The sequence below is a fragment of the Aphidius gifuensis genome, linkage group LG5 (assembly GCF_014905175.1).
Source record: "Aphidius gifuensis isolate YNYX2018 linkage group LG5, ASM1490517v1, whole genome shotgun sequence".
Lineage (NCBI taxonomy): Eukaryota > Metazoa > Arthropoda > Insecta > Hymenoptera > Braconidae > Aphidius > Aphidius gifuensis.
In genome coordinates this window covers 897,666-1,009,094 of record NC_057792.1, presented here as the reverse complement: position 1 = coordinate 1,009,094, position 111,429 = coordinate 897,666, and the positions used below count along the sequence as shown (strand labels likewise).

The window sequence follows — 111,429 nt, the reverse complement described above, 5'->3', positions numbered from 1 at the left end:
TGGTCATTAATGTCTCATGGCATTATAAATATGTAACAATTAAAATTAAAAATTTATATTATCAATTTTTATAAATTAAATAAAGAAAATAAATTTAATAAATTTAATTAATTAATTAGTAATAAATTACTAGCTTATTCTATTATTTAAAATTTCGAAATACTATTTTCTAAATTTTTTTTTCGAATTATTAATCAATAAAATATTTCGATATTTCGATTTTCAATTGAACCATTTTTTTATTTATAAATCAAACACATATTACAAGATGTTGACTGAAAAAAAATACCTAAAAATAATCTTGATACCTGTGTATCTAAATATGCAAACACAAAGAAATCTTAAGATAAAAATAAAAATAAAAAATATATACCCACAAGATAAAATAAAAAAAAACCATCAAACTATTATCAAGAAATGCATCAAGATTATTCTTATTATTTTTTTTTTTATATCAATTTATACATTCTTAATAATTATTAAATATTTTTTTTAAAATTAACAAACAGGTAATAACAATAAACAGACAAACAACCCAGATAACGAAATACTGGTATATAACAGTAATTTACAATGTGGTTATTGGTACTGTACTATAACCAATGTGTTATCTGGTTTTTTTTTTACTCGAAATTTTGAGGCTTCTTTATCTGGGTGGGCTAATTTCATAAAATATCAAGTTGTTAATGAAACGTGATGATGACTCAAACTTTGCGGCAGTGTTTGTTGTTAAAAAAATTTTATTACAACATAAACTTAAAAAAAAAAAATCATACACTTGAATGAATATTAAAATTAAAAAATAATTTTATATAAATATGTAAAAAAATTAATAAATATTTAAAATTATCTCATTGAAGTTTTTTTTATATTTTACGTCCGTGGGTATCAATTGAAACAATTAAACAAGTCCCTGTATATTTAAGTTAAAAGTGGGGTGATAAATTAAAGTCAAACGGGGCTTAAATACTATTGTAATCGTCATCGTCATTCAGTCTGCACTATGAAACTGACCAAGTACATTACGAATTTATTTATAAGAATATATAATAATAATACAATGTTATTATTTTTATTAATAATATTGTCTTGTTTTAAAATTACAATGTGTAAAAAATTACCACATATTATATTTATACTTGCTGATGATTTGGTTTGTTTATTTATTTTTTATAATCATTTAAAATGAACATGTTACATCAAACAAGTGTTGATGATATTTTTATTTTATATTTATTTTCTTTGTTTGTATTTCTATATTTAGAATTATTGTTAAATTGTTTTTTTTTATTTTTATCAGGGCTGGTATGATGTGGGTTATCATGGCTCGGGTGATATCAAAACGCATAATATTGATGCACTTGCTTATACAGGTGTTATACTGGATAGAAATTATGTTACTCCACTTTGTACACCTTCAAGAAGTGCATTGATGACTGGAAAATTTCCAATTCATACTGGAATGCAACACAAGGTATTAAGAAGTAAAAATAATCTTCAAAATTTTCATAATAAATTTGTTAATAATTTATATATTTTTATTAATTAATTTTTATCATAAAGGGAAAATTAATTGTAGTATATCAATTTGGAATAAAAAATTTATCTTGAAGCTCAAAAAAAAATTATTGTAATTGATAAAATGAAAAGAAAAATAATTAAAAATTAAAGACAAAATTGATTGGCTTTTATTTTTGATTAAATAAATTATTTTTACGCGAGTTATTTAATTTTAATTAATTAAAGCAAAAATAATGTTACTTTTGTCATTTAATTATTTTAAAAAATCATAAAATTTTTACATTATTTTTTTATGTAAATGTTATTAATCAAAAAAAAAAAATTAAAGCTCTTGAAATTAAATTAAAAAAAAAAAATTTAATTAATGTTCTATTCCAATTCTTAAAAAAAATAATATAATGAATTTTATTTTTTAGGTTTTAATGGCAGCTGAACCTTGGGGTTTATCATTATCTGAAAAATTATTACCCGAATATTTACGTGATTTTGGTTATCGTAATCACATCGTTGGTAAATGGCACCTGGGACATTATAAAATTAAATACACACCATTATTTCGTGGCTTTGAATCACATCTTGGATTTTGGACTGGGCATCAAGATTACTACGATCACGTTGCTGTGGAAAAAAGTTTTTCAGTGAGTCAATTTATGCAATAAATATATTTTTCTTTTCACCAACAAATTATTTTTTCACCAACAAAGAAACAGCTATGGGGCCATGATATGAGAAGAAATCTTGAACCAGCATGGGATTTATATGGAAAATATTCAACAGATGTATTTACTGATGAAAGTGTTAAAATAATAAACAACCATAATAAAAGTGAGCCATTATTTTTGTATCTCGCACATACTGCTGTTCATTCTGGCAATCCATTTAAGCCATTAAATGCTCCAGATGATTCAATCATTAAATTCAACAACATAACAAATTACCAACGTCAAAAATTTGCTGGAATGTTGAGTAAACTTGATGATTCAGTTGGTAAAATAATTGATACATTAAAGAAAAATTCAATGTTAAATAATAGCATTATTGTATTTACAACTGACAACGGTGGTGCTGCTAGTGGTTTCGATTCAAATGCAGCATCGAATTTTCCATTACGTGGTACAAAAGGAAATGTTTGGGAAGGTTAATAACAAATTTTCCACATAATAAATTTATTAGCGGACAATTTTAAATAGTATAAATAATTTTAGGTAGTGTCAGAGGTGCTGGTTTAATTTGGTCACCATTATTAAAACGTCCTGGACGAACATATCGTGGAAAAATTCATATTACTGATTGGCTACCAACATTTGTTGGTCTTGCTGGTGGTGATAAGACAAAGCTACCAAAAAATATTGATGGTCTTGATGTTTGGGATTCATTGAATAATGATAAACCACCAGCACGTCGTACAATTGTTCATACAATTGATGGAAATCCTCAATATTTTGCATCTGTAACACGTGACAACATGAAAATAATTAAAGGTGACATTTAAAAAATTAATTTTAGCCTTTTTTTAATTGTGTTTTTTTTTATTTATGTAGGATCAAATTATCAGGGTAAATGGGATGGGTGGTATGAGTCGTCAACTTGGAACTGGCCTTACAATGTTGATGCTGTCGTACAGAGTCAAGCTGGACGTGCTGTTGCATCACTTGGTTTTTCAATAACACCACAAGCTGTATTTAAATTACGTAAAGAATCACAAATTAATTGTGGAAAAAAAGATTCAACATTGAGAGAATGTTATCCTCAAAGATCACCTTGTCTTTTTGATATTGATTTGGATCCTTGTGAATTAAATAATTTAGCTGTTAAGTAAGTTTATCAAATTTAATAATTATGTTTATGAATTTTTAAATTTTTTAATTGTTTTTTTAGACGACCAGATTTATTGGAGAGTATGTTGCGTGAATTACATCGTTGGAATTCAACAGTTGTTCCACCTAGAAATGTCAAGCCAAATCCAAATGCAAATCCATCATTTTGGAATCATCTTTGGACTAATTTTGGTGATTATCCTTCGCCAGTTACAGCATCATCATGACGATTTTTTTATAATTTTTTTTTACCAAATGATAATCGAAATATTTCGAAATGAATTTTTTTTTTCTTCACAATATATTTTTAATTTTATTATTTTTTAATAATTTTTATATCTAGCAATATATTGTCATCAAAAAATAGTACACAAATAAATTTTTTCACAGTCGAAAAACTGCATTTAAATTAAATTTTTCAAGTACTTGTTTAAATTTATAAATCCAGTTTAAATAAATATACATTTCCTCGAAAAAAAAAAGTAAATTAATTTCGAAATTTTAAAACCATATCCTTGAAAAATCCTTGAGACATAAAAATAATATTTTTTTTCATCCCTATTGTAAAAATTTCTTTCTTTTTTTTTTTTAAATTTTCTTGTTGACATTGTTGGTTGATCAACCACAAGTAACTCATGATCAAAATGTATTAAGTAATTTTAATTCTGTTCATGTAAATATTTCCTTGTAAATTGACTCCTGTTGTATTCATGAAATTCACTCAAGTGTCAAATCATCTCTTACATTGTTGCAACGTAATCTCACATGGAATTTCAATGAGATAATATCTACCTTGAATCACTAAAAAAAAAACACCACTCTTCCTCATTCATCTACCTATCTTTATCATCTAATAATAGCTTTATTTTTTTTTTAAATTTATTCAAAAATAACTCTACAATAAAAAACTATAAACACAAATTTATATATTTATTTTTTTTTCATTTATTTAAATCACATTTAATCAGTATCATTAATTTTCACATAAAAATTCCATTTCTTTTTTTTGTCTTTAATTTATTTAGTCTTGTAAAAAAAATTTTAAAACAATTCCTTTACATTTAGAATGTCAATATGGGGTCTTCTCGATGATCTAGAATATCTGTAAATAAAAAATAAAATGTCCACATGTACCACCATAAATTACAATAAATTAAAAATGAAATTTTATAATTAAAAAATTACCTTTAGCTATGCTCCACCATGGCAGAGTAATATAAGTTAAAAATGCATTTAATGGAACTGATTGTGCTCTCCTTGTTTCTTTCCAAAAATGAAATGTCTGTGTAAAACCTCGCATGGTCCACAATGGATTATACGCACCATCATCTAGCTCTAAATCAATAATAAAAAACAAAAACTAAATTATACTCTTTATTTCGAAATTAATAATTAATCATCAAATTTAACCCAGGCAAATACATTTGTAATCCCCCGCGCAAAAGTTCGTACAACTATATTAACCATTCATTCATGAAATAAAAAAATTATAATAATTATTATTTTATATATTTTATAATGATTATATGCTGTGTAATGCCAATGAATTGGTGCTTAATTAAACGAGCAAGTTATATGAATGAGCAGAAAGATTATAGATTAAAAGCTGAAGAAATTTTACTATCGTTGTGAAAAATAATTAAATGATAACAGCCAACAAATGATCGCTAATTAAACATTATTAATCTTCATCATCATTTGATTTAAAAGTTGAATAAAATAGCCAAGATTTCAATTGACAATAATCAATTATTCTCGTGATAAAATAAATTTTTAAAATAAATTTTTCTTTGTGAGATAATATAATTTTTTTAAAATGATTAAAGCAAGAAATTTGACGAGTGACGATACTTGAACGTGGGGGACAACAAAAATAATAATATCGCCTATTAGTTAAATAAATTATTGAATTTATTTATTGGTTTTTTTTTATTGTTTTTTTTTTTTGTTAAATAAAAGTTACCCTGTGAGCCGGGGCGGCGGGGAACATCACACCAATAGTAGATTGCAGTACCATCTGGAGTGACTCTGTGTGGTGGAAGTGGATGATTACCAATGACACTACCAGACAATGCCCTTCTTCTTCTTCTTCGTCTTCTTGGTAATGTTGCACTTTTTTTATTATCATTGTTATCATGTATCTTTGATGTTTTAATATTTGTATTTTTATCTTTTTTATTATCATCACCATCATCATCTTCATCATCGTCTTCGTCATTTAGTAATCTTTTATTTTTTCTTCCAACTTCATCATCACTAAAATAACGCCTTGCACGATAACAACGTGAATCATCATGTTTATTTGATAAATTAAATTTATAATGATGTTTTTTATTTTTTAATTTTGATGATGATATATTATTTTGATGATTTTTATGTTCAATGTCATCATCAAGACCAAGTGGAAGTTCTTCTTTTCCATTAACAAGTATTGCACCAGTGTCAAGTTTCTGCATAACATTGTCATCAGTTAAATCAGTTGATTCATCAGCTTTAATTGATTCACTTCCAACTTCAATATGATTATTCTGTTGTTGATGACGACGATTACGACGTTTTGGTGTTCCTAAATCCCGTATTTATTTATTTTTTCTATTGTTTTTATTTTTTTATTTTTTATACTCTGAATTATTTACTTATTCTAAAATTTATTCAACGAGTAAAAAATTATAAATAAACAAAAATAATAATAGTAATACCTAATGTTGTTTGTGTTTTTTATTTATCTATTTTTTTTTTTTTAAATATCCCTGACTCACCAGCGCGTCTTGGTGATTTTTTTTCATCATCAGGATTATTAGGACGACTCCTTTGTTCATGATATGTCTCACGTCGTCGCATCCTTGCACTTCTTCGATTATCATTACGTTCAGTTTGAACTGGCGACGCGACCCGGCCACCCCAACTGGATTCCTCATTTTTCACTACAAACCAAACGTCGAAATACTCTTTTTTTTTTTTTTTCTTTTCTTTTCTTTGTCTTTCGTTGACTACTGGATGCTCAAATGTATGTAAGGAATTTCAAAGGATTCACGCATTTTTTTAATTATTAATTTTTGCTATCAAACGAGAGTGAAGAAGAAAGAATAAATTTTTTTTTTTTTTTCTATTGATCATTTTATATAGAAATTAAATAAGAATAATTTTTTTGATAAATTTCCGTCACTCGTGCGCATTTCTGCCTTCTCCCCTCTGACTTGAATTCATGCAGCACATTATTATTTTTTTTTTTTTGTTATTAATTGACGTGCATACAAGCAGAGTTAAATTATAATTTGGATAAATTATGTAGCTCAGTCAGTCTTTTCTTCATGCAAATGAAATGATAATATTATAAAAAAAATATATAAAATTTAAGTATATTACCGTCTTTGACATCACCAGCTTCAATTTCATTGTATCCATTAGCTATTGAATCAAGTCCCTCATTTTCAGAACGTGCTTTTGTACCAACATTATCAGGTTTTGTACGCCAACCACCACGTACAAAATTATTAATATTTGCACTTGGATCAGATAATCTTCTTTGATTTCTATACATAAATAATTCTTCAGCATCGTCCCAATCAGCATCCCACAATGCATCTGTTACTGAATAACCAGGTTCTGATGTTGGTGTCTCAGCACCAGAACCTTTTGGTTTTGTCACAGCCATTTCAGCATGTCCCTTGCCTATTTATCAAATCACCAATTAATTACAAACATGGAAAGAATTAAAATTTCATTTAATCATTACCTTGTGGTCCTTTCATTCTAACAAATTCAACTCTTTGTGATGAAGCTCCTGAGAATAGTCCAAATGTCATTTTTTGTGCCATTTTTGTACTTAAACTCGACTAAATAAAAAGAGATTTAAATAATTATTATTTTATTAATTACAATAATGTTGTTATTTTTAAATTGAAAATTTAAATTACCCTTGCATCGTAGACTTTTTTTAATGCATCATATCTAATTGAACCAAGAAATATAACACCCTGTACAGCACCTTCACGATCAGATGCAACAAGTTCAACACAAACCATTTCTCCATCTCTAACTAATATATCACAAAATACTTCATCAAAATTATCAACCATAAAACATATATGTGGATATGTCATCTCTTCAAGATCACCTTTGGCATCCATTCTACGACGACTTGGACTTGCATATACTTTTTGTGAGTGTCTTCTTAATACCTAATATAAGAAGTGCATATTTAATAATTAATATATTTATATGTTTGATTATTTTAATTACCTGTAATTCTTTTGGACTTGTTCTTGTACAAATAGCAAGTGTAAGTGTATAATTAAATTGATGAACAACAAGATTTAAATAGACAGTCTCTTCCCAGTCAATATCAGGATCACCAATTGGTAATTTTTTACTATCTTTACGAAATACATCAACTTCAGTTTCGAATTTTGGCAGATATCTTGATGATGTTTTAATGTGTTTTTTACGAACGAAAAATAATAAATCATCACCGTCAATTGTGTGATCAGCTTGGAATAAAAAATGACGTACAAATAAATCTGTCCAGTATGTTGTTCCTTGTAACATCACAAAACCTGAATCTAATAAATAAATAATATTAATCTCAATTAATTTATAAACAAAAAAATATATATCTATAAGTATTATTTTCTTTTTGTTTTTTAAATAGTAAACAAGTTTTTTATTTCGAAATTTTACTGCGTCGACGCAAATTTCACAAAGACAATTGAATAATCGATACGTAATAAAACAACAAAACTTGGATTATTAAATTTTTCTTAATTAATAATTATTTAAAATTAATTAATTAAAATTGAATTTATAAATTATTATATCGTTAATTAACAATTTAATTAAATCGAAATTATACAAATAGATCTATTTCGAAAAATTGATTTTGCTAATTTTTCATTTGCTTTTTTTGTTAAACAATTGTTTATTTAAATTATAAAAATATAAAATTAATAATATTAATACCATCTTTGAGCAATTGACGCATTTCTTTGGTTCTTTGAAAATTTATTTCTTCTAACAGCTGCTCAAGCATTGTTGGTGCTCGTGGAAGACCCACAGTGCTTCCAGCCAAACTTGCCATTGTTATTGTATCAAATATTTATTATTAAATGTTATAAACAATATTGTCATTTGACAGTTAATTTTATAATACACTATGACATTGTTATTAAATAAATAAATTGATATTTGTTTATTGCTTGATGTTAACAGCTTGGCATGATGACTTTATATCAACATTTCTATCAAAATATTACGTAAAAATTAGTAAAAAAACAAGTACAAATTTGATTTTGACGTTTCTTTTGTTATTGTTTATTTTAGATGAAGGTGGTAATGATTACACAAGGCCTTTAATGACTCAGACTGACTAAAATAAACTTGACTACTGGTACATGAATATTCCGTTGTTGTCATGTTATGAATAGTCGATAAAATGACGCAAGCGCGACATCATAAATGTAGGTAGCAGCACGTCTCGGTCATCAAGCCGCGTAATATAACTGTAAAAAAAAAATATATCATAGTACTTGCCGAGAATTGTCAGCTCTTCAGGGTGAACAGTAATGTGAAATACAAAAATAAATCGTTATTTATATCCTGTAAATTTTGGTAACAATCTTGTTTTACCTTTGGAAAAAAAATAATATCGAAATTTCGAAATTTCGAAATCGAAATAAAGCATTTATAGTATGATTTGAGTTCTTGAATTTATATATTTAGAAAAAAATATATCCTCCGGGATTTTTTATGCTCAAATCATTATGAAACCTTTCCTCAACCCTCCTGTGAATTTTCAAAACAATCCTTCCGTCCGTTTAATAATTGTAAACAAAAAACCAACATCGAAATTTTAAAAATAAGTAGTGCATTTAGTCCGACCTCTATTACAAATCACAATCTTCAACTGCCTTTTTCTCTTATTATGTTTTTATTCATTCATAACAATTTTTTTATATTATAACCCGCCTACTTACATCCGTTTTATTTATCACTCTAAAAAGAGTCATGTGGTTTTATAATGATAACTCCAATGATAACAAGTATCATCATGTGGTTGCTTCAAGTTACTCAGTTTTCAGTCTTCAGTGTTAATTTCACATTCACAGACTGATGAACATTTAGAAAAATGTTGTGGCTTAAATATACATTTTCATTGATTTGTATAATTATTTTTGTCTCTTGTGGTGATGCTGGTTGTCCTTTGCAACCAAGTCAAACCCTCAGCAATGCACCGAGGACACCTGGTGATGGTGGTTATCAAATTTTAACAAGTGGAACAAATCTAAAATACAAACCAAATACAATTTATACAATTAGTATTCGTAGTAAGTTTTATTTCAATAAAAAAATATTTATAAATAAATTTATTTAAACATTTTTCTTTTACAGATAATGATAGAAATAAAAAATTTACAAGATTTACATTATCTGTTGATTCCCAACATACACCAAATGCTCCAGTTTCAAAAGTTGGCTCATTGCAACTTTATCTTGATGGTTTGGCAACATTTAATGAGGACTGTGTTAATACTGTTTCTGAATCAAGTGATTATCCAAAATCTGATATTGAAATGATGTGGAAATCACCAGATTCAGGTTCTGGTTGTGTTATTTTTACTGCAATGATTATGGAATCACCATTTACATGGTACGCTGAAGATTCTGGTTTATTTAAAATTTTTTGTGAAGCAACAAGTGATGATTTAACAAATGAAAATGATGGTACTGATTGTTGTTCATGTGACGAAGCTAAATATTCTGTGAGTTTAAGCTTAACTTTGTATATATTTATGTGTGTTAATATTTTATCTGGCAGATTAAAAGTTCAAGAGTCAAATGATTGAGTTCAATTGTGATAAAAAAATTTATGTATATCTTTATAAATAGTTGAGAATAATTTATCTTGAAATTAATTTATTACAGCTGATAATGGAGGGTATTTGGTCAAATGTAACACATCCAAGAGATTTTCCATTCTCAGCATGGTTAACACATTTTAGTGATTTAATTGGAGCATCACATGAAGCTGACTTTTCATTTTGGGGAGATGATCATATATCAACTGATGGATTTCGTCAATTAGCTGAGTGGGGATCAGCATCTGGTGTTGAAGCTGAACTTCGAGCAAATTCAAAACACTTGAGAACACTTGTTAAAGCTGCTGGTTTATGGTATCCAAATGTAAATACAAATACAACAACAAGTTTTAGGTAAATATAAATTTAAATAATTAATAATTATTATTTAATATTTGTTTAATTTTAATTTTTACCTTTAGAGTTGATAAAAAACATCCATTATTATCAGTTGCATCAATGCTTGGACCATCACCAGATTGGGTTATTGGTGTTAGTAAATTAAATTTATGTCAACGTGATTGTAGCTGGAAAAAAAGTGAAATTATTGATTTATATCCTTGGGATGCTGGTACTGATAATGGAATAAGTTATATGTCACCAAATTCTGAAACAAAACCACGTGAAAAAATGAAAAAAATAACAACATTTTATCCAGAAGATCCAAGATCACCATTTTATGATCCAAGTGGTAAACCAATGTTACCACTTGCTAGATTATATTTAAAACGTGAAAAAGTTATTCAACGTAGTTGTGATGAATCATCATTACAACAACAGCTAACTGAATTTGAAGTTGCGGAGAATACTGAAGATACAATTAGACGTAAGAAATAATAAATTGTTTAATTATAAAATTATTATAAATTTATATTTCATGTATTTGTATGATAAATAAAATAATATTAATTATATCAATTTTATTTTTGTCAATTAATTAAGCGGAATGTGCAACAACGGATTACACAGAATTCTCAGGTTGTTCAGTGACATGTGGTAAAGGTTTAAGAATGCGAACAAGATCATACAGAATGCCAGATAAAGCTAAAATGTTTCAGTGTAATAGACAACTTGTATCAAAAGAAATGTGTGTTGCTGATATTCCAGAATGTCCGTAAGTAATTGTAAACAATAAATTAAATATTTAAAAAATTTTTAATACAATGCTATTTATATTTTCAAGTGATCAAACAAGTGTTGATGACATTGAGGATAATTTAACACTTGGTAATGTGCCTGATCCAGTTATTTGTCAAACCACAAATTGGTCTGAATGGTCAGAATGTTCAGAGACTTGTGGTATTGGTTTTAAAATGAGAACACGTAAATTTAATGATAAAATGGGAAGAAAAAAATGTCCACTTGTTGAATTAGTTGACAAGGATAAATGTATGGGTCCACCTTGTTCAGAAAATAATCAAGAAATTATTGATCCATCATGCAAGGTATCACCATGGTCAAATTGGACACCTTGTAGTGCATCATGTGGTAAAGGTATTAAAATAAGATCAAGATTATTAATGGTAGAACCATCAAGACAAGAAGAATGTTCATCAAAAGTTGAACTGATACAACAACGTACATGTCATGATCAAGCTGATTGTACATTTGACATGGCAACAGCTAAAATTGTTTGTATGGAAGATGCTGATGTTGGTCCATGCAGAGGCTATTTTCAACGTTGGGCATTTGATTCAAAACGTTTAACATGTACATCATTTATTTATGGTGGTTGTCGTGGAAATAAAAATAATTTTTTGACAAATGAAGAGTGTAGTAATACTTGTGGTATTGTTAAAGCTGCCTTAACTGGACAACAGCCTGGTGAGACAGTTACTCAGCCAGCTCCAGTACCAATTGACTGTGTTTTATCTGAGTGGTCACCATGGACACCGTGCAGTGTTACTTGTGGCACTGGACGTGTTACAAGTTTTCGTATGATTAAGGTAACATCTACTAATTTTATTTTATTTGTTACAATTAATTTTTTTTAATTTTTTGTTTTGTTTCTTTGACACAGAGAGAAGCAGAGAATGGAGGAAAAGCTTGTCCGAAAAAATTAACTAGACAATCACGTTGTCAATTGGCTCCTTGTGATTAATTCAAAATATAATTTAATACCAAAAAAAAAATATATAATAATATTCATTGGGATTGCTGATGATACTTAAGGCATTATACTTTAATTTTGTAATTTTTTATTTTACTTATTTAATTTGAGTATACAATAAAAAGGCCGATTTAAATATTAATGATTTATTGATATTTTTAAATCATAATTTTCGGATGGTTAAATTGATAAAATATCTTTTCGGCATCAAACATTATATTGAATTTGTGCGTGCACGTTGTTCGTTTTGTTTATTTCATTATTAATATAATTATTTTTTTTTGTTAATAACTACTTTATTAAAACTCTATTTTGTTTTTTTGATACGATAATTAGTTAGTAGATAATTAATTTTTATTATTGCTGGTAGTTTTGGTCATGACGACAAAAAATTGAGTCATCTACCAGCTTTGATAATTGATCAACACTTGTTAAACTTATTTTTTAATTTAATAGATTTTTTTTTTTTTTTTAGTTTATCTTGTCTATTTTATTTGCTAAATAAATTTTTGTTTTAATTTTTGCTTAAGATATTTGATATTTGTTATTTTGATAAATTAAAATTTCCAGCATTTTTCATTTTTTAAAATAATTACTGCATCAAAATTAATTATGGCAGTTTAAAATTATTTCGATTATTATTTTTTTCTACATCATTGCACATCGTTTATAAAATGAGGTGCTTTTAAATGCACGTGAAAAAATACTAACTGTCGCCAAAGGACGATACAACAATATTTTAAATATTATTTTTAAAAATTAATTATATATTCAATTAAAATACAACGTACAATATTTTTATATTAATTTATTTAGCATTAATAAAGATGAATAATTTTTGTAAATGAAATTTTGATTATTTATTTTTCAAAATATCATAAATATTAATTTTGGTTCTTTAAAATTTAATCAAAGAATAATAATTGGAATGCAGTTTAAAATTTCGTTTATTTTTTCAATATATTTTATAAGCTCAGAGCCAGCCAGTGTTGACATCACGAGGTGTTTCATTTGCAGCAAGACGTTGAAGTTGTGTTGCTGATCCATTTATTTTGACACTCATTGTGATACTTGTTTGTGTTTGTAATGTATCAGATGTCGTTGTTGACTGACTCTGTGATGTTTCTCCATCATCACCCTCTTTTAACAATAATTATTATTTAAAAATATATATTATATAATAAATTATTTAACAATTATTCAATTAATCAATTGGACTTGTTTTTTTTTTAAATATTATTTTTAATAATTAATTAATTAATTCATCATCATCTGAGTTTATCTGATGACTCACCAATATGTTCACTGACACTTGTCATTTCCCCTGTGTCCAAACTTGGCTGTTGACTCTGTGTTGTATCGTGACGTCTTCCCAGTATCAATGGATTTATCATATCTTGATTTCTCGTTGGTACACTGCTTGCTCGATGCAATTGATTTTTCATCATTGTAACAGCTGCAACATTTGTATTTCCGATTGGAATGGCTGATACACTCTCTGTTGTCGTTGTATTTACGCTTGTCATTCCTGGTGTTGATGCCCTGGAGCTTGAAAATTTTTTTCTTTTTATTTTCAATGCTGCCAGGGCTGTAGAAAAATCCAGTCCATGAATTAATGGATTTAATTGTCTTTGATTTTCTTGTATTGTTGGATTATCCTGACTACCACCTGGTACATCAATTGATGATTTTGAATCACTTGAACCCTCTGAACGAAAACCACCGTCTTCAGATGCTGGTGGATACATTGAATCTTCAGAACGTGATCTACCTGTTATTATTTATAATTTATTATTTACATTAATATCTAAAGTGCAATAATTTTATTTTATTAATTAGCTATCATTTTAATTATACCAATGAGTTTTGAACGAACTTTAGCAGCTTCAATTAATGCACCCCATTTTTTTTTTCTTGAACAAATTCTATTTGTATTATTAATTCTTGTACAACTTGATGGTACACTATTTGTACTAATATGATGTGGATTTTTTTTTAATGTAACTGGTGCAAATATACCACTTAATGTACTACGTGATAATTCATGACTTGTTCTGTTGTCATTATATTCAGCAACTGGTGGTAAACTTCCACTTCCACCTGGCTGGGGAACAATATTGAAGCCCTTCATCAATCGTCGTTCTTTTTGACGATTTTTCTTTCGACCTGCGCCTAAAATTTTTCCAAAAAATATCTATCATTAATAATAGTATACTTTGTAACACAAATTTATTAATTTTTTTAAATATTAATGTATATTTTTTTGTTAGTTTGGAATTTTACTAGAGGTTAATTATCTTTTTTTTTTTGTTGGTTTTTATCTAGACTAGATGAGGATACTAACGACTTGAGGAAACAATGCAGGAAGGACCAGAGAGCTCACCGGAACCAGTTGATGTACTTGTTGTTGTTTTCATTCCAGATGCTGTTAATATTTCAATCAGCTCACATCTAAATGCACTTATATCTTGTTTTATTTCATTAACATCATCCTCAGTTACACCTTCACCCTCTGTTTTTCGTTGCTCAACAGTCACATATCTTCTAACTAAATTTCTCATTATACTTTGATAACGAAAATCACGTTCCCAACATGCTTTTCTCTTATTTAAAAAAATTAAAGTATTATTAAATATTGTAAATTCATTTGAAAGATTATTTTATTTATTATTTTATTTATTTAAACTCACTCTAATTGTTCTCATGTGTTCTTTTTTAGCAGCTCTACGTTGTGAAAAAAATTTTCTATGTACCCATTGAAATATATACCAGAGACTTTTTGGTGTTGGAATAATATTAAATGGTGGTGGTACAGTTCCACCCTCTTCAAAATAACTAATCCACAATTTACTTCTAGCAAATTTCCATTCAACATCAGCACGTTCCTATATATTTAATTTATAATCGAAAAATTTATAAATAATATATAGATTTAAATGTTTGTTTAATTTTATTATTCATGGAATTTTTATTTTTAGTTTATAAAAAATAATACTCACGGATATTAACTGGTAAGAATGATTCATCATTGCAATTAATAGATTAAGTAGAACAACAATATTGATAACTGAATACGTGCCAAACATTAACATTCCCCAAAAACGTGTAAATACTTTGATTCCATCTAATTCAAAACTTTCAAGATCAACAAGACCAAACACTGCCCAAAATAATGTTTGTATTGTTTCAAATAAACTGGAAGAAAATAAATTTATTTTAATTTTTACAAATACTTTTACCTGGAATCGAAATAAACTTGTAAATTTCGAAATTTAAAAAAATCGAAAAAAAAAATATTTTACATTTTAATTATTGATATTATTAATTATTAATACTATGAATAATTTATTTTATATTATTTTTTATTCTATATTTTTTTATAGAAAAATAAAAGTCTTAAAAAATTATTAAATAATTTTCGTTGTAATTTTTATATTTGTTTTTGACTGTTTTCGATTTTTTTTAAAGGTAAATTTTTCTCTCAATTTGTTAATTAATTAATTATAAATTTACTTTGCAAATCTTCGCCAAACAATACAAGCATTTGAATCCATTGTTGCACTATTATTTCCCGAGCTTGGATTATTTGCTGATGGACATCTTTTCTTTTCCATATCAGCGTAATACCACAACAGCTGATTTAATCCTAATTTGAAAAAAAAAAAGCCAAACGACTCAATAAATAATGTTAAATAAAAAATATAAATTTTATTAAATAACGTACCACTCACCACAGGAGAATGCAAAAAGTACAAGTACAAATAGAAAAAAAAATTTCATAATATCCATAACCATTCTTGATAGTGATACTTGAAGAGGACCCAAGTGCGGATTAACGGAAAATATATAAACAAGTTTGAGGGAGCTATTTAAAATAAAATAAAAAAATGTATTATTATATTTGATAATAAAAATAATATTTAAAAGCTATACCTAAATATATTTGCAGCTGAAAAAAGACCCTCAGATATTAACATTGGATCCCAAGTATCCCATTGTTCTCTTTGTAATTCAATTATTGTACCAGGTGCTTGTCCTTCATTTTCTTTGAGTACACGAAAATAAGCAACAATACGTAATGCAAATGTTGCAACGTAAAGTGACATTGTCACAAAATCAATAACATTCCACATATCATTTATATATTCCTCAAGTCCAACGTCCCATAATTGTTTAACTTCTGACCATATTAAACCTGATACCCAAGCAAGAATTAGCCTGTAATATTTTTCATAATTAATTATTAAGTTTAAAAATAAAAAAACCACATTTAAAACTTGATGAATAAATAAATAAATAAACAAATGAATAAATAATTATTATATTTTATCAATAAACTAATAATAATAATTTAAAAATGAAATTAATTAATTACCATTCAACAAGAGTTGGTGCTGCACCTCTTTTACTTGGTGGATCATGACTATCAATATCTTGACCGGTCCATAAACCAATGACACTTTCAATTCTTTGACTTGCCAAAATTAACATGACTAAAACAAATAAATTATAATTGAATATTCAAATATTGTAAATTAATTTATATACTATTAATTGTTACTTACATAAAAATGTAAAATACGAAGCTGAATGACAAATAAATTTAATAAATGGTTTTCTCATTATCTGACCAAATCTACTATGTGGAGCAATAATATATGCAAATGATAACAATGGAAATGATATACCAATTTTAACAATTTCCATTGCTTGGAGGACCATATTTCTACGACGAAAACCAGGAAGACCTTCGTACCATATTGATGCTAATAATTGTTGTACATTTGGATGTGCAACAAACTAAATAATTAAATATTAAAAAATTAATAATAAATAGATTTATTTATATTTATATTTATTAACCTTTTTTTGACGTAATTTAACAGCTAATTTAAGACGATTGAGATGCATTCTATCACCATGCTCAAATGCAGGACCAGTAGGATCATGATTAAGCAATACTTCAAGTTCATAAGAACTTCTTGTATGATCCAATAATGCTGTTGCAAAATCTTGACATTTACGTCTTAATTCCTTTATTAAAATTACAATTTATATTAAATTTATTTTAAATGAATTTATAATTTTTTTTGGTTGTTTATTTAATTGTCGGTTTAGAAAAAATATTATTACCTGATATTCACATTTAAATTCATGCTCGAGAAATGATAGTCTACGTAGTTCCCATGATAATTCAAATGCTGTTAATATTGGATCTTTGGAAGACAGTGCTATTAATGATGGTGAGGCAAGTGCACGATATGCATTGATACGACTACGTGAATGCCTCAAGGAATCTTCAAGTCTTGAAGTTACACACTCGTCACAGCTAATAACCAAAATAATAAATAAAATTAATCATTAGGTCCATAAAAAGTTTTAATACAATTTCCTTTCAACTATTTTTTTAATTATTTAACTTTTAGCTTTTAATTGTTTTATCAAGTTGAACATTGTTTTTTTGTTTGTTGAACTTACCCACATCTTACATCATGTGGCATTGGCAATACAGAACCACGATCTAATAAAATTTTTATTATTTCATAATTATCACGATGTGCTGATAATATTAATGGTGTTATATCTGGTGTAAATGTTGCTGTATCAGGATGCAATGCTTCCCAACTCTGAAATTAAATTAAACATTAAATAATTCAATATTAATTCTTGATTTTTTACATAAATCAAACATTTATTTTTGTGTTATTTACAACTAATAAGCAGCGTGCAAATGTTTATAACGTAAATATGATTCTTTTGTTTTATTATAAATTTTTAATTGATAAAAATATCCTGATGATCTTGATAATATAATTTGACTGGAAATTTTGTTATTGAGGATATTTTTTAGCATGATGCTATTATCTATTAATTATTTTTGGTAAATATTAATTTTTCAAAATTAAGAAGTTGAAATTGTTTGTTTTTTATTAAATTTAATTTTTTTTTTCGGGGGGTTAGTAAGTGCTACGAACGGTATGACAAGCGGACGATGACACAGCCGAGCTGCTTACGTGTGGCTCGCCATGACGATGTAAAGTTTCTTCATGTTCAAGTAATAATTCAACAGCTTCAACAAATTCCTCAGATATTGCATGTAATAATGCATCTTTTGTATCAACTTTATATTGAATTAATAAATCAACCATTTCAAGATTTTCATTGTCAATTGCCATTAACAATGCTGATCTACCAAGTGGATCAACGCAATTCATATTTATCGATTTTTCGGTTTCTGCTAGCATTCTGTACATAATTATTATTATTTATAATTTTTTTTTTCATATTATTTGGTATTTATTTATATGTAAAAATTAATTTATTAACAAGGATTAATAGTACCTTCTTACTGAGGCAACATCACCTCTTTCAACAGCAAGTAAATAACGTTTTTCAGACAAAGAAAGACTTGCTATTTCTTGATGTGGTCGTACAACATTTGCTTCTTCCATCATACCATGAATACTTTGCCTCTGAAATATAAAAATATTTAAATTTTCATATTGCATTTTATTTTTTATATTTTCTAGCTATTTTTATAGCTCAGTTATTGATATTTCATATCAAATAAAATCAAATTTATACATGAAAGAATTTTCAATGAATTTTTGTAGGAAAATATTATTGACATCTTGATATTTGTTGTTTATAAGTTGGCAAATATTAGATGAAGATAAAATACAAATTATCGTATAAATAATATAAAAATTTTGCTTGATATTCACATGTTAAAATTAATAACGGTATTTTTTATTTTTTCTTATTATTTATTCATAAATCAGCAACAGAAATCATCACTTGGATCATTCAAAATTTTATATATTATTTATTTAAAATATTCAAATAAATATATTGATATTTTATTGACAATATTTGCATCTTGAAATTGTGGGAAATATTTTTTAACGACTCGTTAAATAAAATGTTATTTAAATGACGAAAAAAGTTTATGACTATAAATAGTTTACCTAAACGAATAGTGAATACTCATTTAAAAATTGATTAAAAAAAATTAAATAGTCTCATCGTAGTGTAATTATTGTATTTAAATAATTGAGTTGAATATACAAGTTGGTTTTAAAAAAAAAAAAAAGTTATAAAGTTTCTGTTTAAAAATTTACACTGATGTTTATTTATATTTTATATTTTTTAATTTTAGTATCATACTTTTTCACTAAAATATTAAAAATATAAACTCACATTTAATTTTCTTTTTTTTCTTTACAATTTATTCAAAATTTCATACATAATAAAGTCAAATAAAACGAGAAATTTTAAATATACCAATTTGCATATTTTTAGTTTTTAAAACGAACATAAGAAAAAATTTATTATCAATTGATTGACAATGAAAATCACAATGAAATAACAAAATATATTGTCATCAATTGAACCTTTAAATAAAACAAATAAATAAATATTAATTAGTATAAAAAATAATAACTAAATAAAGCTATTTCAATTTGAAAAATTTTCTCTTTAAAATATTCTTAAAGAAACAATAATAAAATAATAATAATTAATTGATCAATTAGTAAATTAATTATGATAATATCCTGAATATAATTCAAGCATAATAATCAATAAAATTATCTCAATATATAATAAGACATATTTAGTCTATTTACTCAACCTAATACGAATAATAAATTGATACTTATAACAAAAGCATTAAACCATAATTTGATACTTTTCATATGTGTATAAAAATAATATTTTCTATGTGTACAATAATAAGGGAAAATTTTGATAAAAGTGGGTTGAAGAGGGATTACACACGGGAGGTGGTAGTGGGTGGTATATAATTTGGTAAAATAAGTATTGGAAAGAACAGCGAGTAAGAAAAAAAAAAAAAAGAGTTCTTTGAAAAAATAAGGATAAAAGAGGGTGAAAATAGGGTTGATATGAAGAAGATGAAAGACTAGCATAGAAAAATAAGAGAATGATGATAAAGTACAAGATCATGGGGGGAAAATTTGAGGGTGTGGTCGTTGCCAACAATTGTCGGGGTGCGCCAAAATAAACACTCGTGGCCTCGTTGGATGTCACGATGGAATATCACCTTATCAACATCCCCCCTAAACCCCCCCTTCCCCCCTCTATCATTATTCCCTTACTTTATCATTGTTCTCATTTTGTTTTTATTTGTCTCGGACAAGTTATATGTATTTTATTTTATTTTTGCTTGCTTGTCTTTTAGCCCTCTTCATTTTTGTTTATTGTTCTCTTTTGCCACACGTGAAACATTGAAAAAGTCTCAAGGGTTTTAATCGTGCCACGCCTCGTGTTTTCATTAAAATTAAATATTATTATTGTTTAAATGATATTTATTTAAATATAATTATTAAATTAAATAAAATTAATTTTATTACCTTGACTTTTTTATCAACATCTGGTTTATCTAATAAATTTGTTGTTGGCGTATGTAATGCTGTTTCAGGATCAAAACTAACATGTTGATTATGATGATGACCCATGTTACCACGATGATAACCACCACCAGGTGTTGGACTACCACCAGCATGTAGACCAAGCATTTTTGTTGTCATAGCAATTCTTGTGGCAAAATCATCACCCCCAATACTTTCCTCATCTTCACCCGCACTTTCTATAATCAAAAAAAAATAAATAAATAAATAAATTACTTTTAATTTATAAATTAAACAATTTAAATAAAATAAAAACAATAAATTTATAATTTAAATATTGAATTTTTAAAATAAAAATTACAGAGAAAAAAATGATGTAAAACGTTAGAAATCAAATCAAAATAATAATTAAAAAAAAGAAATAAATTTTTAATTAGAAAAATAAAACTAATCATGCAATAAAAATGTTGATAACAATGTCATGCTCGTGATGTAAATCATTCTTATCCCAGAAATGTCAAATAAAGTCTTTTCATCCGTTTTTTTTTTATTATTTTTATATATACTCTTGTGATGGATAGTGAATGAAAATATACTATCTCATCGATTTGGTGTCATCCAGCAAGCACGCTAAACACGCGATCATTTATATTACTTTTTTAGTTTTAATTTTATTTTTATATTCTTCTTTATATTTTTCTTATCTTGAAATATCTTGTTTCTTCTTGTAACTCTCTTTATTTTCCATAGAAAAAAAAAACAAAATAATAATACTTGCTTTTGAACTAAATACTTGATATATTTATTTTTAAAAAAAGAAAAATTGCACATGCGCTAGATGATGGATCGACAATCGATTTTTATAAATGTAAAATAGTTACGACCTCATCTCAGGGGTCATTGTGCCAAAGTCGCGTTGCATGTCTGTGACCTGAACCAGTGAAAATGACCGTTCAATCCCTTCATCAAGAGGTGCTTTTAAAACAATCAATAAACACAAGGAAGATGGTGTCACTTGACGACACCTTACACCATGTCATCAAGACCTCAAAAAAATACTTTGTCTATTTTTTAATTTTATCGTTTGTTTTAATTTTAATTTACATTATCTCGGTCATCGATCAAGATTTCTTGGGATTTATAAAATTTATTGTGACATGGCATTGTAGTTATTGAAGGCACAATTTTTTTATTTTTTTTTTATCGATGTATAAGACTTGAAAGAGAATAAAAATAAAAAAAAAATAGACAAAGTTTATTTAAAAATATAAAAATATATTTTCTGGTATTTATTTATTTATTTGTTTGAATATTTATTTTTTTATTATCTAAAAAATATGATAAAGAAAAAAAAAAAAAACTGTCGAGAAAATTTAGTCGTGTTGACACACACGAATGAAGCAAACAGAAAATTTAATTTAATTTAAAAAAAAAATGGGTGTTAAAATTTTAATCATTGTATTGAATTTGACTGCAATCGTATTTGCTGATGGATTTTTTGAAAGATGCCTACCATTTATTGCCGTTGAAGATACTTATAAAGTTGAAGATTTAAATTTCAATAAAAATTATTGTGATGATAAGTATTGTTACTATCGAACTTGTGGTCAGTCTGGACATATTAAAGGATATTATTTTAATAAAAGTATACCATTGACATGGAGTTTTAGTGAAGGAAAATTTATTACTGGAAATTCATATTGTGGTAATGGTAAATGCTGGTTTGGAGGATATTTATGCCGTCATGGTTGCAAGACACCCTTCAAGCAGGACAAACGTATTAAATGTTGGGAAAGTTCAAAAAATTTTCGATATCAGTATGAATGTAAATTTGATAAATAATAATTTTCAAATAATATAACAATAAATTTAATATATTTAAAATAGTTTCAAAAAAAAAACAAAAGGAATTATAAAAAAAATTGTTATTCAAATTGATTATCGAAATTTCCATGTTTATAAATATTTTTGATTTATAATAATTGTTAAAAAAAATAAAACACACTGAAATTATTAAAAAAAAATTTATCCATTTAAAAATAACTATTAATAAACATATTTTTATTAAAAAAAAAAAATAATAATATTATTTTATTGTTGTTTTTAAATTTAAAAAGTCAATAAAATAAATAAACTAAATAATTAAATTTTTTTTTCATCAAATTTCTACAAATAAATAAAAAATAAAAAAATAAATTAATAATATTTAACATTATAAATTATTAAAAATTATTATTTTTATTATTATTATTTTATTTAAATATAAATTTTATGATTTTTGTGTATTTTTCATGTTTATTCTTTCGTGAATAATAATCAAAATAAATTGATCCAAATAAAAAAGTTTGATGCACCAAGTTTTTGCCCGAATAGCCTAGTGCTCTATTTTCTTGTACATATATATACAACAATGCAAAATTTTATTGACGATTTTAAGGGTGTAAAACACGCAAAGCACTGCTCTGTTATATTCGCGCGCGCCTACGGAACCGATTACTCTCGCGTGTGTTTATTAATGTTAACAAAGGGGCAAGAAGAGCGAGGGTTAAAATAAAAAAAATAAAAAAAAATAAAACAACAACATAAGGGGTGTTATGCAATCGATATTACTGCAGGTCAGTAATCGCTGATAAAAAGTCTTTAACCTCTTTTACATTTTTTTATATAAATAAACATCAACAATATATATTTTTTTTTTTTTTATAAATAAATTTTCTTCATCAGTGTTTTATATATAAAAAAAAAATTATTTTAATTTATTTATTTTTTTGCTAACATGAAAATTAAATTACTTGTGAATTTGTAATAATTTTAAATTCAATATTATACAGTTATTCTTTTGTGAAGGTTAAAAAAAAAATTTATTAAAATGCGGATGAAAGAGATGAAAAAATAAAAAAAAAGAGTTGTAGTGTTTGATGATTCAACATAATAAATCTAGGGCATCCGGCAGTTTTTTCTCACCTCGTTTGAATGAAATTTTAAACAGGAATAAAAATATATAAAGAGAAAAAATGTATGAGATTTTTTTTCTTTTGAACTTAACGAGATTTACTTTTGTGTATCTTATGAATTTTTTTTTTTTTTTCGAGTTAAAACACATTGATATATATCTAAATTTTTTAAATCGTATTTGACTGTGCTTTATCTTGTTGCAATTTTAAAATTATATTTATTCTGCGTACTGTTATTTATATATATTTTTTTTAGCGGTAAAATTTAGAGACGTAAATCAACAGCATCTGCTCAGGATCCAAACAACCTGTGACTTAAATTTCGACTCGAGGTCACATGGAAAAGCTCATGCTGAAAATTTCGAAATTTTTTTTTATCACGTTAGAAATAAAATATAGATCCTAGACAATGTTTGTTTGAAGAAAAAATAGATAATTAAATTGTTCTTTTTATAGATTTTATGAATTATTTATTTTGATAGTTTTTTTTTTTTTTTTTTTCAGCTATAAGTTGTGGTTTATAGATATTACGTCTATAGATATTCAAGAACAACAACAAGAAAAGATTTTTAATTTTAAATTAAGCTATTATCTTACAGACACTTGATAATTTATTTTTACATTTACCATTAAATTTAATCTAAGCCTCAACTGATAACTTGATAAGAATTTATTTTATTTATAATTTTTATTCATTAAAATAATCATGCTTAGAAATAGATTTTTAATGTTGATGAATACAGGTTATCAAATTATTTTAAAACACAATGAAAATATTTTTTTTATGTTTGTTAAACATACGTTAAAAAATTTTGAACATTGACTAATGATATCTTTTTTTTAACGCATTAAAAAAAAAATATTTCAATTTTATTTGACTATACGGAAAAAAAAAATAAAATACAAAGTTGTTTATGATTTTTTTTATCAGTCTAAAAAATTTAACGATTGTCGTCGGACGTTCAAGTAAAGTGACACGAAACAGACAGTTTTTAATTGTGAAAAAAAAAATGTATTACAATATTAAATATATTTTTTGCGTAATTTTTATATCAGTGATAATATTGATAAATAATTCTGAGGGTTATTCATTGTCCCAATTTTCAAATTACAATTTGGATTATCCACCAGTGGCTCAATATTATCTCAGTGTTTTAAAGTATTTTTTAAAAAACGAAACAAATAAAACAGAGGATAGTAATAATATTAAAATAAAAATAAATGATATTGTTGAGCATACCAATGTTTGTGACAAATATTTAACAACTGAACTACAATATGGCATTGCCAGTAAAATTTTTAATATTAACAATAACGATTCTGAATTTTTATCATTTGAAAATGCAATAAATTTAACAAATATTTGTTATAGAAATTTATTTGCTAGAAAAATGAATAATAATGAGATATTTAAAAATTTAAAAATTGATGATTACAAAGAACTTGATCCATTGTCTATGATTTTTTTAATGAGAGATATTAAAACATTTTTATCAAGAAATTTTACAAATGAACTGAAAAATATTTTTCATGTTTATGATAAAAATATTGTGAGTAATTTAAAATAATATTAAATATTAATAATAATAGTAAATAAAAAAAAATTAATTAAAAATAAAAAGAAATTTCAAAGAATTTTTTAAAGGGATTTTTTATATTTTTTTATTTGACTAAATTTAGTTCATTCAAAATAAATTCTTCAGTGTAATAAATTGCATAATTTTTTTATTCGTTTTCCTTTACAATTTTCCCCATGTTAAAGTCGATTAACCTGATCATTCGAACGGAAAATATATTGCGGTTATACGCTATAATAACATCAACATTTACTCGCCACTTGTTTCGTTACATACGCTCCAGAATTTTTATATAATATCACTAGAAAAAAAATTAAATAAAGTCATTATATATTTAATTAAAAATTACTATCTTCCTTGATAAATAATCATGATAAAAAGTTTTACAAAAAAAATTTCTTTCACTTTTCTTTTGTCTATTTATCTTGTTAATAACAAAAAAAAAATACTTCGTTATCGCTAGTGTAAAATAATCAAAAAAAAAAAAAAAAAATAAGAATAGTAATAATAGTTAAAAATGTTGATAAATAGATTTTTATTTTTAAAAAATTTTTTATCAGTTAAAAAATTGGGGAAACACATTTTATAATGCCTTCAATTTCGTGAAGAAAAAATTTCTAAGAAACTTCGAAAGTAATTTTTTCTATGAACTAATGTTTATTAAAATTAAAATAAAATGAATAATAAATAATTTTTAAATAAATTTATCTAATGATTTAGAGCTTTATGTAATTATTAAATTTCTTTACACTAATTTCATTTTGTTTTTATTTTTTCAGAATAAATATTATGATAATTGTGATAATAAAATATCAGTGCATCAACATATTTACAATTTGCACAATTGTTTATCATTGACTGTTTTAAATGGATTTACACAAGTCATTGATACATACGTAATTCGTGAAAATTCTGAATCATGTAAATAAAAATAAAGAGCATATTTAAATTAAATATTTATTAATAAAAACAAATTTTCTTTTTTAGATATAATGAAACCAGCAATTATCGAAACAATCCAAAAATTAAAACGCAGTTTATTATTGATTCAACAAAAATCGAGTATTGCAATGGGTTATGCATCAAAGATTATAAAAAGATGTGATCCATTAAATTACACTGAAGGTAAACAACAACTAACTGTTTAAATTTTTTTATTAAAAATGATTTCTAATATTATTTGCAATTTGCAGGAGTTGATTATATTCAGCTTAAATTTTTTATTCACTCATATGTTATGGGTAAAAATTATTTAACAAAAGACAAGACATGTCCAGATGATTCTTGCAATAAATTTTTATTTGTTGAATCACCAATTGAATTTAAAAACACAAATCATCAATGCCATGGAAATTTATTTGGATGTTCGGACAGTGCAGTTGAAATGATCTGCTTTCCAGTAAAAATTTATTGATAAATATATTTCGATTTGTTTTTTATTTGATTAATAATTAAATTAATTTTTCAGGATGATTATAATTCTTCTCGACGATATCAAGCTTTTAAAATGGGATCAGGTGAAACAATAGGTCCATGGACTGATGATTGCGTCGGAAAAAATACTGTTCATTATGAAAAAATCACAAGTCGTTATATGAAAATAGTAAAAACTTTGAAAAACATTTATGGAGTTTATTTAGGATCTATAAAGCGTGAAGAAAATTGTAATATTTGTGCTTGTTATTGTGACGATATTTATAATCCAAAAACAATTAGAAAATTTAGTTTGCAGGAAGTTTTAGCGAAGCATGATCAAGGGTATGTCAAAAAATTTGTAATAGAAATTACTGGTAATTTGAAATAGTTCGAATTAAATTTTCAAAACTCATTTTTTATTAACAGTGTTATAACTGGAATTAAATTTGACCTTGAACAAGATGCAATTGTTCTTAAAATTCGTGTTGGAATACTTGACAACTGGGTAATAAATAAAAATAATCAAAGTTGGAATTCTGATTACGTTGTGACAGTGAATCCTGGTAATGTTCCACATGGATTTATCAACGAAAATAGTAGTAATCCAGAGCATCCCTATGAAACATCTAAATTACAATTTTATTGGCGAAATATTAATCTTGATAATTTAGTAGCACCTCCCGGAAAAGTAATTCAGGGTAAATTAAAAATAAATCATTAATGTTATTTAAAAATAAAAAATTACATGAAATTTGTTGTGATTTTTAAGGAGTAAAATTTGTTACTTGTACTGATGGAATATCAATAAGCATACTTGCAACAAATATCAGTGAAGATGGATTTATATTGAGAGAAACTTCAGAGTGGTATTCAGGACAATATACAAATTACATATGATAAAGCATAATTTATTATTATTATTTCAGATTGGAATTAAAAATTCCAGATAATCCTGACATTCCGACAAATGGAAAATCTGTCAATAGGGTGGATTATATGGCAAACTCATATATTAAATTCCAAGTTAGTGATTGGATTGCTGATGGTAGTCAAACAACTGTACCATTTATTGACACGAGAGAAGTCATTACTGATCCTCCAGTGCCACTATCTGGTATTGGTTTTTATTATAAAACACAGGAAAAATCAGGAGGTTTTGTGGCACTTCAAATACAAACTTTTGATTATTCAGATATTATTAATTATCATTTTATCAATAAAAGTATTGACAAACTTATTGATGAAATAAATACATAATAAAAAATAAATTTCCAATGTTTAATATGAAATAAAAAAAGAAAACTTTTTAATTCTTTTATTGTACCTAGGTGGTTTATAAATTGTTAATTTAATTTTTTTTTTTCGAAAAGAAAAGATTAAAAATGTTAACATGGATTTAACGCCAACAGCACAATTTTTTTTTTTTTATAAATTTAAAATTATTAAGTACATAATTAAAAAGAAAAATGTATTTTTTGTTTGAATAATTAAATTGATTAATTTAAAAAAAAAAAAAAACAAAAATTATTTTAGTATTTAAATATAAATTTTATTATGCTTAAGGGAATGGAACAATCATTTTTTGATCAAACTCCAAGAGAAAATAATTTACGAGCAAAATGTCCAGGGGCAATTTGAAATTTTTTTCTTCCTTTGGGATTATTATTTGAGTAGAAAAAAAATTTATTGTGTATGTTCAGTAGAAAGGAAAATTTTTTATTCATATATACCTTTGATCTTGATGCTTTAAAAGTGTAATATATATGAATGATAAAAGAAATGACAATTTTCATGTCAAATAAAAAAAATTAAAAATCGATTTATTCTGGTTATAACTGCATATAAAATTTATAATTTCAAACACGTACAAAGATTCCGCAATGTTCTAGCTATTATCTAACACATAACCAGGTATTTAATGAAATTTTATTGACATTTAAAAATGCATTACTATTGCCAAGAAAATAAACTACAAACTTGAGATAAAAAAAATTAAATTAAAACGAAATAATACTTAAAGAATACAATCATTTGAAAAATAAATTAAATTCAGAACGGTAAAATGAGATAAAAGTAAGCAAATGGTTTTATTTTTTTTTTAAACAATAAAGTTTTAATGACTACTTCACTCAATTATTTTTACACTGAAAAAGTTTGAGTATTTTTTTTCAGCTTGTTTTTTCTATTATTTATTTTGCAACAAAAAAAATAAATCAAAAACAATGAAAATAAGATGAAGAATTTTGAAAATTTTATTTCAAAAATATTTATAATATTTATTATTGAACTTTGGGGAAACTTTTTTAATTTTTATTTTAAATATAGAGCATAAAGTCAGCATATAAAAACAATAGATCTGCACTTAACGTACCGACACAAAAGTCAACGAACTGTTATACGTTAAAAAATAAAAAGAGAGAAAAATCTACCCCATTTTTAAAAGAAAGAAAAAAAAAGCTATAAAAAATGCTGGATTGCAAATTTGTAGATAAAAAAAAGGGTCATGAAAGTAGATCATTTAATTTAAAAATCATTGAGACAGAAATGTCAATTTGTCGAAATCACAAAATCGAAATTGATGAAAATTTAATGTAAATTATAAACTAAATAAATATTTAATAAATTAAATTAAAAAACAAATATAAAAACAAATTAATTATCAATATTATCAAAAATTTCGAAATCGAAATATTTCGAAACAGAAATAACAGCAAATTTTTCGAATAATTATTTATCGAAATGTAAATTTCGAAATAAAAAAAATATTTAGAAAAAGTTTTAAGGTACTAATTTTGTACAGTAATAAATTAATTTTTTTATCATAATTATTTTGATAAAACAATTAATTTAAATTAACAAAAAAAATCTCATTTTTCTTTATAATAAGACACTCTACAAATTGGTTCTTTTTTTTCAATCCTTTATCAGGATATTGCGACCATAAAATTCAGTCAACGATTAAAAAAATTTTATATTCTTTTACTCAAAGATATTTATCAAAAGATCAAAAACAAAAAAATACACAAAATTAAATAACAATGTGTGTGTGTAATTGATTCAGCACGAAATTGAATAAAATATATATCCTCTAGTGATCAAGATAACAGAAGAATCATTTTAATCTTGAATTTCTTATCTAAATATTTTTTTTTCTCATCCTTTTGTTAGCCAATAGTAAAAAGGATCCATTAATAAAACGATTTACTTGATCAGAGAATGGCGCCTAAACGATTGGCAAGGAAAAAAGTTTTTTAAATTTCACCGAAAGCAAAAAAAAGAAGAATTATTTTCGTTCATTTGACCACTCACTTTCATGATGAATAAAAAAAGAAAAAATAATTCATTGACAGGTTGAAGATGAAATTTTATATATATTTTCTTTTCATTTCGAATATTTTATTTTTTCGGGGTTGATTGGAGCTTTATCCAAGGATGAGTGGGGCTTTAAAAGATGCAGTAATACTCAGATATCCTTTCAAGAATAAAGATAGAAATTGAAAATAGATATTTGCCACATTTACTATCACCAACGACCAATACAATTTCCTTTGAATTTCCTGAAGCATAGTTTTCTCTCTACGTTAAAGTCGATTAACCTGATCATTCGAACGGAAAATGTATTGCGGTTATACGATATATAATATCATCAATATTTATTCGCCACTTGTCTCGTTACATCTCGACATATATTTTTTTTTTCACAATATTATTATTATTATACTTGATAAAAAATAATTATGAAAATTGAATGACTCTTTTTTTAATTAAAAATTTCATAAATAAACAAGTAAATTTTTATTTTTTCAAGTTAATGTTATATTTTTTACGGAGATTATTTTTTTATCGATGATGTAAAATAATAATCAGTATGTTTGAAAATTTTGATATAATAGTTTTTTTTTTTTTTACTTTATTATTGGTTGAAAAATTGAGAAATCACTTCAACTTTTATATCATGCAGATAAAAAAATACTATCGTATATACTTGGAGAAAAAAAAATATTTATAGGAAAAATTCTATCAAGTAAAATAACCAATTTTTTTCATGATTCAATGTGTGATATTTTGTAGAAAATAAATATTTATTGATACTTTCTTTATTAAAAAAAAAAATGAACATAAAGATTGAAGCCTTGGGTTTAAATCGTTACAAAACTACTAAAAAAAAAAAAAACAAGAATCATACACTGACAAATATTTTTATTATAAAAAATTGATTATAATTTTTTAATAATTTTATTGCTAATACTTGTAAAAACAACTTGTAAAAACAACTTGTAAAAAATAAAAATAAATAAAAATGTATTTCTCAAATTAATCAGCATGAAAGTGAGTGAATTGTGAATATTTTGTAACTTAAATAAATTGGACTTTCGCTTGAGTAAATGTATATTTATATAAAATATAAAAAAAAAATTGAAAAAGGATATTTAGAGTTGACAGAAGAGACAACAAAAATAATAATAAAATAAAGTAAAGATAAATAAAAGTAGAAAAACATAGCTAAAAAAATATCAAGATCATTGACTCGATAATTTTATATTTCTCTTTCTCTTTTTGTCTCTCTGTTACTTGATATATATATTTTTTTTTTGCAATGTACCTAAGTCAAGACTTTCCTAATGACACTTGGAAGGATCTTTGCTTTCTATGAAATATCCGGTTTCTCAAGATAAAGCTTGGAAAAAGCTTCCGCTCAAATGTTGAGCTTTTACATGATACGTACTTTTAAATGTGTCTATATATATAAAAAAAATATGAGATACTAATATAGCAGCCAAAAGCCCAGATGTTACAAAATTTCATAAAAAATAAACGTAAATTTTTCGGTGTAAAACGAACCTATGATTTGTAAAAAAAATATATATTTATATGAAAAAAATATATATGATTTATCACAAGATTTAAAATAGTAAATAAAAAAATTTCACGACTATGTTAATAATAATATATATTTTAAGGAATGTCCAGTGGCTTCACACAAATAAAAATATAAAATATTACCATCATCATGAAAATGAAATTGAATAAATTTATTTTTCCCTTTCATATATACTGAGAATCTAAATCTCTACTTGAATTTACTGGGTCAGCAGGAAAACATCAAACACACCCTCTCTCATGCAAAATAGAAAAAAATAAATGAAAAAAAAACTAAATTATAGCAAAGAAAATAATCAAGAAAAATTTTAAAATTCAATTTTAAATATGATTTTTCGATTGCAGTACCTGTACTCACCGATATCCTATGATTTTCTTTCATCGATCCATATTATTTCAAAAAAAAAAAAATATTTGTCAGTTCAGACAGTTATTATTGAAAAAAAATATTTTAGAGTTTTAATAAAATTATTGTAATATTTATTTTTCAATAAAGAAAAATTATTAATTGTCATATTTTGATATCTGTCAAATGCAAGAATATATTTCAAAGAATTTATTTACAATGAAATAAACAATGGACAAAATAATTATTATAAATATTATAATTATTGTGGCAATAACAATAGTTATTGTCATAATAATGACATAACTATTATTCAAAGTAATAAACAGCCAAGAACAACAATATAACTTTATCTCTCTGTTGTGCGTTTAATTGTGTCCTAATTATAACACCAGTTTTCTCTTATGTCTCTCCCTCTCTTATATTCACAAATTATATATTTTTTAATTTTTTTTTTTATTTCTACAAGAGTACTTAGGACGTACTTTAACTTAGATTTAATAGCAAGGTCATAGTTTTTTATTTTTCTCTTTTTTCTTCATCTATTTTTTGAATTTTTTTTTTTTTTCGTTTTAGTGAAATATAAGTATGTGGATTATAATAGAGTTACTTGAAGTGCATACACACGAATATAAGAATTTTTTTTTTTTTCAAGTAGATCAAAGAATAACTCTTCAAATTAATTGGTTATTAATAAAAAATTAAATTTTTAAAATTTATTTTTCATCTTAAATTTTTTTTTGTTTATTTATCAATTTAAAAAATTAATTATTTATTTACATAAATAATTATAATTTAAAGAGTATGAGCTTTTTAAATCACTTGTTTATTTTTTTTTTAATTACTTTTGTAATTTATTATCGATAAAATATGAAAATATTTTAATTAAATTTTTTTTTTAAATACGAAAATATTTTTTATAAACTATTAATGACACTTGTTTATAATTTTAATGATTTTAATATTTCGATAAACCTTTAAAACTATAAAACTCGATGAGTTTTAAAAGTTTTTTTAAAAAAGGTAAACTTATTTCGTCTGCAAGCTTAATAGAAAAAAAAAAAAAAGCTTACGAAAAAAAAAAAGGAGACTAATGACATAAAAAATTGAAAGCCTTTAATCCGTAAATTAATGAATGTTAAGATTGATCGAATAATAAAATTCACTTGATAAACAAACAAAATGTTGAATAAAAAAAAAAATAAAAATACTTATGTTTAATAATAATAAATAAAATAATATATGTCTAAATGACTGAGCATCAATTCTCGCTTGTTTGTCGAGCAAATTAAATGGGATATTTACAAGGCTTGAGTATAATATTTCAAATTGTCCCTTGTGTGTCTAGTGTTGCATGAAAAAAAATAAAAAAATTTAATTAAATTAATAAATAGACTTAGAATTATATGTATGATTAAATTGTATTAAAAAAAAAAAAAAATTGTACATTTGTTAAATTGTTTATTAGCAAGAAAAAAAAAATATAAATTGAATAATAAAAACTTGAGAAAATAGAAAATCCACTCATTGATTCGCAGACAATTATTATTATTACTTCAGAAATTTTTTTTTCTATTATTTTCATCTCAAAACTCAATATTGTTTTCAAATAACAAAAAAAAAAATTCTCGAGATTTTAATTATTTTAAAAATATATTTTTAATCAACTGTTAATTTCCCAAGTGTAATTTTCATTTTTTTTTTTAATAAATTAAATTAAAAACTACTCGAAACTAATAGCATTTTTTTTCTCAAAAATTTATTTAACAATAGAACCACAATTTTGCAATCAAACGTGTTCGAATTTTCATTTATTTTTTCTACGAATTATAATATATATTCAACGAAACGAATGTTGAATAAAATTTCCACAATTTTCTGCAATTGAAATTACACGTATTTACGAGTTACAAAGCCGATCAATTTAATCCAGAGTAAAAAAGATTTCAGTATCTATTATCACCCATAAATGAAAAGCAATTCAATCTCCTTAAAAATTTATTTTTCATTTAACTGTATCGTAAATAATTTATATTTTAAATTCAATTTAATTTGACGATATTGTAGAATAGTTTAAATGACACTGTAACATTGAAAAATATATTTTTACTTATGATAAATAATAAAAAAAAAAGCTTCATAAGAGTGGTAAAATATTATCGTGTCAGGAACACAAACCGAGTGTTCTCCAGTGGGAATCAATGGGAATAGCAACGCTGAAGGGCGTTTATATATCCATATTTATATCTATATATTATTACTATTTTCTTTTTCTATTTTATTACTATATACACTGCCATTTGTAATAGACAAATCCACATATGTGATCAACATTTATAAGCACTGTTGGCTTGAGGGAAAAAAATATAAAAAAAATTCTAAATCGTCTGTGCAATTTAGTCTTTAGATGAAATATAATGATCCGATAAAAATAAATTGATTCTGACTAAACGCAATTTTCGCTGACAATATAATCAACAAAAATTTTTCAAATATAAAATTATATCTCAAAAACAAACCTCGGAAATTTATAATAACATTTATTTACTAATTTACTTGTTGAAATATAAAATTTAGTAAATCATTTTTTAAATTTATTATATCTAAATTTAGTTTACAACAATAATGATTTTTTTTTTTTAAATATTATTTACCAGGATAAAATGATTTGACAAGAAAACTTTTCATAAAAATATTTAAACCATGAAATTTTATTATGATACTAATAAATTATATAAGAACAATAAACCAAGTCTAAAAAAAAAAAAAGTTTAAAAAACAGCTTTACGAAATTACGTAAGAAAAAATATAAAAAGTTTTTTTTTTTTTTAAATGATTGATGTGTCTCGAAGAGATTTAAGAAAATTGATGTAGGCAGTCGAGCTATTCCAGGGGATAATTCAATAAATTTTCGCAAGGGATTTAAACATATCAAGAATCAAAGTAAAGATCTTGACATTGTTGACATTTCTGAATGAAAATATAAAATAAAAACGAAATTGTTGACGTTAAAAATAATAATAACGAGGAAAATTTATTTTTTAAAAATCAATGTTTGACATTTAATCGAATGGTGGTTTATTACAACTTGAATATTTATGTCCATTTAAATTTTATGGTGATACGTGATGTACCCAACACACACACTGACAAACAGATCAATAAAAAATAAAAAAAATACATATCAAATCAAGTGACCTAGTATTTTAATTTTAATTGAAAAGTGGTTTTGTCTATTCGTTGTATAGTACCACTAAAAATTTGAGTAATATTAAATTTATCCAACAAGCATTAAACTGAAAAGTGTCATCATCAGCAGAGATCAAATGTACAACCACCAATAATTCATGACAAAACTTTAAATGATATATTACTGTTAAATATATTCATCAAATTCAAGGACAAAAATATTTGATGTTTATTAAATTTTCAATTGACATTTTTATTAGTCAAATTATTTTCTATAATTTATCGATATTATAATCCAATAAATACGCGAAATTTTTTATTATTTTTCAATTTTATAACAATAAAATAACAATAACAGAATCAATTAATTTTTTAATTATAAAATTTACTTGGAAAATGGGAAAAAAAAATTAAATCAAAATTTTAATGTATTTAGTAAATTAAACAACAAATTAAATGTTTAAATTAATTTTTTTAGATTTTTTTTAAAATATTATTTATAAAATAATTAATAATCGTTTAATTAATTTATTATTTTTAGAAAATATTAATAAAAAAGCTCAAAATAATACCAAAATTATAAGAAAAAAAAATCAACAATTCACAATAAAAAACAAATTAAATTATTTCAAAATTTTAATTCATTTGTAAAAAAAAAATAACAATAATTAAATATTTTAATTGAATTATAAATATCCAAATAATTTAATTTATAAATATTGATAAAAAAGAAAAAGAAAAATTTAAAAAACACAAAAGAGAGTGCCGACCTGGCTAGACAAGATTAATTAAAAAATTTTTAAATATTTTTTTTTTTAAATCACACGACAATAGCTCAACAATAAAGTCGATAGGTCGAGTTTCAACGAGCTGTGATGTTTGTTCTAGTGGCCTATACTTGATACAACGTATAACTCAATCGAGTCCAAACTGGGGTTGCATTAATTTTTGACCTCAATTTATTCTCAACCACAAGTACAAATTTACCGATATGAAAATCCATATATACTACATCATCAATGAACCATCTATTTTAAGTTATTTTTATTTATTCATTTTTTTTTTCTTTTTATAATTTATAACAGTGTTAGTTACCTCATCACTAAATACCAACCACCAATGAATTTATTTTTTTTTTTGCTTTACACACTGTCATTGTACTTGGTACTTTGAAAATCAATTCAAGATTGTGGTTGTGTACTAATAGACCAAGCTAGCAAAAAATAATTTCAAAAAAAAAGGAGAATGATATCATCAGTCTATTGAAAACATCAAAAACATCAAAGACAAGTTTGGGGCCAATTTGACTGATGATGATAGATAGATATCATTGCATCAGTAATGCTGATCAACATCATTCAACACATCATTCATCATTGGCCTTTGATTACATTCCAGCATCAAAAAAATATAAATTAAATAAACAGATAGACAGGATATGATCTATCATTAAACATGTATTTTAAAAATCATTATAATGCAAAAATTTCTGATATGCTGCAAATAATTATGGCTATTTTCAGATATATCTTTGATGATTTTTTACTTTTTTTTTTAGGTCAATATGAGTGTTGATACAACGACAATTGCTTTGGGATAAATTTATATTTATCTAATTCATTTTTTTTTTTTTTATTTTCCATTTAATGGCTTTTATTTTTCAAAGCAATAGACTTTTTTTTTTTTAGCACGTTTTTATTTAGGTCAATAAATAAAAGAATGTTTAGATTTACTGGAAATTTAAAAAAAAAAAAAAATTTAGTAGATAGTAATTTTATAATTTTTATTTCGATTACAAATTGGGCAATTAATTTTCTATAAAAGTTGGTAAATAAATACCGAAACTTTTTGTATAATAAAGCGGTTTTATTTATTTTTTTTCTTTTAGTCTTTTAGGCTATTTATAAGAGGAGAAAATTTTTCGATAACTTCATTGCGACTTTTATTTTTGAGCTTGTGGAAGTATGTCGGTCAAGTGAACTTTGAAATATACTAAATAGTCACATCAAGTTTTTTTTAATTTCTTTTAACTTCAGGTAGAGTTGAAAAATAAATAAAATTAATTGTAATTATAGTAGATTGGTTCAAGTAATTTTTAGCCGCAACATTATTTAATTAAAAAAAAATTAATAATAAATTAAATTAAAAAAAAATAATGATTATTCAATTTTCCTGTAAATTTTTGTGGTTTTGAATAAATTTTTTAATTGTTTCTTTTCTTGAGTTAAAATCCACAAATTAATTTAGGAATAGTGAATGTAGTACAACGTGTGCAGTGTAAATTCAAAACTTGATTTATGCAAATTTTAAAATTACTGGTAGATGAATTGAGTGACAGAAAATTTATATAAAGGACAATATTCATCTTCAATTTATGCACATCTATGATAAACTTTATTTGCGTTTTAGTAAACTTTGATTATTAAATTTGTGCTAATAACAATTAAATTATTATCAAAAGTTTTACATTATTTCGATTAATTATTATCGAAAAAAAATAATGAATAAACGTAAAAAAATAATTAAAATATTTTCTAATAATAAAACTATTTTTAAAAATATCATCACCAAATAAAATGAGCAATTAATTTTATGATTTAATGACTGTGTATCTATATATATTATTAAAAACAAATAATAATTATTAAAAAAAAAAAAAAAAACCCAGATAAAGAAATTAACATTTTTTTAATGATTTAAAAATTATTATTTCAAGTTTTATCTCATTCATAAAATAATAACAATTTAAATATAAAAAAATTCTTGAATAATTAATATGTAAATTAAAAAAATAATAATTCTTTTTTTTTATTATTTAAATTAATTATTTAAAAATAATAATTTTATGAATATTTAAATTAAAATGAAATTAGATTTTTTAATAATAAATGATTAAATAAATACGAGGACATTGTTATCATAAAAAAAATTAGAAAAAAAAATTTTCATATGAAAAGAGAAATTAATAGGTTGCTCATGAGAATAATAGTGTGTATCTCAATGCTGATTGCACTTTGGAAATTAGTGAAACATATATATCCTCGTTGCTATGATACCATTGGATAAATTTTGTCAAGTGTATCTAATTGCAAGAACACTTATGTCTCTACTTTCAAAATGATTATTGTTTAAGAAATAAAATTTTTATATATAATTAAAAATAAAATCAATAGTTAAAATTGAAAGTACTTGTTATAAAAATAAATAATAAATTTGATAAAAAGTTTATTGAACTTTGTTCATATATAAAGTTTGAAAAAATAAAATTCAAGTAATATTGCGAGGATCGACCTTAATACATTTGATGAAAATAATCCCGCGAAAATTGGAGCTATAAAAAAACTTTTTGATACTATTTTTAATAAAAATATATATATTTAATTAAATATATTTTAAATTTATAAAAAACTTTAATTTTCTATTTAAAAGTAATTTCATTTTTTTAATTATATTTACTTGAATAAATGACATGAAAAAATAAAAATAATGAAATTTGTTTTGCTACTGACAGACAGGGTAAGAATAAAAATAATGTAAATTTTTTTTTATTTAAAAATTAGCCCTTGGCAATGTCAGTTATCCTTAAACATGGGGGATGATAAAAAAAACATGTTTTTTTTTTTCTAAAAAATACCCTTGTTATTTTTTATTTATTTTTTGTTTGTATTTTATCAACCGAGATAAATATTTTTATGTTTTGAAAGATAAATATTATATTTTAAAATAGTTTATATATATTTTTTGTAATAATTTAACAATTTGTAGAAATAAATTTACAATGAGAAAAAAAAAATACTTACATTTACTTGGTGACATTTCTCGTTTACAATCGTTCTTCAATATCTCTTTAAATTCTCCAGATAAATTTTGATATTTTTCCAGTCTTTAACCAGCCACTGAACAGAAAAAAAAATTAAAATTAAATAAACAATAATTATCCGTATAAAAAAAATCACAAACCACGATATAAAAATTGAAAAAAAAATATTCTAAATAATTTTTAAACTACGAAATACAAGTAAAATGTAAATTAAATTTTAGAAAAAAAAGAGAGAAAAAAAAATTATCATCACATGGAAATGATGATAAAAAATTGTGAAATTTTTTAAAATTATTATTTTTTAATATTTACTTAATCGTTTTACAGGAAAATATTTTTTATTATATTTTTTTTTTACGTGGTTTTATAGAAAGTTTGATTCAAAGTGTACGCGATGCCGGCTGGGCGGAGACTGAGGCATCGCGACGCTCATCGTCTCTCCTACCCTTGCTAAGCTATTTTCTTTTTTATTTTCTTTTGGATATTTTTATTTTGTACTTTATATGTACATGTACCTGCACGCGCTTAAACCAACCCCCTGACGAATTTTTATCATTTTATTTTCAACCCACATGACCCATCTATTTTATTCTCTCCACTTTTATTCTTCATTTGATTTATTTTTTTGAGTCTTCTAGCTAAATTGGCGTAATTTTCTCTAGTGTAGGGTTAAACACGTCAATTCTTTCTGATACAAAAAAAATATCTTCTCTTTTCCCTTTTTTTTTTTAATTAATAATTATGAATTTTTAAGTTGAAATTTACTTGGTGAAATTTTCTTTTTTCTTTTTTTATTTGTCAATCTTAATTAATTAATTAATAATAAATAAATAAATTATTTTTATCATTAATATTTATTTATAATTATTAATAATTATATTTATCATGTTGTTGTAATAACTATATAACATTTCAAATAATTTTTAATTATCTAAAAATAAAAAGAAAAAAGAAATGAAAATTCAATTAAATTTCACGACACAGTAAATTATAAATATACAAAAAAAATTGTTCATAAATGTTTATTAATAATTAATAAATAGTAAAAATTAACTATAATTTAATTATAATTTTTCTTTTTGTTTTTTTAAATTTGAATCTTTTTTTATGTCGATAAAAAAGGAGATTACTTTTTCACATTAATACACGTGGTTGTCGCTAGGTTTTGTTTTTTTTTCCCTCTTTTTTATCATTTTTTATTAATTGTTTATTGTTTGTTTTTTTTTTTTTTCATGGGATGTTTGATGTATCAAAGAAAAAAAATAAAATAAAAGACAAATGAAAAATTGTTGTTGCAAAGGATGAACGCAGTTACATTGTAACATATAGCTTCTAAAAATTTTATATGCTTTTGGCTTTACCCAGTGCAAAATTAACTAAACATGGATTCATTAAATCAAGGTATGTTAAAAAATAAAATGTTAACCCTGTTGTTGTTATTCATTTATTAATTAATTGAAGAATGTGATATAAAAAACGACCAACAAAAAATAAAATACTATACTGAACCAGTGGCCTAATGACACAATGACATTGTGCTGCTTTTTTTTTCTCTTTTGTTGACAAATTAAATTGTTTGTTAATATTTAAATAATTATCAACAATAATGTATGTTGTTATTGTTGCAGATAAAGGTAGAATAATTAGACACAAAACTCTTTGTCGACACAAGGAAAAATGTTACAGAAAAAATCCAGATCATCTGGCTGAATTTTCACATCCTCATTGTGAGTATAAAAATATGTTGTTAAATAAATAACATGTCAATTAATTAACAAACAGATTAATAATGAATTAATGTTTGTTTTTTTTAGTGGAGGATATACTAGAAGGACAGTTGGATGTTGAAAATCCAGTTTTACCTCGATATCTTTCATTTCAATGTGACAGATCACTTGTTGAAATCCAAATAAAAATACTTCAGAAAGTATTAAAAAGAGAACGAGATTCTTCATCATCATCATCATCATCTCAACCAGTTCAACAAGTGACATCTCCAGTACAACGTCATGTTCCATTGTCTCTGCCATTGGCACCACCATCATCACCAGCTTTAGCAAGCATTGACTTGACTCTGGATGATTCAGACAAGGAGGAAGAAATTGGAATATCAAAAAAACGTTTACCAAGTCCAACAAGTGTTCAAGAATCAAAAAGTAAATTTGAATCAAGTCCTAAAAGATCAAGACAAGATATACTATCTCCAAATTATTCAGTCAGGCAACAACTTCAACAAGATAAATATCAACAACCATCAACAAGTTATAATAATGTTCAAAAATCACCAATCATACCTGAGCCACCTAAAATAGAACCGAGACAAAATGATTATTCACAACCATCAACATCTGGTAGATCAAATTATCAATTATCACCAAGTCCTCGAGTACAAAATTATAATACTCAAAAATCACCATCAGTTAGAGCACTACTTCAAATGGAAGCTGAACAACATGACGATTTACAATCAACAAAATTAAATAATTATCAAGCAAATAGTCCACGTACACATCAAAAAACATCATCAACTCATCAACCGAATAATTTACACAAACAAAATAATTATGATGAACAAAAAAAGACTTCTAGTTCACAAAATTCTTGTGGTAATAATTTACCAGTTTCTCAATCACCTAAACCATCTGGATCTAATCAAAATAATTTACAACCATCACCATTAACAGCCAGATCACGTCAAAATAATACAGATCAACAATTGTATAAAAGAAAATTAAATTATCAACAAGATTCTAATGCAAATAAATCATCTCAACAATCAACATCTTCTCATGATAATTCACAAGCATTTGCATCATCAACACCAATAAAAAAACCATCTCAGGATAATTCACAAGCATCAACATCATCATCAATATTTCTCCACTAAAAATGATGATTCATCAGATGTACCAGCATTTCCAATACCATATGATGTACCACTTACACAACATGAATTTGACGATGAAGTATTTGTTAATGATATTTTTAATAAGTAAAAAAAAAAATATTTAATTGTTAAAATGATTATTTTTTGACTGATTAGTTTATTTTTTTTGTCTTGACTTTTTTATACGTGGATTCATCATTTTGATAATGGTTTGAAAATAATCCAGTTTATTAGTAAATTGCTTACTTTTTTTCAGTTACCAATGATATTTTATAAATTTATTTTAATGTATTTTTAATATGAAAATGCACGAAAAATATTTATATTTTGATAACAAATAATAAAATAATTGAAAAAAAAAAAAAAAAAGAGTTGTGTTTTTTATTATTTGTAAAAATTCAAATTGTTTTTGTTGTTTTTTGGTGTTTATTTCAGGACCAAGTAGTTTTGTATATTAAAATAATATTCGAAATGCTTTTGATTAATTTTATATGAATAAAAAAAAAATAGAATCAATGATGAATTAATTTATAAAAAATAAAAAAATGGACGTAACATGTTGGAAAATAAAATAGCAAGATGAATATAATTTTACCTTTTGATAGTCCAGCATTTTCAGGAAAATTTTATCCATCAGGTAGAGAGTTTTCATGGCAAATTTCACTTGAAAAACTTTGGAGCACTTTGGAGCTTGTCATCTCCAACAAAAGGCACACACAATTTAGCTCACAACCACTCACAACAACCGTTAGACACCGAAGGTCAACAACACTCGTTTACCGCCAAAAAATAAAACACATGCACAAACACAAATAAATCTGCGCAAGCGTACACAAAAAAAAAGAAAAATAATAACCTCAAAAAATAATAATAATATTATCAAAAATAATTTGTTTATCTCTTGTTTAGCTGTGTTGCTGATTTAATTAAATGTTAATTATTGATAAAAAAAAATAGAATGAATGATAAACCAATCTGTCCTGACAGTGTTGACTGTGAGGTCATAGAAGAAAATCATTTTAAACAATTGTCTCATCCACATTGTAAGTGAAAAAAAAAATATACTTAATTTTTTTTTTGGCAACTAATTTTAATTCAAGATTGTTGATTATTTATTTATAATTTTAAATTTTTACAGTGGACGAGGTGTTGAAAGGACGACTAGAAGAAGACGTAACTTTCCATTATGTTTTGCAATTTAAACCAAAAGTTAGATTTTTGAGATATGATCAATTGGTTGTTCTTCAAAAAGTACTTCTTGAAGAGAAAGCAGCTTCTGAGCGTAAACAATTGACAATAACAACACAACATTTAAATACTGAAAATAAAATTAATAATCAAGTAAAACCAACAAGTTCACAAAATGTTGGTACATTGCCAAAGGTACTTTATAGAGATATTAGAACTCTAAATGTCAATAAAACAATTGTAGAAAAAAATTTAGCTGCAAGTTCAAATAAATCTTCAATGCAACAAAATTCATTTATCAATAATAATTCAGTGTCAAAGTTGAATTTTAAAAATTTAGTGGTCAATCCAACTACATCTTCAGTGCAACAAAATTCAACTGTCAATAATAATTTAGTGACAAAGCAACATGTTAAAACTCCAGTTGTAAATAATAATGCAACCACAATGCAACAAATTTCAACTGTCAATAACAATTTAGGGTCAAAGTTAAATTTTAAAACTTTAGTTGCAAATACAACTGCATCATCAATGCCACAACATGTAACTTACACAAAATATTTAGTTACAATGCCACCTGCTAAAACTCCAGTTACAAGTACAATTACATCTCAAATGCAACAAAATTCAACTTTAAATAATAATTTAGTGACAAATCAACATGTTAAAAGACCAGTTGCAAATAATAATACATCTCCAATGCAACAAAATTCAACTATCAATAAAACTTTAGTTACAAAGCCACATGGTAATACTTTAGTTGTAATTACAACTGCATCTCCAATGCCACAACCACAACATGCAACTTACGTAACAAATTCAGTTACAAAGCCACATGTTAATACTCAAGTTGTAAGTACAGCTCCATCTTCAATGCCACAACATGTAACTTATATAAAAACTTTAGTTACAAAGCCACATGGTAATACTCTAGTTGTAATTACAACTGCATCTCCAATGCCACAACCACAACATGTAACTTACGTAACAAATTCAATTACAAAGCCACATATTAATACTCAAGTTGTAAGTACACCTTCATCTCCAATGACACAACGTGTAACTTACGTAACAAATCCAGTTACAAAGCCACATGTTAATACTCAAGTTGTAAGTACAACTCCATCTTCAATGCCACAACATGTAACTTATACAAAAACTTTAGTTACAAAGCCACATGTTAATACGCCAGCTGGAATGAGAACAATTAAATTGAACAATCAAAATTTCATTACAAATAATTCAACAAATTCAACTGGAAATATAAAACCAATTGTTTTTACTACAGGTGTAAATAATAATTTGACAAAAGTTTCAAGCTACAAAGTGACACAAAATAATACTCCAACTCCAAGTGTTTCAGAATTATCAAAACATTCAAATGCTATTGTTTTAAAAAATAATACACCTGTTACGATGAATCAATGTGTCCCAAAATTAAATATTTCATCTGCAGGTGATTATTATAAAAAGAAAAAAAATCAATCAACAATTTTAACAGCTAAAATTAACAATAAACCAACGTTACAAGGAAATAAAATTCAAACCAAACCATCAAATACTCAAGTATCCAAATTTGTCAATAATACTGCTACTTTACCAATTAAACAATTGATTGTTCATCAGCCAACAAATAAAAATAATCAAAAACTTACAGTTCTATCCTCAAAATCAAGAATAAGCAATGATTCAACATCGTACAAGACTCCAGTTAATTCATCAGCTCAACAAATTTATATTTCTAATCAAAACACGATGTACAAACTAACACCACAAATGTCGACAAGTAAAGTTAACAAAAAATCACTTGGTTCTCCAATAACAACAACAATTAATTCAACATCTTACAATACTCCAGTTAATTCATCAATTAAACGAGCAAGACCAACAACTTCCACAACAACAACAAGTAAAGTTGTTAAGAAACCACTTAATTCTCCAATAACAACAACAACTGATTCAACATCTTACAACACTCCAGTTAATTCATTAAACAATCAACCAATACCATCAACTTCATCCTTGACTTATGAAGTTAATAAAAAACCACTTGATCTTCCAATATTAACAACAATTGATGACGAAATTCCAAAAAAATCATTCAACAATTATTCAATAGGAAAATCAAACAATTCAATTAAAAATAGCTCAACAATATCACCAACTTCAAACAAACGTCCATCAGATTCTTCAACAAATTTTGAATCAAAAAAACTCAAACAAAATACTGATAATAATTCAATAACTGAAGATAATTATCTTGATTGTTTATTACGTAAATTTGATGATTGTTCAACTCAAAATGATCGTGAAAATATTCGCCTAGAGGCAATAAATCAAATGTCCAATTTTGGATCTTCAATATTAAATTTACAACCACATGGAAAATTTATTGATAAATACAATAATTCATCACCATATTATTTTTTTTATTCATCAATTTATAATAATAAAAATACTTGGAATAAAAAAAACACAATAACATTTCCAGAAATACTTGATTCAAGTCTTGGACAAATACAATCAAGTTTTCATATAACATCATTGTTAAATACAAAATGGTTAAGACAACAGTATCTTTTAGCTGCTCAAAAAAATGATTGTTTTATTATTTACGATGAAATTGATAATTACGATGAAATACCAAATAATATAAAGACTCTAAAAATTAAATTACCAATTGGTAAACATAATTCAAAAATATCTATATTAAATTATGATAATGGAGCAAGAATTGTCATGCTGACTGGTAGTCTTAATCCACATGATTGGTTGAATAATTCACAGGGTGTTTGGATATCACCAAACTTGCCATATTTACCAGCAGGAACAAATCCATCAATTGGTGAATCAAAGACTGGCTTTAAAGCTGATTTCATGAATTATTTACGAGCATATAAAAATAAAAAAATTGAAAGTTTATTAAAATTAATAGTTAGACTTGATTTTTCATGTATTGATGTTTTTTTTATATCATCTGTACCTGGTACCCATAGTTCAAGTGTTAATAATCAATGGGGTATCAATAAAGTATCAGAATTATTAAAAAAACATTCAGCTAAAATTGAAAATGAATATACAATTTGTCCAGTTATTGCTCAAACATCTGTTGCTAATAATTTAAAGTCAATTGAAAGTGACTGGTTTCATCAAGAAATCATTCCAAAATTAACAAATGATAAAATAATGACAGAGATAATAACACCAACACCATTATTTAAATTTATTTATCCAACAATAAATAATTATAAAAGTTCATTTGATGCTAAAGATGATATTAATAATTGTAGTTTTGATAATTTAAATTTTGATGATAAACAAGAATGGCTAAAGGCTTATATGTATCAGTGGATATCAATTGATAAACAAGCAAATGATGCTATGCCAAGTATTAATTCTTACACAAAATTATTATCAGGATTTAAAGAAATTCCATGGTTCATTTTAACAAGTCATAATTTGAGCAAAGGTGCCTGGGGTTATTGTAAAAATCCTAATGATAGTACAACGACAATTTTAAATTACGAAGCTGGTATTATTTTCTTTCCAAAATTTTTGGTAATTTACATTTTTATTTATTTATTTATTAACTTGCCATTTTTATTATTTTGTTTATTTATTTTTTGAGTAATTTATTATTTCATTTTTTAATTAATTGATTAACTTGTTTATTAATTTTCACTGTTAATATATTTTTTTTTAATTTTATTGTTGTTATATTGTTTATATTTTTTATATTGTTTTTGTTTTGTTTTAGATTTCAAAAGACACATTCCCACTTGTTGAACCAAATGAATATGGAACACCAGCATTTACATTGCCATATGAACTTCCTCTTACACCATATGGGCCTGATGATAAGCCATATGTCACTGATTACATTAGTACTATTGGAAAGTAAATACTTGGGTATTTAATTATTATAAAAAGATAGTGTAATTATTGACAAATGTATTATTTATGTAACAAGGCTTTTTTTATTTTATAAAATGGTCTCATGATTATGTCGATCATAATCAACATCTTTACATTTATTAATCAAATTATTATAATACATTCTTTTGTAAGCTTAAAAAATTATTATGTTTAATATTTTTACAATGAAGCATTAATAAATTTTTTATCATTATTATCCTGCGTTTTTTAGCTTAATTAAACTAAAAATTAAAATTTTTTTTTTAACTGATTAAATGTATTGATAAAATTTGAATAATTAAAATAACTTTTTTAATAAATAAAATTTTGAAAAAAAAAATGTTAAAGTTTAACAATTAAATTTTTTTATTATAATAAAATTATTAACAATAATAAAAAATACGTACAAATAAACGCGCCTTTTTTTTTATCAAGAGAAGGAGGAGAAATTATCTGCGATTTGATTGGTACTTGAAGCTCCTTTGTGTTTATTGAGGGGAACAGAGGGGAAATTTTTTTTTTTTTTATCAATAATAATAATAACTGCAACTAGACAATGGAAACCGTTGCAAAATCGTGAATAAAATTATTTTAATCTAGCAAATAATAACTATCTATTGTGTATATAATTAAAATAGCTGATAAATTGTGAAAAAAATAAAAGCAAAAGTAATTAAAAAAAACAAGATGGATAATCCATCAACAGATTCACCCCCAGGTTTGTTGTGCAATATGCAAATTTAACCTCTATTAATTTAGTGTGGTTATAATTATTTGTTAATTATTAATTATTTTTTAAAATATTTAAATAGAAATCAAAGAGGAAGAACCAAAAGTTCAAGAAAAAACCAATAATTGTCGTTATAATCGTCGATGTCGTAATTCACATCCAATTCATTTGAAGGAATTGTCTCATCCTCATTGTAAGTACAATTAATTTATTATTAAATAAAAACCTTATCAAGTCGTTGTAATTAATTATTTTTTTTTTATATAATTTCAAGTGGAAGAATTATTAAAAGATAAAATCCATAAAGATGTAGACTTCAATGAATTGTTACCAGAAAATTGTAAAGACAAAGGATTAATGATCAAACAACTACAACAATTACAAGTAATTCTTCGTGAAAAATATGCTGCTCCACCAACTCCACCAGAATCAGAAGCCACAAGTCCAGTTGATTCAATTGTTGACTCAACAAAATCATTATCCATCAAAGATTCTGATGATGCATCAACTATAACCAAGCTCATATCAACACTACCAACATTGGAAAATCCAAGTTTCAAATTATCATCATTTAAACGTTTGATAAAATTAAATTCAGAAGTAACACTAGAAGCTGAATGGAAAAAAACTTTAATAAATAGCTATGAAAATTGTGAAAGCCAAGAAGAACGAGATAAAATTCGTATTGTTGCTATTGATAAAATGAAAGCAGCTGGTACAGAAACAGGTCATTTAAAAATACCAGGTGAATTTAAAATTAAGTATGACATTGCAAAGCCATACTTTATGTTCTTTTCAACAATTGAAGAATCATCAGCAACATGGGAACAACTAAACTCAATAACATTTCCAGAAATACTAGATAAAAGTTTTGGAGTTATTTTAAAAAGTTTACATATTAATTATAAAGTTGATACAGCTTGGTTAAAATGGCAGTATGTTCTTGCTGGACAAAAATTTAATAGTCTAGTATTTTACAGTGAATTATTTGACGTTGAAAATATATCAAAATCAATTGATATCGAGTACATACAACCATCAACAAAAAGTGGTCTTCATCATTCAAAAATAAGTGTATTACTTTATGATGATGGTGCAAGAATAATCATGCCAAGTTGTAATCTTTATGAGTTTGATTGGAAAAATCGTACTCAATTAATTTGGATATCACCACATTTGTATTATTTATCTGACAATAAAAAATCAACAGATGGTGATTCAAAAACTGGATTTAAAAAAGACTTTATAAATTACATGAAAGAATATAAAAATCATAAATTGCATGATTGGATTGATGTATTGTCAAAGCTTGATTATTCATCGATAAATGTTTTTTTTGTTGCTTCAGTACCTGGTCATTATAAAGATCAAAAATATAATAATAGCATTGAACGTTGGGGATTATTAAAATTATCAAAGCTATTAAAAAATCACGTTAAATTAACAGATGATTCAGAAAAATGGCCAATTGTTGTACAGACATCTAGCATTGGCTCATTTGGTAAAAGTTTTGATGAGTATCTTGGACTTGAAGTGTTACCATGTTTATCAAGTTGTGATAAAAATGATAAAAGTAAAAGACCAGATTTAAAATACATATATCCAACTAAAAAAAATTATGATGATAGCTATGAACGTAAAACATTGACAAGTCCAAATCCATATTGTAGTGATGTACATGAAAAACAAAAAGATTGGCTTAATGGTCATTTGTACGAGTGGAAATCTGATGGAATTGAAAGAAATAAAACAATGCCACATGGTAAATGCTACACAAGATTATCACCAGATTGTAAAAATATATCTTGGTTTTTTTTTACAAGTGCTAATCTTAGCAAATCAGCATGGGGACAATATTGGTATGGTTATGATGCAAAAATTAGAACCATTAATAATTATGAAGCTGGAATATTATTTATACCAAAATTTTTGGTAAGTTTAAATTGATTTAAAATTGTAATTTATTAAATTATTTATTTTGTTATTTTATTTTTATTTAGACTGAAGAAAATACTTTTCCAATTGGTGATAAAAATGAAAATGGTACACCACCATTTCCACTTCCATATGATGTACCACTTACACCATATGAAACTGATGATGAGCCATTTGTCAGAGAGTATCTTGACGTTATTGCATCACAAGAAAAACCAGCTGAATAATCTGGAATTATCATGAGTACTTTTTTCGTTATCATTTTATTCAAGACATTTTTTTTCTTCATTCATAATCTATATTATTTGCTACTTTTTGTTTATACAATTATTAAAATATTAGTCGTATATATGCGTACTTGTGAGTTGAATATATATCAGCTTAAAATTTCTGAATAATTTTTTTTCTTATTGCTCAAGTTATTCAATTGGCAGGATTTAAATTACACGGTAATTTTATATTGTTGACTTGATAATATCTGCTGTTTATTTCAAGTTGTAATTTGTATTTTTATTATTATTTTACAAGCTCAATTCACAAGTTGACTCTTTTATTTCTTCGTGTTAAAAAAAAACGTGAGTTTAATAATTCATTTGTCTCTTGAAAGTAACACTACTTTGTTAAAAAATAAAAAAATAAAAAGCATCACACTGGTTTGTGTATACATATGTAAAATAAAAATTACTAATGAATCATTTGTTAGATCATTAAACAACAATGAAAAGTTTCACAATAATGATACAAAAAAAAAACAATATGATTATAATTAAAAATCAATATTCAAACGTTAATTTAATTTTGATTTGTCTCGTTGATGATCAATAGACTTGTATGACACAGCTGATCATTAATCAGTTAATTAAAAATAAAAATAAAAATATGATTAGTCAATAATTAAGAATAGTAAATAGAAATTTTTTTAAATGACGTCAATTTTATGTTGGAAAAACTAATTCTCCCACTATTTATTTTATTATTTATCTATTTTTTCTTCAACAAGAATATCAGTGTTGATATTGAGCCAACAACGTTCGCGCAGGTCCGTAATTTTATCTCCGTCGCGACGCCCAACGTCACTAGCCTCTCTAACAATTTCAGTCTGTTAAAAATTCTCAAACCGACTGTATCAAATTCTTCTTCCATCAAAATTCTTCAAATAAAAAAAAAACATTTCTCCATATCGATCGTTCTCCCACTTAAAATTACTTCCATCTACATAAAAAAAAATAATAATAATTTGTTTTAAATATTGTGATTTACTAGTGTATTAATTTTTTGTTAAATAATTTTTTTTTTTTATTATAAATTAAGTATTGATATTGTTGATAAAAAATACTAACTTGTTATTCAAATGAGACCCTGGGAATTTACGTTGAAGTCATTGACAACTTCCCCATGTAATTTAAATTTATTCAAATCAGTACGTCATTAGGATTAGAAGGTTTTTTTTTTATTCAAATTTTTTCCAAGTGTATTTTTTTTTTTTTACTTAAAATCATGGTGAGGGAATTTTATATTTGAATTGATGTATGAAGACACTTGGGAAGAGAAGACTGGACCAGGTCAAATGTATTTTTTCGACGGAATGTGATGGTAGGTACCCTCGAAATTTGTGTTGCTCGGTCACTTTCACCTTCATACAAGGAATCAACAAATACAGCTGAATTTTATTTAAAAAAAAATATCTAATACGACATAATACTTGTGTAATTCAAAGTGGTAACAAGTTAACTGTGTCAAATAAAATTCAGGTGTATAAAATATTTATTTTAAAATAAATTCTCAATTACTATCAGTGCGTTGATTCGATCATTAAAATTGACCTATATATTTTTTTAAATTTAACTAATTAATTTTGTTTATTTATTCAGGTTAATAATATATTAATAAAATTGAAGAAATATTTTATTTAATTGTTAATGGTGATAATGCCGGCATCACCTGGTGGTAATACAAATGGAAAATACATCAAGTCAACTGGAAAGAAAATCAATAACTTCCTCGTGTATTTTTTTTAGCTGAACAAAAAAAATAATAATAATTTGAATATTATTTTTTAAAAATTATAATATTAAATTTAACAATGTTTACATGTTGGGTACTTGCTGGTGCACTTGGTGCTGTATTATTTTTATATTCACTAATTGATGTGCATTATTTTCTTCGTATGTTTTTTACTGTTATATTTGCAAAATTTTGTAAAAAACCAGCACATATTTTGGATGAAACAACAATTTATGGTGAGTGTATTTTTTTTGTTGAAATATTGATTTATTTACTTGGCAATTATTATTTGAAGCCTTATTTATTTTTCTGTATGTCAAGACCTTGACACATGTATTTCGGAAGTAGTGGACTCTCACACTTTATTATACTCGTAAAATCAATGCCCTAAATTTGCTTTTATGTGTATTTAAAATGAAAAAATTCTAATCTCGCTAAGTCAATGTACCAGTATGTTATTTATTCATGATTCATCATCGTTTTTTTTTTTCTTTTTTAGGACTTTGTACGTTGAATGATATTGACACACTTTTGTATCACATGAACAATGCGAGATATCTTCGGGAACTTGACTTTGCACGTGCTGATTTTTATGAAAGAACTAGTCTTTATCGGGAAATTTGTTCCCAGGGTAATGGAGTTGTTCAGGGTGCTGCAACAATAAGATACAGAAGATTTTTAAAACCATTTACAATGTACAAAGTAACATCAAAGGTAATAAAAATTTTTAAACTATTTTTTAAAAAAATATAGAAATTTGCTTTCTTATCAAAGATAAGAAACAAGTTTTACAGGAAATTTTATGTCACTAGATATTTCGAAAAATAAAAAAATAGTATTTTATATTGCTTTGTTGAAACAATATACAAAGAAAAAAAAAATAATAGTGACAATAAAATTACGATATTTTCTGATGAGCAGAATAAATTTATTATTTTTTTTTTTTTGCATATTTATGGTGCTCTCAATGACCATTGCATTGTTGATTAAAAATTCAAACATAAAATAAATATTAAATATACATTTTGTTGTTATTTATATTTTTGCAAAATTAATTTTAACCTTGCATTAAATAAATGATTTTTTCTTGATTTGAGTCCTTGATAGCATTTTGATTATTACTTGGTTTTTCTTGATCTTTGAACCATGTTAATCAAATGATTTTCTTACGTAACAAAGTATTAATTTAAAAAAATTATAAAATAAATTTTACAATTTAAAATTGGCGAATTTAATTGAGGTGTTTAATTTTTTATTTACAGATTATTTGTTGGGACAGTGAATCAATATTTATGGAGCACAAATTAATAACACCATATGATAATTTTGTAAGAGCCATTGCAATATGTCGTCAACGAGTATTAAATTGCAATGCTGAGGCAGTAATGGCTGCATTACTTGAACGTGGAGTTAAACAGAATGGAACTGTTGATGGAATAACACAGGTAATATCATAAATAACAACACTAAATAAAATAAAAAAATAATCAATATACATTTGACCTAGTTTAACAATTGCTAATGTCAAATTAATTTAATAAATAATTTATTTCTTAGTAAAATTGTATTTAAATACACTTTTTTATATTTGTTTTTCTATTTTTTTTAATTCAAGGTGACACACGTAAGACCTCAGATGACAGAGGAAGTTGCTAAATGGCTTGAAAGCAATGACATATCTTCTGCAAATCTTCGAGGTCCTCAAAACGTACAAGTCATCACGACAAATTAATTATCAAATAATTAATTGTGGTTTGAAAAAATAATAAATATATCTAATAAAATATAGGAAAAAGTAAATAAAAAAATTAAAAATATTATAATCAAATTTATAAATATTATTACAAGTGGAAAATGATAAAACAAAAACTCAGGATTTCCTGTTATAAAGTATTATTTTTATGTATTAAAAAAAAAATTAAATTTATTGCACGTTGAGTATTTTTAATTTAAACAAAAAAAAGTAAACTATTGTTATGATAATTTTTTAATTTATATCATTTTTTATTTTTTGCTTTCAAAGAATTTTCATTAAATGAAAAATTTACCAGTAAGCATTTAAAATTCATTGTCAATTTTTTATGAACAATTTAGACAATTTTTTATGATTTTTTTTTAATTGTTAAGTTAATTGTTGTGTATATACGTCCATGTTAATTATAAGTACAGATAAATGTATCTAAAATTATAATAATTAATTGAAGCTTCTAAAGCAGACACATTTTTAAAAAACTAGAATTTTTTAAATCTCTTTTATCTAAATAATCATGACTTTTAAAAATTTATTTTCATCAAGTTTTATAACGTATGACATTGATTAAATAATTAAATAATTATACAAAAAATTTATAAAGCCATCTGATTATAAAATCAACAAAAGCCATTTATTGTTTTTATGCTAAATAGAGTTCATAAATATTCCATCAAAGTTCATGATCTTTTTCAAATACACACTCTTCAAAAAAAAAAAAAACAGCAACTTTTTTTGTAAACTAATTTAATAAAATATTAAAATACTAAACAACAAATAAATATTTATTATAATTTATAACTATATTTCAATTTAAATAATAATATTATTGATTCGAAATTTTAGTGTATTATATTTTTTTTATGATATTTTTCGATTGTAGAAAACCAGTTTAATATTCCCCCGGGCGAATGTATTACTGTGGTGGGGATTATAAAAATAATCATATTGAAACGGTGAATAAACTCTCCATAACAGTGTTTCTTCAATCCAAGTTGTATCAACCTCGTGTCTAACAAAAAAAAACAATTAAAAAAATTAACTAAAATTATTCAACAATGGTTTGTGCTTGTACTGCAGTGATTGTTGCAATTCTTTATGTATTATTCGACGTTAATTATTTTCTAAGAATTGCATTTACAATTTTATGGGGTCGTTTATTCCAAAAGAAGATAAAAATTTTTGATAAAACAACAATTTACGGTATTTAAATATAAATTAAATTATTATTTGTAAATTTTTAAATAGCTTTTATCATTGTTTAAACAATGCTGCATTATTTAGCATAATAATAATTTATTAATATTAAAAATTTACAGGTTTTTGTACAACTCAAGATGTTGATATATTTTTGAAACACATGAATAATGCAAGATACCTGAGAGAGCTTGATTTTGCAAGATTTCATTACTATGACAGAAGTGGAATTTACGATGAAATAAGTAAATTAGGTGGTGGTGCTGTTCAAGGTGCATCATCAACAAGATATCGTCGTGCATTGGGAATATTAAATCCTTACAAAGTAACAACTCAGGTAAATTAAAAAAAATAAATTAACTAATTATCTAATAGTAATAATAGTAATAATAAAAATAATAAAAATAATAAATATTTCAGTTAATTTACTGGGATGATAAAAATTTTTATCTTGAGCATGAATTTATAACTTTAAGTGATAATTTCATTCGTGCTGTTGTGTTGAGTAAACAAAGTGTAACTGGTCTCAAAGTACCGGTATCTGATATCATTGCCAAGGTTGAACCCGGTGCAAAACGACCAGAACTCACCAAGGAACTTAGCCTTTGGCTGGACTCAATGGAAGAATCATCGAAAAAATTAAAAAAACAAAAATAATATACATGTCTACTTAAAAAATAACAAAAAAATAATGTTAATATTATTTAAATTTTATACAAAATGTATTTATTTTATTGTTAATATTTATCATTAAATATTTAAATGATATTTTTTCTGTAAATTTATACATAATGACTCGTGAAATTTACTGTTAAATTTTAATTCATTTTTTATTTCTTCTTTCTGATTAAAATGATAATTATAATCAATGTTTTTTTAATTAAAAAAAAATTTCTATTATTATTATTTAAAAGTTGTTTATAATTTTTTGGAGATGGCGCTACAATGCTGGATGATGATGAGGCTGCTTGATCAACCGGTTGATGATGAATCCGAAGGCGCGCGCCAGTGTCGTCTTTCATTTGAACATGATGATAAAAAAAAATAAATAAAATAAATACACACTCAACAAGTTGTTGTACACTGTACTACTTTATTGGATTTATTGTTATTCAACCCGCGGGTCTTTCAGTCAGTCCTCCGGGTCTCACTGATGCGCTTCAACACCTCGTATTATCACATCATCAATCATCATTAAGCAACAATATTTAATTATTATTTAGCTTTTTTTTAAACATCAAAATATCATCAATAATCATCGGGGTAAGTCATTTGATATTTTAATTTTATATTCAATTTTTCATTTTACTTTTTATATCACAAACTGATTTCTTATCTTAATTTATTACCTTAAATTAAACAAAGATTTTTATTATTTTTAATATAAACAAAATATATGTACAGAATTTTTTTTTTTATTGTATCAATTGTTTAATTTGTTGAATTTGTTGAATTTTTAATTTAAAAAATATATTTTTTTTATAATTAATTCATAAATAAAAGTGGAATTTATTTTTTTACTATTTTTAATGAGATTTAAAACAGCTGTAATGATAAAACAAACAAATGAGATTAGTGACATTAATTTTTATAGTCAAAGTAATGATTCTTTTTTTTTTTTTTATGATTGAATTTCATTTGGCCTCAGTTTGTTATGTTGAAAATAAGGTCTTACTCATAATGCCATGTACGTGATGTTTAAAAGGGTCTTTTTCATCAAAACAAACTCTCTGCATATTAATATAAATTTTAAATAAAAATACTCCAAAGAGTACCGTTGTTTTATTTATTTATTTTAAACCGCAAATAAATTAAACTACAAAATAAAAAAAAAATAACAAAACATTCTTTTATTTAAAATTGTTATTCACAAGTTTTATTTTACAAAAAAAAAATCATATTACCATTTTAAAAATTTCACAATGATATTTTTTAGAAATACCTACTTGCAATAAATGCAAATATTTTTTAAAATTATTTTCTCTACAAGCTATCTTATATAACACATTAACACCTCAAAAAAAAAAAAATCATAATAGTAATAAAAATTTTTAAAAACCATCGAAATTATAATTATTTTACTAGAAGAAATATTTTTTTGTTTTTTATTATTTTAAATTTACGTTGTGGATTTATTTTTTAATTATAAAATTTATTTATTGGATGAGAAAGGGTTAAAAATTATGTGGGAATAATTTTTTTAAATAAATGACCAAGTGGGACGCATTTAATTTGCAACGAGATATATTCGATATAAATCGGGTCGAATGATATATGTATATTTTTTTTTAGAGGCGTGTAACTATGTGGGGGAATCATAGATGATTGCAAATTGCTCACAATTGGCAGGAAGTCTGAGGGTTTCCCCTCTCATGAATTTTGTTACAATTTAAAACTCACGAGTTATTTTGTTTTTTTATTTTTCATATTTAAATTAATTTTTATATTATATTTTTTTTTTGTAGAGTAATTATTTTACTTGTCATTGCGAATTGCGACTACTGTTGTTTTGAAAATAAAAAATAAAAATTAATGACCTGTAGGATTTTTCTAGCGGTGTCTAAGATTGTCACAAATGAATAAATACAATTTTTAAATTTTTACGGCTGCTGGTATTTATACCGTTATGAGACCTGGAAGACTTCATGATCAAGAGCTACACACTCAAAGTGAGAGGCCAACGGAATACATCAGCTGATCAAATAACAATTTTATTTTTTTCAAATTTTAATTAGTATATTTTGCAAGACATAGAAATTTTCTCTTTTTTAAATATATTATTTATATTACTGCATGTTTTATAAACAAATCGTTTATCAAAGTGTTTAATAATTATTTTAATTCATTTTATAAAATGTCAAATGTAATGATCAATTTGTCTTATTTATTTATTTATTTTTATATAATATTATTTTGAATAATTGATGGGTTATTATTTACTAAATATTTTTGTCATTTTATTTTATAGATAAATACGAGACAAATCATTGCTGAAAAAACACCAAGGTCATCATGGGTCGAACAGGATACACGTGCATTAGGCACGTATTTTGTTCACTTCATGTATTAATCTGGGTAAGTTTTTAATTTAAAAAACAAATCACGTTTACAATGTAAATTTTATTTCTATTTGTAATCTATTTTTTCAAGTAAAATGTCAAATTATTATTCAAATATTATTTCTAAATATATATCACGTATGAATTAATTAATAAACAATAGAAAAAAAATTTTTTCCAATATTTTTTATTCGAAATTTCGAAAAATAAATTTTATTTCGATATAGTAATTTATTTATTTTTTTTTTTCACTTAATAATTCAAGTGAAAGATTAATTAATTTTTTAATTGTTATTACAACAATATAAATTACATATTAATTAATTATTAAACAATAGTAAAAAAAATTTCGAATTTCGAAATTTCGATTTCTATAAATTACAAAAAAAATATATCTACAATAAATTTTTTTTTTCTTCAATTATAATTCGTTGAATTTAATTTCAATTAATAATAAATATTTTAATTTTTTTTTGTCATTTTTTAGCTATGTGCATGTGGTGTCCTTGGTGCTGGTCTTTGGTTACGTCTTGCATACTCTGGTTATGCCTCATTAGTACCAAAATATAGTTTCGCATCAGCAGATACAATACTACTAGCTGGTGGTTGTCTAACATTTATTATAACATTTTTTGGATGTTGTGGAGCATGGTTTCAATCAAGATTTATGCTGATAACAGTGAGCATTAAAAAATAGAAATAAAATACTAAATTTTATCAAACAAAAACAACATAATTAAATAAATAAAAAATTTAGTATTTCAGTTTGGTGATAATGATGTTCTTAGCTGAGTTCATGATGGGTGCATTGGCATTTGTTTTTAGAGAACACTTAACAAGAAGTCTCAAGGAAGAATTGCTCTTTGGCATTCAAAGCCATTATAACATCACGAGAGAACCAGGCACATTACCAGCCGTCTGGGATAGTATTCATCGTGAGGTAAATTTAAATAAAATATAAATTTATTATCATGATAAATATTAAATGTTTATTCATGTAAAAGTTTTATTTATTTATTTATTATTATTAGTTTCACTGCTGTGGTGTCAGAGACTACACTGACTGGTTTCAAATATCAGCATGGCCAAATGATGATCGAGTACCTGATTCATGCTGTATCAAACGTGAAAGATACTGTGGACGTCTTGATCCAGATGGACATAATAAAGAATTATGGTACAAGGATGGATGTGCACAAGCAATACAAATTTGGTTTGTAACACGACTTCATATTGTTGGTAGTGTTGGTTTAGGTGTTGGATTTTTACAATTATTTGGTCTTGTTGCTAGTATGATATTATTTTGTACAGTTAAACACAAAAGATCATCACACACTTATAAAAGTTATGATACAACAACGACATAGGAACACGCGTGGATCCCAGCATATGGGATCCACGATAGTTCAATTATTCAAGAAACAATTACTTGATTTTTTTTAATTTAAATAAAACGAAATAACGAATAAATATTTTATCAATTTTTTAAAAATATAACTCGATGAATTTTTCAGAGTAATAATTTTTATATTAATATGATAATTGATTTATCAATTTAATGAATTTAGTATGTAATATTTAAAATATCAACTGCATGATTTTTATTATTATAAATATTTAAATTTATTATTTTTAAGTAGATAAATTTTAATTTAATATATATTTTTTTCTTTTAGACTTTTTAAATCTTTTGCAATATTTAAAATATTTTTTTTTTGACAACGTCAAGTTAATCCAAAGTTGAATTTAAAAAGCCATTATATTTCCTTGTAAATGTAATTAAATAATTTAAGTAATAAATTAAAATGTATGAATGAATACTATTAATCTTAGTGAAAATAAAAATAGAATAAGGAAAGACGTAAAAAAAAAAATAATATAATAAATGATAATGACCACAGTAATATATATTAAAAAAAAAAAAAAAATGTATTTATTACAATCAACAGACTACTTTGTTAATGTAGTTTTTATTATTTAATAACAATAAAATATTTTTATTCTAATCCTATGAGCTTACCACCAACTTGATTCAATGCTGATGTTAAATTACGTGATGAATTTTTGACAGCTCTAGCTGGAAGCTGTAATAGAAAAATAAAAAATTATATATAATTAAATTAAATAATTATAAATAAGCTGGTAAAACTCACATCAATAATTTTATTTATAATATTACTGAGACCTTCAAAACCATTAACAAGTGCTCTCCCAACTCCAATAAATTTATCACCAGAATTACCATATTTTTCATCATCAGATATACGATCAACAAGTGGTTTTGGCTTTAAAAAATTTTCAAATATTCCTTCAATTGGTTTATTTTTTCTAACTTCCAATAATGATTGTCCATTTTCATTTTCTAAACGTACTGTTTCACGTGTTTTTGGTGGTAAAAAATCATCCAATGGACCAGTGTGAACTGGTGTTGATATTGTCGTTGATAATTCTGGGCTACGTTTTTTTGTTTTTGATGCATTTCTTGCATACTCCCTTGCCTCTCTCGCTGCTATCACTGCAATGACTTTATTTGATGCATCACTTGCTATTTCCTAGAAATATAAATAACAAGAATAACAACAACAAAAACAAAAAAACAATATAATAAAAAAAATAACAATGGTGGTTCCTGGTACAGTGACTTTAACTATTTCGTAATTATACTTTTGTTTTTTTGTATGCAAAGCATTCATGAAACTTTCCAACCATCATTATAAATAAATTTCTTTTTTATAAAATATAAATAATTTTTAAATTATCATTAACTATTTGTGATTGTCGTTTACCTCGACATAGAAATAATTTTTTTATCAAAATAATTAAATATGTATAAAAAAAACCAATTGAATTTATTTATTTATCAGTTATTATAATTATTTATAATTTTTTTATTATAATTTAATTGAGAAAAAAATTTAAAAAAAAAATATTTAATTTTGATAAGTTACCTCCGCACGCTCAGTAATGACGTTTCTAGCCATCATTGCAAAATTGACTAATCTGCCTCTGCCGATTCTTAGTGCATCCACAACTTGGCCTAAACGATCCTAAACAATCCAGTGGGCACTTGAATTTTTTTTTTTTTTTTTTTAATCAATTATAGAAAGAAAAAAAAATATTAAATATTTAAATTTTCTAATTTTTCTATTTGAGATTTGATACTGAGTTGATGATATGAAAATATAGTATTAGTTCAAGTGTAGATATATTTATATGGCAAAAAAAAAATAAGAAGAAATTACCATTGCACGTTCCCATTTAGTTGGTTTATCTGAAACCGGTTTAATGTTGTTACTGTCCAAAATTTCTTTGGGAGTATTGAGTGTTAATTTTGTTGACTCTTCAGTGGGTCTTGATGATACTTGATGACTCAAGATATGTAAAATCATGATGAATAAACAAATTTTAAATAACATCTTGAATTAATTATGTAATGATATTTAATATTATCGGTATTTATTGATGAATCAGGTTGTTGTTGTTGTTTGATATGATATGGTTAATTAATACAATGTAAATAAATATAAACAGACACAATCACAATGTTAAGCGTATGGCAGCTGAAGACAAACTAAGCGTCTGTTGTAGAATAAAAATGATTACGACATATTTTGCAGTTGTACTTTCTCTTTAAATGTATTTTCCTGCGCAAGTTCAAAGTATTGAGGATTCGGTCACTATCGAACTCAACAACATTCTTGTCTGTGACATTCGAAATTGTTAAACTTTCATCGTGCGTGATATATATTTCGTAATTATATCACCATTATATTGTCATTTTAAATGTCATTAATTATATTTAAAATATTATATCGATATAAAGATCAAATTGAATGTCAAAGTCGTGTAGTAAATAATATATTTTTAAATTGAAACATAGGGTTAAAAAAAATTATAGATTTTTATAATGATAATGAAAAAAATATTTTCAAATTTTTATTTTCATTATTTTTACAAATTTTATTCAGATTATTATTATTTAAATAGTGCATATTAAATATTTTTTTTTCACGTTCTAAGTTCGATCGGCATGATCCCAACCAAACTGACGACCAAAGAAATTGTATACGCTTTTTAATCCCTTCAAAGGAGCCTATAATCAGAAAATAATTAATAATTATAATTCGATAGGAATATTGAAGTTTTTTGAAAAATTAGTACTCACGTTAAGTAAATCATCGACAGAACTAAGCACAGTAGCAATTGTACCTTTACCGTTTCTGTATTCTAAGTCTCCTGAGCTATCGTCATCTGAAGCTGGAGGCTTTTCGGTTGTTCCGTCGTTATTACTGTTGTCATCTGACGCAGGAGGTTCTTCGGTATTTTTATCACTACTACTATCATTATCTCCAGCGGAAGAATCTTCAGTAGTTCCATCGCTACTATCATTATCTCCAGCAGAAGAATCTTCTGTCGTTCCATCGCTACTATCATTATCTCCAGCAGAAGAATCTTCTGTCGTTCCATCGCTACTATCATTATCTCCAGCAGAAGATTCTTCTGTCGTTCCATCACTACTATCATCATCTCCAGCAGAAGAATCTTCAGTCGTTCCATCGCTACTATCATCTCCAGCAGAAGAATCTTCTGTAGTACCATCGTTACTATCATCTCCAGCAGAAGAATCTTCTGTCGTTTCATCACTACTATCATCATCTCCAGCAGAAGAATCTTCAGTCGTTCCATCGTCTCCAGCAGAAGAATCTTCTGTCGTTCCATCACTACTATCATCATCTCCAGCAGAAGAATCTTCTGTCGTTTCATCACTACTATCATCATCTCCAGCAGAAGAATCTTCAGTCGTTCCATCGCTGCTACTATCATCATCTCCAGCAGAAGGATCTTCTGTCGTTTCATCACTACTATCATCATCTCCAGCAGAAGAATCTTCAGTCGTTCCATCGCTGCTACTATCATCATCTCCAGCAGAAGGATCTTCTGTAGTACCATCGTTACTATCATCTCCAGCCGAAGAATCTTTCGTAGTTCCATCGCTGCTATCATCGTCTCCAGCAGAAGAATCTTCTGTAGTTCCATCGGCCTTACTGTCGCTATCTGACCCAGGAGGAGCTCCTAAGTCAGTTGATTCATCATTGGTTTCGTCTGTGATACTTCCATCATTGGTATCGTCATCAGCACTTTTTGCAGCTTCATTCAAATCTGAGTTATCTTCAGATTTTTCAGTAGTCTCAGTGTCATCTGTTGTGCTTGGATCATCAGAAGTTGGTTCGTTCTCTGGATTTTCAGTTGGGTCACTATCACCAGAATCTTCATTGTCTTGGTTCATATCAGTGCCTTCATCATTTCCATCATTATTTTCATCAGAGCCCTTATCGTCTTCTGTATCACCACCATTTAAATCCGAATCATCTTCAGGTTTTTCAGTAGTCTCAGTGTCTTCTGATGGGCTTGGATCATCGGAAGTAGGTTCATCTTCAGGTTTTTCAGTTGGATCGCTATCACCAGAGTCTTCATTGTCCTGATTCATACCACTGCCTTCACCATTTTTATCATCGTTCCCATTATTTTCACCGTTATCTGCATCATTACCGCTATCATCATTTGCATCAGAACCTTCACCATTCTCTGTATCACCACCATTTAAATCTGAATCATCTTCAGGTTTTTCAGTTGGATCGCTATCACCAGAGTCTTCATCGTCCGGATTCATACCACTGCCTTCACCATTTTCATCATTGCCCTCATCATTTTCGCTGTTATCTTCATCATTATTGTTATCATTATTTCCATCATTATCTTCATTAGAACCCTCACCGTGCTCTGTATCACCACCATCACCATCATTGTCATTGTTTCCACTAGGATCATTATCGGATGTACTATCATCACCTCCATTATCTTGCTGTTCTATATCCTGGTCTGGTGACTGCCCGTCGTTTTGTGGATCACTTTTTTGTGTATCCTCAGTAACTTCCTGCGGTACTTCCTGTGATGCAGCTTTTGCTTTCTCTATTTCTTCGTCAGTTAGATCTGTTGGTTCTTCTATCTGTCCTCCCGTATTATTTCCACCTTCTCCCTCTGTTTTGTCATCATCTGCCTACAATTTCATTAACAAGCCATTTTTTCCCATCAATTTCTTATTAATTACAAAGTAATTCCACCTACCTGTCGACGATGTCTTGGTGCTGAGTAACAGCTCACTATTAATAATCCACAGACAATTAATATTTTAAAATTCATAATTTATTATTTAATAATTTATTTATTTTTTTTTTAGGTAAAATAAATTTTAACACTTATTCATCAACACTTTCGACTTGCTGTAAACGCTTTATTGTCCTTAACAATGCATTTTATTCACTATCAACAACTACTTATATATAATTAACCTGCGATTATTGCCAACATCGATTAACTGGAGGTTATCACTAAAAAAATACGCAATTTCAACATTGCTATTTATTGATAAACAAATAATTACTCAAAAAATATGCATTTAATGTTAGAAAAATAATATTCATATTTATAATTTTTATTATGTCATATTATTATTTATTCATATTTATTTTTATTAAACATACAAAAAATATAATATTAATTTAACAAACGTAGGTTTTATTTAATTAAATTTTTATTCCATCAACAAACCATATTTTAATTAAAAATAAAAAAAAATCGAAAACACAAAGTGTTTTAAAATTTTTCAAGGTTCCAACAATTGTCGTGAATATTATCATACATTTCTATTATCTATAAAAAAAGCCACGTCAATAAAAAGTTATCGAATATTGCATTGGCTATATTCATTCGAATATGCTTGCTATTTTTTTTTTATTTATTTCCTTTGACCAAAAAAAAATATTACAAAATATTCATTATTTTCCTTTCATATTTGTGTTATTAAAAAAAAAAAAAAATACATTGTTAATAAAATTACACAATTTTTTTATTCAACAAATAATTCAATGACTGCCCATGAAAATTGCTTTCGCACAAAAAAAATAATAATGAAAATAAAAAGTATCTGTTTGATGCAAACATCTAATTTGAAATAAAAAAATTTCTACATATAGACATCTATATAATCTTACGACATTATAAATTTCCGCGCGTCGTTGGACAGGCGTAAACAAAAAGAAAAAAAATAAAAATAAACAGGTTTGAGGTATCAGTTGTGTGAGACATTAAAAAAATCGAAAAAATAGCGATAATAACTTGAGTATTAATGATTATGATACGTCCTTGTGAAGATTTCTTTTGTCTCTTCTTTATTCCTTATTATTGCTAATATTTTTTTAATGAATTATTTAAATGTATATTTAAAATCAGCAAACGTAGTCTAGAGTAGAATATAAATCTGCAAAATTAAAAACACAAAGGAATAATAATTTCAAAATAAAACACAATTCTTTATATTTATTTATAAAAATTTATTTTTTAAAACTTACATTTTAATTTATGAGTAACATAGTTATTTTTTTTTTTTCATTATGATGAAATATGTCCACCTGTTTTTGTTGTTTTTGTAGTTGTTGGTGGAATTTCTTTTAGCCCAGTTGTGTCAGCAAAAGCTGGTCCAAGTCCAGGAATTGACTCGTGATTTTTTTCACCTAATATTGGACCATCAAATCCAGCATTTGGTATTGGTTTATCAAATGCAAAATCACGTGGTTTTTGTCCATCTGTTGTTTGTTGATAAATCACAACTTTTTTACCATGATTATGACAAACTCTTCTACGTTTTTTTTCACATCTTCTTGATGGTCCAGCTAGCTGTTGATTGCCACCTAATTATTTCAAATTAAAAAATAAATTACTATTGTTAACTCCATCAACAACTAATCAATTAAATATTTGTCTTTTATATTTTTATCTTACAAAGAATTGAATGTAATTATAAATTTAATTATCTATAGAAAAATGATTGGTGCAATTCCATTTGTATTACCTTCAGGTGTTATAATATCACGACGTGTTACGTCGCTTTTTAATTCCGGATTTTGTCCTGATGAATCAGTTTGCACTATGAGCTATAATTATAAAAAAAAAAATTTATTACTCACAAGTATTTATTTGTTTAATCAATTATTTTTTGTTACCTTTGGAATCATTTGTATGTTGCTCTGTCCAGGACCAAGTTCTTTTGATGCAATTCTTGTTTTACCACCATTTTTTGTTGCAGCATAAATACGTCCACGATTACCACCACCATTTGCACCATCAAGTGCACCACCAAGACCAGCAGCAGCTTCAGGACCACCATTACCAAGTCCAGCACGTGCATGAAGTCCTCCTCCTTTTTTTTTTCAAATTAATTTATTACTGTTATACATGAAAATTGTGTTTTATTTTTAGTTGGACAATTACCTGTGCTACCACCATCTTCTCCTTCAACAACACCACCAAGATTTGCTGATGCATGTGCACCAAAAGGTGTTCCAGCACCTGCAAATAGCCCCCCGCGTGTACCAGTTCCACCAAAGAGACCACCAAGACCAGCTTCAGCATGATAACCAGCAAAATTTACTCGAATTCCACCATTTTTAAATTCCAATAATGGTAGCTATAAAAAAATAATAATTATTATTAGCTGGCTCGTTTTTTTCAATCAATATTTATCAATAAAAAGATGGAATAAATTTTTTAATCAATAGGAAAAATATTAAATAGTAAACAGTAATTTTTCCTAGTATAATTAAAGATGAGATCATAAATTTTGCAATAACTCAATGACTAGTTAATGTATTTTAAAAAAAATAAAAATATCTTGACGAGAAAGTGAGATGTGTTTTTAAAAAAATAAACTATTAAATTATTTTCTAATAAAACAAATAAATTTTGCAAATAAAAACTTACAAATGAAGATGTTTTTTCTTGTTTAACTGGTAATTTTTGTGCATCATCATGAGATGGACTTGGCAATGCATATGTTTTTAATGATAATACATATATAATGAAAATAAAAAAATAATACTTATACATCTTGACAATAAAGAGGTAACAAACTGAATGACTTTGCGTTGTGTACAAGTCTTGACGTTGATACTTTCAATAGTTGAAATGAGAAATGGTAGGAGACTCACTCCAAAGATATTCACAATGGTGGGGAATAAAAATTAAATCAAAACTTGATTCGAAAAAATAAATAAAAAACTACTTTAAACTGAGAAAACAACTTACACACAATTTATCATCACATTTGTTTTTTATTTTTACGCAAATAAACTAATTTGTTTTTATTATTTTCTAGCTATTTCTTTTCATTTTAAAATTATAAAAAAACACTTGGCATTCAGCTCAGCCTTAATTGAACTAATTTTTTTTTATTTTTCATATAAAATAAAAATAATTTTTGCATTTATTTGTGGTCATTGACGCAGTTCTAATTTGCAATTGTAATTTGATATATGAGGCTGTCGCGTGTGAATTTTAAATGTCTGTAATATTGTTTTTATTTATGTATTTAAAGTAGAAAAATAAATAAAAAATAATAAACATCGAGTGTTCTAGAAGAAAGTGATAGAATAATATACATTTGGGAAAGTAAATTCACCTTATATTTTCCAACATGACGTCAATATTATTAATAATTTTTATTTATAAAATATTTACATATGTTAGTGTTTAATAAAATAGAAATATACAAATTAATTATTTAATATATATGAATACTTGAAGAAAAAAAAATTGTATAGATAATGAATTTGATGAATATAATATTTAAATAATTAATAAAATTATATTTAATTTGATCTTGAATTATCATCAAAACCTGGTGCAATTTTATTTTCAATTTTTTCTTCATCTCTAAATGGTCTTTGCCATCCAAACAATGGTCTTTGTGGTGATACATCATCAACATTTTCAGTCACTTGATAATGATTATTTAAACCACTAAAAAATTGTTGTAGACCTTGTTCAAATAAAAAAATTAATTGTTAAATATATTTGTATATATTTTTTTATGTTTTTATATTTTTACCTCCATAAATTCCATTTGATCCTTGACTATGTGGATGACCATATGATCCAAGTCCATAATTTCCATATGATCCGAGTCCATAATTTCCATGTGATCCATGGCCACCTAGATGTCCACCATGTCCACCTAGATGTCCTCCATGTCCACCTAGATGTCCACCATGTCCACCTTGATGTTCTCCATGTCCACCTTGATGTCCATGATTATTCCAAATATTGCCAAAATGATTTCCATTAAATGGCTTCTTTTTTTTCTTTTTCTTTTTTTTATTTCCATCAAATATACCACCATGTCCTCCATTATTAAATATATTTCCATAACCATGTCCATGTCCATATCCATGACCATGTCCAAGACCAAGTTCTTCCCATAATACATCAGTCAATGCTGATGACCATCCATGAAGATTAAAAAATCTAGCTTGTCTTTTTTCAAGTGAATGATCATCGTCATCATCATCATCATCTTCATCATTATTTTCTTGCATTTTATGTTGTAATGCAATTTTTTCTTTACGTTTATCATCAAATAATTTTTTTTCATTAATTCTTTGTTGTTGTTGCATACGTTTTTGCTCTATAATTTGCTAAACAAACGAATTATATAATTTTTATTTTTTATTATAAAATTTTAAAAAATAATTTTATTATTATTTTTACCTGACGACGTTTTAATTCTATCTCTCGAATTTCAAGAAGTCTTTCACGTCTGTCTTGACGTCTACTGGCTTGGTCTGAATTTTTATTGTTTAATAAATTTGGCTGAGCATTTTTAACAGGAGACTAAAATTAATAACAATAAATTATTAAATAATTAATTATTTTTAAATTTAACTTACATCAAAAAATTTATCAACAGCATTTTTATTTTGAGGTGATCCAGATTGTGCTGTTACTGAAGAGCCCTGAATAACTGTGATTGGAATCTGTTAAAATTAAAAACTCGATAATAATTTAAATCAAATAAATTAAAATTATAAAATTATTTACTTGTAAACGACGATCAATTGAAGATGGATTATTCATCAAGGGTCTATTTCTTCTATCAAAAAAACCTGATGAATTAATTGCAGCTGGTTTAAGGTGTCTTCTGTCATTCTCAAAGACAATTCCCTAAATAAAATCAATTAAAAATTGAAAAACAAATTTTTTTAAAAGCTAATTAAACTCACCTGTCCATCAGCCCAATCAACCAAAGTAACAAAAAACAATCCAACAATAACACGAATCATTTAAATTAAAATCATATGTTATTCGAAATAATATATGATAATTAATTTGCTAAAATTTATTAATAGATGTAGTCAATAAGAGAAAATACAAACGTTTGAATGTCCAACGGCAGGTGGTCCCCTATATACCCTGGTTAAACAAACAAGGCATCAATGACCCACGCCAAAATTTTTTAAACCAATCATGATTATTCTGCTTTCACTTATTGCTGAATTTATTTTAATCTTTGTGATTATATTTTTTTTGCCAACTCAGAATCAATGTGGGCGACAAATCAACCATATCTGTTGCGTAAAAAAAATATAATCCTAACTGGTCTTCAGCAATTACAATAAATGAAGACCATGACTATTATTTTACTAGTAAATTTCCGCTTTGAAAAATTGTTAATAAATAATCCAACAAATTTTCTATACATCTTTGATATTTTGTAATTTTGTTACGTAATATTTATTATTTTTTAAAATCAATATAATATTTTTCGAATATAATTTATATTTTTTTAATTTATATTTGGATTATCAGCTAGAAATGGTGCTACACTTTTTCCAAGTTCTTTTTTAAATTGTTTTACATTTTTTTTCGATTGCTGAAAAGAGAAAAAATTGTAAATTAATAATTTTGGGTTGATTGGAATAATTGTTTGTTAATTTTTTTTGTTTCTTACTTTTACTGCATCGTTCCATTCGATATTGAATAGTCTTACTAGACCTTTGACATTTCTTCTGATTAGAGTTTGTAGCACACTTTGGGTTAATGTAAATGGTGCTTCTGTTGATGTGCCATTTGAATTTATTGTGTCATTGCTTGAAGTTTTTTTTGACATTAATGGCAGCTTTGATGTTGTTGTTTCTGGTGATATGCTGTTTGATACAATTTCACTTATTTGTTGAATTGCTGCTTTTGTTTCATTGACAGTCTGTAAAATTTAGAAATTAATTGAAATTAATTTGAGTATTTCTATCTGTAATTTTATATATTTTATTATTTTTTTTTGATTATTGAATTTAAAAGGAAACATCAAATACAAAATTAATAAAATCACCAACAAGTAGAATTAATTTTTAAAAATAATTTAAATAAACTGAGATTATATTTAAAATTGATGATCATTAAACTTTTTTATTAGACCATCAAATTAACATTTAAAAATTTAATCATCAATTTAAATAATAAATACTAATCAATGTGTGAAAAAAAACTTGCCTCAAATGTAACTCTAAACAATGTCCAAAAAAATCCAGGTCGTTGTTTTTTAATTTGTCTGACGATTCTTTTAGTTTCATCGGTAACATTTGCACGTGAAATAACTCTGTCACCAACAGAATCCCATTTGACAGCATCAATTGGCAGTGAATCATCTCTCAGTACTCTAATGAGTTCATCTTCTTCTCTCAATTGTTTCTCCAATTCTCGCTGTTCAACATCAGCCCTAAAAATTAAATTTCTACAAGAGAAATATTATTTAAAAAACACTTGTGCACTAATAATTGTTTAACTTTTTTTACCATAAAAAAATTAATAATACCTATTCCAATAATCAGTTGCATAAATGTCATTTGGTCCACTTTGTCTAACAAATCTCGTTGATTTATTTGAACCAACAGAACAAATTAGAAACAATCCAAATGTTAAAATGACAATAACAAGTTTCTCCATGTCTGAAAAAAATTAAAATGACAGTAATAAATAAATTTATCCAACGAAATACTTGTAGAAATAATTAATAGAAAAAAAAAATAAATAAAAAAAGTTTAATTGTTAATTGTAATTGAAAAAAAAATATATAATTTATAATCATTTTAGAAAATTATAAATTAAATGTTGATTGTTGTCATTCCATCTTGAATTTAATTTAATTTTTTTAATTTAATAATAATTATTGAGTATTGTCAAATTATTTATTTTATTTTTTTTTTTCGTTAGATTATAGTTGAGCCCAGGGGTTTTTAGTATTTACTGTTTATTTTTAATTCAATTGATCAGCAGTTTTAACTTTCTATATGCCCAACTTCCGTAAAATTTCCGCGACCGGGATTTCCATTGATTACGAGTGATTACATGCACGTAAACGAGACCAAAAAAATTATCATTTTATTACGTCGTTTATGAAAGTTTCTATTAAATTAAACAATTCAATTTTTTATTTAAAAAAATTTTCTATCATTGTTATTATTTGTTGGGGAATTAAAATTTATTTACAAGAATTTTATGATGATCATTAATTTCTTGAATAATTTTCTTTTGAAAAATGAATAAATTAATTAATTAACAAGAAAAAAACGAGTTTTAATGATAAAAAAAATGTTAATTAAATTTTACAATAAAAAATTAATTTAGAATTATATTTAGATATTTTAATTTTTTTGTTGAGTATGTTTATTGATGACCCCATCGGTGAACTCATATTCTGGTCATCCTTGTAACAGTTTTGCAATTGATTTTCTGAATCACGACAAACTCAAGATCCTGAATGAAATATTACGAAATAATGACCCTTATATTTTTACATAAAACCGGACTTTGAAAAATTATTTTTTTATTTTTTTATTATCTTCTTACGTTATTCAATATATAATGGAATTTTTTTTTTTGTTGTTTTTTATTATTAAATAATTTTTAGTAGTATTAAATTGTCTATTAAAATTTGAAGGTAAGAAAAATATTGAAAAAAAATATTATGAAATAAAAATATGTATGTTAAAATTTATTTACATAATACTTTTACTACTTTTCTTTTGAATGTTCTTCTCAGCTTGAACTCATGTAGTCGATTATGAAAGTCGTGCCATAATAATTTCGATATAGTAATAAATTTCGATAAAAAAATTTTTTAATATTTTTAATATTTAGCAACAATTGATAACAATATTATTTAGAAATATAAAACAACAATATTTAAAAATTAAATATATTATTTTTTGAAAAATTAATATACAAAATGAAATAGAAATTACAGAAAAAAAAGTGAAATTTAGAACACGAGGTCAACATGCAGAAAAACAATAAACAAAAGAAAAATTATAATCGTTTTTTAAAAAAATTAAAATTTTAAATTCTTGGAAAAACAAGTGTGTTAAATTTTATTTTTTTTTTTTTCATTATGTAATTTTAAATGATTTTGTAAACCATACAAGTAACTTATTCATGGAACTTTCAATAATACTAATGATTTATTTTTACGTCATGAAATAATAATTAAAAAATATGAAAAATAAATAAAAAAATTACCTCAAAGTGTCAGAGTAAATCTAGATATGTCACTAGATAAAAAATAATTCCAGAAATTCTATAAAAATGAATGAATATTAATTTAAAAATAAAAATAACAAATTTAAATAAATTACCTTTGCAAAATTGACTAATCCAGATGATGATTGATAAATAATTTTACAACTATTAATTATTAAATAAAAATAAATATATTAATGCTAAAAATTAATAATTAAATTAGCTAAAAAATAGATAAAAAAAATTATTTATAAATAACTGCATCTTAGATGTCAGACGTCAAGTAAGATACTAGCAAGATGAGCTAGCAGGGCCATGGTATCATTCAACCTTCAAGGTCATCAACATTTTATTCTTATTTTTTTTAACGAAAAAAGTATTAAACAACCTGTCCCCACCTTGATTAAATAACACTCTGATCTCTTTGTCCTTGAAGTAAAAAATAAAAAAAAAAAAAAATTATTACATACATATAACAAATAACACATGAAATAATAATTAAAAACACGTAATGTTTATAAACTTATATGTCATTTAGGCAAATAAAAAAAAATTAGATCATTTTTTTAAAATATTAATTTACCTTGGGTTTTTTTTTCTTTGCATCCATTGGAAAGCACAAACAACTGTTGACTATTTACTGCTCGATTTTCCAACAGGTACCTTTCTCAATTTGAACATGATTATGATCTACCACTACCAGATGGCGACACACAAATAAAGTAATTTAAACAATTACAGTCAAGTTATATTTAACAAAAAAAATTATACAAATTATATAATAATTACATTTGACGTAAATTAAATACTTGTATTGTTTTTTTTTGTTTTTTAAATTGGTATTTAAATTTTGATGGTAACAACATTCAAGATGTGATAAATAAAAGAAAGATTTTTTTAATTAAAGTATATTTTTATTAATTATAATTTAGAATTAACATTTTTCTTGAATGATAAATGAAAAAAATTAATTTATATTTAAAATGAAATATTTATTTTTTATTATTACAATGTTAAAATATTTAAAATTTAATTTTTAAGATATTATTTTTAAATATCCTGATAGTTATTGTACTAGTGATATTTACATCTGTAGAATTTTCTTTTTCCTCTTTTCCGATTGTGATAGAAACCCGAATGTGGAACCAACGTCTCCACCATGATGTTTCATTAATTTGAGCGTAAGTTTGTTCCAGACAATCAATGATCTCGTCAACTCTGACTTCAGAAAAACTGCCAAGCTCTTTTTGAATTTTCATTTCTTTTAATAATTTTATAAAAAATTCATTATTTAAATTCTCTGAAGAACAGTCCTCCACACGATAGATTATTAGATTACTCCAGGTATAATCCTTTGATTTCTTCATACTATTAACGATGTGCTTTTCAATATTATTTAATCTGTGCTGCTGATAGTTTGTATAGTAAGTGTCTATAAGGTTACTGAAGGTGCCCGTAAGTGCTATAAGATCAGTGATTTTTTGATCATCAACTTCTGTGATGTTCATTTTTTGACATTCTCTTCCAAAAACGCATGCTAAAAAAAAAATAGAAAATCATAATTTGGAATCGAGTAATGATGGTCCAATAATGCATGCAATAAAAATAATTTCGGAGTAATAATTATAATAATTAATCATATTTAATATTTAAAATAAAATTTAAAATTGTAGTGGGGAATTTATTTTTAATTTTATGATTAATTATAATTTAAATTTAGATTTAGATTTATTATTTACCAGCAGTATGTAAAATTAAAGAAACAAAAAAATTATTAATTGAAAATGACTAGAGTTAATATTTTAAATGATTAAATTTACATAGATTTTTATAGTCGTTAATTTATTAATTTATAAAATCCACAATACCTTTACAAATATCAATTGAGGCAACGATGGCAAGCACCACAATTATTATATTAAAGGCCATATTATTGGCCAAAGTAAAAAATTATTAATTTATATATTCAACTGCGATTCATTAACAATTCACTTAAACAAATATTTAAAAAAAAAAAAATTAAATAATGGATTTAGGAAAACGTGTCTTTACTCGAGTGGTGAAATTTTTATACTGAGAAGATTCAGGAGATTCAGAGTTTTCTTTCCCTCGGTTTTTCAATTTTCATCCCTGTCTTAAAAACAGGTGTATTTTTTTTGAAAGTTTAAAGATATTTTTTTCTATACAATGTCTAACCCTGGGTGTCATTGTTTGTTACTATAAAAGTTTAGCGAAATCAGCACAACCAGTTTGTTAGACTGGGTTTCGACAAACATTTCCCATGGGGCACAATGTTCTACCTGAATTTAAATTCTATTTTTTATTTCTACGACATAGTAACATAGTTGACCAACAATTTTATTTACGTAAATAATTACTTGATAAATGTGTCATTTTAATTAATAAATGTATCATAATTAAATTGTGTCCTATAATGGTTACTGCCGCAGGACACTAATCAATTAGTAATCATATTAATAAATGAATAAATAAATGAATAAATAAAAGAATAAATGAATAAATAAATAAATTAAATTGTTCAATTGTGGGTTTAAAAAATAACAAATTGCATGTAGTTTAAATGATACAGTGAAATTTTATTCAACTTTTAAACATTGATAAAAAATATCGATTGTTATAATTATAAAACATTGAGCCAACGCAAAGTTCTAATCCACCATGCAGGTTCCTCAATGCTGTCTGCATATTTTTTTTCCAACTGATAAATAATTTCATCAATTTCGTAATCAAATCTTGTTCCAGTTATATTCTCTTTTTTCATCCGTTTTAGCAAGTTTATGTAAAATTTATTTTTTAAATCTTCCACTTTTAAATCCGCAATACGATTAATTAGTAAGTCAATCATTCCAGCATTTAAATTCATTAACTTATTGTTGACGATCCAACGTTCTGGATTATGTCGGCGGTTCTGTTCATAATTAATAGAGAAGTGATTTAAACTCTCCCAGAGAATGTCTGCTTGTTTTTCTATTTCAGCAAATTCTCTCATATCTGCTTGAAATATTTCTAGAAAATCAGCTTTGGATAATGATGCTCCTCTGGTTACTAAAATAAAAATTTTAAAACAAGATAAAAATAGAAATTTTAGTTTAGAAATAATAGTCATCCCGCGAAAAATAAAAAATTGAATAATTTACGTAAATTTTATATCAAAATCTAAAGAAAATTTTTAGTTATGATTTAAAAATATAGCTGAATTATAGTATGAATAATTTAATTTTATATTTTTGATTATTTTTGTCAATGACATTGTTATCATTATATAGAAAAATATTTTAGCACTATGCAAAAACAAAAAAACAATTAACCAAAAAATACAGGAATTAGTATTTTTAATTTGCAAATTTAGATACAATTAACATAACGAATAATTAAATTAATTTGTAAAATCTACAATACCTTCAAAAATAACACTTGAAGCAATAATAACAAGCCATAAAGTCATTTTGTTGAATGCCATGTTATTTATTTATTTAATATTCAGTAAAAAAAAAAATAAAATAATTTAGTCTGAGAAAAACTCAACCACGCTCGAATGGAAAAAAATCTACACTGAGGAAATTTAGGGGTTCAGAGGCTTCAGGTTTTTCTTCTGTCCTTTTTGTCAGTTTAGTGCAGTTTTATGGTTTTCTACAATTTCATAGAAATCGAGGAGAAAACATTTAGTTTGGTAGGGATAGGTCCTTTTTTTTCCCAATCATTCCCCACGGGGAACATTTATTTTTCGTCTGTTATGACGAGAATTATTCGTATTTATTTACACGAAAAATTCTGCCGAGAACTGCCTTTATAAATAAAAATTAATAACAATAAAAATTTTATAAAAATCAATTACATGAATTTATTTAATATGAAGCATGTGAAAATATTTTTACAATTAAAAAAGGTAAATATTCAAATTTCAAACGAATATTTAACAGAAAAATTTTAAAAAATATCATACAATTAATATTTAACAGCTATTTTTTTTTCATTTTATTTTTTTGCAATTAAAATAAATAATTGATTTTTCTATTGCAACTTTCAAGTTGATGGACATTAATTAAGAATAAGGAGTATAAATTTTTATATTAGCCTATGGCGAAAAAAAATTAATATAGGAATCAACCAGTTATCAATTTGATAGGTGTAAATTGTTTCCAAACGTTGAATGATATAATTAATTTCATATATATCGTGTGTTCCTAACATATTTATTGCTTTCATTCGTTCTAGCAAATGTATATAAAATTTATTTTGCAAATCTTTTACTGTCAAAATCTTGAAGTGACCGATTAATAAGTCGATCCACGTTTTCGTTTTACCATTGAAAACATCAACGATATCCACTATTAACGAACTCGTGGCTGTAGAGTTATAATCTGCATAAAAAATATCCAATGTTTGCCAGGCTTTATCTACATCTTTTTTCAATTTGGCTTGCTCGTTTCTTATTTCGAACAGTTTTTCTGTCATTTCATTTTTGACAGGTTCGACATTAATTATTGAAGCTGCTTCAATATCAGTTGCTAGAATAAAAAATTAAATAAGAAAAAAAATAGTACAAAATGTGACGTCGAATTATAAAGATTAAATAATGCATACAATAAAAAAATATAATGTAATTTTCAAAATAATAAATAAATTAGTGAAAAAAATAATTTTCATAATTAATTAAATTTTATATTAAAAATTAGAATGAATTTTTATTTTTTGATTATTTGTCATTCTATGTAAAATATTTTTAGCACTATGCAAATGTAAATGAGCAAAAAGTTTTTCTACAAGAATTAAAATTTTAAATGATTAAATTTAGATGCAAATACAATAATAATACCTTCAAAAATAACACTCCAGGCAACGATGACAAGCATCAAAATCAATTTATCAAAAGCCATATTATAAATTATCAATTTTTATATGTGCAATTTATTAACGAATAATTATTTGTTTAAATAAATACATTTAAGAAAAAAATAAGGTAGTCGAAGAGAAACGTGACTACACTCAGGTAGAGACAATTTTATACTGAGAAAAGATGTCTATTTTTTTTTGCCCTGGGTTTGTTAGTTTTGTAGTTTTATAAAAATTCAAGGATATTTTTTTCTAATACAATATCGTACCTGGGAGTGAAACTCGTCTATAAAAATGGTCAGTTTGGTAGTAGGGGTGGTTGCCAATAGTTTACCTTTTTTACAAGTATTTTCTATGGGGTACAAATTTCTACCTGAAATCGGAAATAGAATTCGGATTTTTATTTCTACGAGATGGCAACATAACTGACCGAGAATTTAGCTAAATAATTAATTAATAAATGTATTATAATTAAACTTTACAATATACAATATTTTTATTAAATAATTAAAGGACATTGAGCCACTATCCGAAATAAGACCACCATGATGATTCCTGAATTTTTTTCGGGCTCATTTCTTTTAAACGATAAATGATATCGTCAATCTCGTCTTCAGAGTAATCTCCAAACAATCGATTTTTTTTGATTTCCTGTATCAAATCCAGATAAAAATTATTTTGTAAATCTGCTACTGTCAAATCATTAAAATGGTCTATGAATAAGTTAGTCCACATAACATTTGGTTGACTCTTTAAAAAATCAATAAAATCCGAAACCAACGGGAGTGTCACATCAAAGTTACCAGGATAATTCTTTTTATAGCCTTTGTCTAGATCTGCCCAGGCTAATTCTATATCTTTTTTTAATAATGCAGAATCGCGTTTTAATTTGATCAATTTTGCTGTCATATTTCCTTTGTTAGGTGCGGAATAATCTTGAGAATCCTGTCCACTGGCTGTTACTGAAATAAAAAATTAAAGAAAGAAAAATAGAAAATGTTGTTTTGAAACCAAATAATGATGGTCTAATAATGTGTTTAAAAAAAAAATAATGGAATGTCTATAAAATAATAAATGAATTGGTGGTTTACAAGGATTAATATTTTTAAATCATTAAGGTTTGATATAATTAAATAATTCATAAAGTCCACAATACCTTCAATAATACCACTTGAGGCAATGATGGCAAGCATCACAATTATTTTTTCAAAAGCCATGTTATAAAATTGGCTGAATGCAAAGAAAAAATAACTTATAATTTATGTAATTGCAATTTATTCACAAGTAATTATTTATTAAAAAAAAATTTAAATAATGTAGTTTTAGAGAAACTTGACTACACTCGAGTAGTGACAATTTTATACTGAGTGTACTAAGGAGATTCGGGTTGTTTCTTCCTTTGCTGTGCTAATTTTGTGGGTCAATAGAAATCCAGAGAAATTTTTTTTAAATAGAAAATCAAACCAAGGTTAAACCTTGTTTTTCTATTGAAGAGAAAACAGCCAGTTTCTCCGTAGGGGTGGTTTACTTTCTACTTTTTCAAATTTCTACCTGAGCTGAAAACAACATAATTTTATTCAGGTAAATAATTAGTTGATGCAATAATGAACTGTGTATTTAAAAATTTAAATTATTCTATAAATATTTTTATCATTATTTTTTTATTTAGCAATTTTTATATGAATGACAAATTTTTAAATGGTAAATGCGGTGGTTTGTCCAGTAGATTCATGGTTGGACATTGATAAAAAATATAGAATACACATTTTTATAATTAAAGGACATTGAGCCACTATCCTAAAGAAGTCCACCATGATGGTTTTTGAATTTTATTTGGATCCAATTGTTCTAAACGATTTATCATATCGTCAATCTTGTCTTTATTATAATAATCAAATGCTCTTTGTTTTTTTATTTCTCGTAAAAGATGTATATAAAATATATTTTTTAAATCTGCTTCTGTCAAAACATCAAAATGACCCATGAAATACTTAATCCAATAATGATCCGTTTGTTCCTTTAAAATATGAACGGAACCAATAACGTAGAAATCTTTGTTCCAAGTCTGATAATCTTCATACATAGTGTCTAATACTTTAAAGACTTCTTTTACTTCTTTTTTAATTATGTCAATATCGCGAAGGAATGCCTGCAATTTTTCATTCATAGTTCCTTGATAGCGTTCGCCATCATCTTCTGAAGCTTTTCCACTGACTGTTACTGAAATTAAAAATTAAAGAGAGAAAAAATAGAAAATGTTGTTTTACAACCGAGTAATGATGGTTTAATAATGTTACATTGCATTGAACAAATAACATAATGTATATAAAATAATGAATGAATTGGTGGTTTACTTGAGACAATGATGGCAAGCATCACAATTATTTTTCCAAACGCCATATTATAAAAATTGGCTCAATTAAAAAAAAAATAATTTGTAATTTATGTAACTGCAATTTATTCACAACTCATTATTTATTTAAACAAATATATATTTAGTAAAAAAAAATAAAATAATGTAGACTCAGAATAACGTGACCACACTCGAGTATTGACAATTTTACACTGAAAAGAAATTTAAGACGTAGGTTTTTCTTTCCCTTGGTGTGTTGGTACAAACTCAAAGAAATTTTCTTTCCAATCCAATTTCTGACCGAGGGTGGAACATGTTTGGTAGGGATGGTTGCAAATAGTTTCTTTTTTTTTTCAACCGTTCTTCATGGGGTGACCTTGTTCATTCAAAGAAAAAAACAGCGGTGGGGCACAGGTTCTTCATTCATTTATTTTTATATAAAAGCCATATTAAATTTAATATTGTTTAATTAATTAAGATATAAGATGCAAATTTCATTTTAATTTCTTTATTATGATTGATGTTTAATATATATTCAAACAAAATGATTTCGTACTAGAATACAAGAGAAAATTTATAATTTTAGATGGGAAAATTTCTAATCGTGAAGATCATTCTTTGGGATTTTTCATCTTAAAAAAAATTACCAAGATTTTCTGACTAGAGATCAACTTTCCTGTAAAAATAATTTTATACTGAATAACTATTATTGAACCATAAAATCAAAAGACAAATTAATTTATATTTTTTTCAATTTTTTTATTAACAATTTGCAGTTGAAACAGTGATACAATTTTTCTCCAGGATTATTTTCATTCTATTGTAGTATATTTTGTAATATGGGTATAAATTTTGCATAATATTTTATTATGTCAAATTTTTTATTTATAGTACAATATTTTGTTTATTAATTTTGTTGGTATTAATTATATAATAAGATATGTCAAGGTCTTATACATAATAATTATTAACAATTTTTTTTTTTAAATAAAAAAAGAAGATAAAGTAGGAATACATTGTGATTTAGCTTAACATATAGCTCAATTGCAAATAATATTTTTTCTTTCACTTGATACTGCAGAAAATACTGTTAAAATGGTGATAAAAAAAGCAACATCTGATCAAATCAACTTATATTGGGCACTCTTCAATATTTAAACGAATTTCTCACTCACAAATGATGACTCATATTTTTTTATTTTCAGAATTACAATTGGATTAGACTATACGACACTTATGTTAACTAATTATTTATCTGCGAATAAAAAAATCTGAATCTTCTCAGTATAAAGTTTTCACTACTCAAGTGCAGTCAAGTATTTATAAAACTACATGATTTATTTTATTCATTGAATTAATAATATGTTGTTACCAAATTCCCATTGATAAATTTTTTTTTTTTTCTAAAAATTATTCCATCTAATTTTATACTATGGCTTTTAACAAAACGATTTCAGCACCATAAAATTCCCTATACCATTGAGGACTTAATAACATTTGTTTTAAAATTTTTTTCTTGAAAGTGTTCGTCTGGGCCTACAATGATACTCCACCTGTCTGGGCATCGTATTTTTTTTCAACGGTTGTAGATTTTGAAAAATTCCTTCAAAATTACCTTTAAATAAAAATACAATGACCAGACAGGAGAACCATCATTGTGGATCCAGCCAACACACAAAAACTTTCATCATACGTTAATACGATCAAACAAAAGAACCATTTTTATAGACGCGTAAATCCACCGCCAATTTCTTCAGGAGGACTAGCTGAAGACACTTTTTTCCGGTCAAACTCAGGAATGTCTAGTTCAGCTGTCACTGATTTTTGCACATAATTAAAAATTAAAATACATCTTTTTACAACCCAGAAATCACAATAGGTCGGCGTTCACTACCCATACCCAATAAACAAGTTCAAATAGGAAACATCTTAATAAAGCACAACCCAAGAAAAAACATTTATAAAAAATAATATTATTAAGTTCTCAATCTCATAGGGATTGTTTGTTCAAATTGTATTTTGCTGTGATTGGTTTGGAAGCTGATTTAAGCAGGTGTTGCTGATTTAATCACCATTTTGACATTATTTTTTGCAGTATCAAGTTATATGAAAAAGTATTATTTATATTGATTACGTTTATATTTGACCATGATTCTTCAACTTCTTTTTTTATTTAATCTCATTTGCTTCTTCACGTGTGCTCTATATCTGCCCAGCAGTGTTGATCGGGCTCCTCCATGGTTCAGGACTGGGGCTGGCTTCAATGACGGTCTCTATAATCAAAAAGCAAAAAAAAAAAAAATAAATAAAAATGTTGTTTATACATTGGATAACGGTGCACAATAATATATAAAAAAAATCACCTAACTTGTGATTTAATTGAGAATAATGTAAATTAAAAAATTTCAAATAAAAAAATAATTAATTAATCATGAATCTGCAATTATTAAATTTACTCAAAAATATTATTTTTTTTCTATAAATTCATGAATCACTCTATGACAATAATTAGTATTAAAAAAGACCAACGATATTTACTCACCAAATCAACGAAGTTTATTTCTAATTATTAATTTCTTTTTTTTAATTTCTTTTTAGTCGTACTGATATAATAAATTAATTTTATATTACTGTATAATAATTTTTAATATTTAATGAAGGTTATTATTATAAAAAATAAATATTATTTAGTCTTTTTAATGATGATGTTAGAACTATTTGATAGTTGGAAGACGACTGATGGATTAACTAAAAAATATTGTTTACACACAAAAAATCAACTAGTTTTTCATTCAAGTGAAATTAATTGAGGTATTATTAAAAAAAAAATAAATAAATAATGTAAATTAAAAAAGTTTAAAAGAAAGAAAGAAAGAAAAAAAAAAAAAACACCATAATTATACTTAATTTAAAAAAGCAACGATATTTACTTACTGAGTCAACGATTATGTCTAATTCTAGTTTTATTTCTAAATTTTGATCTTGAAGAAGTTTTTTTATAAAAAAAAATATTAATGTTTTCAATAATGGTAGTTAGAATACGACTGATTGATGAACAACAACTCAATCAATAAGATTAATTCAACTGCAAAAAGTTCAACATTTTTAGTTTTAATTGAGATACCTATTATTAGTTTTTGATTTCTTTTATGTATTTAATTAAAAAATCATTTTGACCTCCAGACTATGATAGCAGCGTCATGCGTCGATCACATGTTAGATGATTAAAAAATCATTTAAATTTTATATATATTTTGTTTGAATTATACTTTTCTTAATATTTGTAGTTGATTATTAAAATAATATCTAACTTTATTTCTATTTATGTCTTTTTATTTCCCAGAATTTTTTATATTCTTTTATCTTTTTCATTTAAAATGTCCACGTACCAAATATAAAAAGAAAAAAAATATTTTATAAAAAACAATTAATTAAACAAATGTCCACGTACCAAATATAAAAAGAAAAAAAATATTTTATAAAAAACAATTAATTAAACAAATACATCTTTCAAATACATAAACAAATACATAAATCACATGGCACCATGATTAAAAAATTTTAATTTATTTAATACTATCCTTTTTGACCTGAGATCAATTAACATGCACATTTGGAAACAAAATATAGTTGAAAAAAATTTCCATTACTATAACTCAAATTTGAGATGAAATGCTACGGTTTTAATGCACAGCATTTTCATACATTCCTTTGTACGAGACTGTGTCAAGGTGACTATAAGGTGACAAATAAAGTGTGAACATATTAATACATACGGAATAAGTTTTAGGTGGAGAAAGGTTAGAGAAAAGTTGGAGAAAGGGTGGAGAAAGGTTGGAGAAAAGCCAGGGTGCAGTTGGAATAATTTTTGCGAATTGTTGTTTTTTGTTAATTATTTAACCCTGTCAGAGGGTAGTCCTTTTATTGCAAAAGCTCCTCTGAATATTGGCTTAAACACCTCAAGGACACTTTCAGTTCGGTGAGCTGAGTTCTATTTAATAAAAATATAAATTATTATTATTATTATAAATTTGATAGACAATATACATTTATAATAAATACTTACGAGAATTATTTTACTTATAATTTTACTGATTGATGTAACGAGAGTAAATCCACCGCCAATTGCTTGAGGAGGAATATCTAGAGACACTTTTTTCCGGTCAAATTCGGGAATGTCTTCAGTTGTCGCTGATATCTGCACAAATCAATCAAAATACAACTGCAAATATTTTTTCAAATCAAACATTTTTCTAATTATTAAATTTATAGATTAATTATTACAGTCTTGCAGCTTTTTTTTAATTATCAATAATTTAAAAAAGCATCAGTTTTAAATAATATTCAATTTTATTTATTTATTTTTTAAATAATATATTTGAGTTTTAATAGATGATTAAAATATTGTTTTTGAAAGTTAATTTTTATTTTTAAAGCTATTTTTAATATTATATTGATAAAGAAAAAATAAAATAAAAAAACTGATGAGGTGTTGAGTTCATGGCCGAAATAGAAAGCCAGGGGCTACTGATAATTACTAAATAATAATTTAAATGAAAGAAAATACAATTTTAATTTGCATAATATGTAAGTTAAAAAAACAGTTAAAAAATATTAAATATATTTGTGTTCGTTAGAGAATACTTTGCGTTGGAAGAGAATGGATAACGATCAGGTACAGGAATATCTCCAAATAAAATAATGTGTGCATAAAAAAAAAGAGTAAATATTTAAATAAGAAAGAAAAAAATTAATAACAACAAAATTATGTAATAGAGGCCTGAAAAAAATTTATTTCAAAATACCACCATTGATTTTTCATTTAATAATCACAATATTTAATGAGTAAATAAAAAAAACATTTATATTGATGAGTGTATACACAAAGATCCTATTTACAATGTACAAAAGTGGATGCATGTATGTTTGTGCGACAGTCAAAGCTCCACTTACCACAAAAAAAAAAAAAAACAAATAATAACAAACAAAAAATTCATAAATCTTTTCAAGGTAAATACAGCTTTTCGTCAATGAAAATTAAAAAAATATTAATAAACAAATTAAGTACAATTACAGTGCTTAAAAATGATAACAAAAAAATAATAGTGCAAAAAAATAAAATTTAGAAAATTAATATTACAAAAATAAACAAGAATTAAAAAACGCAATCTTTTTATTTAAAAATTAATCTAATTTTTGATTATTTTTTTGTTATTTTTTTAAATAAAAAGATTTGTTTTTTATTAGTACACTTGAATTTTCTTGTCTGTATGATCACGATGATCGAAAAATTAATAAAAAAAATAATTATCAAACAATTAACGGTGATAAAAATAACAACCACCATTTAAAAAAATTTAAAAAATACCTCAGCGCCTATTTTGATATTGAAATAACAATTTTGATTAAATTTTTCGAATATATTTTTGAATTATCTCTTGTTATTTTCAAATATATATTATCTGATTTTAAAATTGAGTATTTTTTTTTGAATTAAACTCAATATCCTACCCCACCACCAAATGATCCATGATTTCCATAAGATCCACCGGGATTTCCAATTGGTGGAAGTGTACCAGGTGGACTTGGATGATCATCATCATCATCATCATCGTCATTGTTGTTATTATTTCCACCACTTGATCCTCCACTAAGACCACCACTGCTACCACTTAAACTTGTTATTATATTTAAAACACCACCAGCACTTCCTCCTGATCCACCTCCTGATCCACCACCACCGCTACCATGTGATCCACCACCGGAGCCTGAAAATTAAACTCATCATTAACTTGTTCTATTTTTTATTTTTATGAATAATTAAATTTTATTTATAGATGTTTAATTGGTAATTTTATTTGTTATTTTTTTGTGTTACCTTGGGAGAGACCACCAGACAATGCACTTAGTGGAGCAAATTTAGATGTTATTGCACCAACAAGACCTTGTCCACTTGCTGATATAAATGTTGTTGCACTATTTATCAATGGTCCAATTGATGCAGTACCAGCTTGAATTTTTTTACCAATTATATCAGTTAAAAATGCATTTGTCGCGGATGATGTATTGTCAATTCCGTATATTGCATTTTTAGCTTTATTCGATTGATCCAATACACCAATTGCTTTTGTTTTTGCATCTAAAAATGCATCAAGTTTCTGTAAATAATATAACACAAATTATTATTAAACTCTTGCAAATTATATTTATTAAATATTGATTCATCTATCATCTACTTACACCAAATACAAAATTTATTATTCCATTTGTAACACCAAGCTTTATTATTCCAATTTTACGTTTTTCTCTTTCACCGTGTTTTTCTTCGACAAGTGATTCATCTGGATCATTTTCCAACACTAATATCTGTAATAAAAATTTTATATTAATAAAATACACAATACGCAAATAATTGTTGAGAAAAAAAAATTAAACAAATTTAATTATTGCAATATTTTGGTGTCAAAAAACCGTGCAACTTTTTTTTTTTTTTTTTAAATAATTCATAAGACAATTTGAACAAAGCATTTAAAAAAAAAAATATAAATAAAATGTATCGCGTGAATTGTGTGTGTGTATGAATAACTTAACTTTTTTTATTTTTTATCATTGTGATTAATTAATATCAATCGATTTATATATATATTTTATTACCATTTATAAATCGATGAAAATCGCCTTGACACAAAATCACCACTCACTATTTTTTTGTTATATTTTATAAATTCTACATAATACGAATTAATTATCACAATAATCACGTAAATATCATCAATCACATAATTTGTCAATTATCAATTTAAATAAATTCATAAACTACAAATTTTTAATAATTAAATAAAAAATAATTGCGATAATTATTAAAAATTGTAGGATGAAAATAAAAATAAAAAATATAAATAATAATTTCAAATGCCGAGATGATTTGTAATTAAATTTTTCAACTAATAAATTAATTAATATGGAAAATTTAAATAATTTTGTGTTTGTTAATTTATTTATCGACAGAGTGGTAAACCACGTGGACGATTTAAAATACCCAGAGACAAGAAAACGTGTCTTAGTTTGAAACAACTGGACCCAATGCAGCCCGGATACTTTCACTCTCGACAACTTGTATATCCAGCGACTTCTTGAATTCCTCTTTAGCCACACAAGTTTTAATTCTCTTTTTTTTTTTTTATTAATTTTCTCATTTATTTATTTAAAAAAAAAAAAAAAAAAAAGTAGCAGTATGATTACGAGTAAAAGCAGCACTTAATATATACAAATTTTAATTTAAAAAAATTTAAATTATATTATGTAATTTCTTACCTCATTAATGGAAGATTTATCCTGAACATCACGTTTAACAATTGGACTTGATCCAACAAATTCCAAGAGCATAAATCCACAAATAATCCAAATAAAATTCATTTTTAATTATTAAAATATCTGTAAAAAAAAAAATTAAAAAACAAATTTAAATAACATTATTTTTTGATTATTTAATTTAATTTAAAAAAATGTATATTTATTATGTAGATCCAAGTAAAATTGTTTATGAGATCAAACAGAGTGAAAGGATATTTTATTAAAAAATAATGACTGTAATTAATTTATATTTTTTTTATATAATGATAAATTTGTAAATAATAATTTTACTTACGTAATTTTTTGATAATGATGAATTAGATAATTTTTAAAATTTGTTTAATGATTTTATAAGTATTGTTGGAGACTTAGATGCGTACAGGTCGAGATGCGAGACTCGTTTGTGGCTCACAGACAACTGTAAGACCGAATGGATATCGTTGAAAAATGCTTGGTAAGATTGTTGATTGAGGGGGAAAAAAGTCAAGAAGGTAAATATATAAAAATATAACTTTTTAATATATTGTTAGTTTAATTTAGTGATGTTCAAATAAAATTTATCTGTAATTTATTTATCAAAAAATATTTATTTAATTTTAAGATGGATCATCCAAAGTTGCTGATGATGAAGTGATGATATCGCGACACGTAGCGAAGCCTTTTAATAATTTTTCAACTTACAATAAGGGTGGGGAATTTTTTTTTTACATCAATAATGATTCATGCCTTTGGCATTTGATACTTTGATCTCTTTACGACTTTTTTTTTTACCTGATAATTAATTACATTGTTTGGGGATCAATTATCTGTAAGCTAAATTTTCAATTCGCTAAAATTTTAATTACTACAAAATATTGAGCATCAATTGAAGTAATTTTTTTTGGAAATTATTATTAATTATTGTTAATAATTATTAGTCTAATTAATTTGACATTGAAGTGGGATTTTATTAGGTCTAATTGATCTATAACTATTTCGCAATCAATAATTATATATTCATCTAGTTTTTTATTTTATTTAATTTCCATAAAACAGTTATTTCCATGATTAATATTATTATCTATTTTTTTTTTTTCTATTTTATTTATTATCGTTTAAGTTGTTGGAATAACTATCTATCAATTTTGTTACACGTAAATGTATTATGTAAATTTTCTGTAATTTTCATGTGACAACATTGTGTTCAGTGAATAAAAAAACAATGAGTTTAAGATAATATGATTAATTTTTTATTACAGTAATATTATTTATCTATAAATAAAATTTGTGTTTTTATAGTATTAAAAAAATTGTGAAATAATTGTTGAGATAATATATAAATTCGAGCTTAAACGCATTTAATTCGACTCACGGATCCCCGAATAGAAAGGATCAAGGACTACCCTCGATCCATTAAATTTCCGACTTGCAATAAATTTCACAATCACGAAAAAATAAAAAAAAATATAAAACAATTTACTTGAAATAAAAAAAAAAAATTAATTCAGCATTTATTTCTTTTCGAGAATAACAATTCAAATTGACTATTACATTATTTTATAAAAAATAAATAATAGATTTAAAAAAAATCTATTGTCTATATTTTAATTTTTATTATGTAAATGAAAATAAGACAAAATAAATTATTTTGTAATTTAATCAATGCAAGTTATTTTTTTTTTTGTTCATTAGAAAAAAAGTTATTTGAAAAATAAAAATGAGGAAGTTAAATATACTGAACTGTGGTGCCACGTTGTGAGGAAAACTGTAGCTTATTTGAATTAATTTTAAACTCGCCAGGTAACTTTCCAGAATGTCGAAAAGTATTTGCGAAATAAAAAAAAAATAATAATAATAATGAATATTAAAATTATTGTGATGATGGGAGTCGATGATTTAGAGACAAAGTGGGAGCTAAATAACATGAAAGGGTTCAACAGCGAAAGCCAAGTTTATACTTGACTTTCGAAGCATTTTATAAACCTGCAACCTCGTTGGATTGCAATTTTTTTTAATTACAATTATTGCGTAAATTTTTTTTTCTCATTTCAATGTCAATACTTGTTTGTCTTACCAGAGAAAAATTAAATATTAAAAAATAAAAAAAAAAAAAATTTTTTCGGGCTTTTTGTTTCACTATTTCACCATTTCACTGTACAATTTAAATCACAATTTAAAAACCACTTGATAAACTTAAAAACCAGTATTTAAATAAATAAATAATAATACTAAAAAAAAAAAAAAAAATTATCAATCAATTATTACGATAAAAAAAAATGGAGAAAAAATATTAAATTGCAAAAATTGGAATTGTGGATTTATGTAATTATAAATTTGTTTTTTTCCTTTTTTGAAACTTTTAAAGAGGTGTGTCTTATTGGTGTTTTGTTGGACACTTGGTTTAAGACTGAAGGTGAATACTTTGACTGTGGTTCATTGCGTGATACAACATGTAAAGAAAGAAAGTTGTCATTGGAGAAATTCGATGGTGCCGGACGTTAGACATGCGTGTTTTAAAAATAAAAAAAATTAATTTTGTTTATTGTAAATTACATCACAGTATTTAGCAGTATCCCAGATAAATATTTAATTACGTAAAATGTCATGGAATTTATTATATTGATTATTTTTCATCAATCACTAAATTAATAAAAAATTTAAAAAATAATCATATATTCTTTTGACTGTTGATTTTGCTAATTGGTTTAATGATTATTATTTTTTTATTTATTTTTTTAAACTAGTTATTAAAAATCATGAGAATTACTTTCACCTATATTTATTGCTCAATGAAATATTATAAATAATATCATTTATTTAAAAAAAAATAAATTTTTTTATTTTAATATATTTTATTAAAGGTCATAAAAAATTAAATTTTATTATTTTTTTTTTTTTAACTTATTTTAATCTCAAGGTACTTCCTTAAAATATAATTCATTTTTAATAAAAATATTTTTAAGTTCCGGTATTTTATCATGAAAATATGAATTTAAAAATTTTTTTTATTACGAATAGGTCAATTTTCGAATACACTTATTTGTAATTCCAAAAAAAAAAAAGGAAAAAAAATAATAACCAGTACATAAAAAAAAAAAAATAATAAATCGAAAGGTTTTACTATATTTCAAAATATCATGATTTAAATTTTAAAATTTTTCGTTTAAAAAATAAATATATAAATAAATAAAAAGTAACTATTTCAATTGCAAACAAGTTTTTATAAAAAAAAAAGAAAATAAATAAATAAATCAAACATGTTTTATAATAAACAAAATGCAATAAAATAAATTTAAAAATAAAATTGTATCATTTATTTTCTAAATATTTAAAGAACAATAATAAAAATGAAAAAAATTTGTATTAAAACACGTGACACATAGAAATATTATGCAATAATTTTACAGTGTCTATGTAGGACATCAAAAATTCTCCAGTTTCACCCAAATAAATCTCACTGCTTTCTCCATTCATACGTCATTTTGTTTGTGCATTTTTAAAATTTTATATTTAAAAATAAAATAATAATAATTTAACTAAAATATTTTTGATACTGACCGTTGCAAAAAAAGGTTAAATAATCATGAAGATATATAAAGAAAATTAATTGATTATAAATGAGATGATTTGAGAAAGTTTCGATGATAGAAAAAATATATTTAAAAAATTTATAAACGGAAGTGATGAGTGTCCAAGACCTTCGACCTTCAGCTCCAAAAAAAACCCATACATATAAAATTTATAATAAAATTTATTCATGCTAATGTGTACCATTAAAGTGATGCTGTAACACTTGTATTGTACCTTTCTATTTTAATATATTTTGCAACCTTTCACTCTCAATTAAAAGCGAAAACAAGTCGCATCATCAATGACATGAAAATAAAAATTAAAAATATAAAATAGTGAAAATATTTAATAATATTTAAATAGCTATTTATTTGTAAATAATATTTTATTTATTATTATTTTAATTTAAATTATTTAATAAAATAAAATAAAAAAGAAACGAAAATATTTTTTTGTTGATTTTGTTTTTTAAAAATAATTAAATGAAAAATTATTTTGAAAATATTAAATTATATTATTTATTGTTATTAAATTTAAACAATTTAACAAAAAATATTTTAAAAAAATATTTTGCTTATTATTTTTCCTGTAAATTAAATTTAAATATCTTTCAAATTTATTTTTCATTTTATTCGCTTTTAATTGTTAACACAAATAACTGTAAATAAATAAAATAAAAAATTAATATTTAATTGCTAATTACATATTTATAAGCTACATTTAATTCATAATTTTTTAATTCAAACAAATTAATTCAACCGTTGGACTTATTGAGAAATAAATTCATCAAAAAAAAAAAATTATTTCTTACGTTTGATGATGATTTTAAAAATACTAGAGCATGGTCAAACGATGTGTCTATTTTTTTATATAAAATATAATTTTTTTTAACATCATTATCATACTGATATAATTTGTAATTACAATTATCATCAACAATCTTGTTGGCTCGTGTTATTTCATAGCAAAAAAAAACTAATAAATACAGAATAAAATCAAAATAAAAAAATTGTTTGTCAACAGAATGAGAACAAAAAAAAAAAAAAAAAAATAGCGAAGAAGTTTATTGAGATAAATGGAAGAAAAATAAAAAAACAAATTAATTATTTATTCGTTTGTAATTGTGTTAAATATTATGGTGATTTTTTCTTGCGGTCGAAGGTGTCTTGTTCCAGTTTATTACGAGTTTGATATCGCAATATTTTATGCCTGCAAATAACCCACATACACATGCTAAAAAAAAAAAATTATTAAATATAAAATTATAGTTGCTATGATCATAACTGATGCGTGTCAATGACCCGGATTGCAATATAGTAAGCGAAAGGAAATAAAAAAATTTTAAAGATGTTTAAATGAAAAAAAAAATCATGTGTTTTTATTAATAAAATTAACAGCAACATCATCCAAAGATTCATAAATTAATGATCAATCTGTAGAAAAAATATAATGTTTATAAAAACACAAACATATTGCGTGATAAATATTGGAAACATCAAGTTTGATCGACACTTTCTTCATTCGAAATTATCATTATTTATCGAAATGTTTTTTTTTTTTTTTCTGTATATCATTGATGATGATGAAAAAGAAATAAGATATTATCAAAATGTATTTTTCGAATAATCATCTTGATGTAAATAGCATGACAAATAAATTTTTTTTTTCAAGTTAAATTTATATATTTCATGATAGTAAAATTAACTTGTCTATTCAGGAAATGCAATTGCCCATAGCGAAGATTAAAAGAATGTCTTCGTTTCACTTCCGTTGACATAAAAATAATTCATTCGTCATTGCAGACTTGTCTGACAAGATCAATCAGATTAAATATAGAAAAAAAAGATTTTTTCTTCAATAAAAAATAACAAATTTATGCTAAAAACAATTGTAAAAATAATTTACAAAGATGAGTTATAATTAATTTTTGCGAAAGTATTTAGCATGTTTTATGAGAAAGTTAATGGATCATTAAAATATATCATGACAATTTTAGATTGAATTGAAAGTCAAAAGAAGAATTTAATATTAAATAATAATAATTTTTTCAAATTGAATAATATTTGTTTTAATTAACGACTATTTATTTTAAATAAATTTAAATATAATATTTCTAATATCCGGAAGGTTACGCATCAACTGTTTCGAATGACAGTGATATATGGGATTTTCCAGCTCGATAATCACGCAAAAAGAGTGAAATTTGTCCAACAAATAATAGCTAATTTAACAACTGGATTCATCAATACATAACAGGTACCAAAAAACAAAAAAATTCAATCAATCATCTATTTTTATTTAACGTATAAACAAATGTTTTTTTTTCAAATTTAAAAATGTATCAAGACTGTGATGATCCACCAAAAATACCAACAATTGCATTTATAAATGCTGTCACAATTTGTCCACCAGCACCAAGAACATCTTTGATTGTGTCACCAATCAAAGCCAGTGGATTAACTGTGTGTGCTGGAACAGCATTCTAAAAATAAAAATAATTAATAATTTTTAAAATTAATAATTATCAAAAAACTATTATTTACCGGTACGTGTTCATGTTGAACATCAGTTGAAGCATCTGGAAAACTTCCCTGAAAATATTTACATCATTAAAGTTACTCCATAAAAAAAAGGAAAAATTTATGAAAAAAAAAGCTAAATTACTGGATTATTTATAATTGGTTTTGGTGATGGAATTTTTTGTGGATGTGGAGTTGTTGATTGATGATAATTATGATGATTATAAATAGTTGGTCTTGGTGTTTCTGGTCGAATTGTTGATCCAATATTAACAGTACTAGCTGAATAATTTGGTCGATGCTAAATAAAAAATTACTTATTAATTTATGCATCAATTGATAAATAAATTTCAATAATTAAAATTTAACTTACAATAAAAAAAGGACTATGAACTGGAGGTCCAGGTGATGGTCTATTAGCATAACCAAAGTTTACAATTGATGATGCAACTGGTGATGGTATATTCTAAAAAAATAAACAAGTGTTAAATTTTTATTACCCAATTTTTTATGGGATATTTTTATTGATTGATGAATTTGTTAATCGTACAGTTGTGTAAGGATTGTATGCTTGATGACTACCAACATGTTCACCATGACTTGAATCACCACTTGATCCACCACTCAGTCCACCACTCAGTCCAGCACTTGTACCAGATATAACACCAGTTAAAATTGCTGATATAAGTGCTCCCAAATCAGAACCACCTGGTTGTCCAAGTTTTAATTCCTGAAATTCAATTTATTTATTTATTTATCATTTTTAATAATTATCATTTTACAATTTTAATTACCTTTAATAGTGCTGCTGTTGTTCCAGCAAGGACAATTGACAATGGTGACATTTTACTTGGTTCTTGAGGCTATAGAAAAAATATATATTATTAATCAAGCTTAAATAAATTTAAAATACATAAAAACAAAAAAAAAAAAATAACAATGATTCCAAAGAAATAATTGATGCATGTCACAATACTTTCACTATTTTATTTATAAAGAAAAATATATATAATATCATTTTTAAAAAGCATTATGCATGCAATAATATTTTTTTTGTTTGAATAAAAATTTATGCAATTTTATTTTTAATTTATTGTAGATAATATTTTGATTAATTACCGTTGTAAGTGGTCCTAGAACAGCAGTGATTAATGATTCCAAAGAAGAACCCTCTGGTGATGGCTAAAATTATTTAATTTATAAATTTATTATTGCTATTTATTATGCTTGTTAAGTATATTTATATTTTAAAATATTACATTAGATATTGTACGAATGAGTGGACCAATAACTGGCGCTAATAATGGTCCAATAAATGGAGCTAATAAATTAAACAATGGTGCTGCAATTGCACTGAGATCAATCCCCTGTCCATTTTTACCCTGCGAATTAAAAAATTTACATTTAGTGATTTTATATAAATTGGTGATTGATCAGGAAATATATTGGGATAAAAATAAAATGACATAGACTTACCCCAACAATTTTTTTAATTACAGGAACGATCATGTTGATTAATTCTTGTGTTCCTCCATTTTCACCATCAGCCTGAAATATTTTTTTTAAATAATTATTACTATCTTGTAATTGATTTTGTTTATTTTAACATACGTCTGAGAGTCCTTGGATAATTGGAATCGCAGCCTCGAGAACTTCTATCAAATCAGACTCTGATTCTGGCTAAAATTTGAGTACGCAAAATTAATATTTTAAACATAAAAAAAATGATTTTGAGTTTATAAAATAATTACATTGCTGAGGTCTTCTAGGATCGGCAGTGCAAGTGGTATAAGATCTGCAATTGAGCCAAGAGATCCTTGCTAAAAAAAAGAATTTATTGACATTAAAAAGAGTTATTTAATTTAAAAATACAACAAGTACCTCTTCTTCTTCCTCTTCATCATCAAATTCTTGTCTCTGTGATGTTTCATTTCTATCTGGAATATCAGGAAGCTAAAAATAAATTAAAAAAAAATAAATTAACTAGAGTACAAAGTATAAAAATATTGCATAAATAATTTTATTTATAAAAAAAAATATCAAGTTAACAAAATAAAAAATAAAATGGGAAGTTGATTATTATTAATTTAGCATACATGCATATTAAGATATAAAAAACTAGAGATTGTATATAATTATGCAACTTCATTTATGCTATACAAAGTCCTTCTGGAGCTTTCTCATTTGATCCTGCTTGAGTAAGAGGTCAACATACTTGTCATGAAAAAAAAAAAAAACCATAAAACAACTAAAAATAAAAAGTAAAATAATGAATATGTTAATTGAGTGAAGATAAAATGATGCTATTCAATTGGAAAATTGATTTTAAATTACTTATCACTTCATCAGTATCATAACAATCATCATCAATGAAACTTACATCATCAAATTCAAGAGAAAAAGGCCTTGAAGTTGTACCACGAATTTTTTTTTTAGTTGGTCTAGAAAATATTGAAGTTAACGTTGATGCTTCTGGTGTTTTGTTTGTACCACTTGGTCTCCCAAATATTCCAAGTTGATTCAACAATTCACCGATTGTTGATATTTGACGTTTTTTAGAATTATCTTCATCTTTTTGCTGTTTATTTGAATTATTTATAATTGTTATTTTTTGATTAATACTATCTTCAATTGGCTTTTTTGAATTTTCAATTTTTGATGGTAATGCTTGTTGTTCTTGATTGACAATCGGCTCACGGCTTATTGTTATGAATGCTTCAAATGGAATCGAATTATCATATTTCGATGAAGTTAATATTTTTGTACTTTCATTTGCTATTTTTTTACTATCAACACTTGTTAAATTCATTTTTGTTTGTTCATTAATAGCATCATTATTTTTTCTATCATATAAATAATTAATTGGCTTTATATTTTCATATTTAATTCCTGGCTCACCAAAAAATAATGGTAAATAGGAATTTGCATTTATTAATTGTGGATATAATTCATTTGATAACCATGGATTATTATTTCCATTGAATATAATATTTTTATCAAATTTATCTATTTTAATGTCGTTATTTAAATTTAATTTTGAATTTAAATCGTCGCTTGGTTCAAGTGTTATGTCAACACGTGATGCCATTGATTCCATGGCTTTTTTAATCCACAATATTAAATCATCACGGCTTGTTTTATGTGCTGGTAATTTTATCTCTACAAATTTTCCATCTCTTCTGTTGATTGTGCTATTTTTTTTTAACATTGGTATGCCATTTGTCAATTCCAACATACCTAATACACTTATTATTAGTAAAAATTTATACTTGCAACCAGACATATTTAAATTTATTATAAAAAAATAATTAAATAAATAAAATTTCATAGATATTTTGAATTTAATTATTATCTATTGAAGAATAAAATTTAAATAAAGTTTAAATTTAAAAAAAAAATACTTGTAAAATTAATTGAAAGCTAATTTCACTTTTATTTTATTTATTTTTCTATAGACACTGTTAACAACAACGAGACTCTTCAATGACCAGAAGGTCTTGGTGGTAACAGTTGACTTTATAGGATCGAAAAAATATCGTTAGGAATGGATAATAACAACCCCATTGTTCTTCCTGTCATTCAAAAATAACGCATGAGTGAGTCAAAATTATTTATATATTATTGTTATATTTTAAATAAATACACGTTTTTCATTTACGTATCAATATTTTCATTTCACTTATTTTAAAAATTATTGTTATTTGTATATTTAATTCTCTATTTTTTATGTAATATTATAAAAATCAATAACTTCCTTACTTTTTTTATTTTTATTTAAATAATTAAACAATATGGTTTTTTTTTTTTTTAGTTTTATTTTCATCATTAAACTGTCATGTTAAATCATCATTTAATGTGTAATTTACTTTTACATTGTACTTACAACTTGACAGGTAAAAAAAAAAATAATATTGTTGTAATTTTATTACTCAATTTTCGATGTAACAATGAGGTTTTACTTTTCAATAACCTGGGAAAATTTTTAATAACAATGCAAGGTTGGCTCTCATTTATTCTCAAGATTAAAAATAATAATTTTTTTTATTTCGAATTATTTAATTGATTATCTAATCAAAGACGGTATCAATTTTATATTCAAAAAATTTTTTGAATTGTTTACGAAAAATAGTGGAAAATGCTTATAAAATTTATCATCATATTTCCGCGTTTGTTATATTTTTACTTACGCAATTCTAATGAACCAAATAATATTGGTTTATGATAGAAAAAAAAATTAATATATAATCGAAATTTTATAAAAATTTCTAAATCATCATAAATTATTCGTAAAAAAATATTGAATAAGAAAAGATAATAAAATCAAGTTGAAAAAAAAAGAAGTTATAGAGTCAGAGGTTCAAGTGAAACGTTGAGCGAATTAAAAATAATTTTTTTAAAATAAATATAATAAAAAATAAAAAAAAATAAATAAAATGAATAAATTACATTCACTTTCTGTTGTGTTTTGATTATTTGGGTCAAAAATATGTTGAACATATAAATGTTTAATTAATCTATCAAACTGCCTAATTATTTTCCATAAAAATTCAAAATTAATTTTTCTATTATTAAATTAATTTAAAGCTAAAATAGTCATTTAAAATTATAAATAAATAGGGTCATTAAGCTTGGTGTCTCCGTCTGGTGAATGTCCACGGTATCATGAAAACATTCAACTAAAAAAAATAAAAATACAACATGTCGGTAATATCGATTAAATAATGATTAATAATATTTAAAAATCGATATAAAAAAAATGATAATTCAATCATTTTTAATCAATCAAAAATGAAATTAAATAAATAAAAATTTCACAAAATTCAAGTGTTTAAATGATTGACATATAATAACATAATTATTTTATTTTTAAACAGTTATTATTATTAACTTTTAATTTGTATAAATAATAGGTTTCGATTATAAATATTTATAATAAAAATATGCAAAAAAAAAAAAAAATTTCTAACAAGGTCAACAACATTCACGGAGAATGAATAATATTGATTCAAGTTTTATCAACATTTAAAATTAAAAATCTACATCCGGTATTAGACTTCAACCTGGACCCATTGATGTTTAAAAAAAATTATATATTTTTTGTGTAAATAGGTTGATATTAACACATGATGAGACACTTGTGAATATTTTACAATAATTTTTATTACAAAATAAACTAAATTTAAATAATTTAATCATCTCTAAATGTGTAATACATTTTTTATTTTTATTATTTCAAGTACTTGAAGTTTAATAACATTTATGAAAGACCAATGAACAACACGCAATGATTTGATGCTTGAATTAAATAAATAAATAAATTTTAAAGCGTTTACTTTGATTTGAAGTTTAATAAAATGTGAAATAATAATAATGAAGAAATGTAGTTTTAAAATGATATTAGTGGATGAAATTTAAAAGGAAAAAAATTGATGTTAAAATGAAAATTGTAGAGAAATAAATATGATTTATGACATGTTTATTTTATTATTATTATTTATTTTATTGTTTATTTATTTGTTCATATATTTTTTTATTTCACCATTTATTTATTTAATTATTTATTAATTTTTCAAGTATTTAATTTCAAATTTAAATGGACAAGAAATTGAATAAATTTTGTTATTTTATTAATTGATATTATTAATTTTTTTTATTGATGACACTTTATATAAATTACTCCGATAAATGTTACAATTTAAAAAAAATATATTTAAATAGATAATTAATTTTTTATGATATATTTTTTTATCTAATTCCATTGACAGCATTGAGCATGTCCTTCATGTGATTATTGTGAAATAAAAACCTTTGACACTTGATGATACCAGCACATTTCAAATTAAATATCAAGATCATACCATCGTACGACATTAAAATAATTACCTGCTTTAAATTGAACATTGCAGTTTAATAATAATTATTCAACTTGCCAATTTTATAATAATATATTTAAATGAAAATTAATTTTTTTTTTTTCTAAAAAAACATTTAAATGCTTCAGCAATTTTCACGATCTAGAGATTTTTTTTTTTATTTATTAATTATTCAAGAATGAAATTTAAATTGAACAAGTAATAAATAATTAAAGCCATATTGTAAAATATAAAATTGGCAATATTGAGACATTATTGCCAATTGATTTTTAATTATAGAAAAAAAAAAAAAAAATAATCAATAAAATTAATTTTTGTTTTTTTCAAGTTTTTAATTTATTAAAAATATTTTTATTTAAAGTTTGTGATATTATCTTTTAGGATACATCATTAAAAGTCAAGGTAATTTAATTTAAAAAATTTTTCAACAGCCAAAAAAAGGAAAAATTTTAATTTCTTTTTAAATTTAACATTAGTATAATTTTATTAGAATTAGTATATTTTTATTTTGTAATTTATTTTGATAATAAGATGATTTTAATGATTTTTATATATTAAATTCTCCTTCCAGGAGTATTAAACTATCTTAAGGCAAGTGTTTCATGGAGGTGGTTCACTTTGCCCCACCAGCTAATAAAAGCCGCTTACAAACCTCGGCCACAAACAAACAGTCACAGAAAGTGATACAGTGCAGGGGGCAACACAAGCTCCAAGTTTTACCTCAAGTTTAAGTTTAATAATTTTTTTTTTTTTTTGGATATACGTGTGTGGTGAGTTTTAATCAACAAAATAATTAAAAAATTGCAACAAATTAGCTGGAAAAATTATCAAAAGATTAATTAATTTTTATACTTTTTCTCAAGTGAAAAATCAAGTGAAGAAAAAATAAATTAATTGACTAATTTCTGTCACTAAATTAATTGTGATTAGTGATTTATTTATTTCATTTTTGTGATTTGGGAAGGATAATATTTTGGACTATATCCACAACCTGTTAAGTATCATCTAGGATTTACAAACTAAATTTTTTCACAATAATTTTGACCTCAAATTTTCAAGTGATTGACCGAGAATTATTTTTATATTAGACACATGGAGGACAAGTATTTATTGAGGGGGGAATCAAGCATGCTTAATGCGTATAGAAATTAAATTATTTTTTTATTTCTATTAAAATTACAATTCACATATAAAACACGTACGATTAAATTAAATTCCTCCTTGTCCCAGTAAATAAAAATAACTTTCAATTGCAAAATTTCTGTCAATTTCATTACTTATCTTTCCGAAAATATAAAATTTAAAAAGTTAATAAAAAAAGAGAAATAAAAAAAAATATAATAAAAATTGATAACAGTAATTTTTTTGAATACAATGGAGCAATTTTTTTACAACTTTCAATTCTTCTTTAACGAAAGTGAGTCTTGATGAATTCGTGCTCGAGAAAGGTGAACACCTTTTTCTTTATATATTTTTTTATTTTTTTTTTCGCAGAGTAATCTTTGATCCTTTCAAATAATTTCCGGCACAGCCCCTTACTTTAAAATTGGCCCGAAAAATAAAGCAAATCATCTTTTAAACAAAGATAAATAATTGATTTGATTTTTTTTTTTTTTAGAAGCATCTTGGTCTTGTAATTCAGACAAAATGATGAGGTTCACAACGACAATCTTCATGGCCATGTGCCTGATTGCTCTAGTCAGTTCAAATCCATTACCAGAAAATGAGGGACTCCAATCAAAGGTGAGTTGAAATAGATAAATAATAATACGGGTTATTTATCTTTAATAACAAATAAAAAATTATTTAGATAATGTTCATTGAAAACCTTGATCCTAATAATAAAAAATATGAAAAAAAAAATTTTTTTTTAAATAAATTTACGAGATGGAGATAGTCACAAGCATTGAACTCTCTTGTGGAAAGTGAATCCAACCACGAGGTCCATTTCTATTGCGTTTTAAACACGGATTATCTTCATTTATCAAAATTAATATAAAATTATATATTTCCTTTGCAAAAGTAGTTTAAATAATAATAAAATTCAACAAGACTAATAAAAATTATAATTAGACTAGGTAAATGTCTGTTAATGCGACTCAACAAGTGTGAAATAAAAAAAATAAAAATAAAATTTAATTTAACGAGGAAATGCAACATTCAATTGTCATAATTTTTTTTTTTTTTTATTTATTTTAATTATTTCTGTTGCTTAATAAACCATGTAAAATAATTTGAAAAAAAATTTCATTTTTATTTTCAATAAAACCGTTAAAGTTTGTCATTTTTAACAATAAAAAATTATTGAAATATAATGTGTGTAAAATTAGACATGCAATATAAAAAATACATATATTATATAGTGAATATTAAAATAAATTTAAACAAAGTTTTTAAGTTACTTTCACTTGTGTCTGAGTAACTTGCTAACCGGACACTTTCTTCGCTCGATCGAAGTTCGATGGAAAGTACCACACTGTTCCTCAGCTGAGAAAAGAAAAAAAAATATATAAAATTTTTACAAAAATAATAGTAATGATTAATTGAAAAAAAAAAAAAAAAAAAATGTAAAAAACATTGCAAAATAATTTACGAAAATTGTCAAATTAATCAATACATTACGAAGGGTTAATAAAAAATAAAATCATTTCGTCATCCACGGTCCAGTCAACTGACCGCACTATATATTTTTTTTTTATTTTTTTATATCAAGGGGAAAGTGGACCGTTGAATAAAAATCATTGAGCAATGCAAAAACTTAGTCACACATTTCAAATACAATTTTATCATGATTTTAAATTATTATGCGACCACTTTTGCTTGCAATTTATTATATTAAAATGCAAAAAAAAATTAATGCATTATTGTTTTATGGTTTAGAGATAATGTTACAAAACAAATTGTCATTAATCGAAAGTTTATAATAAATTTTCATGAATATTTTAAATAGCATTATTGTTTAAATAATTTCATGCAATATCCTGTATTAGAAAATGAGATATTGATTATTTTTAAAAAAGTAATTTAAATGCTAATATTTAATTTATTGGTAATATAATTTTAAGAAATTTTTGATGGATATTTTTAATTGATTGTTTGTTAATTATTTCAGGTATTAGACCGCTTAGTCATGGTCGAAAGTGACAACGACACAGCTCAAAGAAGTAAAAGAACTATTGGCATACTTCGTCAATTATTTCCTCAAGTATCAAAGGTTTGTCATACTAAATAAACACCAACTCAACTGTGAATTATTATTTTAAAATTAAATAAATATACTACAAATATTAGCCTAACAATATCCAATATAATAATGATAATAAAATTTTTTTAGAAATGAATATTAATATAGGAAGAAGACAGATACTGAGAATTAAAAAAAAAATTAAATAAAAATATACTCGAGACACGCGTGACCAGCATTCCGCACGTGAAAGTTTTAAGCTACGAGAAGAGACAATTTTTTTAAAAATATTTTCATTTGTTTGTTAATTTGTTATTGATAATTTTAAATACTTTTTTTTGTTTTATTTTGTTTATTAATTTTGGTACAGTGGGATTGTTACAATTCAAATTGTAAATTACATGTTAAATGTGCTGTTAAATGTAATCAACATATTGAGTTTAAATATTTTTCTATCACGCAAGTTTTTTATAAGATACAAATCACATATTCATGAAAGCCAGGAAGGGCATCGTAAATATATATTTCCGTATTAAAATATCTCCTGTGATGCGACTTGAAATTACAAAAGCGGAACTTGATATACAAAAAATAAATTTCTTTCTGTATAAAAAAAAAAAACAACTAGAGAATTAAATAGAAAAATAATTTATTTATTTACAAGTAATAAAGTTATTAAATTGTTCTTTAAGAAAAATATAAAATCCACCGATTCGAAATAATTTCTCTATGGTTATAAAAATTATTACAGTTGTAAAAATAAATAAATAAAAAAAAAAACATCCATAACTCAACAAGTACTTGATTTAAAATTTTTATATTTTAACAAATCATTAAATAAAATTCAACCACAAAGTAGTAAATTAAATATTAAATTTCCATTCAACTAAAATAATAATTTAATCAATTTTAATATTAAAAAAAATAAATTACAAATTAATATAATTAAAATTATTTAAAAACAGATAAGAAGTTTTTTTTTTTAATTAATAAATTGAGAAGACTAAGTTAACAATCAAAAATATAAAAAAAATAAAAATAGATAGATAACATAATAAATTTGTAGATGATTGAGGATAAAGTCAACAAGATTGTTGGTGAAGTGATCAAAGCATTGGGTCCAGCAGTTTTACGTGGTGCACTTGGTGCTCAAAGAAACATGAAAAATAAAAATGATGGTGGTGTTAGAAATAATGGTGGTGGTAGTGGTGAAACAGTAACAGTACCATTGCCATCATTTGATGATGATGATGACGATGAAGATGAGGATTTATCAATAACAAATGACATATCAACTGGCAAAACAACAACAACAACAGCAACAACAACAACAACAAATGACAGTAAAACTGGTACAGAGATAACAACTGATGATCAATCAAAGACATCATCATCAACGTCATCTACATCTACAACAACAACAACGACATTAGCTCCGGTACATAATGATGGATTCAATCAAGGTCAAATACGTTTGGTTGAAATCAAAAATCGTCTAACAAAACCGCGCCCACATGACTGGTGACAGGTTGTCATCACCTCTCTCTTCTGTCACTAAATAAACCCATCAATCATCAATCAAAAATTAAAAATTAAAATACTGAGAATGTTGAAAACAAATGCACTCATTACATCTGACATTTTTCAACGTCGTTTAAAAAAAAAAATAAACACAATAACGACGTTTCATAAATAGCTTTATATTTATTTCGGTTTTTTTTTTTCAAAAATTTATCAACGTTATTTAAATCCGCGTGAACCGGAAATATTAATGTACAAATAAATTAGTAAATTTTTCTTCTAGAACTTAATCTGTCTTGATGCTGCATCATCATTATTTAAATAATTAATTTACAATAATTATCTGCAAAGTAATTGATGATTTTAAATGTAAATATAATTACAGAATATAAATCCAGAAACGGAGAATCAAGTACAACAGGAAGCGAACAACGAGGCAGCTGGATCAGAGAACAACGAGGTGAGAGTACAATTCGAGGATTCAGCAAACGAAGCATTGGAACCATTGGCACCATTGGACGACGTGGAAGTCAGCGAGGACGACAACAGGAACAAGCGATTTTTGAGTTTTGGAGGAAATAATGGTGGTGGTGCTGGTGGTGGTAGTGGAAGTGGAGGTGGATCTGGAAACTTTTTATTTGACATCATAAGGGTAAGTAAACTTTAAACAATCCAAAAAAACATCTTAACAAATTAATTAAAAAATTCATTATCAACGTGCCAATGAAATGGAAAAAGAAGAAAATTAATTTTCAGATAAATATAAATTTTCATATTTCAGCAAATAATAAATTTAAATTTTTTAAGTTTTATAGATAAAAAAAAAAAAACGAGTGCTATTTTTAATTTTAATAATTATTATTATGTAGAATAGATGAGAAAAATATAAAAATTGTTAATTTATAATTAGAAATAAATAAAAAAAAAAAACAATTACAAAATTGTTTCTACTTAGCAAGCAGCCGACGGGGCGGCAAGAGCGGCAGGGACGGTTTATCGTGTGGTGGCGGGCACGCAAAGCCTCGGTCTAGGTCTAAGTGCTTCGCGTGACCTAGGCCCGACCCCAATGTCCTCATCTACCGGAGTCCCCGCAGCTGTACCCGCAGCCGCCCCCGCCCCAGCCGCCCCTGTGCCCGGAGCTGGTACGCAACCATCGGTACGCCATTCCTTCCGACAATGAAAAAAAAAAAAAAAACAATTTAACAATTATTTACATATTATTATATATATTTGTTTTTTTTTATTTTTTCTATTGTTTTTATTTTTTGTTTCGTTTTTTCTATAACAAACAATACCAACAACCACCACAATCACTCATCCACTTGCTTGCTTCATTTTTTAATTAATTTTTTTTTCTTTTTTTTAAAACAAAGACATGAAAATTGTTTAAATAAATTATAAATTAAATATTGTAATATTTAATTTTTTAATTTTTTTAATTTTTCATTATGGCTTCTTTGTTTTAGTAAATCATTTGCGTCATTTTTTAATAATTATTACTCGCACCCTCTGCTAAGTCATAAATATTAATAATTTTTTTTTTTTTTTAATTATCACATGAGTTTTGCACCAATGCCTCTATGCTTTGTTAATTTTTTTTTTAAATTTAAATAACTACTTGTTAATTAACATCGTGCTTAACAAATAATGATTTTATTTTTTAAACTATTTTTTGTTAATTAAATATCTAACTTGAAAATGTAAATTATATTTTTTATAAATTATAATAAAATTCATTGTTTAATATTGTTTTTTAAATTGTCATATTAATTGTGCATGATGACAGAAAAATTGAATGCTTTGATGATATAATTATTGTTTCTGGGTTTCTTTGATTTTAAATAAAAAAAAAACTTCCCGCAATCGCGTCCCATCCAAAGCGCCGTCCAACCGAAGATCCTGACGACCATCGTGTGACCTGATATAAAAAAAAATTAATTAATAATTATTGTTAAATTATTGCACATCGATACTGTACAGCCAGGACGAACGAGCTCACAAATATTGTTATGTAAAAAAGTAAAATCAAAAAAAAAAAAAAAAATATCCTAGCACCGTATTTGTTGTTGAGTAGTAAAATTGTCAGCGTTGTTTTTAATTGTTTAATTTGTTTATCATCGTAGTGAAGCACATTTTTATTATTCATTTTTTTTTTTTAAATTATTACAATAAATATATAAATTTAAAAAATATTTATAATTAATGAGCACGCAAGTAATTGATAGGTAGAAAGAGCACGTTGAAAATGGATCCTGCGATATGTTGCGGCAGGATCAAGGGGGACTGGATGCAACGGGATTGCCGAAGAAATTATTTTATTTTTTTAATTGTTGTTAATTTTTTTGATCTTTAATTTATTCTATGCTGCATTTTTTATTATTATTTTTTTTTGTCGTTTAACTATTTTTCGTCAATCCCTTGGTAGCCTTGTGCCCTCACATCACACACTTTTATTTTTTTTTTTTTTATATATATTTTGGCATATGGAGTATGTTGATATATATATATAAAAAAAAAAATGTATAGAAATTAATAATTTGGTATTAAACTTATATAATAATTTTATGAAAAACATATTTACAGCTTGTTGCGGGTAGTGGATCAGCAGGTACTAGTAGTGGTGGTGGTGGTGGTGCTGGTGCTGCATCAGCATCAGCTGGTTCTGATTCACAAGCTAAAGGTAGTGATGCAACTCAAGAAGCTGTACCTGGACCAGTTACAAGACTTTTAGTTATTGCTAATCGTGGAATTTCAAATTTACTTCAAGATCTCATTCTGGTAAGTCATATCAATATGAACTAGCATCAACTTGACAATTAAATCATTATAAAATATCAAAATAATTATTTAAAAAATAATTACAATTTAATAAACTCAAATACAAACAATTAATTTTTTAATTTATCATAAATTTATCGAGCAAATTAAATTGTTTGCCAGGTAAAAATTAAATATCCTTCATGATTTATCAAACGAATATTTAATACTGGTGCAACTGGGTCTAATCTCATTCAATTGAAAAGTAAATTCACCCTCAGGGATTTTAAAAAAATTACCAACAACTCAAACCAATTACAAAAAAATTAATAATTTTTTTACTAAAAAAAAAAAAAATAGTTATTTAATAATAATTTGTAATTTAAATTTTAAAAGTATAATTATTAAATGTGTCACTCGAACGTTTACTTATTGATGATAAAAAAAAAAAAAATCCATATTTATTATTGCATAATTGTAGGCTGGTCATACTGATGGAAAGGAAAAATGTTGTATGCACGACTTTCTCTAATTCTGTCAGTGCAAAGTCAGGCGATAAATTAAAAATAAAAAAATATATTTATTCTAGAATTTGTTACACAATTATTTGTGGAATTTAATGAATTAGAGTGTCCAGTTACTGCACGTAAAGTCAAATATAATTACTTGATAATACACAAAGTAATCATAATAATTATATTCATTGAAAAAAAAATATATAAATAATTAATAGATATATATTTTTTAATTTAAAATTCAAATTAAAAATAGTTGTAAGTTGTTTTTATTCTTACGAGTTAATTACTCGCTGTAATTAAGTATTGTACCAAAAGTAGTATTTTATTTTTCTCATTAAAGTTAAATAATTAATGAGGTCGATAAAACGCAATAATTGTTGGAAAGTTTGAAGACTCATGAGATATTTGGTTTAAAAAATTATTAATTTAAATTTATTTGTAGAAAAAACAGTTTAATAATTGGTTCGTTTTTAATTACAGCGTTTGGCAGCGACTAGCGAAAGAATTGTCAACTTCAAGGCACGATTGATCACATCAATTATTTGAAGTGATTAAATTGATTTAACATGGAAATGATCTACATGGATCGCGGGTACGACGTTTTGACGACAAAAAAAATTAAAAGCTAAACAACAACAATATAAATAATTTATAATTTTGTTCGTCCTTTGTTCCCGGGATCTATTTTTTAAATTTGTTAAAAAAGAAAAAAATGTTGAATTATTATTTTTATTATTTTTTTGTAATTTAGTTTTATCTTGATCTCCACTTCACACTCGATTTGTTAATTTTAAAAAATATTTTATATTTTTTGAATAATCATTTTATTATTTTCTATTTTGTTTTTTTTTTTTTTAAATATATTTTTTATTTTGACTTTCATTTTATTTGTTAAACAACTGACCGAGCGTGAAGACTCGTAAATTGTGAAAATCATAGTGATCATTTAAATTCATGACAACGATTTTAATTTAAATGAAAAATTATTCAATGCCTTGTTTTTTTAGATAGAATATAGTTGATGATGATGATGATGATAATGATGATAATGACATCATTGTGTGTTATGTGAAATTTAACTTGTAAATATATTGCCAGGGTCTTATTGGCTCGAAATGCCTCCACTGCCTCTATACAAGTACGTTAAATAATAACCCCTACAAAACGAAATAAATTTCTTAAATTTTATTTACATAATCAATTAAATTATATATCTCATATGTTACTTTGAATAAATATATATATTTTTTTTATAAAAAAAACAAAGTGATGATTTAGAAAAATGTATATCCATCAATTTTACGTTAAACTTCCCAATTATTTTGTAGTGTAAATAAATGTTATTAAAATAAGAAAAAAGAAAAAAAAAAAAAAGACTATTTATTTGTTAAATTAATCACCATTAATTCCAACATAAACTGGATCATTTATTTTGACAAATCCATTTGTTCCCATCAGTCCCAAATGAATGCCCATAACAGGACTGCCTTTGACGAATTTACGAACATCTGGATCATCTGGACTACGATATCTAACACCAAAAAAAATTCCAATTAGTTATTAAACTAGTTGTTTTAATGTTCAACAGAAAAAAATTAATACAAACTTTCTGAGTGTCTTGACAGGTTCAAAGTTTGGATGTTTAGTTGCAGTTTTTGGATCGACAGTTGTAACAGCACACCTGGTACAAGGTCTAATATTTCTAAATGTAACATCACCAATTTTAATCCAGTCCCAATTGTCCTCGTCATGTGGCTCAGCACCTTTGACAATAAAATTCATTCTCAATTGGTCAGCAGTTATTGGCTCATCAAGACGAGTGTTTAAATGTGCCAATGAAGATTCATTAAGAAGTGAGTATGATGATTCATCACCATATGCACCCTGTTGTATGAAAAATAAAGAATTATTAAATGCAACTTGTTAAATATTTTATAAATAATATTTACACTTACAGCATGTTCATTCTTTAATAACGGAAATACTTTTAATGAACTGCTGATGTCACGATACGGTTCATCAAGTGGATAATAAACAAGTCGTAGTCCACTCTCTTCCTGGAGTAAATAATTTGATAGCCATTTAGCTACTTCATTACCACAATCACTTGCTGGTACTTGTTGACCATAAATCAGTGTGTTAAATATTTTACCAACGTTTGATAAATCAATACTGATTGATGTCATTCCTGGAGCAGCTAGAGTCAAAGTTGTATCAGTTACACTTGGTTTTATCTAGAAAATAAATATCAAAAATTATTTCAATAACAAGTAGAGTTGTTTTTTATTGAGCTGGATAATTACATGAACCATTTTTGGATGCTGACGAAGTGTTAGAAATTTTTTATCATGATCTATAACCATGAGTGTTCGATCACGAAGCCAGCCAGATTTTAAACCAAGCTGAGTACATTCCAGTGAATTTTCTTGTATAAAACTGAATGATTTAACTGGGAATATATAAAGACCTGATAATTCACCAACTTTATGCCATTTTTTAGGTGGTTTTTGTTTTTTATTTTTTGATAAATAATACCAGGCTAATAGTAATGTTGTTCCAGTACCAATTGCCAATACAGATATCATTTTAAAACATATTTTAACTGTAAAAAAAATTTTATTATACTATAATTTATTCAATAAACAATAAACTAGGTTAAGAAAAAATTAATAAATATTATTTAAACATAGTAAAAAATTTAATTCAACATTTAAAAGTCATAAAATTAAATTACAGTTTATTAAAATTAATTACAAGCAGTTGAATGATATTTAATAACATACCCATGTTTAATTTTAAATATAGAAATGTTAAGGCAATATAATCGTTGATGTTTGTTTGGAAGTTGAGAAGAGACTAAAATCATATTTACTGTCAGCAATTTAACCACGTGACTGTGATTACTATCTAGATCATGATGATTTATTTGATGACGTCAATCATTACTATCTTTCTTGATACAAATAAAAATTATAAATCAATTTTTAATTCTTATAAAGTATTGAGTATAAATTAAGAAATAAAATAAACAACTAAATTGAAATTAAAAATTATTAATGTAAAATACTTGAGGATATAGAAATTTATATAAATTATATAATTTTGTTTGATAGAAATTTTAAATTATGACCTCGGTGTATCTGTTGACAGATAAAAAGTATAAACAGACAAGTAGTTTTCTTATCATATCAAAAATTGATTATAAAAATAAATAAGCTTGTAATATTTTTCCTTATTTAACTAATTAATTAAGTACAGTAAAAAAAATATTTAAAAATAGTTAAATATTAATTTTTTAAAATTATTTTTAATTGTTGTCGTTGTTTGATTGATTGTTTGATGATTGATCAGGACAAATGCATTCACAAGAGTCCCAACGCCTTAGCTATGGTGGTGATATTAATTTTTTATTGTCATGATTATCATCAAGACCAATGTAAACTGGATCACCAAGTCGTACAATACCATTTGGACCCTTGAGACCCAAATGAACACCCATCACTGGGCTGTCTTTGGTGAATTTACGATAAACAGGATCATCAACAAGTCTATAGCTGCAAAATTTGATTAATAATAATTACTATTTAATATTTAACATAATTAAATTAACACATACTTTCTCAGAGTCTTTAAAGGTTCAGTTTTTGGATGTTTTGTACCAGTTTCTGGACTAATTGTTGTGAAAATACATCTAGTACATGGTTTAACATTTCTAAATACAACTGAACCAATTTTAATCCAATCCCAGGTGTCTTCTTCAAGTGGTTCAGCACCTTTTACAACAAAATTTGGACGAAATTGTAATGGTGTTACTGAATCTTCAATTCTTGTATTTAATTCAGCAATTGATGCTTCATTCATCAGTGTATAAGCTGTAGCATCTGGATAAGCTCCCTGAAGTATAAAAAAAAAAATGATTTAAACTTGTTTTTTAAATATTTATTTAATTTAAAACTTACAGAGTCGACATTTTCCATTAATGGAAATCCTAAATTAACTGTTCTTACATCACGTGATGGTTGATCAAGTGGATAATAAACAAGTCTAAGTCCAGTATCTTCTTGTAATAAAAAACGTGATAACCATCTTGCAATTTCTTCTCCACAATCAGCTGCTGGTACTGGTTGTCCCCAAACAGCAGCTCTAAATGTTTTTCCAATATTTGATAAATCAACACTTACTGTCATCATTCCTGGTGCAGCAAGTGTTAATACTGATCCAGCAATACTTGGTGTTATCTTAAAAAAATATATTTTATATTTATAAAAGTGTTGATGATAATATTGTATTTTTCTTAATGAATTACCTGGACCATTCTTGGTTTTTGTCTACCAGTTACAAAGTTACCATCAAGGTCAATGACCATGAGAGTTCTATCACGAAGCCATCCTAATTTTAGACCAAGTTTTGTACATTCAATTGCATTTTCTTTTACACAGCCAAGTGATTTTACTGGAAATACAAATATATCACTTAATTCACCAACTTTTCTCCATGTTTTTGGTAATTTTGGCTTTTTATTTTTTGATAACCACCACCAGGCAAAAAATGCTGCTGTTCCAGCACCAATTGCCAGTGCTGATACATAGCCAAGACGTATTCTATCTGTAAAATAAATTAATAATGATTCAAACAAAATGTTGTATTTTTTTTTAAATATAAAATTTCAACTTGATGATTTTTTAATCACTTGTGATAAATATTAACATGTTTTTCTGTTTTTTTTTCAGGTATTTAAACGAGTCAATTTTAGACATACTAAATTAAAATAGAGATGTTAATTATCATGATGAAATGATTAAACGAAGCGTTAAGTTTTGTGTGGCCTGAAATAAAAACCAACGGAATATAAAAAAATAAAAATAAAACTACTACACGCATATTGACTTTGTGATTATTCAAGATACAAAAGAAAATATATTTTTTTTTATCTTACATTTTTTTTTTTTTACCTTTTATTTCACGTTTAATCAACAAGCTGATAAAAATTCACGATAAATTTCTCTTTATACCAGTAGATTTG

The 111,429-nt window shown here is 24.9% G+C and overlaps 21 protein-coding genes across 37 annotated transcripts in view; 10 read left to right on the top strand and 11 right to left on the bottom strand.

The window, feature by feature from the left end:
* Window positions 1–995: 995 nt before the first annotated feature.
* On the top strand, window positions 996–3,820 carry LOC122856674 (arylsulfatase B). 2 transcript variants are annotated; one of them, XM_044158436.1, is made up of 7 exons: window positions 996–1,153; window positions 1,301–1,474; window positions 1,938–2,159; window positions 2,226–2,658; window positions 2,727–3,002; window positions 3,063–3,336; window positions 3,400–3,820. In XM_044158436.1, exons 1-7 carry the CDS (start codon window positions 1,004–1,006, stop codon window positions 3,563–3,565), a joined length of 1,695 nt encoding a protein of 564 aa, XP_044014371.1. In that variant the 5' UTR covers window positions 996–1,003; the 3' UTR covers window positions 3,566–3,820. The 2 variants fall into 2 exon arrangements, with proteins under 2 accessions (XP_044014371.1, XP_044014372.1); XM_044158437.1 differs by having other exon boundaries at window positions 1,000–1,153; window positions 2,232–2,658; window positions 3,400–3,737.
* A 427-nt stretch (window positions 3,821–4,247) lies between these two features.
* LOC122856673 (uncharacterized protein KIAA0930 homolog) lies at window positions 4,248–9,343 on the bottom strand. Of its 2 annotated transcripts, XM_044158434.1 has the most exons (9): window positions 8,298–9,343; window positions 7,581–7,900; window positions 7,256–7,519; window positions 7,075–7,174; window positions 6,705–7,010; window positions 6,098–6,262; window positions 5,302–5,904; window positions 4,524–4,673; window positions 4,250–4,440 (listed from the first exon to the last, which is right to left on the bottom strand). In XM_044158434.1, exons 1-9 carry the CDS (start codon window positions 8,413–8,415, stop codon window positions 4,400–4,402), a joined length of 2,067 nt encoding a protein of 688 aa, XP_044014369.1. In that variant the 5' UTR covers window positions 8,416–9,343; the 3' UTR covers window positions 4,250–4,399. The 2 variants fall into 2 exon arrangements, with proteins under 2 accessions (XP_044014370.1, XP_044014369.1); XM_044158435.1 differs by lacking the exons at window positions 5,302–5,904; window positions 6,098–6,262 and having other exon boundaries at window positions 4,248–4,440; window positions 8,298–9,307.
* Window positions 9,344–9,392: 49 nt separating this feature from the next.
* Window positions 9,393–12,444, top strand: LOC122856672 (spondin-1). Its single transcript, XM_044158432.1, has 7 exons — window positions 9,393–9,661; window positions 9,726–10,096; window positions 10,260–10,546; window positions 10,615–11,018; window positions 11,135–11,306; window positions 11,376–12,138; window positions 12,213–12,444. The coding sequence occupies exons 1-7, from the start codon at window positions 9,463–9,465 to the stop codon at window positions 12,291–12,293; spliced, it is 2,277 nt and encodes a 758-aa protein (XP_044014367.1). The 5' UTR covers window positions 9,393–9,462; the 3' UTR covers window positions 12,294–12,444.
* A 660-nt stretch (window positions 12,445–13,104) lies between these two features.
* LOC122856671 (transient receptor potential-gamma protein) lies at window positions 13,105–31,874 on the bottom strand. Of its 4 annotated transcripts, none has more exons than XM_044158428.1 (18): window positions 31,848–31,874; window positions 20,675–20,910; window positions 18,645–18,775; window positions 18,278–18,548; window positions 17,781–17,929; window positions 17,436–17,631; window positions 17,166–17,336; window positions 16,868–17,102; window positions 16,678–16,795; window positions 16,236–16,520; window positions 16,034–16,167; window positions 15,816–15,948; window positions 15,302–15,497; window positions 14,993–15,187; window positions 14,647–14,905; window positions 14,160–14,474; window positions 13,597–14,073; window positions 13,105–13,442 (listed from the first exon to the last, which is right to left on the bottom strand). In XM_044158428.1, exons 2-18 carry the CDS (start codon window positions 20,849–20,851, stop codon window positions 13,276–13,278), a joined length of 3,609 nt encoding a protein of 1,202 aa, XP_044014363.1. In that variant the 5' UTR covers window positions 20,852–20,910; window positions 31,848–31,874; the 3' UTR covers window positions 13,105–13,275. The 4 variants fall into 4 exon arrangements, with proteins under 4 accessions (XP_044014363.1, XP_044014365.1, XP_044014364.1 ...); XM_044158430.1 differs by having other exon boundaries at window positions 13,200–13,442; window positions 14,686–14,905; window positions 31,848–31,873; XM_044158429.1 differs by having other exon boundaries at window positions 13,200–13,442; window positions 18,317–18,548; window positions 31,848–31,873.
* Window positions 26,561–27,875, top strand: LOC122856166. The gene is made up of 5 exons (XM_044157859.1): window positions 26,561–26,601; window positions 26,671–26,960; window positions 27,045–27,316; window positions 27,388–27,481; window positions 27,545–27,875. Exons 1-5 carry the CDS (start codon window positions 26,587–26,589, stop codon window positions 27,873–27,875), a joined length of 1,002 nt encoding a protein of 333 aa, XP_044013794.1. The 5' UTR covers window positions 26,561–26,586.
* Window positions 31,875–40,099: 8,225 nt separating the features above from the next.
* Window positions 40,100–41,741, top strand: LOC122856164 (altered inheritance of mitochondria protein 3-like). The gene is made up of 3 exons (XM_044157858.1): window positions 40,100–40,255; window positions 40,483–40,581; window positions 40,669–41,741. Exons 1-3 carry the CDS (start codon window positions 40,237–40,239, stop codon window positions 41,739–41,741), a joined length of 1,191 nt encoding a protein of 396 aa, XP_044013793.1. The 5' UTR covers window positions 40,100–40,236.
* A 958-nt stretch (window positions 41,742–42,699) lies between these two features.
* Window positions 42,700–46,880, top strand: LOC122856163 (uncharacterized threonine-rich GPI-anchored glycoprotein PJ4664.02-like). The gene is made up of 8 exons (XM_044157857.1): window positions 42,700–42,784; window positions 42,880–43,191; window positions 43,270–44,355; window positions 44,431–44,963; window positions 45,345–45,774; window positions 45,988–46,182; window positions 46,234–46,487; window positions 46,687–46,880. Exons 1-8 carry the CDS (start codon window positions 42,700–42,702, stop codon window positions 46,828–46,830), a joined length of 3,039 nt encoding a protein of 1,012 aa, XP_044013792.1. The 3' UTR covers window positions 46,831–46,880.
* Window positions 46,881–47,369: 489 nt separating this feature from the next.
* Window positions 47,370–50,264, top strand: LOC122856670 (probable tyrosyl-DNA phosphodiesterase). The gene is made up of 4 exons (XM_044158427.1): window positions 47,370–47,562; window positions 47,657–47,767; window positions 47,849–49,506; window positions 49,575–50,264. Exons 1-4 carry the CDS (start codon window positions 47,532–47,534, stop codon window positions 49,734–49,736), a joined length of 1,962 nt encoding a protein of 653 aa, XP_044014362.1. The 5' UTR covers window positions 47,370–47,531; the 3' UTR covers window positions 49,737–50,264.
* A 250-nt stretch (window positions 50,265–50,514) lies between these two features.
* On the top strand, window positions 50,515–54,103 carry LOC122856669 (protein THEM6). The gene is made up of 5 exons (XM_044158426.1): window positions 50,515–51,102; window positions 51,381–51,749; window positions 52,013–52,227; window positions 52,776–52,958; window positions 53,129–54,103. The coding sequence occupies exons 2-5, from the start codon at window positions 51,593–51,595 to the stop codon at window positions 53,243–53,245; spliced, it is 672 nt and encodes a 223-aa protein (XP_044014361.1). The 5' UTR covers window positions 50,515–51,102; window positions 51,381–51,592; the 3' UTR covers window positions 53,246–54,103.
* Window positions 54,104–54,223: 120 nt separating this feature from the next.
* LOC122856668 (protein THEM6) lies at window positions 54,224–55,368 on the top strand. Its single transcript, XM_044158425.1, has 3 exons — window positions 54,224–54,466; window positions 54,583–54,797; window positions 54,881–55,368. The coding sequence occupies exons 1-3, from the start codon at window positions 54,322–54,324 to the stop codon at window positions 55,115–55,117; spliced, it is 597 nt and encodes a 198-aa protein (XP_044014360.1). The 5' UTR covers window positions 54,224–54,321; the 3' UTR covers window positions 55,118–55,368.
* Window positions 55,369–55,519: 151 nt separating this feature from the next.
* On the top strand, window positions 55,520–59,529 carry LOC122856666 (tetraspanin-9). Of its 2 annotated transcripts, none has more exons than XM_044158419.1 (5): window positions 55,520–55,723; window positions 57,429–57,535; window positions 58,007–58,198; window positions 58,277–58,459; window positions 58,551–59,529. In XM_044158419.1, the coding sequence occupies exons 2-5, from the start codon at window positions 57,473–57,475 to the stop codon at window positions 58,884–58,886; spliced, it is 774 nt and encodes a 257-aa protein (XP_044014354.1). In that variant the 5' UTR covers window positions 55,520–55,723; window positions 57,429–57,472; the 3' UTR covers window positions 58,887–59,529. The 2 variants fall into 2 exon arrangements, with proteins under 2 accessions (XP_044014354.1, XP_044014355.1); XM_044158420.1 differs by lacking the exon at window positions 55,520–55,723 and adding an exon at window positions 56,913–57,129 and having other exon boundaries at window positions 58,551–59,525.
* Window positions 59,505–61,089, bottom strand: LOC122856667. 3 transcript variants are annotated; one of them, XM_044158421.1, is made up of 4 exons: window positions 60,762–61,089; window positions 60,468–60,566; window positions 59,673–60,071; window positions 59,505–59,603 (listed from the first exon to the last, which is right to left on the bottom strand). In XM_044158421.1, the coding sequence occupies exons 1-4, from the start codon at window positions 60,933–60,935 to the stop codon at window positions 59,517–59,519; spliced, it is 759 nt and encodes a 252-aa protein (XP_044014356.1). In that variant the 5' UTR covers window positions 60,936–61,089; the 3' UTR covers window positions 59,505–59,516. The 3 variants fall into 3 exon arrangements, with proteins under 3 accessions (XP_044014356.1, XP_044014358.1, XP_044014357.1); XM_044158423.1 differs by having other exon boundaries at window positions 59,705–60,071; XM_044158422.1 differs by lacking the exon at window positions 60,468–60,566.
* Window positions 61,090–61,534: 445 nt separating this feature from the next.
* Window positions 61,535–63,720, bottom strand: LOC122856162 (dentin sialophosphoprotein-like). Its single transcript, XM_044157856.1, has 3 exons — window positions 63,646–63,720; window positions 61,685–63,577; window positions 61,535–61,612 (listed from the first exon to the last, which is right to left on the bottom strand). The coding sequence occupies exons 1-3, from the start codon at window positions 63,718–63,720 to the stop codon at window positions 61,535–61,537; spliced, it is 2,046 nt and encodes a 681-aa protein (XP_044013791.1).
* Window positions 63,721–64,456: 736 nt separating this feature from the next.
* On the bottom strand, window positions 64,457–66,789 carry LOC122856665. The gene is made up of 6 exons (XM_044158418.1): window positions 66,337–66,789; window positions 65,848–66,043; window positions 65,580–65,776; window positions 65,429–65,510; window positions 64,929–65,267; window positions 64,457–64,837 (listed from the first exon to the last, which is right to left on the bottom strand). Exons 1-5 carry the CDS (start codon window positions 66,460–66,462, stop codon window positions 64,969–64,971), a joined length of 900 nt encoding a protein of 299 aa, XP_044014353.1. The 5' UTR covers window positions 66,463–66,789; the 3' UTR covers window positions 64,457–64,837; window positions 64,929–64,968.
* A 401-nt stretch (window positions 66,790–67,190) lies between these two features.
* LOC122856663 (keratin, type I cytoskeletal 10-like) lies at window positions 67,191–69,082 on the bottom strand. 2 transcript variants are annotated; one of them, XM_044158413.1, is made up of 7 exons: window positions 68,634–69,082; window positions 68,452–68,574; window positions 68,301–68,387; window positions 68,122–68,244; window positions 67,652–68,048; window positions 67,463–67,588; window positions 67,191–67,393 (listed from the first exon to the last, which is right to left on the bottom strand). In XM_044158413.1, the coding sequence occupies exons 1-7, from the start codon at window positions 68,691–68,693 to the stop codon at window positions 67,224–67,226; spliced, it is 1,086 nt and encodes a 361-aa protein (XP_044014348.1). In that variant the 5' UTR covers window positions 68,694–69,082; the 3' UTR covers window positions 67,191–67,223. The 2 variants fall into 2 exon arrangements, with proteins under 2 accessions (XP_044014348.1, XP_044014347.1); XM_044158412.1 differs by having other exon boundaries at window positions 67,463–68,048; window positions 68,634–69,080.
* Window positions 69,083–69,111: 29 nt separating this feature from the next.
* LOC122856664 lies at window positions 69,112–72,579 on the bottom strand. 3 transcript variants are annotated; one of them, XM_044158414.1, is made up of 6 exons: window positions 72,509–72,579; window positions 72,324–72,354; window positions 70,223–70,355; window positions 69,901–70,141; window positions 69,362–69,613; window positions 69,112–69,283 (listed from the first exon to the last, which is right to left on the bottom strand). In XM_044158414.1, the coding sequence occupies exons 1-6, from the start codon at window positions 72,533–72,535 to the stop codon at window positions 69,197–69,199; spliced, it is 771 nt and encodes a 256-aa protein (XP_044014349.1). In that variant the 5' UTR covers window positions 72,536–72,579; the 3' UTR covers window positions 69,112–69,196. The 3 variants fall into 3 exon arrangements, with proteins under 3 accessions (XP_044014349.1, XP_044014351.1, XP_044014352.1); XM_044158416.1 differs by lacking the exons at window positions 72,324–72,354; window positions 72,509–72,579 and adding exons at window positions 71,926–71,983; window positions 72,042–72,165; XM_044158417.1 differs by lacking the exons at window positions 72,324–72,354; window positions 72,509–72,579 and adding an exon at window positions 72,042–72,162.
* A 10,097-nt stretch (window positions 72,580–82,676) lies between these two features.
* On the bottom strand, window positions 82,677–88,723 carry LOC122856662. The gene is made up of 8 exons (XM_044158411.1): window positions 88,539–88,723; window positions 86,781–86,903; window positions 86,447–86,566; window positions 85,373–85,498; window positions 85,011–85,290; window positions 84,644–84,900; window positions 83,199–83,330; window positions 82,677–83,123 (listed from the first exon to the last, which is right to left on the bottom strand). Exons 3-8 carry the CDS (start codon window positions 86,546–86,548, stop codon window positions 83,025–83,027), a joined length of 996 nt encoding a protein of 331 aa, XP_044014346.1. The 5' UTR covers window positions 86,549–86,566; window positions 86,781–86,903; window positions 88,539–88,723; the 3' UTR covers window positions 82,677–83,024.
* A 3,437-nt stretch (window positions 88,724–92,160) lies between these two features.
* On the bottom strand, window positions 92,161–95,387 carry LOC122856661. Its single transcript, XM_044158410.1, has 13 exons — window positions 94,934–95,387; window positions 94,435–94,506; window positions 94,305–94,373; window positions 94,165–94,233; window positions 94,030–94,101; window positions 93,813–93,935; window positions 93,673–93,735; window positions 93,348–93,416; window positions 93,104–93,283; window positions 92,927–93,019; window positions 92,699–92,854; window positions 92,578–92,625; window positions 92,161–92,516 (listed from the first exon to the last, which is right to left on the bottom strand). Exons 1-13 carry the CDS (start codon window positions 95,360–95,362, stop codon window positions 92,376–92,378), a joined length of 1,584 nt encoding a protein of 527 aa, XP_044014345.1. The 5' UTR covers window positions 95,363–95,387; the 3' UTR covers window positions 92,161–92,375.
* A 3,684-nt stretch (window positions 95,388–99,071) lies between these two features.
* Window positions 99,072–107,397, top strand: LOC122856657 (keratin, type I cytoskeletal 10-like). Of its 6 annotated transcripts, XM_044158402.1 has the most exons (9): window positions 99,083–99,196; window positions 99,290–99,419; window positions 100,045–100,169; window positions 101,539–101,640; window positions 102,677–103,048; window positions 103,517–103,783; window positions 104,087–104,287; window positions 105,715–105,909; window positions 106,887–107,397. In XM_044158402.1, exons 3-9 carry the CDS (start codon window positions 100,074–100,076, stop codon window positions 106,950–106,952), a joined length of 1,299 nt encoding a protein of 432 aa, XP_044014337.1. In that variant the 5' UTR covers window positions 99,083–99,196; window positions 99,290–99,419; window positions 100,045–100,073; the 3' UTR covers window positions 106,953–107,397. The 6 variants fall into 6 exon arrangements, with proteins under 6 accessions (XP_044014336.1, XP_044014340.1, XP_044014339.1 ...); XM_044158401.1 differs by lacking the exon at window positions 99,290–99,419 and having other exon boundaries at window positions 99,072–99,196; XM_044158403.1 differs by lacking the exons at window positions 99,083–99,196; window positions 99,290–99,419 and adding an exon at window positions 99,435–99,874.
* Window positions 107,229–109,293, bottom strand: LOC122856660 (mitochondrial amidoxime reducing component 2-like). Its single transcript, XM_044158409.1, has 5 exons — window positions 109,190–109,293; window positions 108,710–109,008; window positions 108,362–108,640; window positions 108,013–108,290; window positions 107,229–107,937 (listed from the first exon to the last, which is right to left on the bottom strand). Exons 1-5 carry the CDS (start codon window positions 109,191–109,193, stop codon window positions 107,799–107,801), a joined length of 999 nt encoding a protein of 332 aa, XP_044014344.1. The 5' UTR covers window positions 109,194–109,293; the 3' UTR covers window positions 107,229–107,798.
* The window catches only part of LOC122856659 (mitochondrial amidoxime reducing component 2-like), a 2,681-nt gene continuing 337 nt past the window's right edge, over window positions 109,086–111,429 (bottom strand). Inside the window, exons 2-5 of the mRNA XM_044158408.1 lie at window positions 110,713–111,011; window positions 110,366–110,644; window positions 110,023–110,300; window positions 109,086–109,960 (exon numbers count right to left, since the gene is read on the bottom strand). Of these exons, the coding sequence (XP_044014343.1) occupies window positions 109,792–109,960; window positions 110,023–110,300; window positions 110,366–110,644; window positions 110,713–111,011 (1,025 nt within the window). The 3' untranslated portion in view covers window positions 109,086–109,791. The remainder of the gene's footprint in view (window positions 109,961–110,022; window positions 110,301–110,365; window positions 110,645–110,712; window positions 111,012–111,429) is intronic.

Coding starts and splice junctions, on each gene's coding strand:
- LOC122856674 (XM_044158436.1), top strand. CDS start 1,004: ATGAAACTGACCAAGTACATTACGAATTTATTTATAAGAATATATAAT. Junction 1,475..1,937: donor ATACTGGAATGCAACACAAG/GTATTAAGAAGT, acceptor TTTATTTTTTAG/GTTTTAATGGCAGCTGAACC. Junction 2,659..2,726: donor AAAAGGAAATGTTTGGGAAG/GTTAATAACAAA, acceptor AAATAATTTTAG/GTAGTGTCAGAGGTGCTGGT.
- LOC122856673 (XM_044158434.1), bottom strand. CDS start 8,415: ATGGCAAGTTTGGCTGGAAGCACTGTGGGTCTTCCACGAGCACCAACA. Junction 5,905..6,097: donor AAAATCACCAAGACGCGCTG/GTGAGTCAGGGA, acceptor TACGGGATTTAG/GAACACCAAAACGTCGTAAT. Junction 4,674..5,301: donor CCGCCGCCCCGGCTCACAGG/GTAACTTTTATT, acceptor TTATTGATTTAG/AGCTAGATGATGGTGCGTAT.
- LOC122856672 (XM_044158432.1), top strand. CDS start 9,463: ATGTTGTGGCTTAAATATACATTTTCATTGATTTGTATAATTATTTTT. Junction 9,662..9,725: donor TTATACAATTAGTATTCGTA/GTAAGTTTTATT, acceptor TTTCTTTTACAG/ATAATGATAGAAATAAAAAA. Junction 11,019..11,134: donor TACTGAAGATACAATTAGAC/GTAAGAAATAAT, acceptor CAATTAATTAAG/CGGAATGTGCAACAACGGAT.
- LOC122856671 (XM_044158428.1), bottom strand. CDS start 20,851: ATGACAACAAAAATGCTTGGTCTACATGCTGGTGGTAGTCCAACACCT. Junction 18,776..20,674: donor ATGTTGATAAAAAAGTCAAG/GTAATAAAATTA, acceptor TTTATATTTCAG/AGGCAAAGTATTCATGGTAT. Junction 16,796..16,867: donor TTCGTATTTTACATTTTTAT/GTAAGTAACAAT, acceptor TATTTGTTTTAG/TCATGTTAATTTTGGCAAGT.
- LOC122856166 (XM_044157859.1), top strand. Junction 26,961..27,044: donor TTAGCGAAGCATGATCAAGG/GTATGTCAAAAA, acceptor TTTTATTAACAG/TGTTATAACTGGAATTAAAT. Junction 27,317..27,387: donor TCCCGGAAAAGTAATTCAGG/GTAAATTAAAAA, acceptor GTGATTTTTAAG/GAGTAAAATTTGTTACTTGT.
- LOC122856164 (XM_044157858.1), top strand. Junction 40,582..40,668: donor TGAATTTTCACATCCTCATT/GTGAGTATAAAA, acceptor TGTTTTTTTTAG/TGGAGGATATACTAGAAGGA.
- LOC122856163 (XM_044157857.1), top strand. CDS start 42,700: ATGAATGATAAACCAATCTGTCCTGACAGTGTTGACTGTGAGGTCATA. Junction 45,775..45,987: donor AGGAACAAATCCATCAATTG/GTGAATCAAAGA, acceptor AAAAACATTCAG/CTAAAATTGAAAATGAATAT. Junction 46,183..46,233: donor AACAATAAATAATTATAAAA/GTTCATTTGATG, acceptor TTGATAATTTAA/ATTTTGATGATAAACAAGAA.
- LOC122856670 (XM_044158427.1), top strand. CDS start 47,532: ATGGATAATCCATCAACAGATTCACCCCCAG. Junction 47,768..47,848: donor GGAATTGTCTCATCCTCATT/GTAAGTACAATT, acceptor TATAATTTCAAG/TGGAAGAATTATTAAAAGAT. Junction 49,507..49,574: donor TATTTATACCAAAATTTTTG/GTAAGTTTAAAT, acceptor ATTTTTATTTAG/ACTGAAGAAAATACTTTTCC.
- LOC122856669 (XM_044158426.1), top strand. CDS start 51,593: ATGTTTACATGTTGGGTACTTGCTGGTGCACTTGGTGCTGTATTATTT. Junction 51,750..52,012: donor GGATGAAACAACAATTTATG/GTGAGTGTATTT, acceptor TTTCTTTTTTAG/GACTTTGTACGTTGAATGAT. Junction 52,228..52,775: donor TGTACAAAGTAACATCAAAG/GTAATAAAAATT, acceptor TTTTATTTACAG/ATTATTTGTTGGGACAGTGA.
- LOC122856668 (XM_044158425.1), top strand. CDS start 54,322: ATGGTTTGTGCTTGTACTGCAGTGATTGTTGCAATTCTTTATGTATTA. Junction 54,467..54,582: donor TGATAAAACAACAATTTACG/GTATTTAAATAT, acceptor AAAAATTTACAG/GTTTTTGTACAACTCAAGAT. Junction 54,798..54,880: donor CTTACAAAGTAACAACTCAG/GTAAATTAAAAA, acceptor TAAATATTTCAG/TTAATTTACTGGGATGATAA.
- LOC122856666 (XM_044158419.1), top strand. CDS start 57,473: ATGGGTCGAACAGGATACACGTGCATTAGGCACGTATTTTGTTCACTT. Junction 57,536..58,006: donor CACTTCATGTATTAATCTGG/GTAAGTTTTTAA, acceptor GTCATTTTTTAG/CTATGTGCATGTGGTGTCCT. Junction 58,460..58,550: donor GGGATAGTATTCATCGTGAG/GTAAATTTAAAT, acceptor TATTATTATTAG/TTTCACTGCTGTGGTGTCAG.
- LOC122856667 (XM_044158421.1), bottom strand. CDS start 60,935: ATGTTATTTAAAATTTGTTTATTCATCATGATTTTACATATCTTGAGT. Junction 60,567..60,761: donor CTAAATGGGAACGTGCAATG/GTAATTTCTTCT, acceptor TGGATTGTTTAG/GATCGTTTAGGCCAAGTTGT. Junction 59,604..59,672: donor TTATAAATAAAATTATTGAT/GTGAGTTTTACC, acceptor TTTCTATTACAG/CTTCCAGCTAGAGCTGTCAA.
- LOC122856162 (XM_044157856.1), bottom strand. CDS start 63,720: ATGAATTTTAAAATATTAATTGTCTGTGGATTATTAATAGTGAGCTGT. Junction 63,578..63,645: donor CACCAAGACATCGTCGACAG/GTAGGTGGAATT, acceptor ATGAAATTGTAG/GCAGATGATGACAAAACAGA. Junction 61,613..61,684: donor CTGTCGATGATTTACTTAAC/GTGAGTACTAAT, acceptor TTCTGATTATAG/GCTCCTTTGAAGGGATTAAA.
- LOC122856665 (XM_044158418.1), bottom strand. CDS start 66,462: ATGTATAAGTATTATTTTTTTATTTTCATTATATATGTATTATCATTA. Junction 66,044..66,336: donor AAGAAAAAACATCTTCATTT/GTAAGTTTTTAT, acceptor ATTTTTTTATAG/CTACCATTATTGGAATTTAA. Junction 65,268..65,428: donor TGATATTATAACACCTGAAG/GTAATACAAATG, acceptor TGAAATAATTAG/GTGGCAATCAACAGCTAGCT.
- LOC122856663 (XM_044158412.1), bottom strand. CDS start 68,693: ATGATTCGTGTTATTGTTGGATTGTTTTTTGTTACTTTGGTTGATTGG. Junction 68,245..68,300: donor CTGTTGATAAATTTTTTGAT/GTAAGTTAAATT, acceptor TATTAATTTTAG/TCTCCTGTTAAAAATGCTCA. Junction 67,394..67,462: donor ATCAAATGGAATTTATGGAG/GTAAAAATATAA, acceptor TATTTGAACAAG/GTCTACAACAATTTTTTAGT.
- LOC122856664 (XM_044158414.1), bottom strand. CDS start 72,535: ATGGATGCAAAGAAAAAAAAACCCAAG. Junction 70,356..72,323: donor CAGAGTGTTATTTAATCAAG/GTGGGGACAGGT, acceptor AATTTTTTTCAG/ACATGGAGAAACTTGTTATT. Junction 70,142..70,222: donor GCAACTGATTATTGGAATAG/GTATTATTAATT, acceptor TTTCTCTTGTAG/AAATTTAATTTTTAGGGCTG.
- LOC122856662 (XM_044158411.1), bottom strand. CDS start 86,548: ATGAATTTTATTTGGATTATTTGTGGATTTATGCTCTTGGAATTTGTT. Junction 84,901..85,010: donor GTCTGGTGGTCTCTCCCAAG/GTAACACAAAAA, acceptor TTTAATTTTCAG/GCTCCGGTGGTGGATCACAT. Junction 83,331..84,643: donor ATGGATCATTTGGTGGTGGG/GTAGGATATTGA, acceptor TGATTTGTGCAG/ATATCAGCGACAACTGAAGA.
- LOC122856661 (XM_044158410.1), bottom strand. CDS start 95,362: ATGAATTTAACAAGTGTTGATAGTAAAAAAATAGCAAATGAAAGTACA. Junction 93,417..93,672: donor TTCTAGGACCACTTACAACG/GTAATTAATCAA, acceptor TTTTTTCTATAG/CCTCAAGAACCAAGTAAAAT. Junction 93,284..93,347: donor CAACAGCAGCACTATTAAAG/GTAATTAAAATT, acceptor ATTGAATTTCAG/GAATTAAAACTTGGACAACC.
- LOC122856657 (XM_044158401.1), top strand. CDS start 100,074: ATGATGAGGTTCACAACGACAATCTTCATGGCCATGTGCCTGATTGCT. Junction 100,170..101,538: donor ATGAGGGACTCCAATCAAAG/GTGAGTTGAAAT, acceptor TAATTATTTCAG/GTATTAGACCGCTTAGTCAT. Junction 105,910..106,886: donor TACTTCAAGATCTCATTCTG/GTAAGTCATATC, acceptor TTTTAATTACAG/CGTTTGGCAGCGACTAGCGA.
- LOC122856660 (XM_044158409.1), bottom strand. Junction 108,291..108,361: donor TATTAAAGAATGAACATGCT/GTAAGTGTAAAT, acceptor TTCATACAACAG/GGTGCATATGGTGATGAATC. Junction 107,938..108,012: donor CCTGTCAAGACACTCAGAAA/GTTTGTATTAAT, acceptor TTTTGGTGTTAG/ATATCGTAGTCCAGATGATC.